General features: G+C 36.2%; 2 protein-coding genes across 7 annotated transcripts; both read left to right on the top strand.

Annotated features, from left to right (window-relative positions):
- Positions 1 to 13,446: 13,446 nt before the first annotated feature.
- ahnak (AHNAK nucleoprotein) lies at positions 13,447 to 50,024 on the top strand. Of its 5 annotated transcripts, none has more exons than XM_053505257.1 (7): positions 13,447 to 13,722; positions 20,279 to 20,332; positions 24,171 to 24,250; positions 26,610 to 26,766; positions 26,882 to 27,087; positions 27,656 to 36,335; positions 36,693 to 50,024. In XM_053505257.1, the coding sequence occupies exons 4-7, from the start codon at positions 26,610 to 26,612 to the stop codon at positions 49,115 to 49,117; spliced, it is 21,468 nt and encodes a 7,155-aa protein (XP_053361232.1). In that variant the 5' UTR covers positions 13,447 to 13,722; positions 20,279 to 20,332; positions 24,171 to 24,250; the 3' UTR covers positions 49,118 to 50,024. The 5 variants fall into 5 exon arrangements, with proteins under 5 accessions (XP_053361232.1, XP_053361233.1, XP_053361234.1 ...); XM_053505258.1 differs by having other exon boundaries at positions 27,656 to 37,373; positions 37,731 to 50,024; XM_053505259.1 differs by having other exon boundaries at positions 27,656 to 38,411; positions 38,769 to 50,024.
- A 123-nt stretch (positions 50,025 to 50,147) lies between these two features.
- klhl4 (kelch-like family member 4) lies at positions 50,148 to 83,226 on the top strand. Of its 2 annotated transcripts, none has more exons than XM_053505261.1 (11): positions 50,148 to 50,422; positions 68,688 to 68,855; positions 69,766 to 69,902; positions 70,235 to 70,431; positions 72,172 to 72,384; positions 73,699 to 73,885; positions 74,826 to 75,050; positions 76,863 to 77,025; positions 80,138 to 80,350; positions 81,345 to 81,516; positions 82,010 to 83,226. In XM_053505261.1, exons 2-11 carry the CDS (start codon positions 68,713 to 68,715, stop codon positions 82,067 to 82,069), a joined length of 1,710 nt encoding a protein of 569 aa, XP_053361236.1. In that variant the 5' UTR covers positions 50,148 to 50,422; positions 68,688 to 68,712; the 3' UTR covers positions 82,070 to 83,226. The 2 variants fall into 2 exon arrangements, with proteins under 2 accessions (XP_053361236.1, XP_053361235.1); XM_053505260.1 differs by lacking the exon at positions 50,148 to 50,422 and adding an exon at positions 53,890 to 54,812.
- The last annotated feature ends 51,576 nt before the right edge of the window (positions 83,227 to 134,802 follow it).

Here is a 134,802-nt window from a genome sequence, read left to right as displayed (position 1 = left end):
AACAACCTGGTGCTATGAAGTATTACACTGATTAAGCATGACAAAAGCTGTCTAAATTATACATTTACTTTTAATATGTGTCATGTGAGTGCACACGTGTGGTATGCATCTTTCTGGCACATCTAAAAAGAGAAAGAGGTCATGGTCAGCTCCAGAACCGAGTGCCTAATTTGAGTACGAAGAGAACAACTTTATGTATACAATGTAGTTGAGTTACACTTTTACATGCCATGAAGGGTGAGGCAGATATTTCATCCTTCTCGATTTTACTATGCTCCAACATACTTTAAAAAATAGCAGATATGAGAGAATCTTTGTTTTTGTTGAAGTGCGAGACAGGAAAAAAGGAGAGACTACATAGTATATCATCACTGGAAGTACTTTGCACTGTGTTGTTCTGATATTGGGATTTTCCCCTAAGAGTCAGTCACCATGCTGTTCTGCCAGGAAAAAATAACAAGCCTTGTTTGGAATCAGGTTAAGGAAAACGGCTTTGGAAACAAAAAAAGTCTCTAACGGTCCTATTTAGAATCGGATGTAAGCCACCTAATCCTATATACAGCCGTTAAATTGCTATTGCATACATTCCTCTGGTGTGAATATTAAAATTGTGAACCGTGCTATGAAGTCATGTTTGCATAAGCATTTAAACAAGGCAGAAAAGTGCCTTTAGGAAATATTTCAAAATCCGAGCAGAAAGGGTTGAAGGTCAGAGTGCTGAAGGGAAGTATTTGGAAGGCGTGTCAACTTGAATTGTTCTTTGCTATCTAGCAAATATGGAGTTTTTAAACACGTTGTCTTTTGTTTTAAGTGTTATCTTTAAGCATGGTAAGTGCTATGTTGCTTACCCCTAATTTATTTTTTCTGGGTGATTTTTCAGTGTGGGTATTAGAGGGAAGAGAGAAAACAGACAGCCCCTGCATGTTCAGACTTGAGACCCCATACATAACTCTGTAGGCTCGGGTTACCAAAGGGGGAGGTGTCGTGCAAGAGTATGCGGTCCCGTCCAGAATACTTCTAAAATACTCCAGACAAGAATGGAAGTCAATGCATTCATAGAAATATGAATCCCTTTAATATATTTTTTTAATAAATACAATACATTTATTTAAAAGCTATTTTTGTTGTTAAAAATACCACCCCAGAGAACACATTAGGTCAAACATGATATTATTTGTAAGCCTACCTGTTGTTGAGGTACTGCGATTTAAATGCTACTCATTCAAATGACCAGTTTAAAGATCTCAGCGATGCATAATGGATCACTGGGGGTTTCACACCTTACAAGGATAATATAATATGATTTATTTATATTAGAATATTAGAATAAATTTAAAATTAAAAATGGCATGCACAATGTACAATAAAAATTGTATTGCAATGCACTTACACTACCATTCTTGCAAATAATTTAAATACTATAGGCTCCCGATTACAAGTGTGCACCATACACACACATTGTCCACCTTATCATTCATGATTAACCCTCTCATTTATGGTCAAGTGGCAACAAATCCATCAGAATTTAACTACAGCATGTGCCAGTACTTTGGTGGTATGAAAGCCCAGCATGTCAAAAAGGTAATGCTCAGGTTAATCAGCAAATATCTGTATTAGAGGATATATGAACATTGTTAGATTTTTGTTTATGGTAGCGTGGTCACGTACTGTGGGATATCTAAGAGACATTTACTTTAGTACTTTAATAATTTGTAATACGTAACCAAAGTAGGAATAGAAAAAAAATCTAATGTACGAAACAGTATTTTATTAATGATTTTCCATTCAAGGCCTAAGGCATAAATGGATTCAGTTACGTCATGTCTTTGCCAAATTGAAACGGTCACAATCCAAAAATGTCCTTTCTATGTGTGGAAATTCCTGTTTCTATATAACTCACAAAAAAGGTGATTTTCTCCTTTCTTTCATGTTGTGTCTACAATGAGGTGCGGTCCAAAAGCTGAGCATGCAGTATGTTCTGAGCTTGTGATATTGTTTACTTTCTACATTGTTGCTTCAAGAAGTGGTTAGGCAAGTTGCTGCCCAAGGTTATGTTACTTGAAGGATATGGCCTACGGACCTTCAAACATGTAAAAAACAACAACAAAAATTCCTTCAGTTGATCAACCTTGAAAGATCAGTTAAATGAATGTTTTCACTTATAAACTTTTCCTTTCACCTTTTCCTCAGGTTTACCTTTGTTGTAGACTATTCAAATAGAAGTAGTTGGAAGGATGGGTGTGGCGCTGATTTAAATGGGTCACATTTATGTGATCTGAAAGTCTGACTTCCTCTTTTGGGTTTTGTGTAAACTGAAAGCGTTGTTGTCATTTTATAAGACCCTTTTCAAAATAATAAAAAAAAAATAATAATCACTAAATACAACGACTAACTTTAACTTAAAACATGATCAACGGTTGCATGAAGTACTGTGTATTCAGATTAGTGTATTAATATGGTAGTGAAAACTGGGCTGCCACTATCCATAAAAGTAAATTAATTTATTTAAAAGAATGATACTTATTTTATGATAATTTATAACTTATTTTACATAGTCGAATCTAAGAAAGCATGCATGTAGCCATCAAAAAAAAAAAAAGACATACCAGCCCTCAGGCAAGAGTACTTTGTTACAAGACGTTTTTTTACGTTTTCTTTGCTGGCAGTGGCTGCATTTTGTGGCTGCAACAGGCAAAAAAAAAAAAAAAAAGAAAAAATACAGTACACAAAAAATTGGTAAACCAACAGGCATGCAAATGGCATGTGTACATTAGGACTTCCAGTGATTAAATTTCAAAAGTGACTTCATTTGTCAATATCACATGATAATTTTAAATAAATTATCAGGAATGAGAGAACTTATTTATCTTCTTCTCATGATCTTTAGAAAATTTACTTAAGGCAATAAGGCAGTAAATTAAGGTTGTAGATTGCCATTCGACTGTACATTTTTTACATCCTAAAATGAATAAAAATGCATAAGCTCCTAAATGGATTCATATAATTTAGTTTGATGTTTTTCTCCTTAGTTTTTAATTATTATATTTTAACATGAAGTATAGTCAAGTACGTTGGTGCTGACAGTAAGAAGGACACTTTATCTACTTTATTATTTAGTTTTTTACTTTTACGTTACATCAATATTTATAAATGTAATAATAATAATAAAAATAATAGGACACACATGGACACCCATCCCGTGTTAGAGTAAAAGGAATTTGAAACTGCAGTATGTGCTGTAGCTTCCTTTTTCAGGTTTTTGGATGAATCACCCTGTTCTACTCAGCATTTGCATTTCAAAATTTCAGATTTTTGATATTAGAATGAACATTTAAGGATGTGGTCACATGTTTAATTGTGCTGTTTTGAAATTGATTTTTTTATGTTAAAGATAAAACATAACTAACATGCTTAGATTCATAACTTTTCTACAGTTTTTTACCAGTTTCTCAGTATCATTGTATACTTACGTAAACATAAACCTCAAACTAGGTTTAGTAGGATTTAACTACTTTTCTCCAAATGGCCTGTACTGGTTACTATTATTATTATTATTATTATTATTTTTTTTTTTACCTTATGTCGACCTGTGTCTCATGCTGCTGTATATATGTATGTCTTGCACTATAATCCTAAAGAAATGTAATGTTTTCAACAGTGTAAAAGTTTATAACAGAAAGATAATAAACCCACGTGCTCTTTTCAGTAGCATCTTTAAATAACCTTGACAATTTATATCAAATTCTTTGTTCCTAAATTAACATGCTTAACTGATGATAGATTATCAATCGTATGTTAACCAGTGCAAGACCTAAGGTGAATAGAAAACCGAAGCTGTCAAAATGAAAACTATGGCTGGAATGGAATGTTCATAGGAGGCCTCTTGTTTAAAAAAGAACGAGTAAGCGAGGGAGGGTGAGACTGTAGATAAAAGTAGCAGCCATTTATTGACTGTTTAATCTCGGTAAAGTTACATAAGTTCAAAAATATCTTACATATACAAAGACTAAATCTGTCAGTACTGTTCATAAACCATACCATGTTCTTCGCTGTAAAACATCAGATTGATCACAACATTAACATTACATAAGTAAGTAAACATTAGTGCATTTTCTAAGATGTTATTTATTATTTTTGTGAAATTCCTAGCAGAGCATATTTAGTTCTTAAACCTCTATCTGGGGAACCCTCAGCTGTTCCATGCATTTGTTAAATTCCAGCACCATCCCATAAGTGTCACTATTGATTGATGAAACACACCAGGTGTGCTACTGCTGGATTAATTGGACACAAATTGTAAATACTGGAGTGTTGTGACAAGATGTTTAAAATCATTAAATTAATTTCACCGACACAACAATGGAAATATCTTCATTGTATTGTATCAAGGAGGTTACTGTTAGTGATACACAGTCCACCAAACTAAATGTGATTTGTAAAAGACCATAGAGAAATTTAAAAATGCTGGCTGGGTTGTGGCAAAACACGTGTAAAAATGCTCTGCATCTTATTTCTTGAGTTGGGTTGAAGCTAATAAACTATGATATTCTACGACCTCAACTATATATGAGGTCAATGAGTCCAAACGTGAGTGTTTATTTGTTTGTTTATTTATTTTTAGGTCAAGACCAACCAAATGCACTCTGTACACTTTTGTGAAGGTTTTTGTAAAACACAGTTTGTGGGTGGGTTTAAATAATCATCAACAAATGATTCAGGTTCTGTATTATTTATTGATTTGAGTAGGATTTCTAATCAAAACAATAATAAATACAAAGTAATGGAAATATAAGGTTTAGGTTAATTGTGCTGTACCTTTAGAGAGGCATATAACTGTTAAAATATTGCTTTCCTCACAGTAAGGTCAATGCAGCCAATACAAATAATATCTATTTGTAGTGGAAGAGTAATGGGGCACTTAAAATGTAAAATCTGTGTGTGGAGTACCATGGACAAGGAAAAAAGACTTTAAGTTTGGTGGACTTTCCTACAGCTCTATATGCTTAGGGCAAAGGTCAGTCGAAGATTTTTTTAAGGATTTCCGGGTTGTGCCACTGGAGGAATACTTAATGTTTCTATGGAAACACTCCTACAACATGTTTTAAAAATAAACTGTTGCAAGTCCTCACGCTTTAAATTTTTTTTAAAAAAAGGTCAAAGCAGTAACCATTTAAACTACGGTGCTATTTTTTTTTCAACATTTCTAAACAGTTATTAGTGTTATAGTATTAATGTTTATTTTTGTTTTAATATAATGAATGTTATCATTTGCTATAAAATTGGATTTTCCGTTTTGCTGTTGTAACCTACACTTGCTACATGGCTTTCAGAGAAAATAAAAAAATGTTAAAGATATGGAGATCAGTGGATCATCATTTAAATTCAAGGTGGACTAACTGTTAGGCAATATGCTGCTATAACTCATTTATGTTAAGGAGAAGTGCTGCATAGTTTCGTGCCAGCCGGGCAAAATTAGAGATGTGAAAGTTCTTAGTAGAGTGAGATAAATGACGTTTCAATTCAAGTCAAGACATAAAAGGCACCATTTATTTTTGTTTATTGTTGTAAATAAAGCATCAGCATAATGAGTAAAGCATTAGCAGGGAAGCTAATGTTACATACTTAAACTTGTTTAAATGAAAAAGTTGTAAGAAAGATTTAATATGAAAAGACACTTGTATTTACATTGCTAAATGCATGCCTTAAGCATGTGCATCACAGTGCATTTGGCTGTGCAGTGTCTATTTTTTACTACTTTTATGCACGCACGCATATATAAACACACACACACACACACACACACACACACACACACACACACACACACACAGACTATTGCTATGGAAACATACAGTCAAAAACCTGCCCCTTTGCTTATTATGTTACCATGGCTGCCATCCCAGAATAGTCCTTTTTTGGCCCGTCCCTCCCTCGTGTTGGTGAGTCATAATCTGCAGGGGAAACCACAATTTAATCCATCTGACATTCTACACTCTTCTCTCTTTCCTCTTTTCTTAGTGGACGTTCGAAAAAGACACTGAATCATAAGACCTTGATGAGAGGAACCCAGGGGTAATAAATTTACGAAACATTGTGACCATAGAAACGGCCAAGGTTAATACGTGCTTCTGTAAGGGAGAGCCTGGACAGAGGTTTGGCATCCTAATTCAATTAAAATTTAAACATAAAGCTTATCTTGGAATGTGTCTGAAGAAGCAAGCAAAGTATGTGAAGGAGTAACAGAAGGATAGCTGCTCTTTTTCACAAAGGTTATGTGTTAAAGGAAAACCGTATCTTTATGTATACATTCCTTTACTCCGCCTCAATGTGAAAGTGAAAAGAAAGGTCCATACCAGTGGTATAGCAAGCATTCTTCTATGAAGCAGCTTAACTGGAATCTGCTTTCTAGGGTAGAGATGGTGCAAGCCTTACAATAGGTGCTAACCCAGAGCTTGATTCTCAATTAAGTTTCCTGCAAAACTGAAAAGTGCTCTTTGGAGCAAAATCTCATTTGATGTTCTCCTTCCTTTGTCCGATTCAAGAGGCGTGTGATGGCCTGATTCCACAATTCTTCTGTTGTTCTCAGGAAAAACAACCAGCTAATGAAATTCACATGTGCCCATGATAATAAGCTACAATGGCCCAAAAGTTTACATCTCTAGAAAATGTATTAAAAATCAACATAGTTGCCATATAACATGAAATTTTCCAACCTTTCGTTGGTACAGTGTGATATAGCTGGATATGGAAATCTGTTCAGGTTGGAAAAGAACAGAGTTTAATACTTTTAATGAAACTCAGACCATATAACGAATCAAAAAATGAAAAAATGCCTAAACGTAAACTTCTGCTTTCTGAAAATATGCTGAACTTATTTCTATGTTTTTGAAGTAGTGTAAGCCTTTTAATGTTGTTAGGACAGACAGTATCCCATGATCTATCAAATGATATGAAACAGCAGCACATGCTCCTCCTGTTCAAATACACTGCTTGCTTTGTTGGCATGGACAGGGATTTGTTTGTGCTGTTTTTATGTATCATTATGACTAGTGCAGCCTTTTCAGCAGCTCTTAGCCAAATGAAAGGTTATAGGATTGCTTTGATTGACAACACTATAACAAAACAGGATAATATTTCTGTATTTATTGTGGTTTATTCTCCAGTTCGTTTACTCTAGCAAAAAAAAAAAAAAAAAAAATCTTTCAAAGTTGCTCCTCTGTTCATGTGAAGTTGATCCTTGGACACACCCTAAAAGTTCAGCCTGCTCTGCCCCTCCTTGTTCTTTTCCTTTGCTTCACTCTCTGCACTAGTGGCACAGCATGTATTGTAGTCATACTGGATGACTCATCCTGACACACCAACAGTTTGCTGTAGTGCACACAAGCAGACACACCTAAGCTCTGCTCACCAGGAAACACACCCTTTCCCACATATCAGTATTAAAATACTATAAAATCTGACTTCAATTGCATACACAACCAGCATTAACTAAAAGCATGGATTAATTGAAGAGACAAATCTCTGCTTTGCCATCAGCGTACACTACTCATTCTTCCATTTAAAGACAGACCGAGAGAATCTACTCTACTCCAGGCTTTTAAAAAGCTTAAACATTTTGTTCTTTGATATTGTTGCCAGTTTGTAATTCATGTGATGTTATTCTTAAGAGATATACCTCATGAGAATACAATGAAACTAACCAAGAAATATTCATACATTGTCAACTGTTGCAAAACCATCTGCTTCTCACATGCCTTACATACAGAATTTGACCTTTTTTTCGGAGCTGCAAAAGCATAGCCTTCCAAGGTTTTTAGGTATGATAAGAAATATGGCTGGAACATTTCTTTGTTTTGTTTTTCTTCACCTATGGTGGCCAACCACGCCCTGCTGTTCTTTGCAAGGACAGGCTGTATAATAACTCCTGTTTACAGAATTCATCTGCTGTTTGCTATTACTCTGTGCTCAGTATGGGTGTGGCATAGATTTGTTGAAGGAGTGCCTTTATTTCCCCTTCAACTCTCACACTCGTGCTTGCCCCCCCCCCCCCCCCCACTCACTCACTCACTCACGCATTCATACACTCATTTACTCTCTCTCTCTCTCTCTCTCTCTTTCACACACGCGCACACGCACACACACACACACAAACACACATACACACCCACCCACCCACCCACCCACACACACACACACGCACACACACACACACAAACACACACACACACACACACACACACACACACACACACACACACAGACGTAACTAGTTTACAAGGAAATTGCTGTATGTCTGTATGTGTATGACTCTTGTAATGCATCTGAGTCAGTTTCTGGCAAGTTAATGACTAGTATGAAGTTTCCTTACTGCGGTGCAAGTAATACAGTATGAGGCACCAAAATGTTTTGCAAGACCATTAAAATGATTTGTCTTTATTTGTACAAGAAGACATGCTAGAGATAAGTTAATATAAAAAAAGAATTGTTGTATTAATTGTACCTTTTAGCTTTTGTAGTACTGTAACATTTGACATCCTGTTTATTTTTTCTTAATTAATGTGATCTGCATAGTGATGTACATTTTGCATAAAACATCTTGCATATAAAACATTTAAATAAACATAAAGCCACAACTGGTTTCTAAGGAAGGTTAGAACAATGAAACAATCTGTCAGGGTTTGAGAAAGCAGCCTGAGGCCTCAGTCAGAGACTATTTTTGCAGTAGTGAGGGCAGCAGTAAGGTTTTGAAATCGAAGCGTTAAAGACAAAGATCTGTAACTGTTACAAACAGAACCAGATATGTAAATGTAGGAACAGATCAAAAAGTTAAGTAACTTACAGATATATAATCTAGTACTACAAATCTGGTAAGGTACTGCTGGTAATGTGGTTGTATAAGAACATTATGTTTTAATTCTGGTTTAAATGCAGCAGTTCTCGATATAGTTCTTTCAAATGTTTGTGATCCTCAGTAGAACTATTACTCATGTTTAAAAATTTTACATTATCTTTAGGAAATCACCACAATTCCTTGTTATTTGCAGTTGCAAATAAAATACTTCTTGTGACACCAGAGGCTAATGTTTCTTTCATATTTCCAATTTGCATATATATATACAGTGCATTTTAATAATATAGAATACCACGATCCCCGGGTGACGCTGTAACCTCTTGCAGCCGGAGGTCTAGAGAGATCTGATTGGCCGAGCTCTCTCAGGGGAGAGATGAGAGGTATTTAGTGCTCCCACATTAATCACGGCTCTACAGCTAACCAGGGGCGTCTGTGAGCTCACGCACGTGGAAGGAGCGGATAGCGCATTCCGAGTGTGTTCCCCCCACTCCCAACTGCTCGTGAGCGAGCAGTTTGAAAAAAAGTGGTCAGTGATGTCACGTGGTTCGGAGGAAACACGTCTTCGGCCCTCCCAACTGAGGTGTAATAGCTTAATGTGGGAGTTTGTAGTGACGGGGAGGATTTGGATATGACTAAAAATAGGGAGAAAATTGGGGGAAAATCCAAAATAAATAAATAAATAATAATATGTAATACCATGGGAAACCTTATTGCAATATTTAACTAAAAAGTTGAAACTCATATATTCTACTTTTAAAATTTATTAAAAAGTAAGATATATTTTTTAAGTGTTTTAATGATAACCTACAGCTCATGAAAATAGAAAGCCCATCATTTCAAAATATTAGAGCATTACCTAAGATCAATCAAAAAAGAATTTACAATACAGAAATAACCAGCTTTCAAAAAATGTTGTTTATGCTCTTAATACTTGGCCAAATTATTGCCTTCATGAGAAATGGCATGGAGTCAATGAGCCTGTGGCACTGCTGAGACATTTTTAAAGACCAGGTGGTGTATCTATTGGATATTGTCAAGAGAAAGATGAAAACCATATTACCCAACAAAACAGAGGAGCTAAAGACTGCTATTAAATCAACCTGGTCTCCAATAACACCTCAGCATTGCTACAGGCTGATCGCCTCCATGCCATCCCACAACGATGTACTAATGCATGCTAAAGTATGCATAAATAAACATAATTTTTGTATTTTTTATCTATTGATTTTCATAACAAAACATTTAAAATTATTTTGAGATACCATTTTTTTAGTGAGCTTCAAGCTGTAATTATCAAAAGCAAAACAAGGAACAAAAATGGCTTGAAATAGTGGTTTGCCATGTTTTTTGGTCATCATTGGAAAAGCCTTGGAAAAGTATCTACACCTACCAATAATGTCTGCAGTTGGCTTCAAGAGACATTCCTGATTTGTGTAAATCTAACTCCCTGAATTTTCCTATTGTACTGTGTGTTGGTCGAGCCAGTGAGTGCTGTCAAAGCTTTTTTTTTTGTTGTCACAGAGAAGCTACCAGCAGAAGTCAGAAGACCTTGGCAAATTAAAGGACTTTTCTGTATTTTCACTGCCACTAAATAAATAATCTAAGCAGACACATTTTTATTTTACATGTATAATTGACGTGTATTGATAAAAAAAAAAAAAAAAAAGTTTTTGCTTATTTTGCTCCAAAATTCTCAGGTATATATTTTGCTTTCAATTCTCTGCTCTCAATTCTTATTTTTATTAAAATTGTACAATCATTTTGCCCCAGAAAAAATACCTACTAGATGACCCATATTTTACCGATTATATTAATGAAGGAACTATTCTACTTCATTTATCTTGTTTACACTTATCCTTTACAGGGTAGCTGGGGGCCTGGAGCCTTAGGGCACAAGGCAGAGTACAACTGGGTCAGAGTGCCAATCCATAGCAGGGCACACACACACTATGGACAATTTGGGAACTCTAATTATTCAAATCTGCATGTCTTTGAAATGTGGAAGGAAACCGAAGTTCCTGGAGAAAACCCACCAAGCATGGGAAGAACATCCAAACTCTACACACAGACTCGAGGCTGGAATCCATGGAGGTGGGGGGCCACAGTGCTAACCAGTATACCACTGTGCTGCTGGAAAGAATTTTTCAAGTTAAAGGATCTGGATATTTTAAATAGTAGACCATGCTTGACTGGGAGGGGTAACATTATGACTTGATATATAAATTATTTCATAATCAGCTTATTTAGGTGCCTAAATAAATCTGCTGTCACTTTGTTAATTAAACTGCAACAAAACAAAACATTCATACTGCATTTTATGATGTTTGCAAGAACAGTGTTGGATTCATTTAGCCATTTAATAGTTTTAAAAGAGTTTAAATCTAAATATTAGACTTGTATATGAACTGATAAATCATTTATATATAGATGTCCAACGTTTGCACCTAGCTATCAATTAGCTCTAAGCAATCTATGTAAAGAAAACTAGATTTCCTCTATATATTATATAAACCATATATCAGCTTGTAGTAAACATGACCACAGAGGCACTGCTGTCCTATGTTAATTGCCACCATTTGTTGGTTTTAATATCAGGAAATATACTCATGGTCAGGTTTTACATTAAATAGTTCCATGTATATCTATCCACAAAACAAACAAAGAAAAACTAAAGCAAACAAAAATGCATTACTAACTAAAATTATCAACATAAGTAATAAACGTAAATTATAAAACATACAGTATGTAAAGACACCGCTATAAGGTAATTTAGTAAAACTGTGACAAAGAACTATAATTTTTATTATTAATATTAGATATCTGATTATACATTAAATATTAAAAGAAACATGTACTTTATTTGACCGCAAAAGGAAGATTTAAGAGTGTATTCATTTATTACATACAATGTAGTGCAATTTTTTTTCTTAACCTAACCCACCTAGATAGGGAGTTGGGGTCAGAGTGCAGGGTCAGCTTTGGTCATGATGCTTCGCTTAAGTGTTCAACAGTCTCTAGGTGTTGATGGTAGTGTGTTAAATAAATAAAAAACAATATTACTATTTACATTTTAAAAAGAATTCCTGATAAAGCTTTGAACATACTTGGCATCTTCTCAACTTATTTCACCAGGGGAATTTTTCCCTAGAGACTTTGTTTGAAGTTCATTGAGCTTTTTACTAATTCTTTTTCATTATAAATGAAAAAGCACCTGTTTGTAAAAAGAAGACTTACATTTATACTGCAATTTGTTTATTTTGTAAACAACATTGTAAGATGGTAGATAATTAAATAATATTGATTATTTTATTACAGTTACACCTATATAGTGATGGGATATATTAGGCAATAGGAGAACAGTGAGTTCTCAAAATTGATTTGCTGTAAGCAGAACAAGCGTACGACTCTGATTAACTTTAAAGGGTCAATATGTGATGGGAAGGCTACAGAATCAAAGCATCTCCAAAATGTTAGCTGGTAACAGTGTTGTGGCTGAAAAGCTATTTTAAGTTGAAGAAAAGTGTCAGAACACACAACACATCACAGCTTACTGACCAGTGTATGCATGTACATATAGAATCATGTAGGGATTAATTTCTTTCTGAGAAAGCAACATTCTTGCACTAGACCTGACTTCCATTTGGACTGATATATTAGAGGTGAGGCTAAAAGATAGACTAAGCACATTATTCAAATTACAAAGTGTGTGTGAGTGTGTGTGCCTGTTGTTTGTCCTGCATCATTCTCACTCACTCACTCACTCACTCACTCATCGTCGTCTGTATCGCTTTATCCTGTATACAGGGTCACGGGGCTTGGAGCCTATCCCAGGAGACTTAGGGCATGAGGGGCACATCATGCATAGGGTGCCAATCCATCGCAAGGCACACACAAGCATTCACACACTACAGGCAATCTGGGAGTGCCAATTATTGACCTAATCTCTATGTTTTTACCCAGAGAACCCAGAGGAACCCCCCCAGGCACAGGTAGAACATGCAAACTCTATGCACACAGACCTGAGACCCTTGAGGGTCATTGCTAACCACCAAGCCACTGTGCTGCCTGCATCATTCTCATTAAGCTATTTAGAATTCATGATAAAATGTATTGATGAACCCTAGAATTGTCACTGCCAAGCTATTGATTGATTATATGTTTTAGTCTTTTACTCATGTTTGTTTGGTATGCAAAAATAAGTGTTGCTGACAACAGGAGAGGAAGCAACAACAGAGGTATAAACAACATGAGTGGGCAGAAGAGGTTGCTTGTTCAAGCTACTGAAAGTTTTTTTTTTTTTCAAGTTAAGATGGCACAAAGAGATGAACAAAAGATTGTAGAATAAATGAAGTTACGATATCTTGCTGCAGATTACGCACAGTGCAACTTTTACCCTTTAATTTTTATTTCATATGGTGAATAATGTGTGGAAGTTTAAGCCTTTAGCTTGGATCATTATTGCAATTCTGAGTGCGTGGCGAGTAAATGGCTGGGAGAGGAGCAGTGGGTGGGGTGAAGCCGACCACTCCCTGTTCCAGTTCCCTCCCTCTACCCATCCCTCCCGTCATCCCTCCTTCCCAGTGAAGATCGTTGCCGTGCCCTATACTCAGCCATTCTCCACAGCCCGAAGTTACGACCACGCAGCAAAGAGAGAGAGAGAGAGAAAGAAAAAAAAGTGTGAAGAAGGAAGAGAGAGAGAGAGAGAGAGAAGGAAAAGTCATTAAAGGCAAAGAAAGTTAACAAAAACAACCCAGACAGCATTGGAAGGCTGGGGCAGAAAACTTTGCGCGGCTGTGGCAGAAAGGCATGAGCGACGGAGGATGCTCATGCCAAGGTGTTAAAACTTTTTGGAGGCAGTGAACTGCTCCCAGGTAGGAAAAAGCCTGTTTACGTTTGAATTACTTTGCAAGGACGGTCATGCAGTTTGTAATCAAGTGTGCATTTTCAGTGCTGACAATGTTGCGTAAATAAGGTGTTAAATAAATAGACTGGAATAAATAGATTGCTGTTCATAAACGCGTATTGGAGATGCAGATGTGAACACGAGGGACGGTGGGTGTGTATGTGTTTGCACTATTGGCGTGCCTGTTACGCACTTTTTCTCCTTCTCGGGAACTATCAGATTGAAATGTTGGTTTTCTTTCGACTACAGCGTAACCTGTGAAATAGATAAAAATCCTAAAATCCGATTGTCCTACTGTAAAGGCTTAAAGGATTTGAGAGATGACGAAATGCTTAAAGCAACCCGTAGCCAAACATGTGCTTTGCCAACTAATTGTAAGGGAAATTATTTATACTTTGCATGCCATGCAAACACGGTACCCACACCCCTGCAGTAGAAAAAACTTCCAGTAGTGCTGTTCAGCGTGGCGGTGCAACGTGGAGATGGTTGGTGTGGCTCGCGCGAGGCGATTGCGCACGTACATACAGTGGGGGCAGGAGAAAAGTTCTACAACTTCGAATCTATCGTGATATCATATATTGCTTATTGTTTAATCTCCCCCTAAAAATCAGTATCGACTTTATTTCTGGTACGGAGTTGTTTAACGTGGTTACTCGCACACTTTACCAAATGTGGTTACAGCCCTTTTTCTTTTTTTATGCCTGTGAAAGCGTGGATAATGTATGCTGTTATTAAACTGTGTGTCTTGGTCATGGTATCGGACAAGTGGATATATTTATATAATTAAAGCAAATGTATTAAGTGAAATTTAAATGTGTAGAAATGGGTGACTCTTCTTGCCTCAGGATTGTAACCAGGGTGTGGGGAGTTGGGTTGTGGAGGGGGGGAGGGGGAGGGGGGGTGCTCTGGAAGAGGGTGGGTGATGGAATGCAGTGGTTTGGAAAGACTTACTAATTGAAACCAGGTCTGAAGCACACACTGGGGGAAAAAAAGCAAAGCTCTTCTGGAAGAAACAAAAAAGAGGCATTTTATTCGTGCTCCGCTCTTTCATTGCTTGAAGTTTACTTTAGACAAAATGGACTAAAGGCAAATCTTGAAGTAGGAAATGTGTGTAGAAACATAAGTAAATTAAACAAAGTTGCAAAACTTCTCTTTCTGAAACAGTCAAAAGTCAATCTGGACTGTAGAATCGGTCTTTTGTTCTTTAGTAAAACTTTGTGTCAGTTAAGGAATTGTATATGTTGATCCGATCCACCCTTCACTGCCACACCCTTTTCGTTCTCTTTTGCAGTCAAGCCTATCCTATATTACAGTGCCTGTTCCTATGCTACAGTAATAATAAAGTTGTGCAAGATGAATTAAATAATTTAATAAAACATTTAAAGACTTATTTTGCCATTTGTTGTCATAGGTTGTCTTTATAAGGTTGGTTGAAATTTAAGGATCCGTCAAGTTTCAACAGTAAGCCATTATCTTGTTGCTGTTAGGTTGTTCATTGGTTATAAGGCTCAGGACTATAAGAAAAGTGATCAAATTCTTTATCATTTGTACTGGACCAAAATGCTGTAGTCATATGGGTGTCTCTGCTCATTGGAAAAGGTCTTAGATAAAGTAACCATATTCAGCTGTTGATAATGTAAAAAAGGATGGGTGCTTTTGAGGATTTTGCTGTACTATTGTAAAACGGAAAGAGTTTGGACTTGTGCACACTTCCTCTGTCATTTCCTTATAGGCTTATAGAAGGTTTGCCATTTTCACAATTTGGAGAAAAGTTGATTAGGAGCAACCCTCCTAACAACTGCGTGGTGTAATAATTGTTTGCCAGTTTTTAAGGATCAAATATTCCCATGATTAATGAAAGCATTTGGACATGATGTCATCTAGGAAATGTTATTGTAAATGTCGATTTGAACTGGTTCAAGCAGGCATGTATAATGATGATCATCATTTTAATACCTTGAGCACTTCTGCACTTGTTGTGTGATTATGTGTTACCTTGTCCTAACTAAGCCATGGTTGAGAAATCCTGCCTCTAAATGTAACTTCTTGCAACTTCTGTGAGTGATTCAGAATCACACAATTTTCCATGTGGCATGATTATGTTGCAATCACGAGTCTAGCAGATGTATGATGGAATCTAATGTGAAACAGTTTTTGTGCATTTACATTTTTTTCCCTTTATATTTTGTAATCAGAACTGGGAACTGGTAGAGGATGGTTTACCTAAAATTTGAAACTCATGGCCATGGAAATATATATAAAAAGAAAGAAATATAGTCTGCTTATATGTCATTTTAGATTTTACACTATGGAAAAAGATTGCTAATGCACACCATTGCACATTGCTGATAGGTGTTAAGGGGTGTGGTCTCATCATGAGCAGTATAAAATTGTAGGCGTAATCCATGCAAGAATAAACATGAACAAAGGATTAGAATAGCATTTAGTGTCTCATGATTAGCCAACATATAAATGTCGTAAATGAACCATTTCATGCCTGTTCGATTTATAGACTGAACTGTTGCAACAGGATGAACACTGTATAATGTGATTAATATCAATGGATTCCAGTGGCATCCCTTTCCTTGGAAATCATTTTAGTGGTCCAATATAATTCAATCTTGATTGCTGGATTACAGGAGTCGTGACTAAGAGTTTAAAACAATAAAAACAGTTTATTTCAGGGGCAGAAGTCAGAAGACATGTTTTGCAGGTCTATGCTGCATTTGCCTTAGGTTATTGAAGCTCTGAAAGCTTTTATTAAGAATATAAATGACAGACTTGTTTAGTGTATTTCATAGGCAGTTATCTTTAAGATTTATGAACATTCCATTCATAAAACCTCAGGTATTTACAGAAATAAGTTTGTAATCACATAGTGAATTACCTAGGCATGATCAAACAGGTATTTCATTCTTCTCTGTTTTTAAAACAAAATGGTGCTGAAATACCTTGCTGTATATCAGAGGCATGGTGTTACTTTAAACATATAGGCATGTATGGCTATCAACATATAGTATTCATTGTATGATTTATAAGTGTTATGTTTCACCTTGAATTTCAATTCTGTTTTCTCAATGTTATAATTTATCCTAATATATGAACTGTAAATAGTTGCTTACGGCACACCTTTTTGAAGGCATTTCAATATATTATTCTTTTATGTAGGATCAGTCTTTAGTTTATTATTGGTTGACAATAATTAGTTAGCACTAATTAAATGTTCTAGCAAACCACCAGGCATCTTTGCAGTTTATGTCTCTGATCCTCTTAAATATACTGTCAGTGAAAGCGTGCTTGCAGGGTGTGATACTTTCACTTCTTCAGGATGGTATTATATTGTTTTTTTTTTTCTAACTGTAACCTCAATAAATTCTTATTACATGTTTTTTAAAGTTCCTTATTAACTATTTTTTGTTTTTTGTAAATTTATTGATTTGATTATTGCTTTAGTGGACTCTGTGCTTGTGTTAATTGTTTCTATTGTATCTCTATAGAAGGCTGTTGCATAGCATGTTGTTACCATGGCTTTTCAGTTTTGTTGAACTGGCAGAGCAACTGAATTAGTAATTATTCTTAATTTTCCATTAGTGACTCAGCAGGCAATATGGAAAATGTACCCAAAGTACTACCTTTTCCTTTTCAGTATAACATCATAGACCTAGCATACTTATCTCCTGATAATGCAGTATTGTTCAAATATTAGTAACAGAAAGAATATTAAAGAATATGAATATCCTGTTTTGATGATACTTTTTCACTGTGTGAACAGAGTGATCAAGAAGAGTGTAGGACGTTTCTTTGGAGTTAGTCACTGTAGGAGAGGCTGGGCTCCATTCCAGCTGGCCTGACTGCTACATCGAGGAATGTGTGGGACTGGAGGCCAGGGTGGGGCCCTCAGCTCTCTTTGCAGTGAACACTGAATAGACGGCGTGCTTATGGCTGTGTGTTTTTAACATAGGGTGTGTCTTACACTTTAGATGCATGATGTTTAGGACCCACATGTAACAAGGCCTTTTTATTTCTTTCACTAAGTCTTATGCCACATTAATAAAAAGATTATTTACACACACATATCCCAGTTTAATTTTATGTAATATCTTGCACTTCTATGCAGGATCTTGCAGCCAATTGTAGTAATTTGTTGGCTTTACCTTTAGCACAGTAGCAACAGAATTAATATAAATACATAGAAGTCTCTTTTATGTCAGTGAGTGTACACAGCTGCTCTGCCTTATGTTATTCTACGCAAACACAATGACAAGCTCATCCAGCCTGGCCTTTATCACCTCACATCCATGTCTATTTCAGTCGCAGCTTTGGAATAACTAGCGTTTTAATGAAACAGCAGAGTAGTGAGAGGTCCTGATCATGGTTTCATAATCATGGATGATACTGAAGTTTGCACAGTTGAGACATAAGCAACAATTTATTTCTGTTGTTGAGGGTGATCAGTCCTGAACTGTTGCTAGAAACAGCATTGTGCAAGACATCGCTTCCATTTGCTTTATCTAATTAAGGTATAAAACTTAATATTTTTTTAGAAAGTGTTGTCAATTCATTAAAAATTCAGCTGTTTTACAGGTTTTATTAGAATTATAACATTAATAACAATTATAAGAATACTTCTTTAGATTATTACAGTAGATAAGCAGTGTAATTAAATTTAAGCAAAATGTTTGTAATTATTGTAATCTCAACCAGTATTCCCATTCATTGTATTTTAAAATTCTAGTATAGGTCTTTAAGACATTTAGTATAGCTGTATTTACAGTCATCCAAATTGTTATTTTCTATGCATTCAGAATGGTCATTATGGGGTAAATGTAAACCACAGTGGGGAGACTTAATTACAGTTGTTGTGCAATGCTGTCATGGGCAGGTCTCCACTGGCTAATACGTGTCTACGCTGACTGCAGCATTTGTTTTCATTGTAAGTGAATGAAATGGGATTTTTTTGTCTCCTTTCTGTTTCCCCAGCTACTTGTTGTAGAAAAAAGAAACCAGTTGTATAAAAGGACCATGAAGGTGTTCTAAAAATCTTTTTCAGTTGTTATCTTTGTTTTATAGACAATTTCTTCCTGTCTCGCTACCTTTTTTGGCACAGTGCTTTAGATCAGCTACGGAAATCTGTCATCAAGGACAATAATATAATAGCTTAGAAAATGACATGACAAATCTATTAAATGTTTGGTAGCCAATAATCTCTTAGCATGACACACCTGCAAAAATTTTGTTCAAGTACAGTGTGTTTATTTTTACATATCCTGTCATATACTGGTGTAGAAAACCAGTAACATTCCGAACAAATCACATGGCTGATTTTAAAATTTGAGCCAATTTTAGAAGTAAATTTTTATAATTTTTTTGTATTTACTGATAGAGATAACCGGAGCGTAATAATTGTCAGGAAGAAACCAATACATTCCATACTTTTTCCATTTTTCTTCTCTGACATGCAATAGCGACCATATTACACACATTTCTTTGTTGGTACAAATCGTGGCGGCTCACACAAATATCTTGAGACAAGTCATGCTTTATGAATTAACAACTAGTATAAATAGCAACAAATCACATAATCACATTAACCTATTTCAGTAATCATGTATGCTGTTTACATTTATATAGGCAATTAAACTACATTTGGCCCTCAGCATCTACTTGTTATGTTTAAAGTGTGGTAGAAAGTCAGTGACAGTGTTGTTTTCCCTGAAAGAACTTTTACAAGTGTTTGCTATGGGTAAGTGCTCACCTAGGAATTGGTTTCTGCCAATCAGCAGAGGTAGAGCCAAAGAGAGCATTTAGTTTCCACAGACTTGTAACACAAAAAGGTAGGACCTATTGTTTAGATTAATCTAAGGCCTAACTTGTTGGGTAGTGTAGTATTCTTCATTATGTATAGTATTGCTCTAGACTCTAGTTTGGGTATGCAAATATATAATTTTCATGTTTTAATAATCAAGAAAGAGTGACCAGTCTCCTTATAATTAACATTGTGTTGGCTGCTATGTAGGGTTATTAGTGAAATTAACGTGATATGATATGAGCATGCAGGATATGTACATATTTTAGTTCAGCTCATGATTTAAATGTGTGGGCATCCTGCCTTATAATTCATTAATAATTTTATGATGTGTGAAAATATAATTACTTAAAAAAGTCCAATACAACACTTGCTTCATTAAAATATTGCAGTGGGACATTTGGGTGAGGGTGGTTCAGATAAAGGCTTAGCGTTGTGTAAAGGAATGCTGTGTGTAATATGTTTGCGTAAGATCTGTTTCAGTCACTGTCGCCCTCTGAGGGCAAAGCAGAGAAAGTGTAAAGCAAAGGGTGGGGCTTTGTTTTGAAGCAAAGGAAAGAAGTTTGCCTGTTTCAGTAGCTTATAGCTTTACAGTTTTTTTTTTATGTGCAGAACTTAAATAAGAAGTAAATAACAGTAGCTGGTTTATTTAATTTATAAAGTTACTCACAGTTACAACTATTATTATGCTTATTTTCCTTTATTTATTTTTTTTCAGAAATCAGAGGAGAGGTGTGGCAGAGGAGGGGGTCCGGTTGTGCTTAAGCACCCGGTAGGTTTTTTTTTTTGTTATTCTTTTTATGGTCAGGGTTTAATTAAAATAATTATTACAGAAGAGCACATAAAAAACATGTTGTACAATCCATTTATTCTTCTTAATGGTTGCTACCATATGATTCCTTGTTAATTTCTTATAAAATAATTAAATAAATAAACACATAATTTATTTATTTATTAAACCAAAATGTTATACATATACAATTGTTATTGTTTTATGACTTTATTATTAAATCAAAGCTAAAAACATTGTCTTTCAAACATTATTTGTAGGGCAGAAAAGAAAAAAGCATATTATGTACTGTAAAAGACCACTTTGCTGACAAATGAACAAGTAGAAAGCCTCTGGATTTTTCATGCATGGTGTGACAATGCCCACAGAAGGATTGCAGGAGGTTTAGTAAAACTAAGCAGCTAGTTCTCTAATAAAAATGCACACAAAGTATCAACACATATTTTAATTTTATTTTTTTAAAGTAGAAACGTGAAGCCATTTGTACAGTACTATAATATATTTTATATAGACACACACACACACACACCATATAAAGTCACATAGGTTATAACATTAAGACTACTCATTTGTTATTGGGGCATCCTTTTATTTTCATTACCACAACAGTGTTACCAGTTCAAATTCAACACGTGCCATTACGCAAAACCTAAACCATGCTTGACTGCAGTAAAAAGCTTGCACTGGGAAATGTGACACTTCTTACCCACTCTGCTCCCCTCATAGTATGACTTGACCACCTGTTCTTTCCCATGTGACACTGATTGCTTGAACTTCAAATCAACACCAACACTTATATATAGAATAGTGTAAATGCTCCAAAATATGTAGATACAATGCTGTAATTATTTAAAATTGTCTGCTTTTTCTGGCAGTTATTCTTTATTATTTTTAAAGTTTTATTTCTTCTAGAACTATCAGATGAAATAATTAAAATAACTAAAAATAAGCATGTCGTTGAACTTACTGCCAGGAAATTGTTAAAATCAAGAAAACATGTACGGTGGTTAAAAAAGGAGATGGAGTTGAGGAGACTGTTTCGATTTTGTGATAAAACATGCTTGAGACAGGAGAAGAAAAATAAGCCATCCATACCCTTGCTAGGAGTTGCAATGGGGACATGTTTGCTTTTTTAAACCCTTATGCCAAACTCCAAAAAGCTTTGCTTCAGAAGTGGAATTCACAATTTGTTTTCACATTTTAGTCTGTGACAAAGAAGTTATCCACTCTGTTGACAAGATCTAAATTGCAACTACATTTGTTGTTAGCTTTTTTGATATAGACATTTGAGGGAAGACACCTCTGTATGCATTGGCAATATTGCATAACTGATAATCTTTTCACATTTTACATAGAGCTACACAATTTTATTACCAGAGACCTATGCTACCACTTAAATATACAGTGTTTTCTTTTTTTTTTTTTTTATAAAAAAAAATGACAATGACATGTTTGGCAGAAAAATGCAAACGTTTATTTAAAAAAGTAAATAAAATAAACATAAACTATGTTATTGGCACTGTGGCGTAGTGGTTAGCACTGTGGCTATGCATTTCCAAGGTTGAGAGTACAACCTGCCTTTGGACCTGTGTACGTGGAAGTTTGCATGTTCTCAACATGTGTGGGGGGTTTCCTCTCAAGTCCAAAGACATGCATAATAGGCTAATTTAAATTAATTTCAAATTGCCCCTAGTATGTGAGTGCTTGTGCCTGTGACGGATTGGTGTACCCTGCCTTGTGTCCTGGGTCCCTTGAGATATGCTCCAGGCTTTCTATAGAGAATATAGGAGGGGAGTATGTAAGAGAGCAAACTAAGTTTGTCCTAATACCAATAATTTCAATGGTTAAGATAATTAAAAAGTGATTAAAATGCTGTTTCCAATTCTTCACCAGTCAGTGCAGTAATGTAGGTCAATGTAGAAACTGGAGTGTGTGTAAGTAGGGCTTTATGGTAGACCATTAAGTCTTGCTTGTCTGGTTGGCGGGAAGTGAACTTATACTGTGGCAGATGGTCTCCTACTCCCATGATAAGTTGTATTTTAACCTTGTAATTATCAAGATTTGCATTCCTACCTTGTGTTTAGTTGATGAACTAGTGTGAGCTACACTGAATCATGATATACAATGTAAAATTCTGTTCATTAGGTCCAAATTACTGCACTTAAGATTAAGAACTGTCCAACACATTAAAAACTGTAAGGGTTTGTGCCGAACTGTCAACTTTGTGGAAGAAATGTGGTTAGAAAAAAATCATAAAAGAAAAGGAGTTAAATGCTTAGTTAAGATGCATGGTAAAAAAGTGCCAGTAGTAATCTATGCTATGGTGAAAGTAGAAGCATTTCCCCATGTACAATGTAGGGAGAACTTACAGGATTGGGAATAAACAGCTGTGTGGTCTTATAAATCCAGATTAACCCTACACCAGAATGTGAAGGGCATGTCTGAGTAAGGAGGAAAGCACATGAAGTGATGCACCAATCTTGCATTGTGCAAGCCTCTGGAAATGTTGTTATGCCCTTGGAAGCACCCTTACTTATACTTCTTACTTCTATAGAGAATGAATGAGTGAGTAAGTGAGAAAACAAATGAAGTTTGCCTATTTTATCAAAAATGTCAATGGTGAAGATAATTATAAAGTGATTGAAATGCTGTTTGTACTCATTCACCAATCGGTACAGTGATGTTTGTCAGTGTAGAAACTGTAGTGTGTGTAAGTACAGGGCTTTATGGCAAACAACAGACCAAGTGCTGGCGGTTGGCAGGTGAACGGAAACCGTGGCAGATGGACTCCTACTTTCATGATAAGTTGTAGCAGATCGGTTAGTTGATATATTATGTTTAATTACTTAACTAAGGTTTGTTAGGGGATTATTTATGATAATTTGCTTTAGGAAATAAGAAAAAATACCAGTTATCAGATATTAATTATGGTTACATTTATTGTCACTCACAAATTGTCAGTTGAATAACGCAGCAACAACACTAGGTATGTAAGTAAGTTACAAACAGCAGACAGGGTCTATTAGCTGGACTCTTCTTTGTGTGCATACAGACAGGTTGAAAGATATATGACATATGATGGTGTATTTGCAATAAAAAATGTTTTTTTCGCCATCAAATGCAATACATGTGATTATGATAATTGTTTTGGGCTTTTTACAATAGTTGATTTGCTATGTTACAGTAAAAGGTTTTTGAGAAACAGTTTGTGATGTTTTTTTCACAGTCAGTCCACATAAACTAGAAAATTGTGAGAATCAGTGTTTGCAAAAAATATGCATGTAGGTGTATTCATGGTCAAAAGGTCTCATGTAGCTAATAGCTGAGAAAATGTTTGAGGGGGTGGTATTAAAGAAACAATGAAATGTCTGTGTTTGAAGCTGGAATGGCAGGCCCACATATTCACTAGCAACCCTACAGAAATATTTATTTCACATTGGGTGCCAATAATACAATTGTTTTATCTTGTCTGAATAGTTGAATAATTACATACACAGCTGATATATCCTCACATGCCTTTAAAAAGCATATAAAAACTTTAAAATGCATTTATTTTTATTGTCATAAAATATTCATGGTTAAAAATAGAATTTTTAAATATTTAATTTTTGTGTAAAATTTTATATAAATGATAAAACCATATATTAAAATTTGTATAGTTTTTAAATAGTGTGGTTTATCTGTATATGTGCTATCTGGAACTTTAAAGTAATTGCCCTTTAGTTCTAATTTATGGTCATGCTTTTTTCTTAACAGTGGATAACTATGCAAATATTGACCCAATTAGAAAAGTAATGATGCTTTTTGTGTATAATTTCAGAAAGAGATACTAGGGCTGATACAGCCCAGTCGAGTGGAGAACACAATCGAAAGAAGTGGAGAGCTCAAAAAAAAAAAAAGGTAAAGTAAGCAAATCTAAACAATTTGACAGCACAATGAGATAAATGCCATTTTTGTACACATTTTGGCAAATTATTATTCTCTGTAATACAAGATATTACATAAATTATTTTACAAGCTTTGTACAGCCACATTTAAGACAAAGCACAAAATATATAACTATGTACTAGGTATGTACTAGAACTGAATCTTAGAGTGCAGATTTCGGTAGCTCACTTTGGTGCCACTGCACGGGAAAAATAATTTCCCAATTGAAAAAATGCACATCGGAAAGCTCTAATAATATAAATACAACTAATCTTTGCAGTAAGGCGAGTTTCCATGTTGTTTGTATATTTTGACTTAAAAGCACAACTTGGGAAATGAGACCATGCTGCGTGTGCACGCAGTAATGACAATTGCTTTGATGGCGTTTGTTCGCTAAGCTAATCGCGCTTAAATTACAATGCCTAAAGCTTAAAAATGCCCAAATTGTTCCACTAAGGATTTTAACATGGCGACATGCAACTAATGTCCTTCAATAATTGTGTGTGATAGGGAAAAATGTCAAACCTAATAAAACATTGAAGACACATGAGATGAAGGTAAAAGCAGAAGCATAGACTGTGTTTAACAGCATACGGACATCTGCTGGCAGTGTGGGTGTGCCTAGCCCCAGTCAAACTGACCCTAGCAAAGTCAGAAGAGGTGTCCTATTTTGCCAGATAAGGGAAATATAGTAATCAATAAATTAAACTTTTTCCCCAAATATGCATCTGGGGAACCACAAAGTGATAATAACAAGAAAGGTAAACTGAAAAAAAAAGCATATTTAGATTTTCACATATTCTAATCTTTTAGCAGGTGTATTACCGTTGGAGGCGGCGACACACACTCGGAGGCCAGCGTTATCCGCCCCTTCTGCGTGCACGAGCTTGCAGACGCCCCGAATGGCGTAGAGCCATGCAATTTGTGTGGGAGCACTAATACCTCTTATCCCACCCCGCTGAGAGAGCTCGGCCAATTTAGCTCTCTCAAGGCCTTTAGCACTTTACCACTGCGCCACTCGGAGACACAAACACCTTTACAATATAAAGTTAAATCTGAAACAATGACTATACATTTTACTGTTTTCATCCAAGTTAGCTGCCTAGAATTTTACTAGTAAACCCTGAATGTCCGGTTTCCTGCTTCGTCTGTTAAATACACTGAAGTTGGAAAATTCATAATTCCAGTTTTAATTTAGCTTTTAAAATTATCTTTAGCTTGTTTCGAGCATGTGTTAATTCACAATAAAGACAAAAAGGATTAATAAAACATTCAAAATATGTATTTTAATCAGCTTGATACAAAAAATTGTGTGTTTGTAGGTTTGCGTGTGTTGGGTGTTTAACTAAAAAAAGTTCATATGGGGAGTTGAAAATTAAGTTAGCTTACAGTGACTCACAGACATTAATTAGCCACATTTGCCTCAGTGTGTGTCCTTTCTGATTTACGTGTCTCTGGTATCCTTGACCATGCCCCATCACGAATGTGAATCTTTTTTTGAGCTATTTTTGGCCATTTAAGACTGTAATGCTCCCACACTTTGGAGGTTTTTGTTCATGAAAGTGAACCATTTTGATGTTATACACCTCACTCCATTAAGCAGTAAGGATGGCATGTCACATTATTTAGAGTTAGGGTAAAAAGCACACACAATTATGTCACCTACTAATCTATTTATTAACTTCAATACATTGTTTGGCACTAATTTTAATATTTAAAATTTAAGGTGAATAAAATTTTTAATAATAATCTGCCGGTTCGAATTACATCATTTTTGACCTCACCAAATTCACAAAGTGGGAAACTGGGTGCCTCCATCTTGATTTTATCTTGGTGTTTGCCAGTATTACTTTACTTTTGCCAGTAAGGCAGTTAACTTGGATAAGTTATGTTTATTTTGTTTCTCAAACAGTAAGCTGTATAGTTGAATATTAATGTGTGGTATGTTGATCAAAAGCTACTAAAATAGTAAAAGTGCCATCTTAAAACAACCGCAGCAAATAATGTTTTATAAGTTATTGAAATTATAACTTATCATACAGAACCATTTTTTAGCATTATTTGCTATAGATAGATTTATAATAATAAAAAATAAATCTCAAGTCGTGACTTTTGCATACCATGACACCTCTAGGTCTTGTGAAGTCCATGCTTGTGGACCAGAAGGGGAACTTGCACAATATTAAACAGGGGGTTTTATGGTATGGCAATCTGGCATGAGTAAATGATTATTAATAAGAATGATCAACTGTAAAAAAAAAAAGTCTTGATTTATGCCAGAATATTAAAGATTGTTATTTATGTTGGGTAACTTCTTTCCTTTTTTTTCAAGATGGCTGACAAAGAGGACACAAGAGAAGTGCTCTTTCCTCAGTGGATGGGCCCTGATAAACATGGGCTTACAATAGAGGAAAAGGGTCATGGAGAGATTTTTGTCAAGGAAGTGAAAGAAGAATCCCCTGCTGCTCATACTGGGAAAGTGTTTGAAGGTAGGTAATTGCATTTTATCTTTTGAAAACTTGCATATTAATAACAGATAGGACTTTCATGATTTTAAATAGAGCATGCACATGATGTTATATAATGTACTTACTATTTTCACAGGTGATCAAATTGTTGGTGCGACAATCTACTTTGAGAATATGAGTTCAGAAGAAACAGCAGAGTTACTGAAGACTCTTAACAAACACAAAGTTGGACTAAAACTACAACAAAAGACAGGAGACAAATCACCTTGTCGCTCTCCGATGGGCACATTGTCATGGGAGGGACGAAGTGGATTTGGAGGTTCTAGTCCTGATATCATCCTGGTATAATTGTATTTTGTTACACTAATTTTAAAAAAATGTGTATAATGTTATAGTACAATATATAGTATACAGTACTGTATAATGTTATAGTTATAGTATATACAGTATTTTAAAGCTTGTTTCAAGCTAAATGAAAACATAAGCAGCTGTCTGATTTTTTTCCCTACAGACTATGGCGAAGTATATTATAATTATAATTAGTAAAAAAAGGAAAAGCTCACTCTTTAACTCCAAACTGTAATTACAAATTTGGAAAACTGTTATTGTTGCCCCCTTAATCTGTGAAGAACCCACCATTCTTTCCTGTAATTTTACTTCATTTATGAAATAATAAATTGTAGGTACTTATCATAATGGTAAAATTTTTTAATAACAAGCCAATGGTTTAAGTGGTTTATACATGTTCATTAAAACCAAGGCTGCCAAAATGATTTAAGGATCAACCATAATATAATATTTGGTTATATAACCAACAGGTAAAGTTAATAGTGAATAATAATAATTGGTATACTGTATAAGTTATTTTACAACATTAAGCCTTTATTTAAATGAATTAATTTTCCTACAGAGTGGGGATGACGAGGAGTACAGGAGAATCTACACGAAAAAAATTAAGCCCAGACTGAAGTCTGAGGAACTTGCAGAGGGAGTTGATGTACGTACAGAACGTCACAGCAGCACAAGCAGTGATGGCAGCACCATTACAACCATTACCCGCCGTATTACTACTTACACTGTGGACATACCAGGGGGACCTAGCCAGCAAGAGATTGATATTTCAAGCCCAGAATTCAAACTTAATGTTTCTGAGGGGAGCTCTGCTCAAATTAAATTGCCTCATGGAAAAATAATAAGCACGGTGAGTGGGCAGGAGGGTGTAGATGTTGGAGAAAGTAGATTTAAAGATTCAGAGGGCTCTTCTGAGAAGCAATGGAGTACAGCACATGTCAAAACATCAATTACAACAAAAGGAACAGAGGAGAGTGGGAAGGATTTAAGATATAATATATATGACACTGGACTCTCAACAGTTAAAACACATGTGGGAGAAGGGTCTTCTGAATGGATTCATGATAATTGTGTAAGGGGCAAAGGATCACTTACAACAGAAACAACCACAGGTTATTCTGATCTCTCAGTTACACTGGGACGAGGGGCAGATAAGGATCAGGTAAGCAATAGTGATCAAATATTGAAAATAAAGCGTGGGGTTACTATTTCCAGTACAGAGACTGAAAAGGATATCAAAGCATCCAAATTGGATATTATAGATCCTGAGGGATTAGGAAAAGGAGTTATGGTGTCAAAAATAAAAGTGTCATCAATGGAAGTTAAGGGTCCAGTGGTTGAGAATAGTGATAAAGACAAAGGTTCCTCCAAAACTGATGCTAAGAGAGAAGCAGGAAAAATTGAAATTATGGCTTCTGGTGTTATAGGTCCTGCTTCTGAAGGGGTTATAAAAGGACCATCAATAGATATCAAGCCACTGGTAGTGGACACTGAGGGATCTGAGAAAGCGCCAGAATTCAAAATGTCATTGATGTCTGGCCCAAAGGTATCCATGTATGATGGGCATTTCAACCTTAAGGGCCCGAAGGTGAAAGGAGATGTTGATGCTTTAGTTCCTAAAGTTGAAGCGGGTATCAAAGCACCCAAAGTGGATGTCAAAGGTCCAGATGTTGATTTTGAGGCCCCTGAAGGAGGATTTAAAATGCCAAAGATCCAAATGCCAAAGTTTGGATTTAAGGAACCAAAGGGTGAGGGCCTTGATGTTGATCTAAATCTGCCCAAAGGAGAGGTTGATATAAAAGCACCATCCATAGATATCAAGGCACCAGAAGTAAACATTGAGCGACCCGAGGGAAAAGTAAAAGGTCCAAAATTCAAGGGGCCATCATTTTCTGGTCCAGAGATTTCTCTACCAGATGTGGATTTCAACCTTAAAGGCCCTAAGATGAAAGGAGAAGTTGATGCATCAGTTCCAACAGTTGAAGGGGATATCAAAGCACCCAAAGTGGATGTCAAAGGTCCAGATGCTGATTTTGAGGGCTCTGAAGGGGGATTCAAAATGCCCAAAGTCAAAATTCCATCATTTGGTGGCAAGGGTCCAAAACTTGAAGGATCTGATGTAAATGTAAGTCTTCCCAAAGGTGAAGTTGATATAAAAGCACCATCCATAGATATCAAGGCACCAGAAGTGAACATTGAGGGACCTGAGGGAAAAGTAAAAGGTCCAAAATTCAAGGGGCCATCATTTTCTGGTCCAGAGATTTCTCTACCGGATGTGGATTTCAACCTTAAAGGCCCTAAGATGAAAGGAGAAGTTGATGTATCAGTTCCAAAAGTTGAAGGGGATATCAAAGCACCCGAAGTGGATGTCAAATGTCCAGATGTTGATATTAAAGGCCCTGAAGGAGGATTCAAAATGCCCAAAGTCAAAATTCCATCATTTGGTGGCAAGGGTCCAAAACTTGAAGGATCTAATGTAGATGTAAGTCTTCCCAAAGGTGAAGTTGATATAAAAGCACCATCCATAGATATCAAGGCACCAGAAGTGAACATTGAGGGACCTGAGGGAAAAGTAAAAGGTCCAAAATTCAAGGGGCCATCATTTTCTGGTCCAGAGATTTCTCTACCGGATGTGGATTTCAACCTTAAAGGCCCTACGATGAAAGGAGAAGTTGATGTATCAGTTCCAAAAGTTGAAGGGGATATCAAAGGACCCAAAGTGGATGTTAAAGGTCCAGATGCTGATTTTGAAGGCTCTGAAGGAGGATTCAAAATGCCAAAAATCCGAATGCCAAAGTTTGGATTTAAGGATCCAAAGGTTGAAGGGCCTGATGTTGATCTAAATCTACCCAAAGGGGAGGTTGATATTAAAGCACCATCCATAGACATCAAGGCACCCAAAGTGGATATTGAGGGATCTGAGGGAAAAGTAAAAGGTCCAAATTTCAAGGGGCCATCATTTTCTGGTCCAGATATTTCTGTGCCTGATGTGGATTTCAACCTTAAAGACCCTAAGATTAAAGGTGAAGTTGATGTATCAGTTCTAAAAGTTGAAGGGGATATCAAAGCACCCAAAGTGGATGTCAAAAGTCCAGGTGTTGATATTAAAGGCCCTGAAGGAGGATTCAAAATGCCCAAAGTCAAAATTCCATCATTTGGTGGCAAGGGTCCAAAACTTGAAGGATCTGATGCAGATGTAAGTCTTCCCAAAGGTGAAGTTGATATAAAAGCACCATCCATAGATATCAAGGCACCAGAAGTGAACATTGAGGGACCTGAGGGAAAAGTAAAAGGTCCAAAATTCGAAGGGCCATCATTTTCTGGTCCAGAGATTTCTCTACCGGATGTGGATTTCAACCTTAAAGGCCCTAAGATGAAAGGAGAAGTTGATGTATCAGTTCCAAAAGTTGAAGGGGATATTAAAGGACCCAAAGTGGATGTCAAATGTCCAGATGTTGATATTAAAGGCCCTGAAGGAGGATTCAAAATGCCCAAAGTCAAAATTCCATCATTTGGTGGCAAGGGTCCAAAACTTGAAGGATCTGATGTAGATGTAAGTCTTCCCAAAGGTGAAGTAGATATAAAAGCACCATCCATAGATATCAAGGCACCAGGAGTGAACATTGAGGGACCTGAGGGAAAAGTAAAAGGTCCAAAATTCAAGGGGCCATCATTTTCTGGTCCAGAGATTTCTCTACCGGATGTGGATTTCAACCTTAAAGGCCCTAAGATGAAAGGAGAAGTTGATGTATCAGTTCCAAAAGTTGAAGGGGATATCAAAGCACCCAAAGTGGATGTCAAATGTCCAGATGTTGATATTAAAGGCCCTGAAGGAGGATTCAAAATGCCCAAAGTCAAAATTCCATCATTTGGTGGCAAGGGTCCAAAACTTGAAGGATCTAATGTAGATGTAAGTCTTCCCAAAGGTGAAGTTGATATAAAAGCACCATCCATAGATATCAAGGCACCAGAAGTGAACATTGAGGGACCTGAGGGAAAAGTAAAAGGTCCAAAATTCAAGGGGCCATCATTTTCTGGTCCAGAGATTTCTCTACCGGATGTGGATTTCAACCTTAAAGGCCCTAAGATGAAAGGAGAAGTTGATGTATCAGTTCCAAAAGTTGAAGGGGATATCAAAGGACCCAAAGTGGATGTTAAAGGTCCAGATGCTGATTTTGAAGGCTCTGAAGGAGGATTCAAAATGCCAAAAATCAGAATGCCAAAGTTTGGATTTAAGGATCCAAAGGTTGAAGGGCCTGATGTTGATCTAAATCTACCCAAAGGGGAGGTTGATATTAAAGCACCATCCATAGACATCAAGGCACCCAAAGTGGATATTGAGGGTTCTGAGGGAAAAGTAAAAGGTCCAAATTTCAAGGGGCCATCATTTTCTGGTCCAGAGATTTCTCTACCGGATGTGGATTTTAACCTTAAAGGCCCTAAGATGAAAGGTGAAGTTGATGTATCAGTTCCAAAAGTTGAAGGGGATATCAAAGGACCCAAAGTGGATGTCAAAAGTCCAGGTGTTGATATTAAAGGCCCTGAAGGAGGATTCAAAATGCCCAAAGTCAAAATTCCATCATTTGGTGGCAAGGGTCTAAAACTTGAAGGATCTGATGTAGATGTAAGTCTTCCCAAAGGTGAAGTTGATATAAAAGCACCATCCATAGATATCAAGGCACCAGAAGTGAACATCGAGGGACCTGAGGGAAAAGTAAAAGGTCCGAAATTCGAAGGGCCATCATTTTCTGGTCCAGAGATTTCTCTACCAGATGTGGATTTCAACCTTAAAGGCCCTAAGATGAAAGGAGAAGTTGATGTATCAGTTCCAAAAGTTGAAGGGGATATCAAAGGACCCAAAGTGGATGTCAAATGTCCAGATGTTGATATTAAAGGCCCTGAAGGAGGATTCAAAATGCCCAAAGTCAAAATTCCATCATTTGGTGGCAAGGGTCCAAAACTTGAAGGATCTGATGTAGATGTAAGTCTTCCCAAAGGTGAAGTTGATATAAAAGCACCATCCATAGATATCAAGGCACCAGGTGTGAACATTGAGGGACCTGAGGGAAAAGTAAAAGGTCCAAAATTTAAGGGGCCATCATTTTCTGGTCCAGAGATTTCTCTACCAGATGTGGATTTTAACCTTAAAGGCCCTAAGATTAAAGGAGAAGTTGATGTATCAGTTCCAAAAGTTGAAGGGGATATCAAAGCACCCAAAGTGGATGTTAAAGGTCCAGATGCTGATTTTGAAGGCTCTGAAGGAGGATTCAAAATGCCAAAAATCCGAATGCCAAAGTTTGGATTTAAGGATCCAAAAGTTGAAGGCCCTGATGTTGATCTAAATCTACCCAAAGGGGAGGTTGATATTAAAGCACCATCCATAGACATCAAGGCACCCAAAGTGGATATTGAGGGATCTGAGGGAAAAGTAAAAGGTCCAAATTTCAAGGGGCCATCATTTTCTGGTCCAGAGATTTCTGTGCCTGATGTGGATTTCAACCTTAAAGGCCCTAAGATGAAAGGTGAAGTTGACGTATCAGTTCCAAAAGTTGAAGGGGATATCAAAGCACCCAAAGTGGATGTCAAAAGTCCAGATGTTGATATTAAAGGCCTTGAAGGAGGATTTAAAATCTCAAAACCCCAAATTCCATCATTTGGTGGCAAAGGTCCAAAACTTGAAAAGCCTGATATGGATGAGAATCTTCCAAAAGGTAAAGTTGATACAAAAGGACCATCAATAAACATCAAAACACCAGATCTCGATATAAAAGTTCCATCTATAGATGTCAAGGGCCAAGAACTTGACATCGAGGGCCCTGAGGGAAAAGTGAAGGGTTCTAAATGTGAAATAGAAGGGGCCAAAATTGACATTGATGTATCTGGACCCTCAGTCAAGAAGTCTAAGTTTAAAATGCCAAAATTTGGTTTAAAAGGGCCTAAAATAGAAGGCTCAGATGTTGATGTTAAACTTCCAAAGGGTGATGTCACTGTGGAAGCTAAAAGCCCGGAAAGTGGATTTAAGATGCCAAAATTCAAAATGCCAAAATTTGGATTTAAGTCGTCTAAAGCTGACATGCAAAGTATGGATGAATCAGATGTAAATGTTAATATCAAAAGTCCATCACTTGACATTGAAGTTCCAGAAGGAAAAATCAAAGGTCCGAAAATCACGATGCCGGATGTTTCAGGACCAGGTGTTACTTTGCCTGATGTTGATCTTAAAGGCCCAAAATTAAAGGGTATCTCAGCGCCCAAGATTGACACTGACATTAAAACACTGAAAGTAGAAGGGAAAGGTCCAGATCTTGATTTTGAAGGACCTACAATTGATATACAAAGCACAGATTTTGAGCTTGAAGGACCAGAAGGCAAAATAAAAGGTCCTGGATTCAAAATGCCAAAAATATCAGGACCAGAGATCTCAATGCCTGATGTGGATTTAAATCTTAAAGGCCCTAAAATAAAAGGAGACATGGATGTATCTGTTACCAAGATTAAAGGTGACATTAAACCACCAAAAGTAGACATTGAAGGTACAGATTTTGAAGTAGAAGGCACAGGAGGAGGCATCAAAATGCCCAAATTCAAAATGCCATCATTTGGGGGCAAAGGGCCAAAAGTTGAGGGTTCTGAAATTGATGTGAATCTATCAAAGCCAGATATTGATGTCAAAGGCCCTAAAATTGATGTGAAAAGCCCAGATATTGAAATTGAAGGACCAGGAGGCAAAGTCAAAGGCCCCGGATTCAAAATGCCAAAAATATCAGGACCACAAATCTCAATGCCTGATGTGGACTTTAATCTTAAAGGCCCGAAAGTTAAGGGGGATGTGGATGTGTCTGTTCCCAAAATTGAAGGAGATATTAAAGCACCGAAAGTAGATATTCAAGGTCCAGATTTTGAAGTAGAAGGTCTAGAAGGAGGCATCAAAATGCCTAAATTCAAAATGCCAACATTTGGGGGCAAAGGTCCAAAAGTTGAGGGCCCTGAAATTGATGTAAATCTATCAAAGCCAGATATTGATGTCAAAGGCCCTAAGATTGATGTGAAAAGCCAAGATATTGAGATTGAAGGACCAGAAGGCAAAATGAAAGGTCCCGGATTCAAAATGCCAAAAATATCAGGACCACACATCTCAATGCCTGATGTGGACTTTAATCTTAAAGGCCCCAAAGTTAAGGGGGATGTGGATGTGTCTGTTCCCAAAATTGAAGGTGATATTAAAGCACCGAAAGTAGATATTCAAGGTCCAGATTTTGAAGTAGAAGGTCCAGGAGGAGGCATCAAAATGCCTAAATTCAAAATGCCAACATTTGGGGGCAAAGGACCAAAAGTTGAGGGCCCTGAAATTGATGTGAATCTACCAAAGGCAGATATTGATGTCAAAGGCCCTAAGATTGATGTAAAAAGCCCAGACATTGAGATTGAAGGACCAGAAGGGAAAATAAAAGGTCCCGGATTCAAAATGCCAAAAATATCAGGACCACACATCTCAATGCCTGATGTTGACTTCAATCTTAAAGGCCCGAAAGTTAAGGGGGATGTGGATGTGTCTATACCCAAAATTGAAGGTGATATTAAAGCACCGAAAGTAGATATTCAAGGTCCAGATTTTGAAGTAGAAGGTCCAGGAGGAGGCATCAAAATGCCTAAATTCAAAATGCCAACATTTGGGGGCAAAGGACCAAAAGTTGAGGGCCCTGAAATTGATGTGAATCTACCAAAAGCAGATATTGATGTCAAAGGCCCTAAGATTGATGTAAAAAGCCCAGATATTGAGATTGAAGGACCAGAAGGCAAAATGAAAGGTCCCGGATTCAAAATGCCAAAAATATCAGGACCACACATCTCAATGCCTGATGTTGACTTCAACCTTAAAGGCCCGAAAGTTAAGGGGGATGTGGATGTGTCTGTTCCCAAAATTGAAGGAGATATTAAAGCACCGAAAGTAGATATTGAAGGTCCAGATTTTGAAGTAGAAGGTTCAGGAGGAGGCATAAAAATGCCTAAATTCAAAATGCCAACATTTGGGGGCAAAGGACCAAAAGTTGAGGGCCCTGAAATTGATGTGAATCTAGCAAAGGCAGATATTGATGTCAAAGGCCCTAAGATTGATGTGAAAAGCCCAGATATTGAGATTGAAGGACCAGAAGGCAAAATGAAAGGTCCCGGATTCAAAATGCCAAAAATATCAGGACCACACATCTCAATGCCTGATGTTGACTTTAATCTTAAAGGCCCCAAAGCTAAGGGGGATGTGGATGTGTCTGTTCCCAAAATTGAAGGTGATATTAAAGCACCGAAAGTAGATATTCAAGGTCCAGATTTTGAAATTGGAGGCACAGGAGGAGGCATCAAAATGCCTAAATTCAAAATGCCAACATTTGGGGGCAAAGGACCAAAAGTTGAGGGCCCTGAATTTGATGTGAATCTATCAAAGCCAGATATTGATGTCAAAGGCCCTAAGATTGATGTGAAAAGCCCAGATATTGAAATTGAAGGACCAGAAGGCAAAATGAAAGGTCCCGGATTCAAAATGCCAAAAATATCAGGACCACACATCTCAATGCCTGATGTTGACTTCAATCTTAAAGGCCCGAAAGTTAAGGGGGATGTGGATGTGTCTGTTCCCAAAATTGAAGGTGATATTAAAGCACCGAAAGTAGATCTTCAAGGTCCAGATTTTGAAGTAGAAGGTCCAGGAGGAGGCATCAAAATGCCTAAATTCAAAATGCCAACATTTGGGGGCAAAGGACCAAAAGTTGAAGGCCCTGAAATTGATGTGAATCTACCAAAGGCAGATATTGATATCAAAGGCCCTAAGATTGATGTGAAAAGCCCAGATTTAGAGATTGAAGGACCAGAAGGCAAAATTAAAGGTCCCGGATTCAAAATGCCAAAAATATCAGGACCACACATTTCAATGCCTGATGTTGACTTTAATCTTAAAGGACCCAAAGTTAAGGGTGATGTGGATGTGTCTGTTCCCAAAATTGAAGGTGATATCAAAGCACCGAAAGTAGATCTTCAAGGTCCAGATTTTGAAATTGGAAGCACAGGAGGAGGAGGCATCAAAATGCCTAAATTCAAAATGCCAACATTTGGGGGCAAAGGACCAAAGGTTGAAGGCCCTGAAATTGATGTAAACCTATCAAAGCCAGATATTGATGTCAAAGGCCCTAAGATTGATGTGAAAAGCCCAGATATTGATATTGAAGGACCAGAAGGCAAAATGAAAGGTCCCGGATTTAAAATGCCAAAAATATCAGGGCCACACATCTCAATGCCTGATGTTGACTTTAATCTTAAAGGCCCCAAAGCTAAGGGTGATGTGGATGTGTCTGTTCCCAAAATTGAAGGTGATATTAAAGCACCGAAAGTAGATATTCAAGGTCCAGATTTTGAAGTAGAAGGTCCAGGAGGAGGAATCAAAATGCCTAAATTCAAAATGCCAACATTTGGGGGTAAAGGACCAAAGGTTGAGGGCCCTGAAATTGATGTGAACCTATCAAAGCCAGATATTAATGTCAAAGGCCCTAAGATTGATGTGAAAAGCCCAGAGATTGATATTGAAGGACCAGAGGGCAAAATAAAAGGTCCCGGATTCAAAATGCCAAAAATATCAGGACCACACATCTCAATGCCTGATGTGGACTTTAATCTTAAAGGCCCGAAAGTTAAAGGGGATGTGGATGTGTCTGTTCCCAAAATTGAGGGTGATATTAAAGCACCGAAAGTTGATATTCAAGGTCCAGATTTTGAAATTGGAAGCACAGGAGGAGGAGGCATCAAAATGCCTAAATTCAAAATGCCAACATTTGGGGGCAAAGGACCAAAAGTTGAGGGCCCTGACTTTGATGTGAATCTACCAAAGGCAGATTTTGAGATTGAAGGACCAGAAGGCAAAATGAAAGGTCCCGGATTCAAAATGCCAAAAATATCAGGGCCGCACATCTCAATGCCTGATGTTGACTTTAATCTTAAAGGCCCCAAAGCTAAGGGTGATGTGGATGTGTCTGTTCCCAAAATTGAAGGTGATATTAAAGCACCGAAAGTAGATATTCAAGGTCCAGATTTTGAAGTAGAAGGTCCAGGAGGAGGAATCAAAATGCCTAAATTCAAAATGCCAACATTTGGGGGTAAAGGACCAAAGGTTGAGGGCCCTGAAATTGATGTGAACCTATCAAAGCCAGATATTGATGTCAAAGGCCCTAAGATTGATGTGAAAAGCCCAGATATTGATATTGATATTGAAGGACCAGAAGGCAAAATGAAAGGTCCCGGATTCAAAATGCCAAAAATATCAGGGCCGCACATCTCAATGCCTGATGTTGACTTTAATCTTAAAGGCCCCAAAGCTAAGGGTGATGTGGATGTGTCTGTTCCCAAAATTGAAGGTGATATTAAAGCACCGAAAGTAGATATTCAAGGTCCAGATTTTGAAGTAGAAGGTCCAGGAGGAGGAATCAAAATGCCTAAATTCAAAATGCCAACATTTGGGGGTAAAGGACCAAAGGTTGAGGGCCCTGAAATTGATGTGAACCTATCAAAGCCAGATATTAATGTCAAAGGCCCTAAGATTGATGTGAAAAGCCCAGAGATTGATATTGAAGGACCAGAGGGCAAAATAAAAGGTCCCGGATTCAAAATGCCAAAAATATCAGGACCACACATCTCAATGCCTGATGTGGACTTTAATCTTAAAGGCCCGAAAGTTAAAGGGGATGTGGATGTGTCTGTTCCCAAAATTGAGGGTGATATTAAAGCACCGAAAGTTGATATTCAAGGTCCAGATTTTGAAATTGGAAGCACAGGAGGAGGAGGCATCAAAATGCCTAAATTCAAAATGCCAACATTTGGGGGCAAAGGACCAAAAGTTGAGGGCCCTGACTTTGATGTGAATCTACCAAAGGCAGATATTGAGATTGAAGGACCAGAAGGCAAAATGAAAGGTCCTGGATTCAAAATGCCAAAAATATCAGGACCGCACATCTCAATGCCTGATGTTGACTTTAATCTTAAAGGCCCCAAAGCTAAGGGTGATGTGGATGTGTCTGTTCCCAAAATTGAAGGTGATATTAAAGCACCGAAAGTAGATATTCAAGGTCCAGATTTTGAAGTAGAAGGTCCAGGAGGAGGAATCAAAATGCCTAAATTCAAAATGCCAACATTTGGGGGTAAAGGACCAAAGGTTGAGGGCCCTGAAATTGATGTGAACCTATCAAAGCCAGATATTGATGTCAAAGGCCCTAAGATTGATGTGAAAAGCCCAGATATTGATATTGATATTGAAGGACCAGAAGGCAAAATGAAAGGTCCCGGATTCAAAATGCCAAAAATATCAGGGCCGCACATCTCAATGCCTGATGTTGACTTTAATCTTAAAGGCCCCAAAGCTAAGGGTGATGTGGATGTGTCTGTTCCCAAAATTGAAGGTGATATTAAAGCACCGAAAGTAGATATTCAAGGTCCAGATTTTGAAGTAGAAGGTCCAGGAGGAGGAATCAAAATGCCTAAATTCAAAATGCCAACATTTGGGGGTAAAGGACCAAAGGTTGAGGGCCCTGAAATTGATGTGAACCTATCAAAGCCAGATATTGATGTCAAAGGCCCTAAGATTGATGTGAAAAGCCCAGAGATTGATATTGAAGGACCAGAGGGCAAAATAAAAGGTCCCGGATTCAAAATGCCAAAAATATCAGGACCACACATCTCAATGCCTGATGTGGACTTTAATCTTAAAGGCCCGAAAGTTAAAGGGGATGTGGATGTGTCTGTTCCCAAAATTGAGGGTGATATTAAAGCACCGAAAGTTGATATTCAAGGTCCAGATTTTGAAATTGGAAGCACAGGAGGAGGAGGCATCAAAATGCCTAAATTCAAAATGCCAACATTTGGGGGCAAAGGACCAAAAGTTGAGGGCCCTGACTTTGATGTGAATCTACCAAAGGCAGATATTGAGATTGAAGGACCAGAAGGCAAAATGAAAGGTCCCGGATTCAAAATGCCAAAAATATCAGGACCGCACATCTCAATGCCTGATGTTGACTTTAATCTTAAAGGCCCCAAAGCTAAGGGTGATGTGGATGTGTCTGTTCCCAAAATTGAAGGTGATATTAAAGCACCGAAAGTAGATCTTCAAGGACCAGATTTTGAAGTAGAAGGTCCAGGAGGAGGAATCAAAATGCCTAAATTCAAAATGCCAACATTTGGGGGTAAAGGACCAAAGGTTGAAGGCCCTGAAATTGATGTGAACCTATCAAAGCCAGATATTGATGTCAAAGGCCCTAAGATTGATGTAAAAAGCCCAGAGATAGATATTGAAGGACCAGAGGGCAAAATAAAAGGTCCCGGATTCAAAATGCCAAAAATATCAGGACCACACATCTCAATGCCTGATGTGGACTTTAATCTTAAAGGCCCGAAAGTTAAAGGGGATGTGGATGTGTCTGTTCCCAAAATTGAGGGTGATATTAAAGCACCGAAAGTTGATATTCAAGGTCCAGATTTTGAAATTGGAAGCACAGGAGGAGGAGGCATCAAAATGCCTAAATTCAAAATGCCAACATTTGGGGGCAAAGGACCAAAAGTTGAGGGCCCTGACTTTGATGTGAATCTACCAAAGGCAGATATTGAAATTGAAGGACCAGAAGGCAAAATGAAAGGTCCCGGATTCAAAATGCCAAAAATATCAGGACCGCACATCTCAATGCCTGATGTTGACTTTAATCTTAAAGGCCCTAAAGCTAAGGGTGATGTGGATGTGTCTGTTCCCAAAATTGAAGGTGATATTAAAGCACCGAAAGTAGATATTCAAGGTCCAGATTTTGAAGTAGAAGGTCCAGGAGGAGGAATCAAAATGCCTAAATTCAAAATGCCAACATTTGGGGGTAAAGGACCAAAGGTTGAGGGCCCTGAAATTGATGTGAACCTATCAAAGCCAGATATTGATGTCAAAGGCCCTAAGATTGATGTGAAAAGCCCAGAGATTGATATTGAAGGACCAGAGGGCAAAATAAAAGGTCCCGGATTCAAAATGCCAAAAATATCAGGACCACACATCTCAATGCCTGATGTGGACTTTAATCTTAAAGGCCCGAAAGTTAAAGGGGATGTGGATGTGTCTGTTCCCAAAATTGAGGGTGATATTAAAGCACCGAAAGTTGATATTCAAGGTCCAGATTTTGAAATTGGAAGCACAGGAGGAGGAGGCCTCAAAATGCCTAAATTCAAAATGCCAACATTTGGGGGCAAAGGACCAAAAGTTGAGGGCCCTGAAATTGATGTAAGTTTACCTAAGGCAGATATTGATGTCAAAGGCCCTAAAATTGATGTGAAAAGCCCAGATATTGAGATTGAAGGACCAGAAGGCAAAATCAAAGGTCCCGGATTCAAAATGCCAAAAATATCAGGACCGCACATTTCAATGCCTGATGTTGACTTTAATCTTAAAGGCCCCAAAGTTAAGGGTGATATGGATGTGTCTGTTCCCAAAATTGAAGGCGATATTAAAGCACCGAAAGTAGATATTCAAGGTCCAGATTTTGAAATTGAAAGCACAGGAGGAGGAGGCATCAAAATGCCTAAATTCAAAATGCCAACATTTGGGGGCAAAGGACCAAAAGTTGAGGGCCCTGAAATTGATGTAAATCTACCAAAGCCAGATATTGATGTCAAAGGCCCTAAGATTGATGTGAAAAGCCCAGATATTGAGATTGAAGGACCAGAAGGCAAAATGAAAGGTCCCGGATTCAAAATGCCAAAAATATCAGGACCACACATTTCAATGCCTGATGTGGACTTTAATCTTAAAGGCCCCAAAGTTAAGGGTGATGTGGACGTGTCTGTTCCCAAAATTGAGGGTGATATTAAAGCACCGAAAGTAGATATTCAAGGTCCAGATTTTGAAATTGGAAGCACAGGAGGAGGAGGCATCAAAATGCCCAAATTCAAAATGCCAACATTTGGGGGCAAAGGACCAAAAGTTGAAGGCCCTGAAATTGATGTGAATCTACCAAAGCCAGATATCGATGTCAAAGGCCCTAAGATTGATGTGAAAAGCCCAGATATTGATATTGAAGGACCAGAAGGCAAAATGAAAGGTCCCGGATTCAAAATGCCAAAAATATCAGGACCACACATCTCAATGCCTGATGTTGACTTTAATCTTAAAGGCCCCAAAGTTAAGGGGGATATGGATGTGTCTATTCCCAAAATTGAAGGTGATATTAAAGCACCGAAAGTAGATATTCAAGGTCCAGATTTTGAAATTGGGGGCACAGGAGGAGGCCTCAAAATGCCTAAATTCAAAATGCCAACATTTGGGGGCAAAGGACCAAAAGTTGAGGGTCCCGAAATAGATGTGAATCTATCGAAGCCAGATATTGATGTCAAAGGCCCTAAGATTGATGTAAAAAGCCCAGACATCGAGATTGAAGGACCAGAAGGCAAAATGAAAGGACCTGGATTCAAAATGCCAAAAATATCAGGACCACACATTTCAATGCCTGATGTTGACTTTAATCTTAAAGGCCCCAAAATAAAGGGGGATGTGGATGTGTCTGTTCCCAAAATTGAAGGTGATATTAAAGCACCGAAAGTAGATCTTCAAGGTCCAGATTTTGAAATTGGAGGCACAGGAGGAGGCATCAAAATGCCTAAATTCAAAATGCCAACATTTGGGGGCAAAGGACCAAAAGTTGAGGGCCCTGAATTTGATGTGAATCTACCAAAGCCAGATATTGATGTCAGAGGCCCTAAGATTGATGTGAAAAGCCCAGATATTGAGATTGAAGGACCAGAAGGCAAAATGAAAGGTCCCGGATTCAAAATGCCAAAAATATCAGGACCACACATCTCAATGCCTGATGTTGACTTTAATCTTAAAGGCCCCAAAGCTAAGGGGGATGTGGATGTGTCTGTTCCCAAAATTGAAGGTGATATTAAAGCACCGAAAGTAGATATTCAAGGTCCAGATTTTGAAATTGGAGGCACAGGAGGAGGCATCAAAATGCCTAAATTCAAAATGCCAACATTTGGGGTCAAAGGACCAAAAGTTGAGGGCCCTGACTTTGATGTGAATCTACCAAAGCCAGATATTAATGTGAAAGGCCCTAAGATTGATGTGAAAAGCCCAGATATTGATATTGATATTGAAGGACCAGACGGCAAAATGAAAGGTCCCGGATTCAAAATGCCAAAAATATCAGGACCGCACATTTCAATGCCTGATGTTGACTTTAATCTTAAAGGCCCCAAAGTTAAGGGTGATGTGGATGTGTCTGTTCCCAAAATTGAAGGTGATATTAAAGCACCGAAAGTAGATATACAAGGTCCAGATTTTGAAATTGGAAGCACAGGAGGAGGAGGCATCAAAATGCCTAAATTTAAAATGCCAACATTTGGGGGAAAAGGACCAAAAGTTGAGGGCCCTGAAATTGATGTGAATCTACCAAAGGCAGATATTGATGTCAAAGGCCCTAAGATTGATGTGAAAAGCCCAGATATTGATATTGAGGGACCAGAAGGCAAAATGAAAGGTCCCGGATTCAAAATGCCAAAAATATCAGGACCACACATCTCAATGCCTGATGTTGACTTTAATCTTAAAGGCCCCAAAGTTAAGGGGGATGTGGACGTGTCTGTTCCCAAAATTGAAGGTGATATTAAAGCACCGAAAGTAGATATTCAAGGTCCAGATTTTGAAATTGGAAGCACAGGAGGAGGAGGCATCAAAATGCCTAAATTCAAAATGCCAACATTTGGGGGCAAAGGACCAAAAGTTGAGGGTCCCGAAATTGATGTGAATCTATCAAAGCCAGATATTGATGTCAAAGGCCCTAAGATTGATGTGAAAAGCCCAGATATTGATATTGATATTGAAGGACCAGAAGGCAAAGTGAAAGGTCCCGGATTCAAAATGCCAAAAATATCAGGACCGCACATTTCAATGCCTGATATGGACTTTAATCTTAAAGGCCCCAAAGTTAAGGGTGATGTGGACGTGTCTGTTCCCAAAATTGAGGGTGATATTAAAGCACCGAAAGTAGATATTCAAGGTCCAGATTTTGAAATTGGAAGCACAGGAGGAGGAGGCATCAAAATGCCCAAATTCAAAATGCCAACATTTGGGGGCAAAGGACCAAAAATTGAGGGCCCTGAAATCGATGTGAATCTACCAAAGCCAGATATTGATGTCAAAGGCCCTAAAATTGATGTGAAAAGCCCAGATATTGATATTGAAGGACCAGAAGGCAAAATGAAAGGTCCCGGATTCAAAATGCCAAAAATATCAGGACCACACATCTCAATGCCTGATGTTGACTTCAATCTTAAAGGCCCGAAAGTTAAGGGGGATGTGGACGTGTCTGTTCCCAAAATTGAGGGTGATATTAAAGCACCGAAAGTAGATATTCAAGGTCCAGATTTTGAAATTGGAAGCACAGGAGGAGGAGGCATCAAAATGCCTAAATTCAAAATGCCAACATTTGGGGGAAAAGGACCAAAAGTTGAGGGCCCTGACTTTGATGTGAATCTACCAAAGGCAGATATTGATGTGAAAGGCCCTAAGATTGATGTAAAAAACCCAGATATTGATATTGATATTGAAGGACCACAAGGCAAAATCAAAGGTCCCGGATTCAAAATGCCAAAAATATCAGGACCGCACATTTCAATGCCTGATGTTGACTTTAATCTTAAAGGCCCCAAAGTTAAGGGGGATGTGGATGTGTCTGTTCCTAAAATTGAAGGTGATATTAAAGCACCGAAAGTAGATATTCAAGGTCCAGATTTTGAAATTGGAGGCACAGGAGGAGGAGGCATCAAAATGCCTAAATTCAAAATGCCAACATTTGGGGGCAAAGGACCAAAAGTTGAGGGCCCTGAAATTGATGTGAATCTATCAAAGCCAGATATTGATGTCAAAGGCCCTAAGATTGATGTAAAAAGCCCAGATATTGATATTGATATTGAAGGACCAGAAGGCAAAGTGAAAGGTCCCGGATTCAAAATGCCAAAAATATCAGGACCGCACATTTCAATGCCTGATATGGACTTTAATCTTAAAGGCCCCAAAGTTAAGGGTGATGTGGACGTGTCTGTTCCCAAAATTGAGGGTAATATTAAAGCACCGAAAGTAGATATTCAAGGTCCAGATTTTGAAATTGGAAGCACAGGAGGAGGAGGCATCAAAATGCCTAAATTTAAAATGCCAACATTTGGGGGCAAAGGGCCAAAAGTTGAGGGCCCTGAAATTGATGTGAATCTACCAAAGGCAGATATTGATGTCAAAGGCCCTAAGATTGATGTGAAAAGCCCAGATATTGAAATTGAAGGACCAGAAGGCAAAATGAAAGGTCCCGGATTCAAAATGCCAAAAATATCAGGACCACACATCTCAATGCCTGATGTGGACTTTAATCTTAAAGGCCCCAAAGTTAAGGGTGATGTGGACGTGTCTGTTCCCAAAATTGAAGGAGATATTAAAGCACCGAAAGTAGATATTCAAGGTCAAGATTTTGAAATTGGAAGCACAGGAGGAGGAGGCATCAAAATGCCTAAATTCAAAATGCCAACATTTGGGGGCAAAGGACCAAAAGTTGAGGGCCCTGACTTTGATGTGAATCTACCAAAGGCAAATATTGATGTCAAAGGCCCTAAGATTGATGTAAAAAGCCCAGATATTGATATTGATATTGAAGGACCAGAAGGTAAAATGAAAGGTCCCGGATTCAAAATGCCAAAAATATCAGGACCGCACATTTCAATGCCTGATGTTGACTTTAATCTTAAAGGCCCCAAAGTTAAGGGGGATGTGGATGTGTCTGTTCCCAAAATTGAAGGTGATATTAAAGCACCGAAAGTAGATATACAAGGTCCAGATTTTGAAATTGGAAGCACAGGAGGAGGAGGCATCAAAATGCCTAAATTCAAAATGCCAACATTTGGGGGCAAAGGACCAAAAGTTGAGGGCCCTGACTTTGATGTGAATCTACCAAAGGCAGATATCGATGTCAAAGGCCCTAAGATTGATGTAAAAAGCCCAGATATTGACATTGATATTGAAGGACCAGAAGGCAAAATGAAAGGTCCCGGATTCAAAATGCCAAAAATATCAGGACCGCACATTTCAATGCCTGATGTTGACTTTAATCTTAAAGGCCCCAAAGTTAAGGGTGATGTGGATGTGTCTGTTCCCAAAATTGAAGGTGATATTAAAGCACCGAAAGTAGATATACAAGGTCCAGATTTTGAAATTGGAAGCACAGGAGGAGGAGGAGGCATCAAAATGCCTAAATTCAAAATGCCAACATTTGGGGGCAAAGGACCAAAAGTTGAAGGCCCTGAAATTGATGTGAATCTAACAAAGCCAGATATTGATGTCAAAGGCCCTAAGATTGATGTGAAAAGCCCAGATATTGATATTGAAGGACCAGAAGGCAAAATTAAAGGTCCCGGATTCAAAATGCCAAAAATTTCAGGACCACACATCTCAATGCCTGATGTGGACTTTAATCTTAAAGGCCCCAAAGTTAAGGGTGATGTGGATGTGTCTGTTCCCAAAATCGAAGGTGATATTAAAGCACCGAAAGTAGATTTTCAAAGTCCAGATTTTGAAATTGGAAGCACAGGAGGAGGAGGAATCAAAATGCCTAAATTCAAAATGCCAACATTTGGGGGCAAAGGACCAAAAGTTGAAGGCCCTGAAATTGATGTAAATCTATCAAAGCCAGATATTGATGTCAAAGGCCCTAAGATTGATGTGAAAAGCCCAGATATTGATATTGATTATGAAGGACCAGAAGGCAAAATTAAAGGTCCCGGATTTAAAATGCCAAAAATATCAGGACCACACATCTCAATGCCTGATGTGGACTTTAATCTTAAAGGCCCCAAAGTTAAGGGTGATGTGGATGTGTCTGTTCCCAAAATTGAAGGTGATATTAAAGCACCGAAAGTAGATATTCAAGGTCCAGATTTTGAAATTGGAGGCACAGGAGGAGGCATCAAAATGCCTAAATTCAAAATGCCAACATTTGGGGGCAAAGGACCAAAAGTTGAGGGCCCTGAAATTGATGTGAATCTACCAAAGCCAGATATTGATGTCAAAGGCCCTAAGATTGATGTGAAAAGCCCAGATATTGATATTGAAGGACCAGAAGGCAAGATGAAAGGTCCCGGATTCAAAATGCCAAAAATATCAGGACCACACATCTCAATGCCTGATGTCGACTTTAATCTTAAAGGCCCCAAAGTTAAGGGGGATATGGATGTGTCTGTTCCCAAAATTGAAGGTGATATTAAAGCACCAAAAGTAGATATTCAAGGTCCAGATTATGAAATTGGAGGCACAGGAGGAGGCATCAAAATGCCTAAATTCAAAATGCCAACCTTTGGGGGCAAAGGACCAAAAGTGGAGGGCCCTGAAATTGATGTGAATCTACACAAGCCAGATATTGATGTCAAAGGCCCTAAGATTGATGTCAAAAGCCCAGATATTGATATTGATTATGAAGGACCAGAAGGCAAAATTAAAGGTCCCGGATTTAAAATGCCAAAAATATCAGGACCACACATCTCAATGCCTGATGTGGACTTTAATCTTAAAGGCCCCAAAGTTAAGGGTGATGTGGATGTGTCTGTTCCCAAAATTGAAGGTGATATTGAAGCACCGAAAGTAGATATTCAAGGTCCAGATTATGAAATTGGAGGCACAGGAGGAGGCATCAAAATGCCTAAATTCAAAATGCCAACATTTGGGGGCAAAGGACCAAACGTTGAGGGCCCTGAAATTGATGTGAATCTACCAAAGCCAGATATTGATGTCAAAGGCCCTAAAATTGATGTGAAAAGCCCAGATATTGATATTGAAGGCCCAGAAGGCAAAATGAAAGGTCCCGGATTCAAAATGCCAAAAATATCAGGACCACACATCTCAATGCCTGATGTGGACTTTAATCTTAAAGGCCCCAAAGTTAAGGGGGATGTGGATGTGTCTGTTCCTAAAATTGAAGGTGATATTAAAGCACCGAAAGTAGATATTCAAGGTCCAGATTTTGAAGTAGAAGGTCCAGGAGGAGGCATCAAAATGCCTAAATTCAAAATGCCAACATTTGGGGGAAAAGGACCAAAAGTTGAGAGCCCTGAATTTGATGTGAATCTACCAAAGCCAGATATCGATGTCAAGGGCCCCAAGATTGATTTGAAAAGCCCAGATATTGAGCTTGAAGGACCAGAAGGCAAAATTAAAGGTCCCGGATTCAAAATGCCAAAAATATCAGGACCACACATCTCAATGCCTGATATGGACTTTAATCTGAAAGGCCCCAAAGTTAAGGGGGATATAGGCTTGTCTGGTTCTAAGATTGAAGGTGACATCAAAGCACCAAAAGTTGAAATTGAAGAGCCTAACATTAATTTGGATGGATCAGAAGGCTTGAAAATCCCCAAAATCAAAGTGCCACATTTTGGAATTAAGGGACCGAAGTGGGACACTGCTGATGCTGAATTAAAAGTTGAAGGTGATATAAAAGGACCAGCCATAGATATGAATGACCCTAACATTGGCAAGGGTCATACCAGCCTTGAAGGCCCTGATGTGGAGATCAAGGGAAAGAAAAGTAAAGTGAAAATCCCAAAGGTGAAAGGAAAAATGAAAACTGACACTAATGCTGATCCTAAAATTGGCAATGTTGAACTATCAGCAGACTCATCTGACTTGCGTATCAAAGGACCTAAGGTTAAGAAGCCATTTTTTGGAAAATTACATTTTCCTGATGTAGAATTTGACATCAAATCCCCAAAGGGTAAGGGCAGTGGTTCAACATCTGGAACACTTAAGGCAGATGTGCCAGGTGTGGATATTCAGTCACCAGTTGTGAGCTTGGAAGGCCCAGATATCAAAGCTAAAAAAACCAAAATAAAAATGCCAAAGTTAATCTCAGGATCTAAGGTCAAATCTGCTGATGTTGACATCAGTGTTCCGAAGATAAAATCACCTGAAATGAGTATGAACCTCACTGCTTCAGATGCTAGTGTAGAAGGGCATGGCATAAAAGTTAAGGGCAGAATGACAGAACCTGAGATAAAAGGGACGTTTGAAGGTCAAGTTAAGGGGCACACAGACACAAAAGCATTTCAGGGTGTAGAGCTGAATATGCCAACTACAACAATTAAAGTACCCCATGTCAGTTCTTCACATGAAACAACTGGAGAAATAGGCATGCATACAGATGTTGCCATGTCAAGTGCAATAGAGTGTACTGAGGGCAATGTAACTGTTCCAAAGATTAAAGTGCCAAAATTTGGAATAGCTTTGCCTCAGGTAGAGGGAAGGGAGATGGGTGTGGATGTAGGTTCAGGAGAATTAACTGCTAGTAATGTTAGTTCAAGTTTGGAGATGCAATGTCCAGATTTAAAAAGCAGTGGTGGGAAAGCCAAAGTCAAAAAGCCACGATTCTTTGGCAAGTCTAAAGCTAAGGGTGGAAGTGCAGGTGATCTTACCTTTCAAGCACCTGAATGTACAAGTACAATTGAGGAAAGTGTCAAAGAATCTAAAGAACTAAGTGCAAGTTCTGGGGAGCTTTCAGGTAGAAAGATGGTAGAGGGGAGTTCTGGTTTAAAAATTTCACCTAAGAGTAAATCTGCTTCACTTGATCTTTACAAGAAATCAAGGCATCGTTCTTCATCAATCAGTGATGAAGGAGAGCTTGCTTCTGCCACTGCTGTTGAAGGGCATTTGCAGACAGAAGGTGGTAACATTTTAATGGAGGCTGGAGGGACTAAAATGAAAGCCAAAAAAGGAATGCTGAAATTTGGCACGTTTGGTGGATTTGGCTCAAAATCCAAGGGTTCATATGAAGTGACGCTTGGAGAAGATGAAGCAAGGATTGAAGGAGCTGAAGAAGTGGGTTCCCCTACCAGGAAGTCTAGGGTGTCATCATCATCTAGCACTGATAGTGTTTCAAAGGGTGGGTTTCGCTTACCAAGGCTTGAAATAGCTGTTTCACCAAAGAAATAATATGTTGAAATATGATTAGAAGGCACTAAGGTTTAGCCCTTCATATGTGTTATATGATTTTTATATGAGTTGACATACACTCCAATGCTTTGTACTAGACAGCTACTTTATAAGAATTATCTAACTAAGCACTGTCATAATTGTATACATTTTCTCCAATTTGCGTTTAGCATTCCACATAACTTCTTTCATTTTGCTGGGGTACATGCCATGTCTTTTAACTGTAAATAAGAGAACTGTGTATTGTAATTTTCATTATCATTTGTAAATAGAAAAAATAGTCTACCACCACATTTTCTATCCACTACCACAGCAATTTTGAAATGGAATATTTGCATCTCTTTTTAACACCTTTTTGTGATATGATAATTCTATTTTTGTATTTGTTAAACTTTAGGGGAAATGGTTTAGCACAAATCTGTCAAAAATAATATCTTTATTGTTATTTCACTGTTAAAGGTTGAGTGACTTTCATATACAGTTTCATCAAACCAAACAAACCAGAACATTTAATGTGAGATTTTATCATTTTGTATAATTCCTAAAATGAGACATGACAGTTCTTTCACATGACACTTTATATTTTACACCTGTAAAAATGTAAATAACCTGCTGATATACATTAATACATTGGGAATTATATTTTTAGCTCTACATAAAGTGCATACGTCATTATCTCATCTATGCAAAAGAATTTATATTTGATGAGACCATGAAGTTGCACAAATCAACAAATTAGTGACAGATCAGCCATTTAAATGAACATGTTGAGATTGCTCTCTCTCTCTTTCCCTTTCTCTCTCTCTGTCTCATGTGACTCACCCAGTGGATGGCTGTGCTGGGATTTGTGTATTTTTATTTACTTTCATCTGCAAAACCAAATAAAGTGTTGAGTTATCAGTGTGAATACATGTTGAATGTGTTTTGAGTGCATGTATAAGAGTAAGGAAATATATTTTGGCCAATTTAGACCTAATCTTAAACACAAGCAATGTCCCAACTAACTTAGGAAATGTTATGTAAGCCAAGTAAACAGGAAATGATGCTAGATTTCCTGGTTGCTTAAACTATCAATGAGACCAATGTGGAGGGAAGAAAACTCATTCTACAGGGAGGAAGATAGTTTTAGTCTGTGTCTTACCACAACGGTATATATAGAACAAATGCTTTACCTAAAGTGAAAAAGTTTTTTTTTTTTTGTACTGTAAGACAGTTACATATACTGTTATTTTAGTAAAATGACAGGCAACTTAATGAGAGATTAAGAGACTTAGAAGAGATACATTTGCTTGTTACATTTAAAAGGTAAGACCCATTTTCTTTTGATAAGTATACTACTGTGTAATAGGAATTGTATCACATTAAGTAATAAGTTATGTGTGAATGGATGAAACTTTGAACAGTTTATACAGTATACTTCTGTAATTCTGTCTAATTACTGCCTTAGTCTAACTGACAGTGTTAAAAAAAGTAAGATCCAGAACTTAGTTTACACTTAGTTTATTCTGGAAGATCAAATAAAGTAATCCATATCTGAAAAATCATTGCAGTATAAAAAAGTATAAAATGCATTTTTCAATTGTAAAGCAAAGCACTTCCTGGTCTAGGGGAAGTTTAGCAGCTAAAAGTAGAATCATATTGCAATATGATTTCTCTTTCTTTTTTATGAAACAAGATGGTTTCTGGTTTATATGGGTGTACTAGACAGTATGAATAACTACACCAATCAACCATAACATCAAAACAATTAACATTAAAAGCACCTAGGATTTAGGTTTCCCTTGTGCCACAGGGGCGGTTCTGGCCCCTTATATCATGACTTCATGAGACTTCAGGGTGTGTGTGCTGCAGTGTCTGGCACTGAGACATTAGCAACAGCTCCTTTCCTCTCCATGGATTGGACGGTTTGTGCTGCATTGACTTTTCTGTGGGATCGGGAAAAGTAGGTTGCCCTTTGGTCCCAATGGACATGAATTGGCCTTGGGTGCCCATGATGCTTTTACTACTATATACTTGTTAATCAATGTTGTTTAATTCATCTGACGGTTCTGTTAATGGTTATGCCTGATCAGTGTATACTGATATATACACTATACATGTATGTATGTATGTATGTATAAAAATTGCAATATGCAAAATTATTGTACTGTATACTGTAATATATCTAGGATGGTAGTGTTCAAGTTGAACATGTACATTAGATGATGAACAGCATTTATTTATGTGTAGCACTGTTGGTAAACCTGAAATTAACAACTGTACTCACTACTTTTTACTTTCACCGCAACTTCGGGACATAAATCAAGCTGTCGTTATATAGTAATGCTAAAAATACAATACAGTACCTTGCTTTACATATACACATTTTGCATTATCAAAATAATGCACTTTTGTCTCGTCTAGCTACTGTAGTAGTCATTGCCGGCAGCTTAAATTCTGGATAGTTTTCTGGAAGTGCTTAAATATGAATATGTTTTATGTACGACAGTGAAAGGCATTTAAATATACTGAGGAATACATCCAGCCATTTTCTGTACCAGTTATTCTGTGCAGACTAATGGCTGGCCCAGGGAACATGGAGCACAAGGCAGGGGACACTGTTGCCAACAAGCCTACAACGTATGTCTGGGTCTAGGATAGCCTAGTGGTAAAGGCATTGGACTACAGTTCGGAAGGTCCCAGGTTCAAATTCCACGACTGCCAAGTTGTCCCTGTTGGGCCCCTGAGCAGGTCCCTTGACTGCTCACATGTATAATGAAATACAAATATATACAGTAATATACAGCTCTGGATAAGGTTGTGTGCCAAATGTAAATATGTCTGTGGGGTAAACCTACCAAGAACAGGGAGAACATGACTATTCCACACACAAACTGAAGGTCCAATGTGACAGAGACTACCCACTAAGCCACTTTGTTGCCTGAGGAAAACACAATTTATTAAATTAAAATTTAATTTAAGTATTTTCCAATATATCACAATATATTTATGTTCCATAGTGTTAATTATTTCAATAACATGATATTTATTATTAACAGCTTAGGTTCCCTATGCTAGGACATGGAAAAAAATCTAAGTCAAAATCAGATTTAAATACAAGTACGTTAGGAACAAGGAATTTTGTTGTGGCTGAATACATGATATACTGGAAATACATTAAACAATATTTAAGCACTACACAGATTACACATATACACATTTTCTCCATTCTCTTGATCTGTATCTGCATGATTTTATGCATTGTGGCACTTAATTGCATGATTGTACTGTATAACTGCATGAATGAGCATGTCCTAGTTGGTAACAAGTCAGTGAAATAAGTTGAAACATTATACTATATTTATGGGTACATAAAGTTACAATTTATACAAGTTACCTGTGTATAATTCATGGTACGAAATTACCAGATTTTTCTTGAGTAAAAGACTGAGACGATCTTTTAATGGAAACTAGACCACTGCCTTTAAAGTCAGTCACAGATTTCAGCCCAAAAAATGAGAGTATACAGTAGACAGCATATAAAGGGTTTATAAGCTCATGACATTTTTCCCTTAGTTGTGAACTGCAACCCCATAAAGCTTAAAACATAAAAACAAGCCATATAGTAGATCAATTAGCTGTCTTTCATTCTCTTAAAGAGAAAGCTTTAACATAAGTCTTTTCATTAAAAAAGCCATTGTCATGCCTTGGATCATTTCTTGCTACAAGTAATATAAGCAGTCTCCCAGGGCCCCTGGGCCACCAGGGGGCCCTATTAAGAATGGAAGGATTAATAAATTCAGAAATATTCCTGCATATATTCCTTTTGTTTATCAGTGATGCAGGGTGGACAGGCCATAACACCCAATCGTAATGATATTCCTATAACAATGTGTTCCAAAATGTTTAATTATTAAAATGCTAACATTTTTTACAAATAAGTAAAGAAGCAGTTACCAGTTTAATCTCTCCCTCATTACCCATAGTAATGGTTAATAAAATATATATTTTCAAAATGAATTATGTGATCAAACTTCACATACACTTCCCCTTTTCAAGGAAATATAAAATCACTGTTTTGCTTTAATGCTACTTTAATGAAATGACATTGGGATAAAGTAAATGAATGACCACAACACAGTGTTCTGTTATTGTAAGACAACAGAATCAGTCAAATTCCAGTCAAGTTACCAGTGCCATTTTACTCTGGGTTGAGTTGGTAGGAAAAAATAATAAGAGCAGTATGTACATATGTTTAATTATTTTTGTCAAAGTAACTTTTTTAAATTTATGACAACTAATATAAATGCCTGTAGTGATGCCAACAATACTATTGTCATAGTATAATAACAAACAAAAATCTCTGCTGGGACTGTAAATTTCTTTCTATCTATTGATCTCTCCCCCTTTTTCCTATAAACCCAACAGGCAGCATATAATAAACAATATCTCACCAGAATAGAAGATAGAAGAAGTATTGGAGAAAATAATTGTTTAGGTAACAGTGATGTACCTCATATATTATGATCCAAATACATCCAGGGATCTTATGTTAAAAAAAGTTTTAATATGACTGATATGATTGTACATATTGTTTAATGTTAATGCCACTGAGATTTGAGGTTGACAGAATGACAGATGCTTTCTTGTGAGAAGAGATTGAGGCTGTAAAAAAAGACTGTACACACTCTCTCTCTCTCTCTCTTTGTATGCAAGAGAGAGAGGGAGAGAGAGTGAGAGAGAGAGAGGAGAAGCAAGTGTACGTCTGCTTGTGAGTGAGCATAAAATAGACCTGCAGAGTGCAAGTGTGAGGCAAAGAGGATCTTGCTTGTCGAGGGTGATAGCACTGCTCCCTGTTCTTCCCATGCCACATGATTTACGTCACTAGGATCTGACCTCCGTGTACTGTCATTTTGGTTCTGTTTCTATTCAACATCATTAGCTGTTGGAACCTGGGTTGGGCTTTTGGAAGTGATTCTCATTTTGGTTTATTTCCTCTATGTCTGTTCATTGGTCTATGCTGAAGGACACAGAGCAGCGGAGGAGATGGAAAGAAGGCGATAGACAGAGCGCTTATCATGCATGTTCTCTAACTGAACAGCAGGAGCAGCAGACAGAGTTGGAAGGGGGGGTCTCAGACAAAAGCTGCAGACACTGTTCGCTCAACGACCGCAACGAGCAACAAAAGACAAAAGAAGAAGGAGAATCTACGGAACATAAGACTAAGGCTGTTTGCCTCCTTTTTTTTCAGGATTTCATGAGCTACTTGCATCACATTGAAGGCATACAGGATGTCTGTGTCAGGAAAGAAGGAGTTTGATGTAAAACAGATCCTTAGACTTCGCTGGCGCTGGTTCAGTCATTCCTCTCACACATCAGCAGGAAATGGGGGGTACATTCAGCAAGAGGGATTTGAGCACGGGGGCACACCAATCCAGAGCCGCCTAAAGAGTCACTCCCGGGATAGAGGAGGTCTTCGTAAGAGCAACAGCCCGGTACACAGCATTCTGTCTCCCACCCCTGGCCCAACACCTGTCTATGTCAGGACGGCCAGTCAATCATGGCATGAGCAGAATATCATCCATCACCTTCAGGCCAGCGAGGAGTCCCCAAAAAACAATTCTCTGCCTAATGGCAGTAAAGTGAATGGAAAGACCAGCCAAGAAAATTTGAAAAGCAACCCAGAGGAGTGCCCAGAGGAGGAAGCCACTGACAGGTAAAAAAAAACAAAAAAAACTAGAAATAGAAACTGAGAGGCAGACCTGTGAAGATATGCCCATGGCTGTTAAGTAGCAAAATAGATGAACTGCTAGACACTAGACACTGCTAGCAAAATAGATGAACTGCTAGACACTTTTCTATTTATTTATTAGATAGTTTAATAAAATACCCACTCTACTTGTAAAGTTGAGTGGCAGAGCTTAGATTCTGGCAATGGGTGTATTTACAGTAAGCTGTATGAAGTGTTAGTCATGAGTGGTTTAACCATGATCATGCTACCATATTTAATGGCCACTTCAGTCAACTAATCATGCCAGTTAAATGACCTCAGTAATGGTAAGGTTTGCTTTAATGTCATTAGTTGTGTTTACTACCCGGCAATGTTGCTAACATGCTGGCTCCATGGAGGATATCATTTTCCAATCAACTTCACCATGCAGCTGCCACCACTGTTCACCTGGGGATACTTCATTCACATTACACATGGTGTGCAGAACCATAGCGCTTTGAAGTATCTGAGCATAAATTATTTATTAGGCAGACATCTTGCTGGTAACAGCTAAGGCAACCCAGGCTTTGCTTTTATCACACATAGCACATATTAAAAGATACAGCAATATGCTACAGTATATGCTTTTTTGCCATTTGTATTTAACAAAACTGTAGTTTTGTGTTTAAGTGCATAATAATGCATTTCTTCTCAGAGTTTTAAACATTATAGCAAGGATGCTACTGCAGTAGAGAGCAGAAGAGCACACAAGTGTTATAAAACTGGAAGGGAAATGAGATGTACAGTATAGAGGCAACAGAACCGTATTTCAGGAAAAAAAGTAATGCATTTGTGTAGCTCTTAATCTTCAGAGCATGTTTTGGTTTGCTGTATTTTAAATAAACATATATAGGGCTCATGATTGTGCAATATAGAGTAACATTAGTTTTTCATCACCAAATAGGCAAAATAATGAATAGAATTTTATTTCAGCGTAACTTCCTAAAGAAAAATGAACAGCAAAGAAGAAGCACAGATGCACATGATCACATCTTATTAAAACAAATACGGTAATTTTGAAAGGTCTACATTTGTCTAAAGCTGACAACTTTAATTCTACATGAAAAAAATGATAACTTCAATTCCACATGACAAAAACTGAAAACCCAGATGACAGTTTGTAATATAACGTAAGCATACATGTCAACATTGACCGATGCTGTTGTCGGCACGGATCTTTGCTGCTTGGGTTTTAAGGTTAATGGAATAGCTTTTATTTGAAATTAATTGACAGTAATAAATAAGTTGCAGTTATTTATTCCATGTGTATCTTGGAATTAAGAGAAAATGGCAATTTATTTATGTAGTTACATGTGACTCTAGCTAAGTGTATCGACCCTTTAATTTAAACTTGTTTTCCCAAAGAAGAAAGAGGTGTCAGTCACCTAATATATAAGGGCATGTCATTATTTAGTTTCTAAATAATATGCCTTTTATGAATAGCTAAGTAACTGAGCTTAAAGTCAAAGGATATATTATCCATTATATTACAGCAACAACTGCATAAATGTGTAGTCAAAAGCAGGGGTGAACTAATTGTGTTTCAAACAGTGTTTTGTTTTTTGTTTTTCAAATCACTGTTTTATTTTAACAGTAAGCCTTTGTCATTACTTTTAAAGATGTGAAAATAATATTAATGATGATATTCTGTCAATATATTAAAGTATATAAGACTGCATATTTATTTGCAAAACACTTCTTATATAATGCAATGTATATGCAGTTTGTATTTAATATTATTTCCTTTTTCACATAGTATGTACATAAAAGATTGCATGTGCTTGTAGGCACCCAGTATTTGTATATGATTTATATACTGTATAACCATCAGGTCTTGCCCAGGCTGAAAATATCATGCTTTGGAGAGTATGCTGAAATAAGCAAGCTGCTAAATGTAATTTATTATTTTCTCATGTCATTAGTTACTGTGATGTGAAAGCTAATTTTCAAGGTGGCTTAAGTGCATTAATAAATCGTTGCATTGACGGTAAATAACGCTGGCACTTTCTCTAAGATTACATGAAAAAAAAAATTTTTTTTTATAGTTAGACAGTTTCGTTGCCATGGGTCCTTGCTTTGGGTTCAATAACTTTACACCACAAATCCAAATGGTTGTTCTGAGATACATTACACCCTTTTTATAACCACACTTCTTTTTTAAATTGCTTGCAAAAAGATATAAACAACAATCATTTAAACTACAGTGCCAAAATGTGTATAGTTCTGTAAGGTTTACTGTGTTTTTTCCGACAGTATTGGCAATTACACATTTAGATAACTTAAAAAATGGTAAAACATGGTAATAATTACTTGCGTGGGACTGAAAATAACCTGCATTGTTTGCATTGCAATGGCAATTTGATATGCTGAGGGCTATGAATGTTTTGTGATTTTCTATAGCAATCCTGGCACATTTGAGACCTGTTCTTCATAAATATTTCAGTATGAGCTCCTCACACAGACAAAGACCAAGGGACCGTACAGTGTGCTAATACAACAGTGGCAACAGGGGGTGTGATAGCTCATCTAACAGGCAAAATGTTTTACTGCTGTATGTTCAACTTCTCGATCATATCTATAGGGGCTGATAGCTGTTCATGGAATTCGGAAGCGCCAAATTTGAGATTCATTTTATATACTGTATTTATTTATTTACTTTTTCATATCTTTGCTTAGCAAATGTGGTCTTGACAAATTCACACTCTGCCATCTGGGTTTTCTATTAAATATCACATCATAAACACAAGATGCATAATTTGTCATAATTTAGCAAGCCAGTCACAGTAGGAGACACATTTCTAGCCACGCTTATGAAAGAATCTCTCTCTCTCTCTCTCTCTCTCTCTCAAAATGGTACCCTAAGGGTGGACCTTTTAAAAGCACTGCTTAGCAGGACGAAGATGAACTGAGGATTGTTTTCCAGCTGTGTCATATCCTGTTTGTGGTTGGAGTCTCACAGGAAAGGACAAAAGCGTCTGTCTTTCCTCCTTTTATGTGACAAGCCAGAAATCTTAGTGGCCTCTTCTTTGTGGTTTCCTTCTACACCGGGTGCTGTTTGCACATTACACAAGGATGCATATGTGCAGCACCTTCTTTCCTGGTAAAGTTTAATTGTATAAGACAAAGAGCTTTAATACACTCATGAGAACATCTGACAACTGAAACAGCTTTTTTAAAAGAAATAATCTGACATTCTCAAACAACTTTATGACAACATTTATTCAAGTAAGACACACTATAGCTCACATATGGGTTTCCTAAGAACCTTTGTTGCGTGTTGGCACATTTTTTACTGGCCTGTCAGAAGGACAGCAGGTTAGCTTGCAACAGCATCAATAGGTAACTGGCACTGTGTAAAACTGATCCCAACTTGAGCTTGTTTATGAAATTAGAGCTCTATTAAATATGTCATTTATTTTAGCAGAAGCAGAAATGCAATTTATACAATAATTATACAGCTGTTACTGCTGGAACCAAGGCTTGGGTAAAATGAATACCAAGTAATTGCAAATGAAAAAATAAAATAGAACAAACTAAGAAAAATAAAGAATTAGATTTTTCACTCTTTTTATGGAATAACTGTATTAACCAGTCATTGTATTGACCAGTCATGTATACATTTAAATCATTACTGTAGGTCTATAAGTTAGTTGAAATTTTACATTTAAAACAACATCACAAAACAAAAAGCATTTCTGCGCTCTAGCCGAAACTGAATGCACTATGCTCAAAGGAGAAAGACACAGAATCAAAGTGTGACAAGCTCCCTGGAGCTGAAGAGTAGATGAAAGAACCACAGTTAAAAAGGAATTGACATACTGAGTATATATACAACTGAGGAAGGTTTACAAAAAAAATTAAATAATAATAATAATAATAATAAAAAAGAATAAGAAATAATATGGGCTGCATTATGGTGACACTGTAACACTGTGGTGCAGCAGTAAGCAAGGCTGCCTCACAGCTCCAGAGTCCACAGTTTGATCCTGAACTGTCTGTGAGTAGTTTCCCCCCCATTTCCATATAGGGTTCTACATTTCTTCCCATCACTTAAAACACAGCAAATTGCCCATAGGATGTATATATTTGTATCTGTGTTTATTTAAAGCTAGACATATTCAGTTAGTTCAGATGTAAACCAAGAGTGGACATGTCTGTGGTCTGTATAAGTAATTCTAAGTAATTTTTCATCCACAAACTATATCAATAAATATCAATTTACAGAACATAACTTTATTCAGCTACTAAATTTAACACCTTGTGGAACATTAAGTAAAGCTTTTTACATTTTTTATAATAATGTCTTTTTCAATTTATTAAACTTCTATGAAGGCTACAGTTGACAACAGACATCTAATAAAATCTAATCAGATTTATTTTTGTTTAAGAGTTTGTTACATTCTGGGAAGATATGACATGTTTACTGGGATGTTCTTACAGTGTGGCTGCAAATCAAAACAAGATGCATCCTTTAAACTGTGTTACATTATGATATCTGTATAAATTTTTTGGAACAATTCCTTTTAATAATGCACAATTACTATACAGCACATTTTTATACCATTAATCAATTTATTAAATAATTATATTTGTGGACAGCTCCACACACACACACACACACACACACACACACACATTATATATATATATATATATATATATATATATATATATATATAGATAGATAGATAGATAGATAGATAGTTATATGCATGAAGTGCTGGCTTAATATATGAAAACATGTATCTTTGCTATGTCAGAAACATGGTAGAGCTTTGGAGCTCAGTAAGGCAGTGGGCTAACACCAAATCTCCTACACTGCCATGTGATTGAGCTTACTTCTTCTTGCATTCTGTGCCAGGTTCTGCATGAAATATCTGAACGCTGCAAATATAAAATGATTTCCTTTAGAATGCATTAGCTGTTTATTCCAAATAATGTACAGTATTTATATTTATATTAATTTACATCCCTAGTATGCATGATGATCTACAGTATGATGGATGGGTATAACATCCATGGTGTATTCTCCCCTCATGTGAGATCAGTGCACAATTTAAGCAGTTTTAGCATTATGTTCATGAGATTATATTCAGTGTTTTCTTCTTTAAACAGCGCTTTTAATAAGTCCGCAAGTATGTGTGGAATATTGCTTCTTTAAGAGGTAAAAGAAACGATTTGAGCCATCAAGTGGTATTTTTAATAATAATTCAACTCCCTCACAATTGCCCTAGAAAATGATGGTATTGACTTGGTAAAGCACAGGTTGGGTCAAATGTGTTATTTGAGCTTCATCTCAAGTGCAAAGCCATTATGTATCCATAAAGTGTTGAGACCTTGAATGTCACTGTCCAAGCTTAGTAAACTAAATAACGGTATGAGAGGTATACAGCATTTTTTTTGTAAGAGTAGGATGCCTCTGTAACAATGCCACAATAATGATTTAAAATGCTGCTGTACCACAAGGTAACTATTTTATCATACAGCAACATATTCAGAAAATGAAGGGCAATTTTGTCAAAATGCGAGAGAGATTGGACCTACTTTGGTTTAATTACTGCATTGTGCCAGTTTCTGTATTGGCTGCTTAAACAAATAGAGATATCCAAAGCTGGGCAATTATTTTGTAGAGGGGGTGACATGGGGAACATTTTGTTACTGTTTTTGGATACACTTCTGTTGATATAAGTGTTATGATACTGTATCTTTACAAGGTAATATATATGGTCAGTCAGTTTATCTGGGTTGAAATGAACATAAATATATACAGCATAGTATATTCTATAAAGAAATAGTCACATTTCAGAAGGATCAAAGCACTGACTTGCATTAAGCAAAGAAAATACCTACATATACATACTGTATTTGAGGGGAAGGAATAAAATCTTGTATGACTGTGATCATAGATTACTTAAACCCTTGATAAAGATGAATCATAAAAATTCAACCAGACAAATCAAATAAAGTAAATAATAGTTAGTGAAAGTAGTACGAGCATTTTCACATGCACAATCTGACAAAACTCACAGGATTGGGACTAACAGCTGTGTGGCCATAGGATAACCACTTGTTTTATTTGACTAGACAATGTAAAATCTAAAATAATTATGTGGTGCATGATGTTTGAGATCAATGAAGGGTGATATGCTCATCCTGTATGTGACTTCTTGGCTATGTATAGTTATTGTTATGCACAGTTGCTTTCATTAGTATCTATAATATCCCATGTGTAGTGCTTATGAAAACCTACCGTATACTGTACAGTGGAACCTCGGATTACAAGCATAATTCGTTCCGGAAGTGGGCTCGTATTCCGAAACACTCGTAAACTATTTCCCATAAGAAATAATGAAAACTTAAATCATTCGTTCTACAGCCCAAAAAATTAATAGGCTACATAAAAATAATTAATACAAAATATTAAATAAAAATAAAACAAATTAACCTGCACTTTACCTTTCAAAAAAGTAAAAAATAATTCCCGACAGATAAGCGTTTCCCTTTGTGCACGCAGGCGCTGTGTATGTGTGTGCGTGAGAGGCTAGAGTAAGTGGAGACTCTTGCTTTCAGCCCCTCCTGTCTCCCCCTCCTCATCTTACACATTCAAATTTTCTCCTATTGTTTAAACACACTCACATACTCATTAACGAAAAGACTGTTGTTCTCCTCTAAATTATTAAAGCTTCTCTTTATTTTAAAGTTGCTCGCGACAGCGTAACAGCCCGTTAATTCATGCTCGTGTAATGAAGAGATGGACAAACTGGTCGATGCCCGTTCTTTTATTTTCTGCATTGTCAGGTTATAGTACAAACTTTGGGGTGGATCCTGCACTTAAATCCAACAAAAAAAAATACTGAAGAACAAAACTCAGGCTCTATATCCTAACATAAATCTCGCATTCGCGTTCACACACCGGACTGCATTACCCACAATGCATTTCCTGCACTGGACTACACTTCCGTAAACAGCGGTCATAAATCAACGTCTCTCTCCCGCCACACTGTTTTATCTAAAAAAAAAGCAAGAGACATCGCTAAAGATACTAGTGTGAGCGCAAACTAATAGAATCACTGCTGTAAAGTTAAACAAACGAACAAATGACCCAGCACCTTACCTCTGAAAAGATTTGCGACAGAGTTACTTTAGAGAGCAGAATGTGTGTCTCTTGCCTTCATTTCTGTGCGTGCGCGCGTTTTTGTGTATTGGGGTTTCAAACACACACACACACACAGCCGACACAGTGTCTAATTACGCTCGCGTGAGTGCACACACAGCGATGAGGAAGAAAACTGTAAATTTTTAACCTCTGTATTGAGAATTTCTTGTGCATTAGTCGCGCGCACACGTGTGTTATAAGAAACAGTACACGCGCTGTACACACGCGCTTCCGAACACAAAATTAAATATGTTTTACACACACACGTAGTCATAGTGTTATAGTAAACAGTACACGCGTGCACAGATGTTGATTATACCAGTAAGAGACAAGCACTAAGACACAGCAGGGGAGACGATTCCGCAGCGCAAGATAGAGAGAAAAACCGTTGGCTCAGTTGTGATCATGTGACGCTTGGCATCAAAACAAGAAGCGCATGCGCGAAACATGATACTTGGTGCTCGTGAACCAAGACAATGCTCGTTTTTCAAGTTAAATTTATTTAAAATCTTTGCTCGTCTTGTGGAACACTCGTAAACTGTGTTACTCGTAATCCGAGGTTCCACTGTATATTGTTGCAGTATTAAACCCCTGTCTCCTGCAATGCAGCTGTTATACAAATTATTGATGCATCAGGACTTTTTATTTGAATTTGATATGCTAATCCCAAGCAATAAATTTAGCTGCAGCCACTGCTAAATGTTAAATCAGTTAAATCATTTGTGACTTCATTTTGCCTTACGGAATATACAGTATGAGGACATTAGAAGTCCTTATTAAATTTAATTGTATGTATGTTCCTTTCATAAGCATGTTCCTTTTTTACATTATTACATATTCAGCATGTACTGTGCATGTACAAGTAATGGGCTTGTATTTAAGCAAAATTTTAAATAAAAAAACAATAGGCATGTTTTCAGCTAAAGGAAGCAACGGACTGCCTACGTACTGTACCATACATGACTCAGTAGCTGGATAACTTCAAAACTCCTTTAATCTTTTTACCCAGCTGGGTTTCTGCCTGAGGTTATTGTCAAAATGTGTACTGTGCAAAGCAGGTATAGTCTATTAACCAAAAATTTTATATTTTTTTGCTTCTCAAATTGAGTACAAATTATTATTTGTTACATCAATAACAAGTTGGTTTTATATTGCCTAATTTGAAGGCACCCACATTTTGTAAACATTTAAAGAACAATTGTACATTAGATTTCTTCTTAACAGTCTGTTTTCACATTTTCAGGAACGATAACTGTCAGTAAAGAAACATTTTACTTATGGTAGTTTTATATAATTTATTCATATTCTTTAGCCATATTTATTAAGCTCTGCCCCTGCAAATGCTGGTCAAGGGACTATGGACCTGGGGTATGCAGGATCTTCTCAGAAAATCTCAGGGACATTTGCAAAAAACAAACAAAATCAAACAAACAAACAAACAAACAAACAAACAAACAAAAAAAAAAAGCTTCCATATAGCATCCTAAATGTGTTAATCTCAGAGTTTCTAGTTTTCTTTCTACTATTTGAATGTAAAAGTTTATAGAGAAAGAACAGAAAAGAGGCTTTAATGCATACCTTACCTGTTAAAAATATCTTTAGACAAACTCAATTTGCGTGTATGTGTGTGTGTGTGTGTGTGTGTGTGTGTGTGTGTTTGCCCTGCGATACATTGCAGACAATATTCAAAGAGTTTGTCAGGCATCAGATGTAATGGGTTTATGCTATACAATTAACACTGTAGATCATTTGACCTCATGGATAATTCCACTGAACCCACTAATCAAACACAAAGAAATTTATCAGATCAGATCTTCAAATTTTGGGCTATATCGAAATGTATTCTGAAAAGCAAACCTCCCTTTGAAATGGCATTTTATGGCAGTATTTAATTCACTTTCATGAAACAAGATGAAACCTTTTCTATTTTAGCCCATACTAAAAGACAAAAGAAAATGATAAATGCCTCCGGGAACAGAGCCTTCTTTGAATGCTGATGAATAGAAATATCTCTACAACATCCTATCTGGGCTGAATGAAAATAATTCTCTGAGGATAAATCCTAGGGATTCCATAAATATAGATTCCATCTAAAAGGGGAGCTTGAGCCCTTCTGTACACAATACATTTGCCTTTAAAGCACAGCAGAGAAATGATACAGTATGGAGGAATATGCACCCAGTCAAGTTGCCTGGGTGATAAAGGTTTTCTGTAACCCACTGGTGTGAGGTGCTGGGAATAGGTATAATGCTCATAAAAGAGTAGATAACATACATCATCTGTATTTTTATTTTCTTTTTATTTATTTTTTTTACTTGGGAATTGTCTTTCAGGTGGACATGATAGTTTGAGTTATACTGTATTCATTACTTAATCATGAATCTTTATGCTTTATTTCTCTATATCACCATAGTCTTTACTGACATATACATTTCCAAAATCTGTGTTTTACTGGTATGTCTAAATTGTACACTTATTATTATTATTATTATTATTATTATTATTAATAATAATAATAATAATAATAATTCCTGTAAACATGTTTTGACAAATCTTTGAAGGTATCATGCCAGTAGCAATTTTTCAAGGCCCAATTAAATCTCTGTTTAAAGCAGAAGACTACATTGATTACAGAATTCATACATTTTCCCTAGAATGAAACAAAATGAAACTCACCCACACTGATTTTATTAACTCCACTTTGTACTAGTGTGGAAATTTATTCTTGCAACAAATTCTGATTCACTGGATAATTGTAAAATAAACTGAATGCTGAAATGTTTTTATTACTTATGGGGTCCATTATTTCACCAAAGAATTTCTATTTATTTATTTATTTATTGGTTAAAAAATAACAAATTTAAAATAATTGGAATGTTGTTTATTTTCTATTTTAAACTAATGTCAGAGTGTGCCTTCTACACTAAATTATTGCCATAGTCTGCTTTTCCTACACTAAATTATTTCAAAAGTGTGTCTTTTCTACTGTACAGTAAATTAATGCCATAATGGTACTTTGTACACCAAATTACTGTGTGTCTTTTCCGAACGAAATAAATGAACTGTGTATCTTAACTGCACTAAATAATGTCATAGTTTTTTTTCTTTACAATTTATTAACACCATAGGGTGTATTTTTTATGATAATACCATGCACCTTTTCTGTAATAAATGAACCTCATAGGGTGTCTTTTCTATACCACATTACTGCCATGTTTTGCTTTTTTTACACTAAATTATTATTATTGTGCCACTGCTACTCTACATTAATACGAAGGTGCTTTTTTGCTCTTTATCATTGCCATGGTGTACATTTCTTTCTCTATACAAATGCCAGTGAGCCTTTTCTGCTTTACACTAATGCCATAATAAGCTTTTTCCTGCTCTCCACTAATACCATATTTACCGTCTCTGTTCTACAGTACATTAAAACCACAGTGTGCCTTTTCTGCTCATGTTTTAACAATGTGAGTATAAAAAAAAAATCCCCAAGACTTTTGCATACTAATATATTTCCAAAAACTATGCTGCAATTTAGCAAAAATGCAGGTGACGACATAGCAACATTAGGGTAACGTTTTAAATTTTAAAATATTGTTGCAACAAACTAAGGAGCAGATATGTTATAAGCCTAATATTACCTGTGAAATAGTGCAGTTAAGTAATATTTTCTTGCAAATAGTAGCTCTTTATTATTAAACTATAAAATCCCTGTTTCTCAATTGCGCAGTAATTGGAGATAAATTACATACAGATAGAAACTAAAAAGAGACATTAAAAAACAGATAGATAGATAGATAGATAGATAGATAGATAGATAAATTTTCCTTTATAACTGCAAAAGGAAAACTGTAATGTTACATCAGCCAGTTTGTGTATTATACAAGAAAATACTGTGTACGCAAATAAACCGTAGAGGAATATTAAGGTTAAACTAAAATATCATTAGGAGAAAAAAGGTAAAGCTTATATAACAATAACCTGTTTACACTGTTTATAATAGTGCAGTCAGATGGATATATTAAATTATTGCATAATAAGGTACATTATTTAAAATTGATACTAACAGATCTACTGCGATGGATTGGCACCCTGTCCAGGGTGTACCCTGCCACCTGCCCTAAGCCTCCTGGGATAGGCTGCAAGTCACTGTGACCCTGAATACAGGATAAAGCAGTATAGAAGATGAGATGAACAACAGATCTATCATTTCACTTTTGTTAGGATATAAAGTAATTTAAAATTATATTACCTAGAACTTGTATAATGAAAAGAAAAGTATCAAGAACATATCAAGAATGTTTGAAAGATGTTTAATGTGTTTGTTAAACATTAGTCAAACTGTGTATTTTTTTGTTGCAGTGCTATGCACAGTCCTTCATAAAGTAAAGCCTAGGGAGAACATAAATGTTTCTGCAAATTTATAGCCTCTGAGAGAGTAATACAAAGGGAATAGTGTTGCCAGATAGTGGGAGACATAAAAAAAATCTTTTTTTGCATTTTTTGAACCTGGCAATACCCTAACAAATATCTTATATTTACAACCATCACCTTATACCACTTTTTTTTAAGCAAACACAACATTATGCTACTGTGGGGAACAGATGCTAGCATAACAATAAATTACCCATATAGTAAATGTAACAGGAAATAACAATAACAACTGCATACAGTATTAAAGACTATCAGAAGGGCATACAAGATGTTATAGTATTAAAAAAATCTTTTGAAAAAATAATTTTATTCTGCTATATGTGATATTCTATACAGCATATTGGATCAATTTATAACAAAATAGGACAAAATTGTATTCATATTGTAATTCTCCAAATGCCCTCTGTATAAGCAAGACATTAGCTTTAAAATATTATTGACTTGGGGACCCTGAACATGTAGTAAGCCATGTTTTAAAATCATGAGGTCTCAGTTGAACAAAGCAGCACAAAATACAGTACAATTCATTCTAAGCAGCTCTGATATTTTTCTTTGTACCTAAGCAAATGTTATAGGGTACCTTTGAATGGTTTACAATGAAAAAAAATTGATGTTTAAACAAGCATATATACTTACTATGGCTACAGTAGTTATTTTTTTTATCATTTAAGTTTTCAACTCCTTCATTCATCAGCTTTCATATATCTAGCTATTATTCTTCCACCATGTCCATATCAATGTGATCTGGATTGTTGTCATCAGGGATCTGATGTGATACGCATTATGATTACCTTAATGAACTAAAACAGCTGTTACATCCTTTTCACCACAAGGAGACTAGACCACAGGGAATATATCTTTTCAGATAAAAATAGATGAAATTATGATGCTGGTACATGTGTGCCCTTTGAGGCTAGGACACTGCTTCAAGTACCAGCGCTCTGGTTATAGGCATAGTTCCTAAGGTCATTGATTCCACAAAACAGCCTTCAATGAGATTTACTATGTAATTACATCCTAAGTACCAGAATATAATACAAAGGCCATGTTTTTATGTTTTACTGGGGTGGTTCATATTTCTTTCGGATAGTGTAGCAGTATACTGTTGATTACAATAACATACTGGACATGAAATAACATAACCAGATAATATTGGTATAACAATCATGATTTCAGTTTATAGACCATCTTTATTATTACTGATTGGTCAGTCAAATAATGAGACTTTTTTTTCTATCTTGAACTAAATTTGACAAAAAATTGCTCACTAGCATGAGATGATACAAAGCACTCTGTCTTTTTCATGTCTTTTACATGAAGCTTTATCATATCAATTATTTACTACATAAACAATAACATATTACAACAAGTGCATTAAAATACACCTTGTGGTTTGCACTATTGTCGAAGCTGTGATGTAGAAAATGACTCTCTACTTCCTGACAAATCAGAATTGAGCATTCATAATATCTCTTTATTATAAATACTTTTCCTATACTTTCTCCAGGCAAAAGGAATTTAGAAAAAAAGCCTGTACTTTGGATAAGTTTAATGTCAGTGATAGATTTGATCCATGAAGGGCACCAAAATAAGAGTTTAGTATTGTTTGCCATGGGTCTAAAGGATTACTGAGATGCTCCATGGTAGCATGTAATCTACCAGTCTGCAGGGAGAGTAGCTCAGAATTAACATGGTCACAGTTTTGCAAAGCCAGCTGCAATGCTGAGCCCATGTCTTTCCACAAGCAGAATTTATTATGATTTTTTATTTTTTTTGTAATGGAAAGCTGCTTTGGAATAATACGCTTCTCAATCCATTTATTTTTTAGAGTTTAGCACTAATGGTTTTAATTTAAACGCGTGAAGGACAAGCGTGAAGGGAAGAGATATGGACTACTATGCATTTTAAATTGGTTGTGCTGAGGAAAGATTTTATTGCATTTATCTGCATGGCATAGAACACACATTTCAGGTGTGGTAACCTACACAAAGCCCACAATAAACACTGACATTATCCACTCTCCAAATGCAAGTACAGAGATTCGTAAAACATACCGTAGGTTCATTAAGGTGTGAAATAATAACTCCCCAATAGCTATATCAACTACACAATGTCTTAAGTTCAGTGCTCACTGACATTTCTTTTATGCCATGTAGCTAAGCTATATTATTATATTTACTATATCCTCTTATGGCCTGAGACTGAACCGCTAATCTTCTGCTTCTTCACAGGTTGACTTTGAGTAGTTACTCTAGGATGAGCTCCAACTGCTCAGATGAGTTTTTCCAGGCCACAAACCATGCGGAACAGACATTCCGAAAGATGGAGACTTACCTGCAACACAAGCAGCTGTGTGATGTGCTTTTGATAGCTGGTGATCACAAGATCCCTGCACACAGGTACATATTCTCCATGAAAAACTGGAACTCCAATCCTTATGGTTAAAAGAGGCCTATAAAAAAACTCTATACAGAATGCCACAGTTTCCCTGGGTATGTTTTGTAAATTATGCTTTTCAGCCAGTGGCTTTTAATGCATATTAAATACTTTCTTACTTTCTCAGTTTTAAGATACCATAGATGCATTCCACCAATATGATGTGGAAATATTTATTTAACTGTAATGTTCTCTAGGTTATCTATATTGGGTAAGGTGCCAGTTTAACAAATGCTTAGAAACCTGTGTAAAACCTTACTCACTGAGTGTGATTTCCTGACACAGTGCATATCACTCTTTAACTAAGTTGGATAGCTACAGTATAGGTGATAATAAAACAGAGCCCTAATCTCATACAACTGTAATCACAATCTCATACAGCTGTAATCACTTACAACTGCCAAAAGGTCTAAAATGCTCCTGTACCACAGTCATAATTTTCTCAAATTTCATAAATGCTAGAGCATTACATCTGGTTGAAATCCAGTTGTAAGGGAAGCCACACATACAGTACAGTATATGCAGGCTGTTGTGTTATTGTAGTACTTTCTTGACTCAATTCTGGACATTATGAAATAAAAATACATACTTGTCTGCTTATAATTGTTTTCCGTGCATACATGTTTTGATCAAACACAGTAGTGGAAATGTCAGGGAACTCAATCAAGGTTTAGCCGGCTCAGTTCAAAACTAGTTAAACAAAAACCAAATCAAAACAAACAAACAAAAAATTCATACACAGCATGCTAGTGTGTAATTAATGTCTCCCTCACAGAGAAAGACACAAAGAAGTAGTCCTTTTTTATGAATAGCTACCAACAAAAACCTGGATGTTAATATAATAAGTGGTTTTGTGTTCTTTTTTAATGACAGGCTTGTTTTAAGTGCAGTTTCAGACTACTTCGCAGCCATGTTCACCAACAATGTACGGGAGGCAAAACAGGATGAGATCAAAATGGAAGGTGTTGATCCGGAAGCACTGAGATCATTAGTTCATTTTGCATACACTGGTTAGTGTCTATAAATATATCCAAAATTGCTTTTTATTCATTCACAAATATTCAAGATCACTGGGTGTCTTTATATTCTTTTCCCTTTTAAATTAAAAAATTTAAATATTAAGGCTTGTAATACTTTGCTATGGATACAGCAGTTAGATGTCCACCCATTTTTAGCTCTAACCAGCAGTGTACCTACAGTAACGATTTCAAGGCCAGCTTCTTTTTTTTTTTTTTTTTTTTTACTTCTGAATGCATTCTCTTCCACAAAAGTAGCATTTTGTGAGTCAACAAAAATCCTCTTTAGTTGAAAGGATCTCTGATTTTTGACTTTACTTTTATAGGTGTACTTGAGCTGAAGGAAGAGACAATTGAGAGCCTATTAGCAGCAGCATGTCTTCTCCAGCTCTCACAAGTCATTGAGGTCTGCTGCAACTTTCTAATGAAGCAGCTTCACCCATCCAACTGTCTTGGGATCCGCTCATTTGCTGATGCTCAAGGATGCATGGATCTGTTGAATGTGGCACACAATTATACCATGGTAGGACTGGCGCAATGATTGAAATAGCCAAAATTCTGTTTAAAGCATTTAAATTGTACATATAAACAAAAAAGTGAAGTGGCAGCCTATTGTTGTTCTATCCCACATTTAAAATTGTATCACTTTATATGTTAGGTACAGTAACTACACTTTATACCTATATATTTCATGCTTTTAAAGCATAATCACTATTTTTCCTATTATTAATTTTTCCACCACAATTGTTTGGTATGTATATGCAAATGTTCTGATGTTTTTAAACATACCACATGTTAGTCTGTCTAAAGGAGTCGACACATTTACTATTCTCTGGAGCTTCAGAACCCACCACACACATTTGTTAGATGACATGCCACTGCTGAAGTGCGGAAGCAACTTAGGAGGGTGCCTGTTATCTCCTGAAGGACATCTGCACAGGCTGTTTACATAGTGCTTCCCAGATCAGTGGGGTTAATCTAATCAGAGAGCACAAGCAGCAAAACTTCCTTTTCAATCACTTCCCTAATGGACAAGGGGCGAACAGGGCTTCCTGCTCCACCATCCGTTGTGCTCATATAAAAAAAGCTCTATTTTGATAAGCTTGTTTTTTTCCCTTCCATGTGGAATCCTGATATCCTGTTTTTTGGTGTAGCGCTGTCACTGTCACCAGACAAGTGTCTATATGTTTGCTGTGTATGTGAAAACAATCACTTATTGATGAAAGGCCTAATTTCACAAAATCAAGTTAATGTCTCATAAGACAATCTCCTTAATAGCTGAATTATAATTATTGTATTTTTAATTCATAGTAATTACTAAATGATGTGGATTAAGATAAACACATGAATAATAACCCTGTAAGTATGATCCATCCTGAAATGTAATATAGACATGTACAGTACATATATCATATATAATAGCTAGCTTATTTGAAATTAGCTTGGACTCTGCTGGTTAAAAATATTTTTTCCATAAGTAGACAATATACTGTATGTTGTTTTCCATATTAACAAGTATTTACATGTGTGGGTAACGTAATTTTGGGGCACACATACATCACCATATATGTAACATATATGAAAAATCCTTCTGAGCTATATGGACCTATATATCCATAGATCATATATGAAACTATTGTCTTTTTTTTTAAGTTACCCTAAACTAGGAATAAAATCCATATTAAAGAATGCCATAAAAAACCCTACCTCAGCAAGCTAGCGTGTAATTAATGTCTCCCTCATAGAGCAAGATACAAAAAAAATCAATCCATGCATCTAATTTGCATTAGCTAAGCTCCAAAAGCCCATGGACAAATTTTAATATGCTATTTAAACATCAAAGATCAAACCATTTGCATCCAACACACCCTAAAACAAACAAACAAACAAATAAATATACAAACAAGACTTTGGAGTGTTTTATAGATGAACGTAGATTTCTTAACGCTTTTAATGTTATGATAGAAAATAGTTTTAGAGGACATTCTAAGCAAAGTTTAGCAAAGCATTAAATATCAGGCCATTAAACTCACATTAAACCAGTTGCTAGAGCTGAAGAAAATGCTTACTTATTATTCAGTAGATTACCAGTAGGGCTTCTACATAATAAAGTGGAACAATATAAATATAATGTAAAACAACTAAAGATGAATCATAATTAGTTATGTTCAGTGCAACACACAGTATACTTACAAAGTAATTAATTTTTTTTAACTGCTAAAAAGCACCGAACCTTTCTAATTGAACCACATAAATTTTTCAGGAACACTTTTTAGAAGTCATTCAGAATCAGGAGTTTCTCTTACTTCCTACGATGGAAATAGTCAAGCTACTGTCCAGCGATGACATCAATGTTCCAGACGAAGAGACCATTTTCCAGGCACTGATGATGTGGGTGCGATATGATGTGCAGCATCGGCAACAAGATCTAGGATTATTACTTGCCTACATACGCCTACCCCTTCTACCACCTCAGGTTTGCTTATGATACACCATTGGACTCTGTGATCTATAGAACAACACTTGATTTAATGCACTCATTCCGTACTATTTAAAAAATCTTTGAATATATAAAAAAAACTATTCGGTTCTAATAGTTCATGTGCATTTAGTAATGTAAAAAAAAAAGACATTAATTTAAATTAAAATTTTGGCATCTACATACATAAAATGGTAGAAAAATACATGGAATGGTATGAGGAAGTGAGGCTAGGCATGGTTTCTTTCTAGCCAAGACTATAGAATGGTGCAGCCTGTCTGTCAATTTGGCTGAAATTATTAATTTCACTTTCCTTAACATATCCCTAACACATCCCCATCATACATGAAAAAGGCATGTGGAAAACAGTTGCAGATGCAATGAAGTGGAATATTTACTCTATCATTCTTTTTACCCCCATTTTGGCATTAGATAAGATCAGATGTATATGTGATTTTTGAACATCCCATCCCTCCTTTCCTGTTAAAAGCCTCCTTGGGTGGCTCTTTGTGTAGATCTTTGTGCATGGCTGTAGGGAATTTCTCATTTACAAGACCAAAAGTGAAATGATTCAATGATTTCGGGCACAAATGACTTATATACAGTTGAATTCCAATTAATCCTAAAGATGTTTAGTGTGGTTAGGATCAGGGCTAGCCACTTTAATTTTTTCTATTCCGACATTGGCAAATACATTTACATTTACATTTAGGCATTTGGCAGACGCTCTTATCCAGAGCGACTTACATTTTTATCTTATTATACATCTGAGCAGTTGAGGGTTAAGGGCCTTGCTCAAGGGCCCAACAGTGGCAACTTGGTGGTTGCGGGGTTTGAACCTGGGATCTTCCGAACCGTAGTCCAATGCCTTAACCACTGAGCTACCCCTGGCCCCTGGCAAATCATGTCTGCATAGACAATGCTTTGTGGAGAATGGCATTGTCATAGTGAAACATGTTTAGGTTGGGTTCCTTACCGCATTTTGTTTAATCAAAGCAAAATTTACACTTTGATAAAAAATATTTTATTTTGAATGAAAGGGCTACAGCTTTTAAAGTAAAGAATTTAGACGTCATGAATGATGCTGACTCCCTTATCAGCTTTTTTATTGTGACATCAATCAGACATTGTAGCACATAGCTTTACAGACAAACTACTGTATGGATGGAAGATTTAAGTTATCCCATTTAATATCACAAGCAGCCTTCATTGTATTTCAAAATCAAAAAATGAACATTTAAAGGCTAATGGCCTATATAACTGTAATATTTCAAAACTGAATGGGTTGCCATTATTTGTGTTATGTTGTAGCTTCTTGCTGACTTGGAAAACAATAAGATGTTTTCTGAAGATTTGGAATGTCAAAAGCTATTGATGGAGGCCATGAAGTACCATTTGTTACCAGAGCGACGACCGATGCTACAGAGTCCAAGGACCAAACCACGCAAGTCCACTGTAGGGGCACTCTATGCAGTTGGAGGCATGGATGCCTCAAAAGGTAGATAAATAGTTTTAACTCTGAGGTATTATTCGTAAACTGATGCACCAACTGGCTATTATTAAATTGACAAACACTGCATAGAAAGTTTTCATTCAGTCATTCACCTTTAGCTGTGATTGCATCACACAATGTGGTGTTCAGTTTGTGAAAATGATTCCTTCTGCTCCAGAACCAGTCTTTTACAATTTGAGTCTAGGAACATGTCTCTGCCATCAGGAAAGACAATCTCCATTGATTTAATATTCTAGTCATTCAGTGCCATCAGGTCATTAGCTGACCTCATTTTAATGTCATGTAACATACAGTAGCTGACCCTAGACCTGACCAACTGAAGCAACCACAGATGATAAAAGCTTCCAGAGGCTTGTACAGTGGCCACTGGGCATGATGGGTACATCGCTTCACGCACTTCCTTTCTTACCCTGACGCACCCATCACTTGGAATGGGTCAATTTTAACTCGTCAGCTTTTTCCTTTGCTCCAAAATTCCTATCTTTATGCTTCTTAGAATATTTAAGCCATCTGATTAGTCTCATTACCAATAAGTTTTCTAATGGCCACACAGTTGTTTAGTGCCAATTAGTTTCCAAATATCCTACGTTTTCTGGTTTCTTTATTGTAAGATCAATACTTTCTTTCAATTAATTTATATATAATTATGGATGAATTTATGGATGCAGCATACAATTTTTAATAATTAAATATTGATCCTGCTTTGTATGAATGTCTTACAAAATGTTTAAATATTTTTAGTCCAACAAAGGCAGCTTCATTACAATACCTGTTTTATATGCTGACTCTATAAGTCTTTAAATCTTTAATTTAAACCTTTTTACCGGATAAAGAATAGGAGTGAGACTGGATAAGTGTAATATTTGCCAATCAATTACAAAAAAAATACACAATCATGGCACTTAACAAAAAAATATTCTTTCAGGATCTACAACAATAGAAAAGTATGATCTTCGCACTAATAGATGGAATCAGGTTGGCATAATGAATGGCCGAAGACTTCAGTTCGGTGTAGCAGTCATCGATAACAAGCTCTATGTGGTGGGGGGAAGGGATGGCCTCAAGACATCCAATACAGTGGAGTGCTACGATCCACTTACTAAAGTATGGTCCACCATGCCTCCCATGTCAACCCACAGACATGGACTAGGTACATTTTTGCATCTTTTCTTAATGTTTTGTTCATATCCTATAATTAGACTTTCATAAATACTGTGACATAAGTTGTTTAATGGAAATTTGCTTTGCTGTACTTGTTAAAAGGGCTTCTGAGACAAATAAAGAACTTATAAAACATTTTTATATGGAGGGAACATAACATTTAATTTCTTATTGTCTAGGACCGTTTAAACACATCAGTGATAACATAAAAAACACTAACAAGTGAAGTGAATAACATTGATTATCTTGTTACAGTGGAACTGGGGAGTGGGTGCAATATATTAGGCAGCAAGGGCACAGTCAGCTCAAATGTAGAAAAAATGGCTAGCAAGTCTGGACCAATCCCACGGAAAAGCTACTATAACAAAAATTGCTATGTGAGTTAATGCTGGCTATGATATAAAGGTGCCAGAACACGTGTTATCACAGTTTGCTGCGTATTGGGCTGCAAAATGCAGACAGGTCAGAGTACTCATGCTGACCCCTGTTCAACACTGAAAACACCTTTAGTGGGCACATGAACATCAGAACTTCGTCATGAAGCAATGAAAGAAGATGGCCTGTTTTGCTGAATCACATTTTCTTTAACGTCAAGTGGACAGCAGGATATGGATATGTCACCTGGGGAATAGATGTAACTAGGTTGCTATATGGGAGAAAGTCAAAACGCTAGAGACGGTGTGAATGTGCTGTTGGGGGAAACCTTGGGTCCTGGCTTTCATGTTGATGTTTAACCATTAGCCCAAAATGGTGTGAAATCTTGAAAATAAGCAATTTATAATTTTTAGGGTTTTAGGCAGCTTATGAGATAAATTGTAATTAAAATCAAGCAACTGGCAAGCTTTTCCAAATGATGCTCGCTCTGATAAATAAAGAATAGCTCATGAAGTTAGCAGCTGTGTCTATGAATGCAAATTTATTTTTATTATCTATAAATAAATGTTATAGATGTTACTAACAAATTTATATAACTGGAGTGGAGCAATACATACTAGTGGAGCAATATATTCTGACAAATAAATACATTATAATCTCAATCTAACTTGTACAGAGTAAACAAATGTACACAGGAGATGCACCCTTTTTAAGAGACCACATCTATTTCCATAATGGCACTAGACAGAAATTGGAAAGGACTAAGACCACTCCATTAGCTTGTGTATGTACATAAATCTGGTGACTGTAGAATCTACTACCTACAAATTCACTCAAACTAGAAAGCAAATCAAATAAGGAGACCCATCTAAAGCACCCGACATAAATCAGCTGATGCCAAAATAGTGAACAGCTGACAAAAAATATTTGTCAAATACATGACAGGCAATTTCGAAAGAAAATTAACTGCAGTGTTCTTCGGTGGAATTTACAGCATCTTCATAAAACAGACACACCATGAGGTCTCCACTACAATGCAATGTTAGAGCCAATTCAAAATGGGGTTCAAAGGACAGTTATATATGTCAAGAGCCAAAAAGCAACAGCCAGAGATTTATTACAGAAGCATGAGGGACCTTTCTGCAGCAGAGGCGGCAAGATGCTGCATGAATTCTTAATGCTTGCTCCTCAGGGCCAGCCACTGGCCAATCTATTCAGGTACTGGTGTTGTGTTTAAGAGGGAATTTTAATTCTCAGCTAAATGAATGCAATGGCAGTCTCAGCTAAATAAATGCAATGGCAATTTGAATTTAGTCATTTTTACAGCTCTGCTTATAATAAATGGGATCGGCTGGGAGATAATATTGAAATGATACATGCCAACAGAGGGGGAAAAAAGCGAATACACTTTCTTTCATTTGAAAAGGGATTGCTGTCCTGGAAGGGCCTATGTATGCAGTGGGAGGGCATGATGGATGGAGCTATCTGAACACAGTGGAGAGATGGGACCCCCAGGCAAGGCAGTGGAATTATGTGGCCAGTATGTCCACTCCTCGAAGCACAGTAGGAGTCACTGCTCTCAGTGGAAAGTAAGCAATTTCCTATCTATCTTAGTTTTGCAGATCCAGAATCATTTTTTTTCTAATATTTCACATGCAATGTTACAACTTGAATACATAAATTTGAAGATTATAATATATATAATCAATTCGGGATTTGTGGACAGGCAGAATATCTGAAATGAATGCTTTATGAAAGATTCACATATTTACAGTTCTAGGTACACATCCTATAAGTATATTTTAGAGTCTAATTTTAATTAATGCGAAAAATAAAATCAAATATGGGTAGAGTGAGACACAGTTGTGGACTGACGTAGATAGATCGGTCAGTTTATCCCCAGTCACTGCGGCCTGGCAGGCTCGACTATCTGAAACAAACACAGGGCAAATAAACTGGGTACTCAGAAACACAGTATGCTTAGAAGCGGTGTTGAGGAGACCATCCGAACAGAATGCAGGGAGCCACTGTGCGAAAGAAGCTTAAATACTGTAGTAATTGTGTGCAGGTGTGACTCAATAATTAGAAGAGCTGCCTCAGGGAAGTTATTAAATGCAGACCTTCACTGTTATAATACTGCACAGTATTTTAGGGGTTGGGGTTCAATGCCGTTAGCAGTGTGAATGTGACAAAGGACATTTTGCCCCTTATGGACAGAACACGCTGTCAAAATGTCCTACTGTGCTTATCTGCTTTACACAAACAAATTCATATACATACACTAGTGATCTTTTTTTATTTAATCCATCTTTATGCTACAGTATAGAAATAGAAATTATAAGAGTACCTGTGATTTTCCACAGAGCATTACTTAATTTATTAGCACCACAAAGACTTGCTCATAACGACAAACTCCCACTATAGCTACCACATCCAGTACATATTTAATATCGCTCTGGAATGTCTTCCAACCAAAATAATAAGCTCTGAGACCAGAGCATCTCCAGTGCCTTGTACATTAGAGTCACAATCTATGTTCAGTGGGAAAAACAAAAGGCTGGTATTTGTCCTGGTGGAGGAAAACAGCTGTGCATCACACTGACTCACAAACCCTAGAGCATTTTTAAATTCAGGGAAAAAACATAACCTTGAACCTACCCACACAGTGATTATAAAATGGCTTTGTATTTAAACATAAATGAATGATGTTTAGTATAAGCTGATTATACACTGCATACTGTAAATTATCCTGTAGCTACAGTGACGCTAATAGATGACGTATGTAAATACAAGCGTTAAAAAATGCAGTCTAAAGCCACTGACTTGTCCTGGGCACAATGGTGATGAGCTTTAAAGTTGAGGAGCTTGGCCATTAATACTGCATAAAAATAAAACCTGTCAATGGTTTACACTGACAGAGAGCAAAATTCATGCAATTCACTCACTCATCTTCTATACCGCTATACCCTGTATACAGAGTTGCGTGGGGCCTAGAGCCTCACGAGGCGGGATACACCATTGTCGCGGTGCCAATTTAATTTAAATGAGCTTTTATGAAGGCTTTGCAGATCATGAGTAGAAAATACATCTCAACTGTTCAAATGAGATTATTGCATATTTCAGACACCTTCAGCATTGATTTACAATGTAGAAAGAAATAAAAATCATGAACGAAAATGGAGTTAGAAAGTGATCCCAAACTTTTGAGCGGTAATGAACACACGGTCATTTACACATTATAGGCAATTTGGGAACCCCATTTAGCCTAATTGGCATGTCTTAAACTGTTGAAAACCGGAGTGCACAGAGGAAACCCATCAAGCACGAGGAGAACATCGAACCAGAAGGTGCAGGCGACAGTGCTAACCACAAAGCCACCATGCCGCCTCATCAAATTCATAAAAATGCAATTAATAAATATTTAAAAAATGCAATTCATAAAATAAATTCAAATCAAACCCTATCCATTGTCATTATGATACACATTGTACAACCAGATTAATTTATACCCCTAAGCAAATAAAAAAATAGATCACTTTCCAAAAGCAGAGTTCTGAGATTTTCACATATAGTATGTCTATTATTTGCACAATAATATATTCCCATATGTCACCCAGCCTTTAATATTCATCCTGTTGCAGTAGCTTTCAAATTAAGCTTATGTTTGCAGGTGCTTAGATAACCCTGTCAAACATTAGCTCTAATGTTTTTTTACTTGGTAAATTAAACACATTTATACACTGTGCAGCTTTTATAATAAGGACTAAGGTCACAGAGCAGTCCAAATTAATCACAAACTCACCCAGTTGTGGCCTGCTTCCAAGCTAGGCTTCTGAAAGAAAAGTCCAACCTAAAAAAAGTAATGATATTTATAGAGAAATATTTGTACACTGGGTAATAGTTTTATGCCTGGTACTCTATTTTCATTATTTGCATAAACATATAGGCTGTTTCACACTTATGTTGCACTGGTATCACAAGGGGCTAAGCAGGTACAACTTTGTTGAATAGAAGAAAATAATAATAATAATAATAATAATAATAGCACAAGTTTCTAACTCACAATTAAACAGCAATGTTTCATGTCACATTAGTGAGCAAACTATTTAATTACATAAGATTTGCTTATGTACAAGATGACAAGCATGATGTTAATGGGAGTATTAGCATGATGTTTTTGAGCAGGGTATAAAGATGAGGATGTAAAACAGACTAAAGGACTACAATGCTGCTGCATCAACCTTACTGTTTTAGGTAAGAATCAAACAGCAGCTAAATCTCCCTTCCATCGACCTTAGCAGGTAGTCGAATGACATTGTAGGTAATGTAAACCGCTGACCTGAGATTATAGCTCAACATGTCTATGAAAAAAAAGTTTTAAAAAGTCCACTAAATGCCAATACAGGTTGCATGTTATTTTAGGCATTCAGAGGCTGCTTATTCTTGAACAGCTGACTAGCCTGCAGTTAAAGTCACAGCTAAATTAAAAAAAGATCAACTAAGTGTTTTAGAATAGTTGGACAATAATTGTAACATAAATTACCATGTTTTTATTGGTATGAACGTCATCCTGCGCTTTTACCAATGGTTATCATGAAAATGTGTATGATATGTGAGAAAATTAGGAAAAAAGGATTTATAATTACAAAGTTCATTAATATACCGTTTTGGGATAAACCCTTAGTCACTGCATCATTGCAGGCTGTTCGCGGTGGGTGGACGTGACGGAAGCTCGTGCCTGCGCTCCATGGAATGTTTTGATCCTCACACCAACAAATGGAGCATGTGCGCACCGATGGCGAAGCGGAGAGGAGGAGTGGGCGTGGCCACCTACAACGGCTTTCTGTACGCTGTCGGCGGCCATGACGCTCCAGCTTCTAACCACTGCTCTCGCCTGTCGGACTGTGTGGAGAGGTGAGAAACAGCAACAACACATTCTTTACGACATAGACCGAAACAGCCTCAGAAATGTTTAAGGTGCAGTTACAGGAAGGGCTAAACATCCTGGAAGGACTTCTATATGTGCAGGCACGCCTTTCCTCTTGGGGAGGAAAAAAGTTACCTTACCGCTGTGGAATGTGGGGCTTAGAGATCTGATAATCTGACTTAACTCCGCCCCCTGCTGGTCATATAGAGGAAATGCATTACTGAAGATAAGGTTAGGTTTGGGAGCAGGAATTGCATTAAATAGCTGCTTTTTTATCATAATAATTATGGTAAATGTTTCATGTTAAGATGTACATTCGTTTTACCTATACTTCTTATGAATGGCCTGCAAACGAAAGTGTAGTAAAATTAAACAGCTGTTTATTTGATAAGTGTCAAATGATCGATTTAGTGTTTGCGAGTCTGGGATATGTTTATCCTCTGTTTTGATTGAGCTTGCCAGGTTTGGATGAAAAAAGATTTTTTAAATATAAAACCATTGTGTGTATGTGTATGTGTGTGTATCACCTTAAAGCCCTTTACATGCTATTATTATTATTATTATTATTATTGACTCCCTGATCATTATTAAATGTTTATTAATTATGATATATTTCTAACTAATAACAAACAATTATGAATTCAATATTATTTAATATTTTTTACTTTAAATATTTATTGAGCTAGGTAATGGATGACATTACAGAAAAAAAATGAGTATATCAACAGACATTCATGTTTGATACTTTTATTCGTAAGTAGTTAATAAGGTTTACACACCATTATGATGCAATTATTGCACTTCTGGCTCTTAAACATTTTAAGAATTCTGAAAGTAAAGGATACTGAAGGAATACAGATATTTTGGTAGTGAGTTTTAGGTTGTTTTAAATTTGCACAGACATAAATCTGTGAGCAAGAAATAAAAAGCCTCCCTAGTATTAAAGGTGGATTTCATAATGTTTCTGTGCTGTCGTGGCAGGTATGACCAAAAAACGGACACGTGGACCATGGTGTCGCCCCTCAGTGTTCCACGTGACGCAGTAGGTGTGTGTTTGCTTGGTGACAGGCTGTATGCAGTGGGTGGATACGATGGCCAATCCTATCTAAACAGTGTAGAGTCCTATGATGCACAAAATAATGAGTGGACTGAGGTAAATTTTATAAATAATATATTGTTTGTCTTTTTGTTCAACATCTGGTCTAATTCAACTGTGTTTTATTCATTTTATAAGGCTTTTTGAACTTATTTTTATGCAATATTTAATATTATATAAAATAAAATATATAATTATATAAAATAATGTTGTTGGTACTTGAACAGCCTTGAAAAGTAAACTATGAATGGTCTCATAGCGGTCAGATGATCAACATGCATTGAGAGGAAGCAAAAGGCTTTCCTTCTATTGAGAGCTTTTTCCATCATCTCACAATAGCAGTGAACAAACACTGAGTTAACCCTTTAGTCATTCATCGAGCATGTGTTAACCTTTGATTCAGCCAGCAAGCATGTGCTATGCCTCACCACTTATAAACATACTATGCAAAGAAAGACCTGTAGTAGAAAGAGATCATGTAAGTGAAAGCGTGTAAGGATGCATTCAGTAGAGATATTGACCATTAACTCCTGTCCTTTTTACTTTTTAGGAGGTGCCACTGAAGATTGGCAGAGCTGGGGCCTGTGTGGTAGTGGTGAAATTGCCTTGAGCACTCAGGCCATGCTCTTAAAGAAGACTCATCAGCAGTGGCAATCAGACATTTGATGCCATCATGTGGAACTAAAATTTTTTGTGTTTGTTTCTATTTTGCTTAAATGCCAATGAGATGAAGGGCCTCTGTGTTGAGTATTGCCAAATAGCTAAGTATTGCAATAGTAGACACTAAAAAAAATAATGTGAATGTATCAAACCTTTGCATATAAAACTTTACACTTTGAATTAAGAAATTATACATTTTCTTTCTTTCTTTCTTTTTTTAACCATAGATACCAGTTTTAGTTTAAGACAAAAATGATGTTTATCAAATTAATTTTCATGTATACATGTTGTGTCGTTATGTATTAATAACTTCAAATAGCAACCAAAATGAAATGCAACATACAGAATAAAATAAACTGCTAACTTCTTTATTTATTTATCTTTATCCATGTTTTAAGACAGAGAAATAATCTTTGACAATACATTTAAAAACACTGTGAATATGTCTAATTGTGAGCTTGCATCCAGTTGTGAGTTAGTAAGCTTGAAAACATTTTGGGGCTCATTCACACATAAATGCTATACACTTTTTATGTAAGCCTAGGCATAGCATGAAACTACTTAACAATTTTTTACAAAGCTGTTAATGAAGTAGCTGCAAAACACCAAAGTATCATGTGATAGTATTCATGACCTTTAATGTTTACAAAATAGTGAATATACAAATATATCATATTGATATTTCACATGAATGTATAGTTTTTGTAAATATGTCATGTACATATTTCCTAAATCAGTGTTATAAATGTCATTTATTATCCCCTTTTTTTGGCATGCTGCTTGGGTATGTTTGGATGCCTTACTTAGATGCTTTGGTATGTTTTCAAATCCATTTCCTGGGATCACCACTATTGTGTTTGGATTAAGTCTGTTTTGGTATGTTTTGACCTTCATCTATAGCATATAGAATATTTCAAAAGTGATACTAATGTACAATTTATGAGTTAGGTTGTAAACATACCCATAACATGAATTCTAAAAAAAAATATTTTGTGATTTTTTTGCTGTTTGTAACAAGAAAGATTTACAGATACATGTATTTTACTTTTAACCATTTTATATAGCATGCAACCATGAATAAACTTTTCCTAAATAAACCTCTTTATTTAATTTTCCTACTTTCTGATCAATGACTGCCTATTTTGTGCACTATGTTGTGTCCAAGATCTTATCATGCACACTTTTCACACAGGCCAATCAATGATTAGAATTTAAGTATAATGTCATGAAAGAGTTAATTTTCTTTTGTAATTTAATAAAAAAAACACCCATATTATATTTATTCTATCTATTATATGTTTTATTACATATCAATTGAAATATTTAAAGCTTTTTTGTTTTAAATTGGATGATTACAGATTACAGCTTTTCCAGCATTTTCGAAATTCCAGTATCTCACAATATTAAAATATTTCCTAATAGCAGTAAAACAAAAATAACAATACAGAAATGTTGAAAAGTTATGTTTATTTACGCACTTAATACCTACAGTAGGTGGGGCTCCATCAACACAAATTACTGCATCACTGTGGCATGAGCCGTATACAGGCTTATACAGTGGCTACTATGCATGATGAGTGTATTGCTTCATGCGATTCCCTTCTTACCCTGATGCACCTTGCTCATTAGTAGGGTCGGTCTGAACACATCAGACCACATTACTTTTTCCATTGCTCCAAAGCCAAATCTTTATGCTCCCTGACAAATTTGGACTTTTCAAATTTGTCATTCTAACAATTATTTTTCTTGTGTCCACAAAGCTGTTTAATGCTAATCCTGTGAGTTCTTAACAAATTTTTTGTGTATAGAAATGCTCTTACTTTCACTATTAAAATTAGCTATTGTTAATTTTTTTCCCCATGCAATTTCACCAAGTAAAAGGGATCTTCATTCATGACTTTTTTTCTGACCACATTTCTTTAACAAAGTTGAAGGTTCAGCACCATCCTTCCATGTTTCAGTAATTTCAAAACTCCTTAGCTGTATTGTTCCCTTGATGCAGTCCAATAATTTGACCCATCTGAAATAGTGTTTTTTTTTTCTTCTTTGAATGGGCAGTGTATATACAGTATCACAGTGATTGTGATCATTGGAACCATCCACTTTCCAGATGAAAAAGTGGACTAAATTCCAACTAAATACTGCCCTCTAATGGATTGTCCTCTGAATGATACATGGGATAAAACAGGTTTAGAGATTTACTAACCTAGGATTAACCTAATCCAGTTTCTAAAAGACTACTCCGATTATAACAATTGCCTAACAAGTGTCTATGTGCCATGACGTTATGACGTTTATTGACAATATGTTTAAATGCAATTGGGTTGTATATATATATATATATATATATATATATATATATATATATAATTACAACATTTTGTAAGAGTTATTTTTGATCATTTATAGACAAGCCACATTACAGATGGCTAGTGAAGTAAAAAGGCTATTATCCATGCATTTAATATATTGGCTTTATGGTAGTTCCTAATAATTCTGGTACATCTCTCTTAGCCTGAGTTTTATTGCTCCTTTGGAAAACCTGTGGAACAAAACAAGGCACATAAATTCACTTAACCTTAACCTTTAAGAAAAATAATGATTTATTTGTTGATATTTTTAAATGTCAGCCGATGTAACTGATGTCAATGACCTGACAAAGGAGCCAGTGAGATGGCCATAACATGCAAAGACAGCCTGTGGTAAAATGGCTAGATTGCAGTTGTATGCTTTGTTCTTCATAGATGACAAGAGGAAATGGACTGGATGTTTCAAAGGGATTAAAATGGACTATAAACGAAGACGGATGGCTGCACCACATCAAAAGGAAACCAAGAGAGTGCAGGTGTTGTTCTGGATCTGGTGTCTGGTGGAAAGGGTGACTTTAGAAACCTGCCCTCCAATTCATGACCTCATAGAGAGCTACATCTACACCAGAATATCCCTACCTCTGGTTTAATATCCCTGCCAGGACAATATGAACTATGCTAGAAATAAATAAACACTTGTATTTTTCAGTGGTAAATGATCAGGGTCAGAACATCTGGCAATAAGAATTAAATTAAAATTCGAAGAAAAAAAAATCGGATATACTGTACTTAAGCTTGTAAACTACTTTAACCACTATATTTTTTTCTGCCTTTCAGAAATGGACAATCATTAACTTTCAGTACCAACTTTATTTAGTTAGGGTCACAATGAATCTGCAAATCATACTCAGAACCGCTGCACAGACCATACCCCTAGCTCAGGATTAAACACTGGAACTGTGAGGTAGTAATATCAGGTAGGCATCCAATAAATATACTTTGTTGTAAACATTTTGAATTCTATTAATTTTCTATTACACCTAAAACATTAAATATAATAGAAGATTATGTACTAATATTATGCAATTTAATATGTAAAATAATAATCCATAGTGTTTGTGATTTTTTTTTAATCTGGGAGAGGCAAGAAGCCTGCATGATGTCAAGTATTTATTTGCTAGAAAAAGTTGCTAGAAGTCAAACTTTGTTTGTCATATTAGTTTCTGACATTGCTGCACTGCTTCCTGTTGGGTCTCCAAGCCACACAACATATTGTTGGGTCCATATTTCAAAACAGGTCAAATGTTCGTGAACAAAAATGCTAATTATTTACTGTTAGTTTCATAGTGGATACATTACTGCAGTTTATAAGTGGATAGGTTAATTCATTTAAATGCTGTCTTCTAAATAAGTTTGGAATTATGAATTTAAAAGTATTTTCCCACTTATGTAGGAGCCGAAATTCTTGTTAAACTGTAGCAGACTGACAGGCACTAGCAATAAAAAGCCAGTTCATGTGTATAATACAGTAAATATTAACCAACATCTGCCAGGTTAAAAACAAATAATTCTGGTAATAATCAAGCGTAATTATTGGGCCCGGCTGATGCAATAGAAAGTAATAGCATGCAGAGATCCCCCCCTGCTGACATCTAAGTGGAGGCACTTATCGAGTTAAAAAGCATCTGATCAAAATGCCTCAGCAAGCTTATCCTGCTCGGGAAAGAACAATATTTTGACAGATATAATGCTCTTGCAAAACTGTTGTGCAGACAAAAAGCTGCTCTTGGGGCATTTAAACAGGAGGTTTTTAGCGTCAGTAAAAAAGAAGTCTAATTGTCTGCACTGAAGTCTGTTAAACAACTTAAATGTTGGTACACAATGAGGGGAAGTCTGAGTTCCTGTATAGCATTACAGGAGTACTCTAGGGACACAAACTGCTTGCCACAATTATCCAGCATGCATGACATAAAAATTTTGGTGCCCTCACCCGTATATTATGTAAATGTTTATATAATTTGGGAACATTTCACACAAGTTAAACAATAAAAACAACGTTCCTTTTCAATAGAACAAATAGTGTCTGAAAATTAACTAGGCAATATTTAATGGCAATAGAATTTATAGTATCACTGGAGTCATAACAAAAAAGTGTACCACTCCATTATGCCCTTACTAAGGTATGAGTGCGTGGTTAGACCATCATTTTTCAGGATGTTGGCTGGGACGATGCGGACCTCATAAATGGCCTCCAAGAAGTCCAGCTCTCACTCCATGTGATTTTTTTCCTGTGGGGCTACGCAAAGGAAGAGGTGTACAGGACAAAGCCTCACACACAGAAAGACTTGGAAGAATGGATTCAGAAGGTTTTCAGCAAATATCCCTAATGACTTTGATCAGAAGATTGTTCATTTCATCCCCGGCCATTTGAGGAAGCTGATTGATGCCACCAGTTTCTATGTTGAAATGTAAAGATTTTCTTTCATTTTCCCATGTAATAAAGTATGTGTACAATTAGTTTCAATAAATTTGTATTAAAAACATGGGTTTATTACCCATAGTCATTTCGTTCTATGGCCTACATTTTGATCACACTTGTTCAGTGTTTTTCCAAATATACTGGCCTCCATGCAGGATCAGCTTCCCAACCAGCCCTGCCCCAGTGAAAAAAATACACTTTAGTGTATTACAAATACTTATATCGAAATCTTTGATAATACATTCTAAATATACTGACAAAAAGTTGTACTATCAGTTAATATATAAAACGTATACTAAAATCATGTTTTTACCAAATTTTGGAATTAAACTTTAAACATACTTCAAAATAATTGTATCATAGTACACTTTCCAAAACTATATTAAAGAAAAATATTCTTTAAGTGAAAGGTTGTCGAATTTCCAAAACACACTTATTTAAAATTTTATTTATTTATTAATTTGTTTATTTTTTGGTATTAAAAAAAAAAAATGCTCAAAATAATCATTGTACAAATATGCAGAAAGTATACATTAGAATACACAATTTAATATATGATAGTCTCAGTATATTTTCAGTTAAATTTAAATGTACTTATTTAAGCTTATATACTGCCCTCGTGCGTGGGCTTTTTCAGACTCGTTTTTTGCACACTGGCACGAACCCCTTAAACTCTGCAACTATTCCAGCCAACCAGAGACTAGAATTGTTGGAACAACAGCCAAGAAACTGGAGGCGGGCAATTTCAGACTGTCTGTTTTCTGATTAGCTCCCTAGTCCTCCGCTTCTAGTTGGAATTCACGGCTGGAAGCTGCATCATTGTGTGCGCTAGTTCGTATTTTTATTATTTTATTTTCATTGGCATAAGGTAAATTTCATGTTTTTTGTTAGATAGTTTAAAATTAAGTACATAGTTTAAACTGTAGAATGTATTGTTTAATGTGTTATTGCTAAATCTTATGTACTTTGCCTATTGTATGTAGATTTGAAAGCAGGATTGAGAGAAACGTTATTTAAATTCTCTATACAGTATGCATGCACTGTACATGTAGCAGAATTGACAATAAAGTTGACTTTGATCTTTTTGTGACTGTGTAACAGCCAGAATCAACACACCAGGTTTGAACTAATACTGTACCTGTATATTCTAATACAAATGTCTGTCTGTGTTCAGACAAAAGTTAAAATTTTAGTTTGTGTTTGTATACATGACCTCATTTATAAAATCTGTCTCATAATTACTGATGTGTTTCAAAAACATGTTATAGTGTAGAAAATGCATTTAGCATTTGTAAATTATCCTAAACACCCTTAGTTGACTGGTAACACATTTGCAATACTGTAGTATAGACTGTGTGTACTATATTATACAATCACCTAAAGGATTATTAGGAACACCATACTAATACCCCCCTTTCACCTTCGGAACTGCCTTAATTCTACGTGGCATTAATTCAACAAGGTGCTGAAAGCATTCTTTAGAAATGTTGGCCCATATTGATAGGATAGCATCTTACATTTGATGGAGATTTATGGGATGCACATCGAGAGCACGCAACTCCCGTTCCACCACATCCTAAAGATGCTCTATTGGGTTGAGATCTGGTGACTGTGGGGGGCATTTTAGTACAGTAAACTCATTGTCATGTTCAAGAAACCAATTTGAAATGATTTAAGCTTTGTGACATGGTGCATTATCCTGCTGGAAGTAGCCATCAGAGGATGGGTACATGGTGGTCATAAAGGGATGGACATGGTCAGAAACAATGCTCAGGTAGCCCGTGGCATTTAAACGATGCCCAATTGGCACTAAGGGGCCTAAAGTGTGCAAAGAAAACATCCCCCACACCATTACACCACCACCACCAGCCTGCACAGTGGTAACAAGGCATGATGGATCCATGTTCTCATTCTGTTTACACCAAATTCTGACTCTACCATTTGAATTTGAATCTGATTAAACAATTGGATTTTAAAAATCGGTTGAAGAAGAAAGTGAAAGTGTACCCAAACAAATAATGTGTGCTTTGACATATGTAGGCTGATAGAAATTATGTAGGAATGATGACGGATTATGTACACTCCTGTAACATGGTGGTACTGTAGGACTTGCCCGGCTGACCACTTCTTATTTTTGTGAAAAGTTTAGCATTATATTTAAACAAATAATTATTAAAATCATAAAGCATCTGTAAAACCCTAACAGTGAATGCACATTGTTGATATGCTCAGTGACACTGAGCTATTATAGATTAAAATATATATAATAAATATATTAAAAAAAGTTAAAGGAAAAGAGTTATTTTAGAAGCCCAGTTGACAGAATTTTTGTCGACATTATACACTGATATATTTAAATTATTTAAATAAGAAAATACATTTAAAAGAAATAATACTTGAGATAATATTTTTAAATCTAATAATCTAATAATTAAACCTATTGAGAATTAATTAGTCAAAAAGAAGTGAGATTAACAGAGTGAAGCCTGAAAGTATGCATTGACCACATTGAGTATCTATCGAGGTATTGAATATAGAAGCACTTCTACATTTTGCCTCAGATGTAATGTTGCCTTTGATATTTGGCACAGCTTTTTATAGTCTGTATTTGTTCGTGTAGCATCGCTGCACTAAAAAGACATATTTCTTTGCTACATGCTAATAAATAACATAAAAAGGAGGCAAGGGTGTGCATATTAATTTTTTTTCAGAAGTAACAGCACATTATTAAAGTGGAATTAAAACTTAATTCCTGGCAGGACTCATGTCCGAAAACCCCCCACCACAAAAAACAATAACTGTTCTTTACTTAACATGCCACAAGGGGGCACTCTTATTAATGTCTTTGATCATTTCAGAGCCAAACTACACATGGATTAAGCTCACTCTGTGGTCTACTAAAGGCATGGAGTGGGTGCACAGCTGAGAAATCAATGAGCAAAGGAATTAATCTTACAATATCAGGCAGACCGGAAGGATCTAAAACTGCACTTTAATAGACTGGTACTCCCAAAACATTTGACATCAAAGATTAAGATGATTTGATTGTAACCACAAAGTGAAATGTCACAGAATGAAAAAATTGGGTTTCTACCACTTCCTACTCTGATATTTTAAACATAAAAAAGGACAAAGAGTTTAAAATGAGGACAAGTTGTTCATGATAAATGCATAAGACCACATCTCTTTAAAAAGCATTTTAGAATAGGAGTCAAGTTAAAGGGGAACATTTTATATAATCGTTGCAATACATCAATTTCATTAGAAACAACCCTTTTGAATTTTGCTATAATAGGTAGAAGTACAATTTAGACACTAGCTTCTTCAGGAACTTTAACAATGTAAAAGAACTTGTTCAAAGTGGAATAATGGATGTATATTATGAAGCATGTGTACAGTAGTTTTGTGGTACTAGATTTTTTTCCTGTAGAATACTAATACTGACTGATTGGAATTAAGACCCATCAATGTGCTGTGTCCATTGAATTTTAGTGCGTAGGTTAAAAAGGTTAACCCCCTGTCATTTTTCTGCTTGCCTCATGCTTAGCAATACCTAATCCAGGTAAGCCTTGTGCATTTATTATTTGGAGTCAAAACATTTTGGGGGATGAGCAGATTCAGGTATAATATACAGAGCACAGGGCCCTAATACATTTTATACTGTATATTTCACATGGCAAACTGAAAGTGTAGTGTACTGTAGCAGCAATACTATTTATATTATTTCTTAATTTTATTTTCCTGTCTATTTATAGTGTATACAGGGTGTTATGCTGTGGGTGGAATTTAACTTAAGTCTGTTTGAACCCTTATATACGAATGTGTCACTCAAATTAATATATTTTTTTAATGATGACCTTCATTCAATGTTGAAATGTATCTGTTTTTATAAGAGTTGTCTCTTCTAGGATTTAAATGCCCTATCCATATTGTATGAGAATTAGCATATTAAATTAAATAAAATTTTATTTGTATAGCACTTCTAATTGTCATTGTCGCAAAGCAGCTTTACACAATCAAAAGAAAATTTTGGAAATTTGTATGAAATATGTAAAATGTATATGAATCAAAATGATTAGATAGTTAGTAATCACCTATATAATCTACCTATGGATATTTTGAACCAATGTGATACAAAGTGCTCTTCATCTACACCATCAAAACCAGTGGGGTTTGTGTGTGTTGGGATGGTTGGTAGGGGGGTTGGGCTGAGGCCAATCATTCAGTTAAATTGCCTTAGGAAGCCCAATCTAAAATGGTTTATTTTTTTTTATTTTTGGATCTTTTTTATTGGCAGTTATCGAAATTCCTTCTGCTTATGATCAGTTCAAGAATTTGTTTTGGGCCTCCAGTAAAATATAAAATACATACAATCTATGCCCTTCCCAAATCCTTAACACTTGTCATGATTGTCACTTGTCTGTGTATAAAAGTACTAGTACAAGAAGTTATATTGCTTTTACTGTCATCTCTGGTACTGTAATTGCTATAGTAGATGAAATGGTGATGCTTTACACTATATATCACATTTTAATCACATAAATGCATGACTTAAAGTGCTTTCTTACCAGTATACTGTAGAAGGTAATGCATAACCTCTTGTATTTTTTGTAGTCTTTTTTTCTTCTTTATTTCCTTTCTTTTCATTTTCTTTTTTTTTTGTTTATAGCTATACTCTGCTCTGCACAATTACAGTTTAGATTGAAAGCTTTACAAGGTAAAAATACAAGACCAGGTTTTGTTTCCAGCATTGAGACGCCTTAACTTGTGTAGTTCTGCCAGAGTTTGTAGTGTAAAATCTAATCATGTACATTGTTGACTGGATTGAACCTGGTGGAAAGTGTGAGCTCATGTCAAATGTAATTCTTCTCTATAGAGTTAGCTCTTGCACTAGTGGAGGCCTCATGTACACGTCTAGCCTAAACATTTACTTTCACATATTAATGCCAAGATTATTGTTCTTTTAATTAATAAATAAATTAAATCATTTATTATTATTATTATTATTATTATTATTATTATTATAAATATTTTTTTATTTTACTAAATATTGAATAATCTGCAGTGCTACTAATTCCCCATTTGAACAGATTTGGGCCTTGTTGGGTAGTTAATTTTTCCAGTTTTTTTTGCCAAAACGATTGCATATGTCTGCTTTAAAATTATATGACTGGGAATGTTAAGGTTCCATTAATACATATCTAGTAGTTGTCTTCAATGCCATGCATTTACTCCAATTTATTATTTATTATTATTATGCTTAAAACTTTTGTCTTATTATTATTGGAAACATTGTGTACCCTTACCTCACTCATTTTTTCAAATGTAATGATAGAATTGCACAGATCTGCCCCAAGATGACAATGGGTCTAGACAATGATTGTTACTACTGCCTGTGACATTTTGCATACTAAGCATGTCTCCAGGCAACATTTGATATGAAAATTTATGTTCTTTGTGTCAAGATTTACATTTTTGTACTTATTCCTCAAAACCATTTCATGCTGCTGCCAAGTCACTCTAGAGCCCACACTCTTTTACAAAATGCAATTAAAGTGTAGTTCTGGGAGTAAACTGTCCCTCAGCATACAAAATAACACAGTGTAAGCTGTCATTTCAAAGGGCACTACTGATTGGATAGATTTTTCAAATTAGTGATTATATGTACTTATTGAGCTACTGTTATTTATTTATTTATTTATTTATTTATTTATTATGCAATATATGCTTACTAATAATGTAGGTGTAACATGTTAAATGCAGATAAGTAGTTAATGCTTATTTAACTATGAAAAATAACTGTTTAAACATTATTACACTTTGGGCTTTATTAATTCATAACATTTCAACCAGCTTTGTTTTCAATGAATAATCAATTTTTCCATTTCTATGAAATCAGCTAGTGAATCTATTTTAGCAAATTTATTGTTGACTTTTTTATTTAAAATGGAAAAACAGATACAGTAACAACCTAATTTTTAAGAAACAATGCTTATATATATTAAAATTTTATAAAAACTCATACTTGATCATTTCAACATTGGCCAAGATAACACAAGCCCATCATACATGGTTGAATCTTTTAATTATTTGAGATTTTAACTTCAACTATGATCTGGCAGCTGTGCACTTAATATGAGTAAATTATACAATTGCATTCAAATTACTCTGCAGGTTCCAAGCATTGCAGTAAAAAATAGCTCGGATTAATTGAATAACTTTCACAACTGGTTTTTGATGTGTGCGCCAAAGAATGCAGAAGTTTGGGGATGAAGTAAATTAGAAAGAAGTAACACCATCAACTGAAGTAAAAATTATTTTGTACAAAGTTAAACCAGTTAGGTTTAAAAGTCATTCAAGTAAAATTTTCCAAAATCAGATTTCACACAGACTAAATATATGTTTGGACAGTAGTTTATGGTGTATTATGAACTATTCCCTTAGCAATTGTTCCGCCTGTACAACATATTGTGTCAAAGACTTACAGTAAGTGAATTTAATCAATGTTAGTGAGAAGGTAGATTTCTTCTGAGGCCTTATTGTTAGGTCTTTTTATTTGTAAAGATGAACTGCATAGTTCCAGGCCATTACTCTGCAGGTTAACCTGATTGACCGACAGCCCTAAGAACAAACCCACACTGCATTTGTCCATTTTTGTATAAAATCCAAATTGAATCTATTACATCCCCGGGAAACAAAAAAGCAAAGTGTAGACAACAAATGGAGATTACTTCTGATGTACAATATATTGCAAACACAGAGTGAGTAAACAGGGGAATATGAAGTGGATAATGTCCATACATTAGAAATGTGTTTGCTCACAGGTGACCTTCTTTAATGTATTAAAACTAAGATAAAGAAAAATAAATCCCTAAATTTTTCAGGGCTTGATTTTTTATTTTTTATTTTTTATTCATTCATTCATTTATTTATGTATTTGTGGGGTGGTAGTGGAGTATATTTAATTATTTATGTGCAACGTACATAAATCTATGAACATATATGTATACCTCTTCTATGTATACCTCATACACTGTGATAGGAAATATATATCTATACATTTAAATCCACACAGAATGACCTATTCATTGTGAATGACTGTATGACCATGTCCATCCATCATAGGATTGCTCTAAAAATATAATACACTACATACAGTAGTTGGCTATATAATAGCATAAGTCAAGTGTGTTGGCCTATACAGTACATTCAATTTGGTTTCAGGTTCCCCCATTATTAATGCTGTCCAGCAAAATCTGAAATGGTCAAGAAATGTTGTTGTTGAAGACAAAATACCTCAAATGATGAGACCAGAACGTATGCATTTACTGCTATAGTCAGAAACAAATGTACCAGAGCTTTTAAGATAAAGTTCACAAAAACAGTATCAAGTACCTTTTATGACACAGTGATCCCTTTTCAGAGTTTTTTCGTTTGTTTGTTTTGTGCCTAAAGCTTCTCTAAATACATTTTTACATTAGTTCTGAAGATCATCTTAAAAAATTAATGCCATGTGCAACTTTTGTATGGTCCTGCATCATTGCAAGCGATAATTAGAGTTCATGATTACACTAATTAGCCATAACATTACAACGCAGAATTGTATATGCTTATGCCCTGTATTGTGTAGGCCAGCATAAATTGGACTTGTTTGTTCACCACATTTCAATGCTTGTCGGTCTAATGATCTGGAAAGTTAGACCAGGGATCTTTTCCTGCTGGGCCCAGTCCATGACAGACTGTGATGCACTGGGTGTTCTGGTGTCTTTCTATCATGTCCAGCATTGACTTATTTTGGCACTATTAATGATAATGTGGTAATGTTATGTGGTGTTAATATTATGGATGATTGGTGTAAGTAAAACCAAATATATTTTTTAAAATCTCAGATAGGAATTATAGAGCAACTATGTATAGTACAGAAAGATGTCACTCTGCTTTTTCTATAGATAAACTGCTAATTCATTTGTGTAAATTATTCACCCAAAGGCAACTCATCAAGAAAGAGGACTACCCATTTATGTGATTTGTGCATGTTTACAAAAGAAAAAAAATGAAGACAAAGGTAGAATGTTTAAAGAAAAGCATATAAAGAAATAATCAAAATAGATGTGTTTAGAGTCAATGGTGCAAAAATCGGTCGTAAATTCTAAAATGTAACACCAATAAGAAAACAGACATTTCAAACTTGAATATAAACACAATGACTAGATAAGGGATAAGCACTGTAACTGACTCAATTCAGTCATGTAAGTTGCTTTGCAAGCAAGGAATTTTATCTAGCTGTAGTTTTACAAAATTTTGTTGAATCCCCTTGATCTATAAGAACATCAGTCTGAAAGAAAAACATCACAGGCATGTGAAAATGTTCAGTGCAAAGAACATGCTCTGTGCTCCAACACAGGTTATAATAATTTCCCTTGATATATGCCAGACTGGTTAGCGAGTGATTCAACTGCTCTTGTAACAGCTTCAGCTCTCTTCATAGACAGTTCTCAAGGTAAGACTTTTTTCCAGTCTGTTCACAGATGCTTAATCATGTGTCATGTGGAGAATGATGTAACATAAAGACACAGCAAAACAACACAGGAGCACTAGAAGGACTGACTCAAAGTATGTGATTACAAATCAAAACCTCACTGGAGATTTGCCAAAATGCAAATCTCCAGTGAGGTTTTTAATACTGTCTGACTATTATAGATAACAGAAGGTTTGCTTACTTTCTTTCCAGAAAACTCATAATAGCTATGTGATTATACCTCTTCGGGGTTGGCTTACATGGAAAGATCACCAGCCTGATATACAATACCTAAACTAAACACTGATATATGTAAATACATTTTAATATTACACAAAAATAACCTATGACAATACAAAATGTAGTTCATAAATGATAATTTCATTTATTACAGAAGAATCTATACAAACCTACCTAGCCATATGTGAAAAAGTAATGTAAAAAAGAAAAAGAATTGTGATTAACCACAATTTTGGAAAGCTGATTTATATTTCATTTGCCACAACTGGGCCTGATTACCGCCAGACCTGTTAAATTAAGAAAGCACTTGAATAGAACAAATCAAAAAGAAAAAAAAAAGAAAAAAAAAAGGTCTAAAGAAATTCAAGAACAGAGAAGAAACAAAGTAATTAACATTTATTGATTTGGAAAGGGTTACCAAGTTATTTCTAAGGTGTTGGAAGAGTGGTAAACCTTCCCAGGAGTGGCCAGCCTACCCCAAGAACATAACTATGACTCATCCAGCATACTTAGGTTATGCCGCAGGGCAATGATCCCGAACACACCAGCTAGTCCAGCTCTAAATGGTTCCTCCCATAAATAGAAGATTTAAAAGAACATACTTAGAATATAATAGAAGAACATAGAAGAACAAACAGAAGAATACAAATAGAAGAACATACTTTTTTCTATGCATATTTGCACACCTAGTACAGTATATTTCAATTTGTACAGTATCTTTCTATTTTTATGTACATCATATTTCTATTTTTATTTTCAGTTCTATTTTTCCTAGTTTAATTTAAATTTTCTATTTAATTTTCTATCGTATTTACTTTTATTCACATTTATTTCTTATTTGTAAACTTTACTTCTCTTTTGGGGTCAATGGCAGTCGTATAAGCATTTCACTACATTTCGTACTGTGTATGACTGTGTATGTGACAAATAAAATTTAAATTTGATAAAATTTGAATTTGAATTCGATTTAAAAGAAACACTAGAAGATATCAAAAACATTTAATTGTAGTTGATAATGCTATGAGTGGCACAACCTGTTCTTAGGCTTAGGGCAGGTTTGAGCAGCTTTTTCCCCCATAATAAATGAAATAATCAAAACTTCATTTATATATATATATATATATATATATATATAAATTCTTCAACAGAAATAATTAATTAGTTTATCTCTCTCTCTCTCTCTCTCTCTCTCTCTTTCTGTTTTACTTAAGATCAATTATTCTTTAAGGCACTGGTAATATCTTGTGATAGAAGCATTCCACAAGATGGCAACATTGATTCATGTCTCGCCTCTGTTTCTGTTGGGAGACTCATCTTTCCTCCATCTTTCGTCCTAAAGAAGAAAAACAAAAATTGCTTTGTTCTTTTTTGTGGAGTCTTATTTACAAGTACATCAATAAAAGACATACAATGCACATTTACTTAATAGCAGCAGATCATAATCTGGTATCAATACAGAATTTGGAACATAATCAACTGGGTGTTAATTTCTAGGGAAATTTACTGAATAAACAACCTACTGACAAACTGTAAACAGGCAGAAAGTAAGGGGCTTGGGTAGACAGAGAGAAGAAGAATTCCCCTGGCACCCCTGCCTCGACCCCTAACCTAATCATATAATAACCCTATTCTATCACCTGATCTCTCTTAACACGATATGTAGATGTTTAGAGTTTAATTTCTCTTAATTGAATGTATTATAACACTACTATACATGGAACTCACACATTACAGAACTGAGACACAAACTTTTCAGTTCAGTGAATCTGTGAAAGTATTTGGAGCCTGAATATGAGTACTGTATGTGATTAAATAATTAGCAGCACACAAGAAAGAACTTAAGAAGTACTCACAAAAATTTTCTTGTTTTCACTTCACAAATTCTGAAGAATCATCTTCTTGTTCTGGGTGAGACCAATACAAGCTGTTGAGAAACAGAGAGAGAGAGAGAGAGAGAGAGATCTTTCCAATGTCTTGCCTCTTTGATGATTTGAAACAATGCTCCACAAGTTCTTTCAGTAAAAATCCTTTATCGCTCACACACTTGGCTTGTCACATGCTGTTGCCTCCTGGCACAAAATAGTGCACAATAAATAATAAAGAAAAGAAATCATGAGCATCTCAGAAGCATTTCGAAAGCAATAAAAGATATATGAATGTTTTCTTCATCCAATTTTTGACAACATTGTTATATGTAGACTAATACTATGATTTTCTTGGGAAATTATTGCAAGAACCAGGTGTTGTGAAATTTAATCTGAAGGCAATTCATTGATTAATTAAAACTAACTAATGATTGTCATATCTTTTTCTCAGTCACTACCATTCGTTTACGGCATTTTTATAAGGTCTATTACTGTTGAATTCTTGAGTCTGATTGGTCAAAAGTATTAATATATAGTAGTTCTTACAGTGGTAGCGACTGTAATACAACTCATATTAGTATGCTAATAAACTTCTATTGTTCTTACCATTTCAGTTAATGTACATGGACTGTGTTTATATAATAAAATATCTGTATGATGACATGCTGATTTTTGTTTCATCATCTTAAAGTGAGAATAAAGAAAAGCTAGTGAGGGATTTATTAGTTTTAGCTGTTGCAACGTAATTGAAAACAATATCTAACTTGTCTAATGCTAAAAAGCTAAAAATGGCCCAGCACCCACTTACCTCTCTGCTCTCCGATCCTCCAGCACTGCTCGCCTCATTCCACCATCTCTCAGGGATCGAGGGCGGCATTTATCCAGGCTCTTTTCTGTTCTGGCACCTAGGTGGTGGAATGAACTTCCTCTAGATGTCCGTACAGCTGAGACTTTGACTATCTTTAAACGACGACTCAAGACGCATCTGTTTCTCCAGTACTTGAATTAACCCCCCCCCAAAAAAAAAAAAAAACCAAACCTCATTGTCTATACTCATTGTCTATACTGCTTGTATACAGGGGTAATTTAGGGCACAAAGTGGTGTACAAAGAGCACACATACATGCTTATTTACCGATATGGGATATTTGGGAACCCCAATTATCTGCATGTCTTTGTACTCTGGGAGGAAACAAGAGTACCCGGAGGAAACTCACCAAGCATGCAGAGAACATGAAAACTTTATGCACACAGACCCTGAGGCAGGAATTGAACCCGGACCCTGGAGGTGCACAGCGACAGTGCCAACCACTAAGCTACAATGTTGCCCTATTGTATCATGATAAATTTAACTAAAAACAATGCATGTGTGAAATCACAGGTAACTATATTTTCTGTTACAGTATGTAACTTTGTCCCCAACTGTGAAAATGAAGTGAGAAATAGGCTAAACTCAATTACCATTTTTATGTCTCTAACTTTATCAGACAATACTAATGTGAATGACAGTGTAGCTTTAAACTGCCATTCAAATACATTTTATTTTCCCACAAGCAAACACATTAAAAAGATGATGATGATGATAATGATGATGAGAATGGTGGTGGTGATGATGGGGTGCCACAGTGCAGAAACACAGACACATTCCAAACAGCCTATAGTGCATGACTCCAAAAACACACAGCCAAACAGCCTATAGTGCATGTCTCTGGACTGTAAAAACCCACCAGGCATGGGGACAACATGCAAAACTCAGGAAGTGCAAAGCAACAGTGCTAAGAACTAAGTCACCAATTTGCCTTATATCAATAATGTTAATAACAATTAGTGATATTATTAAGACAATTTTTAGTAGTATTAGGAAAGGAAGAGAAAAAAGGATAATGATGTTAAGAGACATGCACTGTAGGCTGATTGGCTATAGACAGATTTCCTATGTACCTGTAATTGTGATTGGGTGTGAGAGTGTGTCTTTTATTTGTTTCCTGCAATGAGTTGGCACCTCATCCAGGGTGAATATTTCTTTGTACACTATCTTCCCTGGTATAGGCTCTATGCCCCCTGCAACCATATTCAGAATTTGCAAAATAGAAAATGGAGCGATGAATATTTGACTTGATAGTGAGTTCAGATGTTATAATAATGGATAAATTATAATGCAATAAAAAAAAAAACTCAACATGAATTACAGTTGTTAATTATGTTCATTTAAATTACTGCAGTTTTCATTTTATAACATTTCATTTTGCAAGGGAAAAAAACTACATGCTATTGCACTTCTATTCATAGTGAGGGAAAGAATAATCTTAGAAGGCCATAGGGTTAAATACTGCATGAACCTTACATGATTGAAACACACAGCTTGTTATAAATTATGAGGTGCTTTTCTCAGTAATGTGATTTATTTTTACTTTTTTTGTTGTTTTGATGGATAGGTGTAATATTAAATAAATAAAATTCAAACTGGAAGCTGGAATCCACTGAATTGGTTATAGGTTAGTGGATATTAATTTTACACCATGCCTCCATTTGCGGAACCTTTAAGTTAACAGTTAATAAAAGATTTAGTCTAAATCTCTGCTTAACAAAAATATTGATTAACCAAGACATCTGCAAATCAGCCTACAGCAAACTTTAAACAGTGCATGGAGCCACTAGAGGAAGGGGACATTAACATAGATGAAAAGCTAAATTATTAAGCCAAACATGAATTAAAGAAATGCGCTTATATAATCCTTGGAGCAATGATCAGCCTTCTGCATAAGAGTGAGTACAGAGAAATGTCTCTGTAAAAGAAAGTTATTTTGTTCAAGTACAAAAAAGGAATATCATCTGATGATGTCTTGTCCTGAATTAAAGAACACTATGTGCTGATTGGCACACAAATTTTTGTGACAACGAAGGAATGAGTCAAAGAGGTTATTCAGGTAGCTGAGTCCCTTTCAGACATACTGCCATGGACACTGCCATAAGTCCATGGATAAAGAAAATTGTGAACAAAGCAGTGATAAGTGTTCCAGCCCTGCAGAGCTTAAGGAAATGCATAGTCCTTCATCAGTGCACTATGCTCTACTACTGAATGTGACAAGCATTTTTAACGCACAAAGACCACTGAGTCCACTTAGGTACACTCTGAATAGTGATAGATTGATGCAGTTCAAATGGACAATGATGGAACTTTTCAAGTAGGCTACTAGTAAAAAAAAAAGATGAATGTTTTATATACCCACACGTAATGCATGATGTTTACAAAAATTCTTGACTATAAAACAATAAAAGGCCATTGCAATTCATTCAAAATGTTAACTAGAACTGCTTACAGTTCAGAAAAGAAACATTACTTTCATATTACTGTCATGCTTTATATACATAGCTTAGGTTTCACAAGATGCTACCAAGGTCTCTATGATGTAGCAGTCTGTTTATGGCTGTATCCTTGGCCTGTTAGGACAAAAGGCAAAGAGAGAATGCCAAGACATTTCATTCTATGCTTTGTCTTATAACCTCCAGATGTTCACCTCAAATATTTCCAGTGATACAAGTAGGTGAGCTTAATGGCCCAAAAATCGCCTAGGGCCCAGGTAATGAAGTGCAAGCTCTGTGCAGTTTTAATTGGGCTTTTGGATTGAAATCACAGGTAATGCGCTTCATGCATCATGATTTTAAGGAACAAGAATAGTTCGAGATAATTTGTTTGTGTGAAAAGAGCCCTCCCTTGTGCGCCACGAGCCATTTAATTGTGAGAGGAGCTGGCTAATGTCAAAGAGACGAGCTGGCCTCAGCTACGCATCATCTGCACAATGACATCCAGTGTCCATAATTACTTACTACTCTAAATTAGACCTCGAGTTTCTCATGTCATGGACTGAGAGCTTTGAGGGTTGAGGGCACAGGAAGTGAAGGCTGATGAATAATGCCTGTTGCTGCTCTGTTGAGTATATCTATGACAGTCCTGTAAGACGTGGATGGAATGTAGAACCCTTGCAAGCAATTTTTCTACAGTGTCTGTGTGCTTCTGATTTACTATGAGTAGCCCAAGGCATATATGTTTTTCCTTGGACAGACAGTAAGGGAATACATTACTAGATTATGAACTATGAAATGCATACAGATAAACAAGACACTACTAAATTTCAAAAAGCAACCTCTTAAATTCACATGTGATTCAAATACCTACTTTCCTGCATATGTATATTATATATCTTATATGACATTCACAGACTATAATGCAAAACATTTTTTTCTTTGTGTAATTATGATTTGATTTTAAATTTCATCCACCCTGTATACCTACAATGATCACACTAAGCAAATTATTTTGTCTTTAGGTTCTTCTGTGCAAATACGAGTATGTTATACAAATGTGATATGTTCAGCAAACCATTTGCTGCTTTGCAACTCCAGGCTTCCTGGTTTAATGCTAATCTTCTAAATTTATCTTCATGTGCTTCCACTGGTCCTCCCAACCTCCAAAAAACAAGTCACTATGCAGATTGACTTTGCAAAATTTCTCCACATGTGGTTGTGTTTGTATTAAATATTCAAATTAAATCCAACAAAATCAAACTCATTCATCAAACTATTTTATTTTTTAATTATTGTATGTTTGTACAAGTGTACAAAATTAAGTTAATTTCATACTTAATATACATACAAAAACATAGGCTATCCGTAATTATAAAAAATTATATAAATAAGACATATAATGTATAGTTATCATTCATCAATTTTCCTTATCACTTAAAATCAGGTAAGTACAAGGAGGCATAGTTAACATTTAAAGCTTTTCTTACAATTTAATTTAAATGAAATTTACCCCTAAAAATGCTTTTTAGAATTTCTCTGAATTTTCAGTTTAAGTTGCATTTCTTAAAAGCATTCAAGTTCAAAATAAACAATGAGGGCAGCCTGAATTTGTGTTTTCCGCTTGGCAGATCTCTAAAGACATAATGATTCTCCCTCAGCACGAGCCCGTAATCCACAATGCGCTTTCTAGCAAGGGTGCTAGTATGATCAGCAGCTGCTGCGAGCCCGGGCCCCAGCTGCTGCGTTCCCACCTCCGCTCAGCTGTCCATGGCAAAGCTTCGTTTGAACAGCCTATTACCTCCACACTGCACTAGGGAAAGTAATCAGTACCTGAGGAGCACTTCTCTCAGTCCAGATGGTGGGAGAGATGAATCATGCCATTATATTAGTGCTTAATAATATTTCAGATAAAGCTAATTAAGCTGAGTCTCTCTACTCCTTTCAATCTTCTAATATGGATGATAGCAAAGCCACTCCCACAATGAGTTTTAAACTGCCAGCACCTTCAGATGGTAGGAAAAATGAATGTTTTGACATTACCTCAGCCTCTTTATGCACCAGATATGGCTTTAATGAGGATGTTGCATTAAAATTTCATCAGGCTATTCATCAAACACATCGAGCTGGCTGCAGTCCTTAAACTGAGTCATTCATCTAACTGGGCACCTTCACAAAAAAAGAAATACAGTACTGTTGGTTATATGGTATTGATGAGAAGAGAGAGAGTTGAAATAATTCTTCCTCACCTATTCCAAAGAAGCCACGTTTTGATTTAATGTGAACTACACAATAATTAGTTCTGACTGAGTAATAACACAAGTGGTGATAACAGATGGTAACAGCACTGGGACTTTCAACTATACGTATCACTGCAGACTGCAGTCATCATGGGTCAATGTGCAGTAGGTTGTCCCGTTCTCCAGCCCTGAGGAGAAAGCAGATGCCTGCAAAAAAAAAAAAAAACACATTCAAAACAAAGATGTGCCATCATGTCTATGACTGCATCACAGCTGTGCTTTGATAAAGTCATGTTATATCTTAGTTAATGAATTAGAACTCCCAAATCTTCTAGCTCCAAAGCTAGTTCATTCAACATATAATCAAAAGTCTAGACTTTAAAGCATAATGACACATCATTACTGGGGCTCTTTGAAAATTCTATTTCCCCAAATAACCATTGATTCAGACTAGTGTGATAGTTTATTTCTGTCTCAGCTATTTCACTTGACCAATTTCTTATCTTAGTTATATTCGTTCTGATGTAATGGATAATGTTATTCTACCGAATGTTCACAAGATTTCAAAGGAGCAATATCCAACCTAAAAATACTGTCAGTGTTAAAACAAAAAAACAAAAAACAGGTGAAAGTTTCTTCAAGGTCACATTAGCTAATCTGCTGGCATAGCAGACTGGGATCGTTTATACACACAAGTATGGCTTTGCATATGGGTGGTCATCTCTGGGACACAAAGTGCAAAAGTAGGATGTATTGAACAGTCATATTGAACTCACAAGGACACGGATAGTGACAGAACTGGCCGGGTCTCTGTGGGGCTCAAGGCAATATTTTTGTCAGCCACCTTCCACCACATCCATTAATAAAAAGCAACTGTCACTGATCAATGATAGATTTTATGTTAATGGTGGAATGTTAACAGCAAAGAAAACTGACATGGAAGTCGAATTTTAGTGGGTGTTTATGCTGGTTTATTTGTGGGTGTAATTTTCTTAGGTTCAATATTTTATGTAGCAAAAAATGTATAATAAACCAATTGCATACCAAAATGATTTATATGCCCACTATCAGTTGCCACCAAGAAGAGGATAGATTCACTTTTAAGTCTAGGTTTGTGCAAAGTTTCTTTCTTATTAAATCTCTGGAAGATTTTTCCTGCCACTGTTACCTCTGGTTTGCTCATCAGGCATTTAAAGCTACACCCACAGTTTTGTAAATGTGCATTGTGACAGCATCTGTGGTAAAAAGACCTTTACAAATAAAATTGTATATGTAAATATATATATAAATACATATAAAATGTACTTTAATTAAATTAATTTATTGACACAAAAATAATTTGCTGCATTTACATAGTGTGTCAAATTTTCAGGCTTGACAATGTGTGGTAAAATGTGGGATGGATAATACTGTATGTAGTTAAATTAGAATTTATTATACTTCAAAGATACATTTGAAAAAGCAATCAAACAAATAAAAGCCTCCTAGTTACAATGATAAAATTACACAGTAAAGAACAAAAGGTAGCAGTACTATTAATGTGAGGGTTGCCGACTAGAGGGCATTGTTTGTGTTGTAGTTTTTGTTGTTAGACTCAGTTTCCCAGAAGGCACCACGGTCAGGTGATGCAGGTGCTCACCTGAACAAGGTAGCTCATTAACCTCGTTATAAATAGCTGGTTGTTCTGAGAAACTGGGTTAAGCATTAATTTCTGTTCTGTTAAGTGGGTTTTGTTTTGTCTGGTTATGTTCTGTTTCAATTTGTTTAATTATAGTTGGCCTTTTAGTTTCTCTAGCTTGAAGTTAAGTTTATATTCGTTTTAATTTAGTATGTCTCTGTCTCTCCTAGCAGGATTAGCCTCTAGGAGAATTAGCCTTTTGTGTTTACCCTCATGTGTGAATAACCTCCTTTGCATGTGTAGTTCTTAGTCTGTATAAATACTAACCAGTGCACTACTAACCTCCTCAGATCTTATTCTGTTTAGTCTTTGAGTCTGTCTAGTCTCCTTGTCTGTTTAGATCTTAGTCTGTTTAGGTACTAACCTGTTTAGCCACTAACCTTTATAGTTCTTAGCCTGTTTCATACCTAGTCTGTTCGTCCTTGGGTCTCTGGCTACTAGTCTGTTTAGCTGCTAGCTAGCTTAGCAGCTAATATGCATAACAGCTAGTAGGCCTAGCCAAGTCCATCTTGTGTGTGTTTATCCCCTGCATGTATTGTCCCTTGTGTTTAGTCCGCTAGACTGTTTGCCTCTTGTCTGGTTTGTATCCCCTGTCTGTATTGTATTAGTTTGTGTAATCCCTAGTCTGTGTATGTTTAAGTGTTTTTTATGAGTTCTGTTTATAGTATGCTCCAAGTTCAAGCCAACTTCCTTTGTTCTTGTTTTGTTTGTTAGCCACCTTATCCCCCCTGCGTCTATGCCTCAAAACCATGCCCACAGTCCAACACCTAGCTGTTCGTAACAATGATAGATTTTATACTAATATGTAAATTAAATTTTCTCCTATTTTTGCTTTGCACAACCAGATTTGCTAAACTTAAATTGAGTCATTGTCTACAGTATATCATAGTCAGCTAACTGATTTAAGCAAATTAGGCACAATATCACAGAGTTATCATTATTTCATTATCAGCCTTTCAGAGTTCTTCTGGAGTCTGAATGCATTTGATCAATGTGCGAAGTGAAAATGGAAATAATTAACAATAATAATAAACATGAATAAAAGGGCCACATTACCAGAATGAACGCTATACTGGTCAGATCTAACCCTGTCACTACAGGTCTTCACCAAACATTAATACTTTATTACAAGAGCAAGTCAGTAACTACATGATACCATCAGTACAAATCAGTAGCAAATATTTATTTCTGCTCCTTATCAGTGTAGCCATTTGCTTTTCCTTTAAAAGAAAACTGTCAGATCCACTTCTCAGCAGTTTGACTGAGATACTGCTGGATAAAAAATATTCTTTTGCCAAACGAGTAGCTGTAATCACATTAATCTAATCTCCCGTAATACGTTTAGGCCATGCTTTTCATTATTACGAAAGTGGATAACTGAGCAATAATCACTGGTTCAGAGTTTACCTTAATCCTGATTTAAGTAACAAAAAGATCATCCTTTTGTGGTTGATCACAAGCCCGCTCAGGTCTTAGGTAGTAGTCTTCTAAAGCTACTTTAGATTAGGATAAAGATCTTGGATAGCAGTTTGCATCATCAGTATTCCATTGAACATTGTAAAAGACAACCTAAACTGTATAATAAAATGCAGTTCTCTCTCTCTCTCTCTCTACATTACTGGTAACTTCATTGGGTTTACCTTAATGTTACTGATTTGCACCCCTTTTGCCTCCAGAATTACCATAATTTTTGTGGCAGGAAACATTCATTGAAAATTATTGTCTATAACGTGATGGTATCTAGCTACAGTTTTGTCAGCTCCAAATCTTTGACCTCTGGCATTAACAAGGCATTTTTGCCCACTGGATGTTTTCTCTTATTCCAGACCATTCTACTTACAGTAAACCATACAGATGGATGTGCATAAAAGTCTCAGTAGATCAACAATTTCTGAAATTCTCAGACCAACCTGTCTGGCACCAATAACCATGCCAAATGGCTAAAAAGTTGTGCTAGGACTTTGCAAGACTTTGGGATATAACTGATATGCATTTGTTTGGTAGCTACCAAAGGTATTCCATAGATGGCCAACTGCTGAACTGATGAGTCATGGGAATCCAAGGCTCATTATAAGAAGTCAAAGGCTAGCCTGTTTGGGCCAATCCCACAGAACAGCTACTCTAGTACAATTTGCTGACCCTTTCCACTGCTGAAAGCTCCTCCAATGGGCCTGTAAACATCAGAACTGGACTATAGAGCAATGGAAAAGAAGATGGCCTGGTTTGATGGATCACATTTACTTTTACATCACATGAATCCTGGATGCACTATGGGTAGAAGGCGTGCTGGCGAAGACACTGGATGCTCTGGGCAATGTTCTGCTGAAAAACCCTGGGTCTTGGCATACATATGGATGTTACTATGATATGTAACACCTACCAAAAATTGATGCAGACCTAGTATTCCCTGATGCCAGTGGCCTCTTTCAACAGGATAATATGCCATGCCGCACTGCAAAACCATTTAGGAATAGTTTGAGGAACATGACATAAAGACTTTGAGGTATTTGAGGTATTGACTTGGCCTCCAATTCCCCAGCTCTCAATCTGATTAAGTTTGGGATTTTTAGAATGTTGTTGCTAGTTAAGGGCAACTAATAAAAGTGAAAAAATATCAAAACATGTTTTATTTTTTGGAACCGCTAAAAAGGTAATATTTTCTGCAGGAAATTAAATATTGCAGTGGCTAGCCTCATGGAACGTGACCTCCACTGCAACCTCTTCTCAGATTGTAGATTTCAAATGGCTCAAGCAATTAAATAAAATAATTAAAAACCCAAGCTAATTTTGTTTATTCTCCATCCATATTGCTTAAAGCCATGTGTATTACTTCCTACTACATGCATGATATATTCTTATATTACTAAAATCTAGTCCACACACAATCAGGTTTAAAAAAACCTTTTTTCTTTACTTCATTAAAGAGGTTGTGTGTGGACATATATATAAAAATGAACCTGCACTTTACCTTTAAAAAAAGTAGAAATAAATCCAAACAGATAATGATTCCGTTTATGTGCACGGGCGCTGTGTATGGGTGTGTGTGTCTGAGAATCTAAAGTAAGCGCCCCTCTCCCTCTTCTTGTCTTACACGGTTACCCTTCCTCTGCTCTTTTCACACATGCACGCACAACAAAAACACTGTTTTATCGAAGAAAATAAACAAGAAATCTCTCTAATGACAGTCGATTGAGCGACACATTAACGGAATCACTGCTGTAAAGTAAAAATAAAACAAATAACCTGCACTTTACCTTTGAATTGCTACAGAGCAGTGTTTCTGTGTCGAGCAGAGAGAGTGTGTGTGTCTGTAAAGGTAAGAGTAGGAGGGGTCTGTTTGTGTGTGTGTGTGTGTGCGTGCGTGTATGTGTGTGTGTGTGTGTGTGTGTGTGGCACGGTGTCCAATGACGCGTGCGCACACAGACACAAAGAGCAGGCTGATAGAAAATAGATTATTAACCTCTCTAATGAAACTTGCTTTTGCTTTACACGTGTGCTGTACACAAGATGCTTTACGCACACACATATGGTCACAGTGTTATAGTCATCAGTACACACATGCACAGATGTTGATTATACCAGTAAGCAACGCGCACTAAGACCCAGCAGGGGAGACGATTACCAACAATTACGCAGCGCAAGAGAGAGAAAAAAACATTGGCTCAGTTGGGATCACGTGATGCTCAGCGTCAAAACAAGAAGTGCATGCGTGATACATGATACTAGGTACTATACACCGATATATACACACATATATCATACACACACAGACATATATCATATTACACATACATATACCATATTTTTGGACTATATTTTACACTGAAATATTAGGCACTATTAGAAAAAATGTTTTTTGTTGAAAGGAAAAAAACATGTTGCTTTGGTGTATATGGTCGCATCCTTTATTTCATAAGCGGCCAATTACTTTTAATTAACGGAGAAACACTGTAATGGAAACAGTAACCTATTAAAGTTCAAATTAGCCTATACAGAACATATGGGAAAAGATAAGGCGGTGTGTCAAGCTGGCGTCAGATCCACGATAAAGATCCATATTCCAGACTGTCTGAATCACAAGAGGGTAGTGTCGTTTTGTCACCAAATTCCATGCAGTGATTTTCCAATCCACAATATCCTGAAAACTTGCATGACACATCTTCCTGGTTGTTTTTTGTCCACTGTCCACATCTCCCACAGGCGACTTTAAAACTTTGCTTAACTGTGATGTTAACTGTGGCTTGAGTAACTTATTTATCCCCCAGAGAGTTACGGTGTAATTTTTTTGTTTGTTTTGTGGAATGATATGTGTTCACGTTTTGTGTATCATATATAAAGCTTTGTGTGCTTTAAAGAATCTATCTGGACATTTAGAATAGCACTTCATCTATTCACCTTTTCTTGTTTATGGTGACAACAATGAAGGATGGGAATTCAGCTTTTGGCATGGTCTTATGTTTAAAAATGGTCCTTGATGGCAAATTTTGTTCTACCTCCACTGCACTTTTTAGAGCAATAGATGACTAATTTAATTTGCCACTAGGTGCAGTTATTGCATATACATAGCTTTAACTGCTCATGTACTGTACTGTATGTGCACATGTCAAAAGTGCACTGTGGTACTTAAATAGCAGTTCACCTTTGCTTTCAACTGTCACTACCTCGCTGAAGTACTTTGCTATAATAGTAAATTTGATAAAATTTTAGTTAATAATAAATGCAAAAAATAGTAACAATCTTCAAGTAATAAAATGAATTAAGTCAGACAGCTGGATAAAAGACAAAATACCAGATGTACAGTTTTTAACTACACATAAAACACCTCTGATAAAATAAAGAGACCTGTATTAAAATATTTTCATGTTACAGTATAACTTGCAATAAAAACAACAATAGCAGCAAAAACAGATGATGCAAACAAACAAACAAACAAACAACAAAAAAAATAATACACTTAATTGAGTATGTACTTGCAGTTTCAATAAGGTTAAAGCCCAATCTGGTTGATGTGAAATTGAGACTTGTGTGTCAGGATGCGCCCATTACTGCTCAATTAATTATCATGTGCTGCAGTTCAGCACCCACATAAAGTTGCTCCAGGAATTCCAATGAGCCATTTAGTTACACTCAACCCCCGCACTCGCTACCTTTCTGAAACACTACAAAAATGCACAAGCCCAAATGAATAATTTATGGCATCTGGGAGATGCTGTTTGTGTAGAATTTAGATTGAAACTATAATAGCCAATTCCCTGCTGTTAGGTTTGTCATGATGTGTTTAAAACATTATTGTAAATAATTGCAATTAATATTGTTGAAAACACATTAATATAACATGAGTATATACAGTACAAGCATATACAGTATTAATACTAAACAAATGCCTTCCTATTAATAATTTAATTGTCCTAATCCTTGAAGCATCAGCTTATAATAATGCATATACTGTATGTATACATTTGTATGAAAACATGTTATAAATGTCAGTAAGCACTTGGTAAAATTATGTAGGAGACATTATAGGATTCAACATTATACTCAACTGGTTTTGTTTATTATCACTGATCATTATGCTGCTAAAACAATGTTTTGTATTTCTGTATTAAAAAAGTGAAAAGTGTGAAACATGATACAACCCTGTTTTAAAATATTTAACAGTGTATCATTATTATTTTAACACTTTTCATTTGTGTTTTAAACGTAATAAGCTCACAAACTTAATTAAAAAGCTTACAAATACGCATATGGCACTCTAAGAAAAAAATTGTGGATGGAAATGATGAAGGCAGGTGACCATATACAGCAATGTTTTAGGGATGCACAGAGCTGTAAGATAAAACAGTATTGCATACAACAAACAAACAAACAAACAAACAAACAAACAAACAAGCAAACAAACAAACAAAAGCCAAGCAATTATAGTAAACTGTGCTTGAGAAAAAATAAGTAACATTCATATAAAAGTTATATTAGACATGCTAAAAAATATCATTGAAATATGAACAGTTTAAACTTTTAGGCTGTAACCCTGGAAAATGTAGTAACAGCCCACACATGTAATAAACCAGGTTTTAATTTGTTGGTGGTTGTTACACCAGCTTTGTTTTATTTTGAAGAAGATTACATTGTTTCATTGTACAGTAATTTCTTTAAACTAAATCACATTGGTTTAATATAACTGTGATACTTTTAGTATAAACAATTGCATTTAACAAACATGAGGCAAAGTGCCTATATTAATGTAATAATCAAACATGGAAAATAGTCCTTGGATAATTATGTTAAACTGCTGAATTATTTTATGAATATATAAAAGATGGAAATCGTTAATATGGTGATTCTTCTTGTGAGGAGACATTAATTAAGCATTCCAGTTTCTCTGTAAAATTAAATACGTAAATAAATGGCTTTTAAATGATATGCTAGTGATAAGTCTTCGTAGCTTCTTTAAGTTACATAGTATGTGATAAAAGCAACTAATTTGACTGGTAGATGTTACACAACATAAAATGAAACTTTAACCCTAACCACTTTTTCAGGTCTTGAGCTTCATATTAGTTTCTTGCAGTTTGTAGTGACCTGTACAGGTTCTAGGTGACTTCATTAAAATTTTGCCCTTTACTTGTTTACTTGTCTAGTATTAGTCACTATTAAGAGCAAGAAAAAGTTACAGAAATACAGATTCTCTGGTACATCCTGACTATGTACTAACTTTAAAGTAACTTAAAAAAAATTGCATCACAGCTTCTGCATATAGTCAAGTCATGGTCACTTTTCAATACTTTAATATAAAGCTTTAATACTGATGCAAACCCATTTTTAACACCACACTGATGAAAAATGGCACAAACAACTTGAAAACAACTGTACATTTTAAGTGTAAATAAAGATTCTGTGCTTCACTTTGTATTACAAGTTTTATGTTTTTATTAACAGCCAACAACAGAGCATGTCTTGCTTTTATTTATGCTGCACAAGATTTACTCACAGCACAAGTTTCCTATAGCCAAATATACAATGGTGACTTCTGGGCAGAGCAGAGATCTGAGCTGGAGGAGGTCATTAACGTATTACATATTAACATATTAAAATGACTTTCTCTGTTGAACATTGTGGACTCTGGTTAATTCAATGCATTTGGAAATGCAGACATTTTAAGTAAAAAGAAAAGGTGGTTTTTCCTCAAGATTTTTTTTAAATCTTTTTTTTTTTGCATGCACACACAATAGACACCAATGTGACCGTCCAAAAATGATCTAAAAGTAAATTATGCATAATCTGTCCTTGTTAAACATTGCCACTGTTAAGGTTAAATTGGAAAAAAAAAGGCAGAGTTATTGTTCAATGTGTTCAACCTGCCTCGACACACTTACCATCTGGCACCAAACCGAGAGAGTTTGACAAACACACATATACGCATATGTCTAAAGTTGTCTGTTTATTATGGACAAAAATAGCATATTTAAGCCTTTTGGCCAGGTGCCCTGTGTCATATTAAAAGGATATTTATAAAAGTCATGTAAGTCATAAGGAGACCTAAAGACGATAGATTGCGGATAGACAAAAGGGTTCTAGTGAGCCATTTGCGTTATATTTATCTAGACATAGTCTATAAAAAGTATTACATTATTACATTATAAGGAAAAAAGAAGAGAGTTGTTTTATTGATATAGAGGTTTGTTTAATTTCAGAAAACTTTTATGTTGATAAATGTAAAAAGGACTTAATTATCACTAATTCAGTTAGTCAGTTAAATCATGAAAAATATGTGAATATGTAAAACAAAAAAATCACATTCTACTCTCAATTTTTATGAGGCAGTGTAAAAATGATTTAAACAAACCGTGGCATTTGTTGTCATAATTAAAGATTATAGAGTCATGACTAAAAGCATATTTTACAGTATCCTGTCATTTCCAAGCAGGATGTCAAGCAAGTTGGTCCATGTTTGTGACATCTGTGGCCTCGTGGTCAATTAAGATATAAAACATTCATATCAGGCTGAGATCATGTTCGCTAGTGTTTTTGTTATTTTACTAACTTCAAAGTCTTTCAGAACTATTCACTTTTTTACATTATCCAAAAGAGAAATGTATTCATAGGATTTTGACTCTGTGAACAACTGACAAAAATATGTGAAATCTGAAGTTACTTTTTCATTGTCACTAGTTTTTTTTTTTTTTTTACTTTTGTATAATAGAAAAAAAAGTTCTGCAGCATGAATTTGCAGTGGACTGTACAAGCACATAAATGTCAATTCAAAATGGTCAAAAGGTCTTGGGTGATTTTCTATAACAATCATGGCTCTGATTGTAGTTCTGGCTGTGCAGTTTATGTAATTGCGATCATTCTAAAACATTATTGTTTCCATACTACTGCACACAATGACAAGGTTTAATTTAGATAAAGCATTTATTGAAATGATGCTATTTTCTTTGAGACAATGTTTATTTATTTAATGACAGTGTTTTTTAAGAATCAGAAGTAAAATGGTAGCTTTAAGTTTTTCAGCATTGGAAAGTCAAAGAAACTTCTAGTTCAGAGTACACTTATTCTTGTTGATGTCAGAAGAAAAAGCAGAAATGTGTTAAAGCCATGATTATGCTTTGCAAATCCACTAGTAGAGTGCAATTCATGCATTACAGAAGATATACAAGCATTATAACAAGAATTTTGCAGGAGTTGACATGCTGTTTGTACACAGTCAGCATATGTCATAAGTCTCTTGTTAATTGCTAGAAATTAGCTTTCACACCTTTGAATAAGGCAGCATGGTGGTGAAGTGGTTAGCACTGTGGATTAGCACCTACAGGGACAAGGGTTCAAGTCCTACCTTTGAGTCTGTGTTTGTGGAGTTTGCATGTCTCCCTGTGCTTGAAGTACCTGAAGGAAACAACCAAACAAATTGCCTATAGTGTGTGAGTGTGTGTATTGTATGCGTGTGGTTGTGCCTTGTGATGGACTGGCACACCATCCAAGGTGTACCCTACCTAATGCCCCCAGTGCCCTGCATAAACTCCAGGCCAGCCATGACCCTGAAAAGGATAAGTAGTATCGAGAATGAGTGCGTGAGAAAGAGGGAAGTCGGAATAAACATGAGTGTTCCAATTAAATTAATTCATAAGGCTAAAGAGGCTTATACTGTATTTGCCTCTTTAGCCTTATGAATTAATATAAGCTTTGGTGTTTGTAATTGGTGCTTAATTTGTAAAACATTAACTATCAGCACATTTGTTAAGATGTGATCCATCAAGTGGACAGGGAAGGACACAACAAATGTTTGATGTAATACAGTAGTGTTGAATTTTGTCATAAACAAAGACCATCCATAAAATTAAAACCACTGACAGATGAAGTAAAAGACTCTAATTATATCATTACAGTCGCAGCTGTCTTTACTGGAATGTATAAGACAGAATGAAGAACTTCTTAAAGGTGATGTGTTTGAAGCTGGGAAAATGGACTTAGACAAGGACCAAACAATTATGGTTAAACAATCTGGTCAGTTCATCTTTAAAATTGCAGGTCATGTGGTTGAATCGCAATATGATAGAAAATCTGTTGGATATCATAAACAAACAAGGCCCCTTCTTAAAAATGTAATGAGTAAAATGACCTGTTTAGGTGTCAGATACAACAACACCCATTCAGAGGTCTTGTGGAGTACATGTTTTAAATGGGTCAGAGCTGTTTTGGGGGCACCAAAGGACATACTGTATGTAATACTAAAAATGTGGTATTAATGTTATAATGTGTAGTTCTTCTTATTATGTGTTCAGCTTTACAGCATGTGCTCAACTCCACACCATTTTGCTCAGAACACATCTCCAGAGAAAGTTTTCTAAAGGTACAGTACAGTACCTTGGGCATGACTCACAAACCAAAGCACTAACTAAATTAAAACAAGCCCCTGGAGGTTTTTGGGAACCGCCTCTTTAACTTGATCTTGTGGAGTACGCCTTAAATTCTGCAACAAGCAAAATATTTGCATTACAGAACTCCTCTACCAACCTAAAAAGCACAGAGAGATAAGGTATAATATTGGTATAGTGTAGCCACATTGTTATTTGTTGTTAATTAGTTATTATCATAAGACTGTCCAGATATCTGGCTAATGTAAAGGCCATGGAGTTAATTCATGTGTAAGAAGGTGTAAGAACCCTAATATATTATGGGGAAGCCACAATAAAGTTTTTTTTATTTGTTAAAATTCTAACTGCTTACTTTTCCACTTTTACTTTTAATACTCTACTTTTCAAGTACATTCAATATAAAAAATCCCTCACTATACATTTGAACAGAGTCAGCTTTTGCCAAATCCATCATATGTATGCACCTGTGACTGTAAATGTAAGTTTGCTAAGACTGCTATTTATTTATGAAAATTAGCTGGTTGGATTTTTAAAAGTTATTAGAAGGAATTGTCATTCACTAAAGTAATTTCATTATCAGTACATTGTTTAATTTTTTTAATACAAAAAGAGCAATGTCTACTCTCACTCATTCTCTATACCCTTTTCCTATTCATGGTCGCGAAAGGCCAGAGGGAGCACAAGTTGGGATGCACTAGGAATGCCAGTCTATTGCAGGACACACACACACACACACACATACACACATACATACACGCACATACACACATACATACACACACACACACACACACACACACACACACACACAGAACTAAAATAATGCTTTAAAGTCCATTTTTGTAAAACTTACATTGGTAATAATTTACTTAAGCTTATATTGTAAAATTTATTTTTATTACTTAACTCCTAAAATTTTTATTTTTATTTTTATAAGTGTAAAACAGTATTTAGCATTAGAGTTAAATAATAATATTAATTAATCATACATTTCACCTCACTGTAATCAGGACATACTGAGAGTCTGAGTAAAGTTGTGCTATAAAGAGTTTGTTTTTAGAGGAGTAGAGAAATGTAAAAGACTGGCTTCTCCTCTGAAATGTCAGTGTCTGAGGGCCTGTCCACACGGAGACGCATTTTGCTGTATACGTATACATTTTTTATCGTATTGAGGTTTCGTCCACACAGATCCGGCGTTTTAGGAGACTGAAACCGCTATTTTTTGAAACCAGGTCCCAAAGTGGATAAATCTGAAAACGACACCCTTGCGTTTTTGTGTGTACGGCCAATCCGTATATTTTGTGAAACGATGATGTCATCACATCACGTGTCGGCTACGTCACACGTAACAGCAACAACAATAATGGCGGACTACATGATTGTGTTCGTGTTGCTACAAAGCCTACTAGCTTTATTACAGCAAAATCTATTGCTTCTATGCAACTGTTATGAGCAACAAGCGATAATGGACAACACCATCTTGGTTCGTATACAGCGCGCAAGGTTATGCGCATGCTCAAAGTCTTCTTCTCTGTGTATAGTGTACAGTATCTCTATGGCAGAATTACAGCGCCCCATACTGGTCTGGCATATATACTACACCATTTTCAGTGGTTTCGTGTGTACGCAGATATTTCTTGAGACGACGCTGTGTTCACGAAAAAAAATGATCAGATAGGGAACGCACCGGCTTCGTGTGGACAGAGTCTGAGAGGCTCTTAGGGCCATTCAGAGACATTAGAAGTGTGTGAACGACGTGTGTGAAACAGCCCTTGCAGTACCTGCTCTGGTTTATGGTGGCGCTGCTGAGAATGACCTTAAACACACACACACATCCAGGTCCCCTCTTGGTCAAAATGAAAAAAACTTCACCAAAGGCATTTTTACTTGATTTTAGCTTGATTTAAGGCATAACAAACAGGGGACCTGAAAAATGTCCCCACTTGGTTCTCCGGTTTCCTGTTTGTGTGTGTGTAACGACACCAAGGTCCCCTCTTAGATAGATAGACACACACACACACACACACACACACACACACACACACACACTCTACCGGCAATTTAGAAACACCAGTTAGCCTAATCTGCATGTCTCTGGACCGTGGAAATCAAACCCGTGATGCTGAAGTTGCGAGGTCACAGTGCTACCTACTACGTCACCTTGCCTCTCAGAGGTGTCTAATTCATGCAAATATTTTTCACCACACAGACATAATACCTGTATAATCCAGCACAAATTACATGTGTACTGTTTTAAAAACTTTTCAACTAAATGTATAATCGAAAACCATTTGCTTGGCATGCAATAAAGAGATCATAATTATGTTTACAACTTCTCAGTAGGAATGCACTGCATTTACAGCAGGTGAATATTTATATCATCAAGTCTCTTGTAAAGTCTCATGGACTTTAGTATGAAAACCGTAGCAATTGTATCTGCTGATGATGTGTATATAATGCATTCTTAAAATAAATAATTATCTTTATTTACAAGAATCTGATTAGAGTAACAGAATTACAACTTAAAAAAACAATAGAATGTTATGCATGAAATATGTTCATATAAGCTTTATCATATCGCAGAAAATCTACTGCATGCAACCTAATTGCTTGGCTTTAATTGTAATTATGGAGTCCAAATCGAAGAGGGGTTATCTAATAGATTCTGTTGCAGGGCGATAGAAAATCAAACCCAAATCATGGATTGCAGTTGTGATTAGGTCTGGGAATTAATTTCAGTTCCACACATTGCCACAAGCTTTACCCTCTAGGGAATAGGCGGCTAATGATACTAGATGGTGTGATTATTTTCTTGGAGCACAGTGCACATCTAATCATTAAGTTTATCTCCAACCATATTAAATTAAACTCTCAGACAGGTGACCAAACGTGTGATCAGGTGCTGCGGGATTACCACAAGGGACAGCTCTTGGGATTGCAAAACAAATCACCCCTTCAAAAATGTGCACAGCTGTAGTGATCTCAAATAAGGTACAAGTCAACCTTATAGTCATGTATTATGTTTCATATTGATTGATTAACTGAGTCTGGCAGTTTGGCACACAGTTGGAGACAAACCCATTAAATCAACAAACCACATATGAAAGCATAACTAAGGATGTTACACAGCAGGATGCAAAAATGAATAAGAACTCAAACAATAAAATAAATCGGTGTAGGTATACATTCCACTGAAACTAATACCGCATTTTACCCATGAATTTTAATTGAGTTTTGTACAGTATTCATAGCAGTTGATTCCACAGCCTACATTAATTTAACCAATGCATTTAAAAACATTTAATTTCCCCCATACAAAACATCTGAATACCTAAGTTTGTAGTTTCTAAAAGAACCCAATTAAAATCCTCACCCTTTTCAAAGTAGCACTGCCAAGAGCTTAAGATAAAAAAGATTCGATAATATCCTTTAGATGAAAATTTGACCTTCATATCTGCAACCTCTTAATACTTTTACTGCTAAGGACTTTAGAACATGGCTAAAAAATCGATTAAATATATGAACTTATGCTTAAAAAATGTTTAAAATGCGCAAGATCATACATTTTATATGGTACTTAGTCACCCTTCCTCTGACATTCTTGGTCAGTCATCATCAATTATTGCTAGAGTTTCTCTGGGCAAAAGTTTATATTGTTGAAGAAAACCATAAAAAAAACAAATGCTGGTGACCCACTATTTTCTCATGCTAATTAACCATGCTACTATATGATTTTAGACAAACACCCAGTGCAACACACAGTGCAAACAATGACACTAACTCAAATAGACAAGTGAAAAAAGATGCCTGGAGAAATGTATCATTCCTGCTGAAAAGTGGTAAACAAATCCTCTAATTTGTTCCCCAAAGTCAAAACTTTCCACAACCCAACTTTCCCAGCTTCTTATACAATAAACATTATTTTTCTCATAACAACCTTGAAAACACAAACAGGTCAGTACGTCTTTAAAGGTCACATATTATGCTTCCTTTTAAACAAGTTTGCATATGTATTTAAGGTTTCCAAAATGTGTCTGTTAATTTTCTAACCGAAATACAACTTAGATCGTATTTCAGGTATCTTCAATTTTTTTTATGTTTCACTCATTTTTTGAACATCTTGTTTCAGTGCGTGGAGCTTTAAATAAACTGCCCTGAACAAACATTTGAGGAAGTGCATTTTCCTAGCCAATCAAAATTCAGGGACCTAAAACATCCATGTTCAGGACATTGTTAAGCATGTCCATCCTGCTTTCAGGCTTTTTCCAACTACAATTTTAACTGATGAAATAAGGAGTAAAATATATGTATGGACATTAAATAATAATGATAGCAAAGCTGAGAAGGAGTGTGGAGCTGAGCATTGAGAGGACCTTTTGGTACTGTATACAGTATAAGGTCACAAGCCATATGTTTTGGTCCCATCCCAATGAGACGTGGCGACATAGCTTACAGCAGGTTATGGTCATTGAACCGCTGGATGTTCAGGTGGTGCTCTGAAAATAATGTGGGCTTTATAGATACTGTAACTGGAAGTTTAGGGCAGGACAGTGCCCATCCCACTCGCGAAGGTGCTGCTCTCAGCCCCTGTAGTATAGCTCATAGTCTCAGAAGAGCCCTAGTCAATTAGTGACAATCCAGAGCCCAGGCCAGGGAGCAGACAGACAGGCTAAACCAACCGTCTGCTACTGTAGCTGCATAGAGTCATCACTCAGGGTTTATCATATTGAGACTGTGTCTGTTCCGTGAGCTAAGCAAAAATATAGAAAGACTCAGAAGGTCTGTTTTAGTAATTTAATTAGCATAGATACCACAAACTCAAATCACAATGAATGCACAGCCGTTTTTAATTAAAAAAAAAAAGTCTGCTCAGTCTATCCCGCTAATTATCATTTACAGACCCCCAAGGCTGTACTCTTTCCTCCCAAACCTAGTCATTTCTGTTAACAAAGTGTTAATTGCTGGAGATTTTTATATTCATTTTGAGAATCCAGAAGACCCCCTGAGAACCGCATTTATATCCATACTGGACTCGGCAAAAGTAAATCAATGTATAGTAGGTCCCACTCATAAAGCAGTTCACACTTTAGATTTAATAATATTCTTTGGCTTAAGTATAAGAAATTTATTTACAATTTCACTGTCTTGATTAAACAAAAAAGTTGTTTAAAAAGTTCACTATCTTGTTCACTAATTTCAGATCACTATCTTGTCTCAATTAAAGTGTGTCATAGTAATAATGTAACAGCGCCGCACTACCGTATTAAACGTACATTCACATCAACTACTGTACCAGACAGAGCTTTATCAGTAATCTCCCAGAGTTATCAATTTTGATTGGATCACCATCTGACTCCAAAGAACTTGATCAGTCGACTGAATATTTAGGGTCGACATTCCGTTAAACCTTAGATAATGTAGCTCCAGTTAAAAGAAAAATTATTAGAGATAAGAAACTCGCTCCCTGGTATAATGATCACATGCATTATACTAGGGAAACAGACCGCTCGGAAATTAGAACGCAAATGTCGTCAAACTAAATTTTACGCCATTTGTCAAATATTTCTTATAGCAGCATCCTGAACTATAGAAAAGCTCTTAGTGTAGCTAGATCAATGTATCTCTCCACTCTTATAAAAAATAACAAAAATAATCTTATTTTTGATAGAAAAAAATATTTTTATTTAATTCCATAGCAAAATTAACCAGAAGTAAGACCACTGCAGAAATCTCCACAACAACATCATGCGGTAGTGAGGACTTCATGACCTTTTTTAATAACAAAATATTAAATATTAGGCATAACATTGTGGCTTTGAAACCAGACAATGTAATTGATGCAGTTGTTAAACTAACCATGTCGGATCAGAACCTAGAATACTTTACTCCTCTTGAAGAGAATGAACTAATTTCACTTATTTCTTCTGCAAATTCATGAATCTGTATATTAAATCCTATACTGACACATTTTCTTAAACAGTGCAAAAAATAACAGAACCTCTGTTGAAAATAATTAATTCTTTACTTAGCATTGGGTATGATTCCAAAATTTTTTAAATTAGCAGTTATTAAACCGATAATTAAGAAGTCTGACCTTGACCCCTGTCATCTGTCCAATTACAGGCCGATATCAACCCTCCCCATTATCTCTAAGATACTGGAAAAGATAGTAGCAGAGCAGCTATGATCATATCTACATAGCAATAGCATACATGAACTGTATCAGTCAGGATTTAGGCTTCATCACAGCACAGAGACAGCACTCGTTAAAGTAGTAAATGACCTCCTCTTGGCCTCTGATTAGGGTATGTTTTTATTATTCGACCAAAAGTGCAGCTTTTGACACAATTGATCATAATATTCTTTCTCACAGATTAGAAAATGTAGTAGGAATTAAAGGAACAGCCCTCTCCTGGCACAGATCCTATTTGACTGATCGTTATCAGTATATACTGTAGATTTAAATGGTGATTATTCTGCATGTTCTCTAGTGGAGTTTGGTGTTTCACAAGGTTCAGTTTTAGGCCCACTGCTTTTTTTCCCGTTTACCTGCTTCCTTTGAGCAACATAATCCGTAAGCATGGTATAACTTTTCATTGTTATGCTGACGACACAAAGTTTTATGTATCAGCAAAACCAGATAAGAAAAACCAGCTTGCTAAAGTTGAACAATAAATACTGCAAAGGATATAAGAGACTGGATTCTACTGTAATTAACTTCCTTGTGCTTAATCCTGATAAGACAGAAGTTCTAGTCATAGGACCGCAGGCAGCTAGAAGCAAGATTTTCAAATTCAAAATTCAAATTCAAATTTTATTTGTCACATACACAGTCATACACAGTACGATATGCAGTGAAATGCTTAGGCAACTGCTCATGACCTAAAATAGAAGACTAATATGAGAATTAAAATATAGGGTAAATAAAACTAGAAAAGAATAAAATAAAATATAAAAACTAAAGTAAAAAAAAAAAAATAACTGTACGACAAAAATACACAATATAGAAAATATTTGAAGAATGTATAACAAAATATAAAACAACAAGAGCAGCTCATCGGGTAGGTATATTTATGTAATTTTTGTATGGAATGGTAGTTGTAATGGTAATGTAATGTCCACTGTTTGTGCAATTCACATATTTAAAGATTTTAGATCACACTGTAATTTTGAATGGCCTTTCTGTTCTATCTAGTGCAAAAGTAAAAGACCTCTGTGTGATTATAGGTTCTAGTCTTTTATTTAACGCTCATGTAGATAATATTACCAGGATAGCATTCTTTCACCTCAGAAATATTGCCAAATTAAGGAATATACTTTCACTAAACGATGCACAAAAACTAGTTCATGCTTTTATCACCTCTAGGTTGGACTATTGTAACGCCCTACTGTCTGGCTGTTTAACTAGGTGCATAAACAAGCTTCAGTGAGTCAAGAATGCAGCAACGAGAGTCCTCACTATAACCAGAAGATACCAGCACATCACACCTACCTTATCTTCACTGCATTGGCTCCCTGGGAAATTTTAGATTGCTTTTAAAATACTACTATTGACGTATAAAGCATTAAATGTTCTCAAGCTGCAGTATCTGAGTGAACTGCTAGTGTCTTATAATACGCCATGCCTACTTCGATCAAAGGATGCAGGCTGCTTGTCAGTACTGCGTATTATGAAAACTACAGAAGGGGGCAAAGCTTTTTCTTACAAATTCCCAAAGTTATGTAATAGCTATCCAAATAGTGTCCAGGACTCAGACACAGTCTCAGTGTTTAAGTCTAGGCTAAAAACTTATTTTTTTAATCCAGCATTTTTGTAAATAGATTAGTCTTGGGTAAAGGAGCAGATCTAGGGGACTCATAGACGTAGAGTATTATGGTGAACTGATATGTTTAGATGCTGTCTTCCCCACTCTCATTGATCACTCAGGTTTGTTGATAGTGAGATGATTGGTTGCTTTACATCTCAGGGAGCCCTCATGTCTGTGCTTCCTTCTGGCTCTCCCTTTTAGTTATGCTGTTATAGTTAGTCCTGCCCTGCTTGCACTCTACACTTAATATACATTCACATTATACATTACTGTATGTGACTGTGACCATACCTAACTGTTATCTCTCCTCTTCTGCTCTCCCCTCTCCTGTTCTCTCTCCCCCTCTCTCACTTCCCTCTCTCTCTCCCTCTCTCTTTCCCTCTCTCTGTTGAGCTACACATGTCATTCCTGAGCTGCCAGTGATCCAGACTCCCTTTGCCCTCTGGAGCTGTCTGACTCATCCTGGCGTCCCGCTTCTGGTTGGGGATCTCGTCACATGGATGCCCCGTGTGCCTCTTTGGGATGCGTCCAGTGTCTGGGGATGGTTTCACTCTTCCATGAAGACTGTTCTGGCCTCGACTGATGTTGACAGCTGTTTCTCTGAGGACTTGACTTGGCTGCAGTTGCTCGATAGTTCGACTCGACTCGATAGAGTCTACCTGAGCCTCCAATAACTACCTGGATGCCATATTATCATCAATTAACTGTTATAATGAACTGCCTGCCACCTACTGTAACATACAGTATGGATGCAGATCAATCCCTGCTATCCGTTATCATCCAGATTAGGATGGGTTCCCTGATGAGTCCGGTTCCTCTCAAGGTTTCTTCCTATTGCCATCTCAGAGAGTTTTTCCTTGCCACCCTTGGCTTGCTCATCAGGGACTATCTGACTATTTTGATTCATAAACATTCACATTCCATACAAACTTAAATAATTCTTTTGATTGTTTAAAACTGCTTTGCGATAATTGTTAAAAGCACTATACAAATAAAATTTAATTTAATTAAATACTAAATACTAAATTAAGTGTACCTAACTAAAATTATCCAATGTCTATGATGCTTTCAGGACATCTAGGAGACTCTGGTTGTAGGGGTATGGAGAAGAGACCCATTTTTGGATTCAATTTTGTACAGTAAGTGGGTGGAGGTCTTTAAGATAGACTGAAACATTTCCATGGCACAATGATGGAAGAGGAGTAGTTATTCTATTGCTTCCTATAGTTACAATAGTTCCTATAGATTTTTTTGTAGACTCTTAGCACAAGTCTCAGTAAGGAGTAAATTGCCTCAAAGCAACTTAAAAAAAAAAAGGCACAGACAATTCTGCTTCTTCTTGATTTAGGATAGAATAAAGTTCGGAAATATTTTTGCAGAGAAAGTAAAAGGTTTTTGGGTAGATATATAATATGGGTATCAAAGGTTAAACTGAAGTCTAACCTTACACCCAGATTGAAGACTGATGCAGAGAGAGAAATATTTTGGGCAGAGAAGGTTACAGTATGTGTGTAATAGGAGACTGTTGTAGCTGCTGTTCAGTACCAACTAAAATAGCTTGTTCTGGAGCTATTGAAGAAGTGAAAGTTGGTCCTTGTCTACAGTGAAGGATGTTAAAATTTTAATGGCTTCAGTGGGGGTCTGACCAAATTTTAATGTATAATTGGTCATCAGCATAGCAGTGAAGTGCTAATCATGCTTGGTGATGACATGGCCGAGGGGGAACATATAAAAACAGCAGATATATCTCTCTTCATTGAGAAAGCTAGTGGCAAACTAATAAATATCAAAGAGGGTCTGCTTCATGAATATTAATTAGTAAAGGGCAGGCTCAATGGTAACTAGCTGGACTTTCAGATGCAATATATATACAGTATATACTGTATATATATTTATAATTATAATTTTTTTACAAATATTTGAAAACATATTTCATTAAAAATAATTTATTTTAATTTTTTCCTCAACAAAAGCTTCTTTTTTTTTTCTTTTTTTTTTTTTTACAGTTTGAGGCTATATTCAAATTTGGTGCCAAAAAACAAACAAACAAACAAACAAACAAACAAAAAACCTTTTTCTGTGCATGCTATAAAATACCTTTAAACAAGGTATTGGTCAACAAGACATATCTTTTGCTGGATTTATTTATCAATATGGCATTTCATTTTCTCTGCTGACAGTAAAACCCTTTTTTTATATCACAGAACTTGAAACAGAAAGAAGCTTAAACAAGTTGAACGAGTAACATTTTGCATGCTGCACTAAGAGCAGATACCACACACACACACACACACACACACACCATAATGACACCATACAACAGTTCTGTGAAAGCAAGTCCACTAGGTTCAAAAGGGCCAGGGTTTGGTTTTCTTGATTGCTGCTAGAGTGTCAAGAGAAGATGACCAGATTTAATTTCTATATGCTGTAAGCTCATAAAAAATGTAACCACTGCCTAGCTATTTTAAAAAGAACAGGACCCTATAATGTGATTTTAGTATAGCACAAACAAAACAACTAGGTTTAAAAGCTAACGATAGTTTCCTTTAAAAATCCGCTTTGTGAGTGTGCGTGTGTGCAAGCCCTTTTTTTTGAAAGAAAGCAAAATAGGAAGTGTCTTATTACTCACCAGAAAGATGGCAGAGTTAGACACGAGTCCGTCCCTCCGTGTAGAAGAATATCTCGCTGAGGGCGATCTCCTCGCTTTCTGTTTTCAGTGTTTGGTGGAAGAGCATGCTATCTCGGGCTTGATGGAGCAGGTATGTATTGCGATTTCTCCCTATTAAAGTCCCTCGCGCTCGGGTTTGCCGTTTCTTAAAACAAAACTGCAAGCCATGACGCATTTTTCGTGTGCATATCTGGCGGAAGTGCACAAGACAGAATTTTCCTTTTCTTTTGCTCTCTCCTCGGATCATGAGTCTTTTACCTTCTACTTCTTAAGCACGCTTTGGCGTTTTTTGTGAAGGGGGGAAGAACTTTCCCTCTCGCTTCTGCGGAGATGGAAACTATCACTTTAGAGCGCTCCTCTAGTGATGAGCCAGTGTGTTAGTTGTTGTTAGAGGTGGTAATGTGCGGTCTAACGCGTATACCTCGATTCGCCGTAAAAATAAATAAATAAATAAAATAAATCCCCCAAACGCTCAAGGTCAGACGGCAGGTGCCTGTCGGGTGGCTGGCGGAGGGGCCTCAATGATGGCCCCTTCCCTCCTGGCGACCTCCATGAGTTAACTATTTCATGGAAAAAGCTGTATTTATCCCGTGTTTTTGAGCTATTGACATCGATTTGTTTCAATGTCATTGATGAAAGCCCGGTCCTTTATGATCATGTCCCAGATCAGAGAGACACTTGCGAGCTATCTCTCTCCTGGGAGCTCATTCTCTCAGGAAAAATCCCCACTCCCCACCAAGCATGTAGACTAACATCTTCGTTGGTGGGGGGAGGTTTTTCAGGCCTAGCTAAACGACAAAGCTACCGCCCCCTTCGGAGAAGCTGGCAGCATGTAAGCTACTGCCAAGCATGTCTCCTTGGCTACAGGATTCAATCATTGAGTTTCAACGGCATGGGTTTTCCACTTCCGTAAAACCATAGTGAGCACCTCTGTTAATTCAAAAAGCGTGCGCCGGATCCATTATAGCACCCTAAAGGAACTAGGCCAGGAGGTAACTTTACCGCTCCTAGATTGGTTTTAGTGGTGGCTAAGTGCTAGGGGATTTTATCCAAGGGCCAATCCCCAGATGCAATAAGGGTTATGCAATAAGGGTCTTTGACTCTGGGTCCCACTCTAGGTCCGTGTTGTCGTTGCAGATTGCCAATGACAGACATTTTCCCTCACAGGCATTAGATGGCCGTCCAGCCCAAGGGATCTGGAGATGTCATCTTCTCACGTGGCACGTCAATTGCCTTAAAACGATGACTCTATTTCTGGATCTGAAATACTTCCTCCAGCAGCTGAGAGGCAACAAGGGTTACGCGGCGAGAGCTTCGTACCCTCTCTATGGAGCTAGCGCCTCAGCATCGACATGTCGAGCGTTCTCTTTCCTACACAAAGTATACATTAAGTGTCATGTGGGATCTGACCGCAATGCGGGCACAGCTGTCTCCTGCATGGGTCAAATCTAAAGGAGTTTAAGCTAAGCCAGAAAGTAACTTTCACCGCTTCAGTGGTGGCTAAGTGCCGGGGGATTTCATCCAAGGGCCAATCCCCAGAGGCAATAAGGATTACACACCGAGAGCTTCATACCCTCGGCGTAGTTCAGACCCTCGTCCTTGACTTTGGGTCCCACTCTAGGTCCATGCTGTCGTCGCAAGTTGCTAACGGCAAATGGTTTTCCCTTACGGGCCGGAGTGCGGCCCTAGATGGCCGTCCAGCCCAAGGGATCTGGAGAGGTCATCTTCTTGTGTGGCATGTCAACCGACACGAATTGATGACTTTATTTCTAGCCCTGAAATACGCCCTCCAGCTATCAGGAGGCTAGCACATCCTAGCACATAACACATCACGGTAGTCTTGTAAATATCGCCCAGGCAGACTAGATTTGGCTCTTAGGGAAACATTTCTATGGTGCTTAGGCTGTGCCAATTGGCTAGCTAGAGCTATTCTGCATCCTTGCCCAACTATCTTCTGCAGTTGTTCTCGAAGCTTCTGTCCTCCGCCGTTACAGCTCCAGAGCAGTAAAACTTCATTCACTGTGTCTAGTTCATGCTCTACAAAATTTACAGCACACCACCGCACTAGCCAGTGGCGTAAATCAGAGCAGGTTTCATATGTCATGGGGCTGCAGCCGAAGGGCAGCCACCACTAGATGAGTCGGGTGAGAGATGCTAGTGCCCTAGCCTATGAGGCGCGTGGCACACTTCACCTCTAGTGTTTAGGGCCCATTCGCTTGCCTCATCAATCGCTCTGGCGAGAGGGGTTTCCAAGTATGTCATGCGGCAGGCTGCCTTTTCCACAAGACATCTGTCAGGCTTCATAGTTGGATGCAAGGCTCGCAGGTCCCCAAGTCAGCATCCCAGAATTATGTCTAAGACTCCTTGGGGGGACTGTGCGCACACTACACAACCCTGGGGGTCCAGACACTTGCAGTGCGGCGGAGTGGGTATTTTCGTTCCCATAGTGCTTTCGCGCAGCATCGAGTGTAGCTTTTAAAAGGGAACGTCTCAGGTTACTTTCCTGTAACCCTGTTCCCTGAAAAAGAGGGAACGAGATGCTGCGCTCCAATGCCGCACTGCATGCGTGACTGGACATCCTTCAGATGAAATTGACCTGAGGATGTTTCTGGTTCATGCCTATTTATAACCTCCAGGTGCATCTAATCGAATGAGGTTACCTGACCAAGGTTATATATGCCAAAAATTTTGGTGTGTTTGACACACACCTGCTTCACAACCGGTCACGACGAAGCATTTCCCATAGCGCTTTCGTGCAGCATCTCGTTCCCGCTTTTTCAGGGAACAGGGTTACAGCAAAGTAACCCGAGACGTTTTGCAACAAATGTAATGAACTTATCTGAAGCGCAGTGAAGTTGAGGTGATCTTTTTTTAAAAAAACATATTTTTTCATGGTTTGAAGGTGCCCTAGTTCAACTTGTAATGCTCTCTCTCAGTCTTAATGAGGTTCAAAAATTCATAGAATATTGATCAGTTGGCTAAGCCAAACATGACATCTAAAAATCACAATCACTTAGGGGTGAGATACACCATCTGCTAAAATCAACCATGCCACACAGAGTACACAAGAAAAAAGCTATTAGGTCAAATGAAAAGAAGATTCTTTTAAGTTGTGACAAAATACATACACACACACACACACACACACACACACACACACACACACACACACACACATCATATATATATATAACCTTGTTTCACAAACTTAATTTGTTCCTAAGTTCTGGTTGTAACCCGATGTGGTAATAAACTACTAATTGTCTGTAGTATGTGAATAAGCATGTGAGTGTGTGTTTTTTGATTTATCTGGTACAGATTCTTTAAATTTGCTTTGATGATCAATGGTCCTTACCCTTTTTTTTAATTTATTTTTTTATTTAAACATTTAATTTTTATATTGCACACTGGAAAATACTATATGACGTGAACTGTCTTGTATGCCGCAAGGAAAACAGGGAAACATTGTTTTAAAGTGCTTTTTTAAATGGTTTGTGAGGATGTTTTTTTCTGAACTAGAGATTATTTTTCTTCAACATAATGCTCACACAGTGCCACAGTGCAGTGATTTTAAACCTCTTGGTATGAAAGCGGCACATTGGATTACCATAATAAAACAAATTGTGGAAAAAAAAGAATGATTTATGTCCTTTTCAAGCATCACAGAAACAACTGGATTAAAATTACAATACTCTAAATGTTCAGAACAATTGTGAAGAGTGAATTTTTTTCCTTGCATGCAAACTACACAATCAATGCAAAAGTAATTCATGGAACAGTTATGCATGTTGGAAAGGCTATAATTTCCATTTCAATATGTGACTGTTAAAAGGAATTGGATGGTTGTTTCTTCATTTTGGTTTTGTAGCTGTCTTTATTTTTGCATTGGACTGTCACAGAATTGTCAAACTTAGACCCCCACTGCATTTTACACTTTAAATATGTAATTTTATTTTAAATTTACGACATTTTAAATATTCTTTAAATGAACAAAGGCCGAATATAAGTGCATAGATCACAGAACTTGTCATAAAGGTAGGTAACAAATAAGAAACAAGTAGAAAACATTGAAAAGAAGCCTCTTTCTAGAAAATCTTGTCACTTTTGTATGTCTAACAAAAATGAGCTAAAGTAATGTGTGCAAGTTTTACAACTCGTTAAGTAAATAACAAGACTTATATTTACAAACTTTTTGTAGATACATGGATATTATTTAATTATGTAAAAATTATAAGCGGTTCTTGGTGTGCATTTAGCCATGTCTATAATACTGTCAATATTTTTACCCAAGACAGTTTAAAAATGCTTTACTGTTGTCTACTGTTTGTTTAATTTCATTCATTCATTTATTCGAAGTAACCACTTTATCATGGCCAGGATCGTGGTTAATCCACAACTAATCTCACGAATACTGGTCACTCGACAGGCATGCAGGTCTATCATTGATCAACATCCACACACACTTATACAGTACAACTATAGACAATTACATTAGCCAGTACACCTACTGGCATATTTTTGGACGTTGAAACACGAATTTCTGTATTCATTAAAAAGGAATTTGAAAAATAAAATAGTGTAGATTTTGTTTGTGTATAGTGCAATTTTCTTTTTTGAAAGGGCATATGATTTGTGATTACAATATTCATGTAAGTATATGTACTTGTACTATGTAGTGGCCTGGTTTACCATTGTTGTGCACTGGGATGGTGTTGGAATGAGCTAGAGTGGTAATGACTAGCACAACTGTCTCTCTCTCTCTCTCTCTCTCTCTCTCTCTCTCTCTCTCTCTCTCACTTTTTCTCTCTCTTTGAGCTTTGAGTTGAGGGTGCATGTGACTGTGAACATGTGCAAAATTGAAGCCGATCAACAGAAGCAGTGAGCGGGCTGGGAAGCTGTAGTTTTGTTTGTTTTCTTTGACTTGCCATTAATCAACCATGCCAAGGGGCATGAGAGTAAAAATAAAAGCTCACATGCATCTTCATCCTAGGCTTGCTATGTTCCCTGTGCAATGTTCTGTAAAAACTGTTACAGTGAAATCTTTGATTGGTGTGGATTACAAAAAAAAAAGTAATATACAGTAGGTACTGCTGTATTTGCATACTTACACTTTTTGATAATCATAGCATTTAAATAATATTAACCAAAGGGGATTTGTATGAATATTCACATGAAAGAGAAAGATTGGTATTCTTAGCGTTTTCAGAGGTGTCCACAATGCTAACAAGAAAATCAGAAATTTACAGACATTTAAAAATAAATAAACTGGCATAATATGCACATAACGTTAATGATAGAATTTTTTTTTTTTTTTCAGATATGGACAAGGCAACAGTAAGAAAATATGGAAGCAAATTAAAGTTAATGCTACTTGACAATAAGCAAGTCCTTTTTTTTCTACCAACCAAAGGGATCACATTCCTACCCGCTAGGTTTGATTGGCTCACAAAGTTCACAGATTTTTGAACTTTCTGTAGTGCAAATGTAACCACTTGCAGAAGCAAATTTTTAACATTCCATGTCCTTTTCCTTTTTGGTCTGCTTTATGTAAAAACTAGAAAAAACAAAGTTCGCCGGTCTTTCATATCACTGAAGCAAGGGGTCAAAATCATAAGTACTCTGTAAACTGTGTACTGTTGATCTCTTGTCCTGTAAGTCAAATTAGATACAGTAGATATTATTAACTGCTAATTTTAGCTGTTACATTTAGCTGCTACCATGCTAGTACTATTAGACAATAAATTTTTTTTTTCCTAAGAATGTTGGACAATTTGTAATAATACCTTCATACAGGAACACCATGCAGAGTTTTTGTATGCAGAACATTCCTTCTGGCTTGTAAAAATGTTGAAAAAATCCCTTGAAGTTCATCATGTCACAACTGTCACAATGGGACAGAAACTGGTGTGCAAGAAGTAGAAAAATAAGAGGCCTATTTGATTTGCCTGTAGTGCTTATAAAATGGAGCAGATTCCTCTGAAGAGGCTTTTTATGCTCCCCTGCAGCAGACAGAAAGAGTAGGCAGACTCATTGAAGAATTGCTAAAAGTGCATATAAAGGCAGCTCAATGCCAGTCCAACTAAACAGTACTCACTTGATATTGGCAACCATAGTGCTGGGTCACTACAACATAGACAAACAAGCCTGAAGTGTTTTATTACAGAAAATATTGTTCTATTTTTCATACAAACTGTTTCAAATGTATTTTTTATGTGTCAAAAAAAAGGTACTTGAAATACAAAACAAATATAGTTTGTGTAAAGAATTACCAACAGAGGTTCAATTAATGTATAAATATATGTTCATAATTCCATGAATGTACGTATTTCAGTAACTGGCAGTTTAGTGTCTTATTCAAAATTAGGTTATTAGTAATAATAAGGTTATTAGTACCATTCCAATAAATCAAGTTCTACTGGTCTTTTTAAACTGATAAATTGTTTTTTGTGGATTTTCTTTTGCATTTTCTCAGAAAATTAAACGTTTTTTTTTTTTTTTTTTTTTGCTGAAATCCGACTATAAACAGAATAACATAGCCTAAAAGTACTTTTAACATAGCCTAAAAATACTTGTCAGGATGCTGGCACACAGCCAAAAATGACAAAATATAGATTTTTGTGTATAATAATTATAATAAAAATAATGTTGTAAACTCTAATATTTAATTTGCCTCCTTTGGGTTTTGGTGAGTTGTTTAAACATTCTTGCTATAACTTGATGTAAATAGATGCATAATGTTTCACATCAAAGTGTTGGCTAGCAAAAAAAAAAGCACAAAACCAAATCAAATTATACACTGACAAGTCATGCAATATTAAAAATCAATCCCTAGATGGATAGATAGATAGATGGATAGATAGATAGATAGATGGATAGACGAGGGAAAAAAAACAATGAACAACATGTAATAAGGAAAGTTATTAGCCCATAATGGAAGCCTGCTGCACTTGAACTACTTTGCCATCTTAATGGGAACTTTCGACATTTGGCCTTGGAAAGATTATCTTGATGTCTTTTCTGGTACATTCAAGGCATTATACAACAGGCAATGATGTGAAATTAAAGAGCATGTGAATTAGTGGCGCGCTAAGCTGAGTGGACTTGTTAGTGTGTTCAAGGTCTAGTGACACAGCCATGGCAAAAGGCTGTACTGTCTCTTGCATTTAATTTTCCAAGCCACTTCCTCCACAGAGTTTGGGGAAGAGAATTTTGTTCTGGTTTGATTCACTGCTTAATGAGTAGTACTAAGAGCTTGTTGAAATTGTCCTCTCATAATGCATTCTGAAGTCTTTGAATGATAAATATTTCAATATCTTGAAATTGCTTAACATATTTGAAGGTTGCTTTGTTTTTGTTCTTCTTCTTTCCAGACACTTATTTGCTTTTTGCTCTGTGTTTTGAATGAAGGCATGAAAATTGCGTATTTTAGCCTAATTATATTTTTTAAAAACTTTTTTCACATGATAAAATTGCTGTAGTGCGTTGCCAGGACACATTTCGATTTTATGTTTTGTTGTATTTTTATGCACAACAGTATACAATTTTTGGCACAATTACAATAGAAAAGCACCTGTATAGCAATACATTTTCAGTCTCTAACTGATTTGCCATATTAAGAAACAAATTTTCAATTTTGAAAAAAAAAATAAAAATTTGTCATCCAACTACAGCTTTGCCAATAAGACTATATTTGCCACTACATTTGCATTTTATGTGAAAATGATGTAGCTCTTTTAAACATTGCATTGAAGAGGCACCCTAGGGGGGATGGGGGTAGCTGGCACTGATCTAATGCCCCGGTGGACTTGGAGCAAGTGATATTTGTGGGAATATTTATGCATGCACAATCAAAATCTGATACATCACACTGGTTTCTCATCAAAATTAAACTTGTGTAATTATGTTAAATTATATGACCAAAGCCGATGGTAAAGGTCTATAGACACCTTACCATCACATTCATGTGGACTTATTTGAACATCCCATTTTTTGTTTATTCCCATTTGCTGTTAATAATAGTATAATATAATAGTTTGCACTCTTCTGTGAAGATTTTCCACTAGATTTTGGAGAAGTACTGTGGAGATTTGTTCATTTAACCACAAGAGCATCAGTGAGTTGAAGCACTAATATCAGGTAAGGTGGCCTGGGGTGTCAAGCTCCTTTCAGGCTATTTAAGTTCTTCAACACGAACCATGGTCCTCACAAATGCTATGAAAATTGATTTTGAGACCACACAGCAGTGGTCTGTGAAATTTTAATCTGTCTTAAGGCTACCTGAGACTAGTATAGAAGTATATATTGTATATATTTTATAACAAAGACCACATGAGATGTACCTAAGGTATTTACATTTTACAATATTATAATCATTATATTGTGAAATGTAAATTGTAAAAAAATGTTTTGAAAGATATGCAGCGGAACTTTGGATTGCAAGCATAATTCATTCTGGAAGCGTGCTTGTATATCAAAGTACTTGTATATCAAAGCGAATCAAAGAAATAATGGAAGCTCAGATGATTCGTTCGTATTATAAGATACTCGATAATACTTGGTACACGGATAAAAAGACTCACTCGTTTTTTAAGTCAAAATTTATAAAACAATTTGGCTTGTCTTGCAGAATGCTTGCAAACCGGGTAACTTGGAATCTGAGGTTACACTGTAGCTTAAATTTATAATATTTCGATTTTCTTATGTTCAAACTAATATAGCATATAAAAAAAAACAATATTCCATTTGTATTTCCCATCTCTAAAATAGCAATCACGGGTTGTGTATAGAGTGATTAAAAACAATACAAGGCATGTTACAACGAGGAAGCTTTCTATCTCTTCTATTCCAGCGATTAAAAAACGGTAACACTGTCAACTGTGGCAGCGGGCACACCTAAAAATAAATGCAGGATTATTTTTTATAGTCTAAATAAAAATGCTTTTATAAATGTGGGATATTGTTATTTACTTCAAATATTTGTTTATTAAGTTTCAATTAGGTTTGGACTCGGGGCGTTGATCATCATAATCCTGCTCTTTAATTCACGTAGTCTAATCAGTGCTCAACCGCACGCATAAAGTTTTCCAGAGCGCACCGGCAGAAGTAGACTAATGATTATAAATGCGTTGGGAAAAACAGCAATGAAAATCACTCTGACCATTTTAATAATTAATCGATAAATTAGTGATTTCTTCGCTTTCGGCTGTGCTGATGGTGATCATGTCATCTCGTCGTCTCCGCACCAGTGGACGCGCCTACAATTCACTTTTCATACGAATTACATAATCTATTAATTTGTTTTTCATTATTTTATATTAAAGCAGATATTTCGCCTTCTTTAGGTATATATTTTTCACGTCTGTACGGCGAGTATACACAGAGTTTTGGTTAATTTTCTAACGCGCTCACCCGAATTTTCTTTCGCGCTTTACCGAAAACAATACAGAACAGCGCACCCTGTTTACTTTCTTTATTTAACAAAATTATATAGTTTTTTCGTCATTGTGAGTGCGTCTACATAAAAGTAGAGTCTTATAAAGGCTATGTAGCTTATATAGTTTTACTATATAGTTTTTGCACAGTAATCTGACAGTGTTTTAAATTTATGGTCATTTAGTTTCATTTATTTCAGTTAATAAATCTACTACAAATTTAAAGAAGACAAAATATAAGATGACGCAAGACCCTAAACGAGTACTTTTTCG

This window comes from Clarias gariepinus, chromosome 10 (genome assembly GCF_024256425.1).
Source record: "Clarias gariepinus isolate MV-2021 ecotype Netherlands chromosome 10, CGAR_prim_01v2, whole genome shotgun sequence".
Taxonomy (NCBI): Eukaryota; Metazoa; Chordata; class Actinopteri; order Siluriformes; family Clariidae; genus Clarias; species Clarias gariepinus.
This window is presented reverse-complemented; position numbering and strand designations above follow the sequence as displayed.

What these genes read in the sequence shown, in the direction of transcription:
- ahnak (XM_053505256.1), top strand. Translation starts at nt 26,610, where the DNA reads ATGGCTGACAAAGAGGACACAAGAGAAGTGCTCTTTCCTCAGTGGATG. An exon ending in TACTGGGAAAGTGTTTGAAG is followed by an intron (nt 26,767 to 26,881) that starts GTAGGTAATTGC and finishes CTATTTTCACAG; the next exon opens with GTGATCAAATTGTTGGTGCG. An exon ending in CTAGTCCTGATATCATCCTG is followed by an intron (nt 27,088 to 27,655) that starts GTATAATTGTAT and finishes ATTTTCCTACAG; the next exon opens with AGTGGGGATGACGAGGAGTA.
- klhl4 (XM_053505260.1), top strand. Translation starts at nt 54,388, where the DNA reads ATGTCTGTGTCAGGAAAGAAGGAGTTTGATGTAAAACAGATCCTTAGA. An exon ending in AACCCACAGACATGGACTAG is followed by an intron (nt 75,051 to 76,862) that starts GTACATTTTTGC and finishes TCATTTGAAAAG; the next exon opens with GGATTGCTGTCCTGGAAGGG. An exon ending in CTGTCGGACTGTGTGGAGAG is followed by an intron (nt 80,351 to 81,344) that starts GTGAGAAACAGC and finishes CTGTCGTGGCAG; the next exon opens with GTATGACCAAAAAACGGACA.